The following is a 144,179-nucleotide window of genomic DNA, read 5'->3' on the forward strand; positions in this document are numbered from 1 at the left end:
TCAAGAGCAAAACCCGCCCACATGCACATATATATTTGCGGGTATTGTAGCAGTTTCCAGTGCAAGAAAGGAAGATGCCGCCTCGAGTACCACTAAGCGCCAGGCGGGAAATCGTCCTTCTTTCCGTTCAAGGAGTTCCGCAACGTGAGATCTGTCGTCGTACTGGGAGGTCTATGACTGCTGTGAATAGAATTATTCAAGCCTACCGGGACGAAGACGGTCGCCTTGCTGATGCTCCACGTTCAGGCCGCCAGCGCTGCACTTCCGACGAGCTGGACCGTCTCATCGTTGCTGCAGCCTTCGAAGATCCTTTTCAAAGTGCGAGGGAAATCCGCGATGCCCTGAACCTCAACGTCAGTCTGAGCACAATTAGAAACCGTCTGAAAGACGCAGGTCTAAACGGATGTGTGGCGGCGCAAAAGCCGTACTTAACGGCAAAACAGAAGGAACAACGCCTCGCATTTGCTCGTGCTCACGAGCAGTGGACTGTGGACGACTGGCGAGAGGTTGTCTTCACCGACGAATCAACCTTCTCCACGAGATGGGACCAACAATGGCGTGTATGGCGTCCAGCAAGTTGCAGGTACCCCACAAACTTATTCATTTGCATAAAGCGAGAGGGATGCTTTTAAAAAGCTCTTTCATTTGCACGCCAATAATATAGTAGAGACGTTCAATTTCTTGCGTGTTTTTATGTAGTTGTTAAGCCACAAAGAGAATATTTCTCTCTATTTCTTGAAATGACATCAGTGAAACTTTTGAGTTAATCGTCCTTTTAAATTATATACTTTGTGGGAACGGATGGGAACGTCAACTTCAACGGGTCTCAGTACCACTAAATATTTTGTTTCCTCATCAGATACCTGCCGGCCTTTATGACGCAAGTCTTCAGCAGCGGTCGTTGTTGCGTGAACGTCTGGGGAGCTGTCAGCGCGGAAGGCCTCGGTCCACTGGTCCGTCTGCCACCGAACTTCAACGCTGGCAGCTACTGCGATTTGCTTGAACAACATCTGCTCCCCTATGTGCTGGACGGGCCTTTTAAAGATGGCATTTTTTTGCTTCAGCAAGATTACAGCCCCGTCCACACTGCGCGTAAGGTAAAAGCCTTGCTCGAAGAACGAGCTGTTCGGTTGCTGGACTGGACATTGAAAGGCGCTGATTTGAATATAATTGAGAATGTCTGGGGATACATCAAGAGCCGCATTTCTCGATGCAATCATGCCACAACTGCAGACGACCTTTGGGAGGCAGTAACACAGGAATGGAAAACTATTAGAGAGTTGCCCGGATACGTTGATGCTCTGTATGAGTCGTTGCCTCGGCGCATTGCAGAAGTGATCAATGTGGGTGGCAACTTCACCCGTTATTGAACTTTTGTGTAGGTCGAAGAAAGTCTGTTTTAACTATTTGTTTCATTGTCAGTACCTTTGAATAATTTTTTTCGTGAGTGCAAGATATTGCCGCAGAGCCCGCGCTAAGTTGATTATATTCCCATTTCTTGTAGTTTGTTTAATTTCATGCAATAAAGCCGATTTGTTTTGAAGCAACTGGCCTCCACTCTCTCAATTCTCTTGAGCACTGATTGGAACCATCAAAGCAATGCAGCCAATACGCGCATGAATTTTTCTTGCTCGTTTTTTTGCGTTAGCTTGAGCCAAGCATTGTCCTTGTCACGTGATTCAAAATCAAGCGGATCGCGAGGCACGGCAGGCACCCATAGTGTAATTGGTGTCATTCATGACGAAGCAGAAAGCGGACCCCATTCAAGACGAAGCTTTCTTCGCTGGCTCTGCGTAAACAGGCCTTCATGAAGCTCCGAAAGCGCCCCTGGCGAGCAGGGATTGCAGCAGAGCGGCTTCGCTTGAGCCGGCGATAAGGCGAGCTTCAGAACATCGAGAGGGGACAGCCGGATGTGCCCGCGCACTCTCGCTATCTGCGGCGCATCTACGGATAGATCGCGCTGGCATGCAGTTTTGCCCGCTCCGGCCACCGCTCCCGTGCTCCGTATTATTTTTGGGGCACCTGTACCTCTACGACGTCGCCAGGTACAGGATGGAAGGACGAAAAATCTTCTACCTTGATGAAACCTGGGTGAATGCGGGACACACGCTATCGACTGTTTGGACGGACACGACGGTTGCTTCCCACCACGACGCCTTCATGCGTGGTCTGACGACAGGTTTGAAGCAGCCGTCAGGGAAAGGACAGCGCCTGATTGTAACGCACATCGGCAGCGAGGACGGCTTCGTCAGTGGTTGCCTGGATATCTTTCGGGGTACGAAGACCGGCGACTACCACGAGGAGATGGACGGCACCCGCTTTGAAAGGTGGTTTGGCGCCGTTTTGCCGCAACTGCCACAAGGTAGTGTAATTGTCATGGACAATGCCTCGTACCACTCGCGGCTGGAAGAAGCAGTGCCTACGACGTCTTCGCGCAAACAGGTCGTTCAGGACTGGCTGACGTCCAAAGGACTTGCTTGGGATGAAAAAATGCTTAAAAAGGAGCTCCTCAGCCTTGTGGCCTCTGTAAAGACACGGTACATCAAATATCGTATTGACGGTGCAGCTGAAAGGGCAGGATGTATTGTGCTTAGGCTCCCACCCTACCATTGTGAGCTCAATCCCATTGAGCTCATATGGGCGCAGATGAAACGAGGTGTCGCAGCCAGAAATGCCACATTTAAGCTGGCAGATGTAGAGGTGCTCCTGAGGGAAGAAGCTGCCAAGGTAACAGCTCAACACTGGGCAAACGCAGTTCAGCATGTGATCAGCATTGAAACAAAGTTCAGGGGAGACGGTGGAGCAAGTGCGCATGTTCAACCTATTATAATCCATCTGGATGAAGATGACATGGACTCCGACAGTGACCTATCTGGTATCGAGTCCTTTGAAGATGTGTAAGGCAACCAGCTATTCGCCAGTGCCGCCTTTGCCCCTTTCAGTTAGTGTGGAGTGCGCAATTTAGCTTAAGTAGGTGTGTTTCCATAGCTGCAGGAGCAAGAAACTCCATCAGACAGCAGAGAAGACCAGACATGCTGTTTGTGTGCGTTATTAAGACTTCTTTCTGGAGTTAACTGAGCAGCCTGTGTGTGCAGCGTAACTTGTTAATGGTTGATTGCTTTGATATGTAGCTATGAGAATCAGAAAAGACCATTGCAATGCTTGGTTTGTAATCTCATTTGCCATTACTCAGTGTTGTCTGCTCTGTCGTAGACTCAACAGTGATCTTCCAGCATAACAGTGAGGGCGGCAGAAGCTATTTCAACAATCGATGCATGATATCATTTGCTGTAGTGAACCGAGCGGTGTATTGTGTGGTGCTGGCTCAGGACTGGTTGCCTTGATATGTAGCTATGATAATCAGAAAAGGCTGTTGCAGTGCTTGGTTTCTGATTTCATTTGTTGCCAGTGTGGTGCAGGAATTAGGCCGAATGAATGCAGTCCTGACAAGACACTGCGTGGCAGACGTATCCATAAAAGAAAATTGTACATCTCGAGCTAGAGGAAACCCACACTGTTCCAAACTATTTTCTGGAAGCAGGGCCACGCCTGCACTATGCGATAGTTTTTGCTGCACAGGGAGGATGGCTATTTGCATGTGTAGCATGAGGTGTGTGCAAGCAGAGTCAAGCGAGTTCGCAAATTCACTTCAAGCAGAATCATCTGCAGTGTGTGGCTCTACGGCTCCTTGTGCGACACTATATAAATGGCTATAAAGGCAAGTTTCACCTACAGGAAAAGACGCTAGCTGGAGTTTTCACCCCACGTTTTTTACATTGTTTGGACACTTATGTGTGTATTGGATGCAGAAACAAAGTTGCAAATTAAATGCCTACGTGAAAGCATGTAACTGAACATTGTGTGTCCGTGTGGCTGGCTGAGCCAAGTTGTCTTCTTGTAGAACATTGAGAACAAATAAATCTGTTTAAGTGTCTTATTGCTCGTTTCATTTGCTATGCAGAATTCAGCAGTGCGTCTGTTTAGCTGTCTGAGCCAAATCTGACAGGATACAGCAGTGAGGACAAGAAAAGTTGCTTCGGTGTTTTATTTCTAATTTGATTCTATTTAGCTATCTGCTGTCTTACGCAGGACTTAGGATAAATAGGTTTTATCTGTTGCCTACTCCACTGGATAAAATGCAATGTTAAAAACAATCCCCAAAGCTTTGGGAAGGGGAAACAAGGTTGGTTTCAATCGATCCTCCCATGTATGGGAATAATTTCATGTAGTGCATATTTGGCGAGATTATAAATTTCCTCCTGAACATATGATCCGATTTTGCCTTTGCGTAGCAAGAAAAGTATGATATGCATTGACCAGTTTCAGTGCAGCGATGTGTACCATATGTGTGGTTCCATGCATCAACTCAACCGACATGTCATCAATCAGTGCAGATCACTACGTAACCCTTCAAACAGACTTCATTGCCTGTGTTATGAAGTGGGCATCAATTCATGTTCTGTCATTGTGATTTACACTCCTAATATATGTGTAGACATTGCACGAGTTGAGTTGCGAACAGTGCTGTGGCAAGCAGCAGCTTGCTATTTGACTTGGAGCAGCGAGCTTCTCGCTCCAGCGGCCACTTGTGACGCAACAGTGAGAATGGATGAAATGCTGAGCTGTTTTCCACCCTGAATGCTCTATTTTGAATTTAGAGCACGTGCATGCAGATGACCATTGCAGCAGCAGCTTCTTACTTAAGAGACAAACACAAGGCGAGCAGTGTCTATATAGCTTCAATAATGCACATCTCATGCAAGAATTTGATTTGGTGAACAATATGCATGCGCATGTGTAGAAAAAGCTGAAAGGTGGTTTATTTGATTTCAGTGCTGCGTTTCATGTCTTCACATGCATTGTTGCAGCTGGTCATACCGGTGAAATCTAGCTAATGCAATGTCACTATCGCGAACCACAGCTCATTCACAAAGCATAAACGGGACAATGAAATTGAACTTACAGTGGTAACACTCCTGTGGAATCTTAATTATCATAGACAATGCAAACTCAAAGCAGATGCCTATTCGTATTTAATTCACAAAGGTTTTTGTCCGAAACAACAACTTAAGGCACTCCAACAAAAAACAGGCGACAAAAACATACTTGTTGCAATTAATACATTTAACAATGGTATCTCAGCGTAACCGAGAAACAAAATAGAAAAGGTGGCATATTAAATCCCATCACGTAGCTAAGCTACAGCTCGTACGCATTCACGGTCAAAAAGTGCGAAAATTCTGCTTCTTGAATGTGGCAACTTGATCACAATTTGGGCGAATACGCTTGCGCCCGACATGGACTTGGGACACACGGCTCGACATATATGCTTTCACGAAATGCAGCGCGCGCCGTCGCGTGGCTTGCGTTTCGCCCCGTGCATACTGTCCATGGCGTTAATAACTGCTGGCGTAATCTACGAGAAATAAACAAGGAGTTATCGCCCCCTGTCGCAGACACTGGTGCGATAACGTGGGTAGCACAGACACAGGAGGGACTAAACGGTAGAACGGTACTTCACGCTCAAGGCCAAACGCCCGCACAGGATGACGACGACAGCTTCGTATCACACAGCGTACTGCAGTAACTGCAGCGGCGGCTGCTTACCGGCAACGCGAGCGCTCACAAAGCAGAAGAAAAAACACCGTAGCGATTGTCATTACCGAGCATGTTAAGAACACTGCACACAACACGCAAACAAGGAATACGACTGAACGGCACTAAAAATCGTCGTCAGAGAGCCCGACGACGCCGACGGTTTGACGCGAACAGCGGAGGCGGCCATTTTGGTAGAAGTCCGGAAGCGCGGAAGAACATGTTTTGTGATTTCTGCCGTGAGCGCGGCGTGGAGGCGGTCTACCGCGACGTCACGTTGATACGGCGACACCATTGGCTGGAAGGGGGTCCTTTGATGAGGAAAAGCCGCACTTTTCTTGAGTTGTATCCGAGTATAGTATCGCAACAAATTAGTTCTGCATTGTTCCAAAAGATGTCAGTCAGACAGAATTTTAGTAGAAGTGGTGCCAGCGGTTAATCTTGTAATGCCGTCTCTGCATGAAATTGGGCCTTAAAGAATAGACGGCACGGTACAATCTCTGGAAGTAATTATAGTACTACTCAATTCTGCCCAACATCACCGCTGAAGTGTTGGAACATAACTATTACAACTAAGAAACCGCACGCAAGTCCTGCTCATTGTGAAGAAGGCTGGTGCACTCAGCTCTGCACAAGTTGTGTGTGTGATACAGTGATGAAACATAATCAACCATAGAACCATATGATGTCATAGAACCATATGAGCTGCACAATGATCGCTGCCCCACACTGCATAACCTGACGTTTCAAAAGTGCTACGCCTCGCAAACATGCTGAAGCAGTTACTCAACATGGGCAGCCTTCTCCAAGGCCATACATCGCACTTTTGCAAAGCACAGCAAGGGGAGAGACACAACACAACTGGTTTTATTGCGAGTGACCGAGATGTATGGAGATTATGCCTGACTGTGGGTAAGCTAAGGGTTCTGTTGGCAGCCTATGTCCGAGACTTTTCCTTGATGGTGGCCTTCTCTTCTTGTTCTGCAATAGGAAAGACGAATGTATGGACAGGTTAGGCACGCACTTCTGTAGATATGTAAACAAAAAAATCACATGACAGTTTCTAGCTCTTCCTGCCAATGAATTTACCACTGCTCCTGCAGTCACACAATCGGGCAGTGGTGGCTCTTGTCTTGTTATTTCTTTTCTTACAAGGGTTGTAGCACTGCTGAGCAGTCTCTCGTGTCACTCGGTTATAGCGCTTCTACGATGGCACTGTTGAAGAGGACGGCAGACAGTGAAACGTCTCTGAGAACGGAACTCTTGCGGCTGTGTTGTGTACAATAAAAGATTTGCTCTAGCCTGGATGCCGTGTGGTTCTATTGCTTGTATTCACTGGCGAGGCGCGCATGCAGGCAACCGTGTGAGTGCGCCATCGCTCGTTACGTCGGGCTCCGCGGGATGGCAATACTTGTCTGTGCTGAGCAGATGACTGTGTTGCGCATTACAAACTCTACCTCATCGAGCGCGAAGTATTGCCTCGAGTCCAATGTGAGCGCGATTAATAACGTCTCTGTTGACGCCACCGTTGAGAATAGGGTTGAAACGGAGCAGACGATGCACGCCAGTGTTTTTATTCCTCGGCGTGCAGGTGCAGTGGCCCAAGCCGCGCCATGTCCGTGGCGCATCGGCCATGTCTCTGGCCGTTTCCAGTGTTTCCACGCGTAGAAATTGACAGCTAAACTTTTCAATGGCTACGTGGACATCCTCTCCCATGTCAGACACGAGCATCAACACTTCCCTCCACCCCACTCCCATCTTTGCCGAGCCGAAGCGATCTGGACCAACTCCTACCCCCACCCTACCCTCCTCCACCATACCTACCCCACCCATTATTACAGTACCTGCAACTTTTGCCTCCAGCCAGGCACCCTGTACCATCTGGTGTGGGAATGCCAACAATCCCCATCCCTTACACCCAATCCCCATCCCAAGTACAAGCAGCGTGTTGACCGGCTGTCCAGCTCAGACATCCCGACCCAGCACTTGCTGGTATGGTATGAAGGGCGCGAACCGCCAGCAAGGACCGGGGCATCCCGGACTAGCAGAGGCCCCCCCCCCCCCGGTGTTCTTATGATCCTGCACCTTTGAGTTAGCAATCTCTCTCTCTCTCTCTCTCTCTTGTAGTGCCCTTCCTTCCTAATGCAAACCGTTTTGTATACTTGGCTGAAGAAAACAAATGCAGCTTCTTTCCATGAAAACACCCTACGTCTTTCCTCAAAAGCCTTTGATGACTAGTCTGCAAAACAAAAACATACTGTGCCGCACTCAAGCACGCTAGTGCTTAAGCGGTGCAGAATTAACAATGTCTGTAATTTACAGTGCACAAATAAACTTACTTACTTACTTACTGTACCAACAGCCTACTGTTTGCTTTGTTTAAAAGAGGAGGGAGGATTACGTTGTTTTGGCAGCACTTCAGTGCTGTTCTGGATGGGTTATGCAGTTCCATTTTAAGCACTGCACATTCCCTTCAGTGAAATCACGCCAGAGGGGAAAGGGAAGAAATGTGTCCCTGCACTCCGTACAGATGGCCAACCAGCTGAGCTGTTACAGGCTGCGGCATGAGCGCGGTTTGGATGCTGGGTACGTTGCACTAGTGCTAAGGATGGAACGCAGGAGGAAGAAAACCACAGGACAAACACTACTGTTCGTCCCGTGTTTTGTGGAGCTAGTACAATGTAGCCAGCATCTTGAGAGAAGGCTCTTTAGTAGAAGGGAAAGCCGAGATGTTTGCGGGAATTTTGACGCCTACTTGCTATTTGGCGCGGGAAGGGGGAAAGAAAAGGCCCGATAGAATACAGGGCAGAAGAAAGAGAAGAAATAAAATAGAGAAAAATAAAAAAATGACGCTCAGTTTCAGTGAATAGTGTGATTAAAAGTCTGTTTTCTGAACTAAATCACTGCAATGATGCCAATCTTGTCAAGATAGTTGAAAAACGCTGCCAGTACTTGGCGTTTAGCTGTTGGAGATGGCCATGGACCAAGGAGTACTTTCAAGGTCACTAGTCCTGGGCTCAGGCGCTCTAGTTTCTGCCCGAGACTGCACCTTGCGTGCATATATGCAGAGCATTCCAACAGCAAATGCACCCGCCGCAGTGGCTTACTGGCTAAGGCGGTGTGCTGCTGAGCACGAGGTCGCGGGCTCGATTCCTGGCCGCAGCGGCCGCTTTCCTGATGGAGGCGAAAAGCAAAAACGCCTGTGTGCATGAGATTTCGGCGCACACTAAAGATCACCTGCAGGTGGTCAAAATTAATCCAGAGCCCTCCACTACGGCGCGCCTCATCGCCTGCGTTGCATCTGCACGTTAAACCCTACAATCAATCTATAAATCAATCAACCAATAGCAAATGCACCCTCACACCACCTCCATAGCCCAACTCTCCATCCTCAAGGCATAGATGAGTTCGTTCCCATTCCGGCTTGTGGCATCTCTAATCCCAAGCTCCCTGCTCCTCAAGAGTACGTACGACACAGGGCACACCCATTTCAAAGGAACGTGCAGCCAGTGTTTGCCTTGATTGCCACCCCTGCCTGCCATTGTTGCTTCAGCTGTGCTCCACGCAGTAGCTTGCTGTGCGCGCGCTCAGTGGCTGGGTTTATCTCGCTCACAGCAATCTAACCTGCTTTCCTCTCCCTTTTCTCCAACCTGGTTTTTTCATGCAAGCGCATGGGGTCGCACTGACAGACTTTTCCGCATTCGTGGGACAGCCAGATTTCCCTTTCGTCTGGCCATATACAGGTCCGCTTTAAATCCCCCGGAGCTTAAGAGGCACAAAAGAGTCCAACTTACCTGACATGACGACCTCTTCTCTGGGCACCTTCCACTTCATGCCGAGCCGCTGGTAGACGTCGTCACAGCGGTCACACAACCGGCCTGCCTCAGGAGAGATGTGGCGGCGGCAGCGCTCGCAGGCAGCCATCTGTGTGGGTGCTAGCAGGAGCACCGTGCTGTCGTCCACTGCCAAGGACATCAGCCAGTCGGACAAGTGAGATCACCACGTAAAACAGCGCAAACACACACGGACTGATCAAAGGGAACACAAGTGCTGACTATCAGCTGTTGCTTTAAGGGGGGACGCTGATCTTGAAATAACTTCTTTTAATTTTCAAGTAAACTTTGTGAAACTTGTCAGTCTCGCTGCTTTTCCCCCACTGATTTCAAGTATGCCATTATTTTCTGAGTCAGTCAATTAGTTCCCAAGATAATTGGAGATAATTAGCCACTTTTGGTCACACAATAGACAAAACAGGGTTGGTTATTAAACTGTAATGTTAATATTTTCCAACACTATGAACCCTGGTGAATGTGATAATTGAAGCAGTTCTTTGATGATGCACTGCTTGGAACTAATTTTACGCTCCTTAAACTTTGGTGTTTGAAACTGGCACTCAAAATCGTTCCGTGCCACTGGTGCACCGAAGTTTACTGAGCTGTAAAATTATTTCCAAGCGATGCATCAAAGAACTTCAATTATGGCATTCACCAGGGTTCATAGAGTTGGAAAATATGAAGATTGACAGTTTTATGGCCAGACAATTCTAATTATCTCTAATTATCTTGGGAACCGATTGACCACCTGAAAAAAAAACGCATACGGTACTTGAAATCAGTGGGAAAAAAGCAGCAAGACTGACAAGTTTCGCAAAGTTTACTAGAAAATTAAAAGAAGTTTTAAAGGGACCCTGCAACACTCTTTGAGCAGTTCAAGTAAACCTGCCCGACGTTTAGCTTACACTGCCAGGAATACCTGAGCCAAACATTACACGTGCACGTGAAGCGGTGAGTGTGCTAATCGCTCTGAAAGACGCGGAAAAACCGACTGCGCTCTCTTCGATTCTCCTCATTATAATCCCGTGGCATGGCCTAAACGACGTCATTGAGGCCATGGCTGTCCGAGTGGCTGTCACTGGTCAACTTCACAGCTAATTTCTCGCATTTCCTGTGACGATCCACTGCCGTCCTCAGCGCTGTGTACAAACCTCTTTTATGCCTGAACCTGTACGCACAGGTTCTGTACCTGTACGCACAGGTTCTGAACCTGTACTTTTTCTGTAGGATTGCATTACTATGCAAAACGATAGCGAGCATTGAACTTTTACCTCAAATACATACAAGGAAAGGGTAAACTTTAAGTTCACGGTTTTAGAAAGAGAACCTCGCCTTATATTCAAAGAAATACAGTACTTCTTGAGTTCTTCTTCTGGTCTATGGCTTTTCCTTTGCCAACAAGAGACCTCAATACCTACCAGCACTTCTCTTTTACGAGTGCTTCAACTTTTGCGGTTTCCCACTCCACACATAAACACAGTGGTGCACTTATCAAGAAAGGCACCATTACTTCATGCAATTTCTTCCGTCCCATCGTTCATCTCGAACTCGCCTTACTGGAACAGCCCAATGTGCTGCAAGATGCTCATGTCCCTCACGTATCAAAGCACCTCTCACTGCTTGGCAGTCAGCACTGAGCAAGACTTCCATCAATACTTGCCTTTAAGTTACATTTGCCACTTTTGCTTTACAAAGTGGCCACGTTCTTGCTCAACCTCACTGCTATGCTTTATGGCGAGTAAAACGTAAAATGTAGCACAGGCGCCAATTGTTCCTTTACTCGCCACATAACCAACTTTTCTCACTAAGCAAATCTCAGAAACGTAACTGACTGGCCTAGTTGGTATTGCACTATGTACAGGCACGATCAAAAGCTTATGGACCAGGGAAATGGAAATTTTAGGGTATTTCTCTTCGTATAGCAGCCTGCTGAAACTGTTTAATGCATGCAAGATATTGTGCAAGTACTGAAATAATGAAAACTACCACACATATTACCCTGGGGTGCCCTGTGGCAGAGAAATAGTAACTCAAAATTGCTGCTTTCGCGGTTCGTAAACTTCTGCTCTTGGGTGTACAGTTCAGCGCAGAACTAGACGGGAACTAGGAAAGACACAGTGCTCTTGTGTTGTGTCTTGAAGAGCACTCTTGTGTTAAGTCTTTTTTAGTCCCTGTCTATTTTTGCACTGAACTGTACATAATACAAATCTGAGCACTACCCTGCCTGCACGCTGATAAACACAGCCCAAGTTGGCTTTGTCTTTTGTGTGCCTCGTAGTTCTTGCATTCTGAACTGGTCTGCAGGGTACTTTTGCGCCAAAAAAGGGTCCCTTGCACAACACCTCAGTCACAAAGCACTCGATAATATTGGTTGCAAACAGTTGCCTGAATGTTCCACTGACCGTCGTGCAATGTCACCGCACTGCCAGCGTCGTCTTCCTTCAGCTGCAACCGGTCACGGTCTGCGAAAGTGACCGAAGCCACCTGGAGGGCATCAGTCAGGCCCGAGTGGATGGCATGCGCTTGTGGCTGGAGAACCTGCAAGCAAGACGACCGTGCTTCTTTGCACTTCCACATCACGAAAAGACCACGTATCGTTTCATTTCCTTTAGTCGATTTCTGTTGTTTTTTTATCTTTGTATTTCAGACACATCTTTTTTTTCTTTCTTCTTTTGTGTGTTGCAGAATGATCTGTTACCCACTCTTTCTGCAATACCCAAAGAGTTTTGAGGGTATTCTATTCACTTTTAGTCAAGCACACAAAAAAAGTTCCTCGGCAAACCCAAGTCTGCTTAAGTTTTTTGAAGGCTTTCGTTATGGCTTCCTCTGGTGATACTGATTGAACACTTCTTTAATCCTACAGTATTTTGTGTCTCTTTCTCTGCTTTCTTTTTTTTTTTTTTGTCTTTTCGAGCAAGATACTTAAACAGGCAGACTGGCAACACTTCCCAGCACATCTTCCCCACTACACAGTTATCCGCAGCTGGTGCGCATCCCTTCTAGCCACATACCGGCATGTTTACCTGTCATGCAGACGCACTAGGGTAACTCTTGTTTCACCTCTGGCAACGCACTGGGGTAGAGTACTCGCAACGTGCTCGGTAAGCCATTCTGGAGACCCAGGTTCTGTTACCATACGAAATAGAATCTGTTCTTTAATACTTGACATGGCAGCCATTATCCGTACCAGACAACAACAGTGGTAATTTTTTTGCACCATGGGTCACCTAAAGGGGGCCATGGAGACAAAATAAAAGTTTGTTTTATTCGAAAAATTTCGTGTTCTATAGTGCCCCCCAGTGCTTGTCCAGAAGCAAACGATGCTTTGTGCACTGAGAAATTAAAGAATTCAGGTTAAAATTTTGATTCTCCTGCCAAATTGTGTTTTAACGACGTCTGAAATGACATCAATTCGGCTCTGCAACCTTGCTTGCTGCCAGTCCTCCGAGATGGCACTACCATACTCAGCCACGGACCGTTGTCCGCTGTTGCTTTGTTTTTGACTGTAGCTGCACCTGGCTTGTTTTTGTTACTGTAGAAAGTCATCATTTCGTAAAACATGTGGTATGCTCGACAAACAGGGTCACGTAAGACAACGTCACTTACGCCAATCGGCCAGCGTCGTGTAAGGCAAGTCCAAAGTGGCTGGCTGCTGTGCAGCTGAAACAAGCATAGTGTGCCCAACACCAACAGCAGTGTGTGTCGGTACTTCTATGTTTACGTGTATTTTCGTAACTTTTGTTGTTTACCGCACCATTCTTGCTGCTGTAAAATGAACACGCATTACATTTAGGCGTAAATGGCTTGTTCGGAAAGCCTATAAGCCATGCCTAATTTGCGTTTGCTTTTGCTGGCGTCAGGCAATCGCAGAGCTGGCTGGTATAACATCATAGGTTTGGTTGCGGGAAATGAGTTAGTGGGTCGCGTGGCCATTCCCCTTTTTCCTAATTATATGGCTTGTTTGAGCGAAGTGCGCTTTAACAGTGGTGTCAGTATGATTCTAACGAGGTAACCTTTCGAGTAAACCAAACTTGCGTTTTGTCTGCATGGCCCCTTTAAATAAAAAAAAATTAAAGCCGTTCCACTCAATGTGAAAGCTGTCGGAAGTGCAGAGCAGTAATTCGCCATAATGGGCTGTACCGCCGTTATCCGCTTACTGCTACCACCCCATGCAATTCAAATTTCCCGCCTTCGCAGTGCTCGCACACCCCCTGCCTGAAACTACGCCAGTGGGAGTTCTGTTCTTTTTGTGCTTTTCTCCCCGCACGTGCCAGCGTTGCTATGCCACACTTTGCGTTTACTATCGCAAAAACCAACCCAACGGGCGACCTTAACTACAGGAACGCGGGCACTGCCGGTTAATTGGATATATTTTTCCTCAAATGTACCCAGAGTTTTCTTTGCGCTAAACAACGGGAAGATGTATGACAAGCGCCAGCGTTTCACGAGTTTCGAACGTTCATGACTATAGAAACCGCTTGGCTTTCGAAGACTCTGGGGTATGCCGCGAACAAAGCGTTACCCCGGTACGCCGCCTTGGTGCTCTATATACTTGGGTCGAGCGAGCAAGCTAGGACGACAAGGCGAGCAGCTAAAGTGCTCTGCACTTAATAAAACAGCGATCTCACCCTGAGACAGCTGGCAAGGGGGCTGTCGCCCCCTCCGCGACTCGCGATGGTGGCGTCGTACAGCACGGGCCTTGACTTGGCAGTGGCCCTGTTCACGGCCTCCCGCACTTTTGCAAGGGGCTTCTCCAGTTCCGCAAACTCCGGCTGCTCCCACTCGCCTGGTGGGGGCTGCCAAGTCCGCCGGAAGACACCCGTGTCGTCTGCATGGATAAGAAAGGTCAGGTCCCATGGAGTCAACCTTTCAGGGCTGTTGGCAAGGCTTCTCAGGGCGTTAAGGGGGCAGTTGGGTCTTTGGGGCCGAAAAACGGTCAAAAAAAGCGTTTTCTGAAAAATGCCATTTTCAGCCTTTTTTCTATCAGTCTGTAAATTTACTCATCAAAAGACACCATATTTTGTTGTTATTATATTGTAATAGCATTTTAAAGTGCACTCTACAGCTCAGTTAGCGCAGAATGCGATGGTGAAACGGCACTTTTCTTGCAATGCAAAGCCAGCATTTCATCCTCAGATATCTCGGCACCCAGAGCAGGTACAAATTTAATTCTTTTTGCTTCCGATACTGAAATGTGTGGAGAATACAATGTTGGAAACAAGTTTTTGAAATGGAGGCTTTGGAAAATTATTATTGTGTTCAAATGGCACCACCTGCGAGCCATTTCTGGCAGAGCGCGGGAGAAGCGAAGTTCCCTGTGTTGTAAAACGACCAAAAATAGCTGAATCAAAAAAGTTCATCCTATGTTGTATTCTTTAGTCATTTGTCTGCCTAGCCACGTGGTAATTGCCATTCTGTATGGCGTGGTTATTTTGTAACTGTGACCCAAAATAATGGCAATTAATCATTAATTAACTCAAAATATAATCAACTTACAAAAAATCTAATGGCAGATTTGAAATCAGCTCAAGAAACTCTATAACACAGTGCAGTTTCATCAAAATTGGTTGGTAAATAAAAAAAATAGCTCTAAGACCAGTCTGCCCCCTTAACTACAACACGCAGACTACATACCAGGGAACAGATACGCTCTCTCTTATTGGTTTGTCCAGGGCAGTTTTGAGCAGTTCCTGGCCAGGCAAGAATTGCTCTCAGAATGAAATTTTACGGGAAATAAAAAATAAACAAGGAGCTCCTCTGGAGTAGCTCTAGACAGTCTAAAGTGACAAACAAAATAGACACATCTCCGCTCCAGTACTGTACTCGTGTTTTGTTAGCCCTCAAATGGCGTGCAGCAGGGACAATGCAACACCAACCAAACCATCATGATAATGTTACCTCTATTTCAGGAACTGCGCATTACCAAAGACAAGCGCATGACGCATTTGATTCCCAACTTCGTGCATTCCTCACAACGGTAAAATACAAGAAATTCTTAAAGGCACATACACCATGTTTCTTTTCTTGACAGTGAAGCATGCGCTCTCTGCCCCACGTTCCTCAACCCCCGAAATGGCTCTTCTTTGTTTACTGCTGTTTCCAATCCCAGCACATGTCTACTCGGCTTGTCCCACTTTTCAATTTCCATACAAAGGAGCAGTACCACAAAATTATATGTCATGCTTGTAACAGTGCTGATTATATATTTTTTGCCTCTTCTTTATAAATTTCTTAATTGCCCACAAAGGCTGTATTATATCAGGGGAAAAAAATTCTGACAAAACGCACAAGCCGGGGTCAATTACTAGCAGGTCCCCTGAGGAGGAGAAGATCAGGTTGAACTCAAGTGAGGAGATCAAGTGAGTGATCCCGTCACTTGATCTTAGTGATCAAGTACTTCATCACTAAGATCAAGTAGTTAGATCAAGTACTCGATAAAGTACTTGAAGTAGTGATCAAGTGAGGAGATCCCCTCTCACTTGTTCCAGGGTGGCACTATTATCTCATCCTCTTTGATGCTGACAGTTGACCTTGGAAAGGCGACTGCGCTCGCAATAAAGTTATCACAGTGTGGGTTCAAGACTGAACCTCAAAACTTTACTTTTTTGCTTTTGAGAATAAGCCGGCCAGATCAAGGCAGGACATGGGTTGCACTGACGGCTGGTGACAACGTGCGCATAATAGCACAGCCCCAATTGCGGTGAAGCTGCAATTCGGGGCCGAATTCACCTACTACGTACTGACACCCCGATTTTGCTCTTCGAATTTTTCAACTACTTATGCAAGTTACATGCACAAAAATACGGTATCTTTCAAGAGATGAAAAAATAAAATAAAATACAAAATGGTAGAAATTTCAAGGCTTGCACCACTGTCCTCAAGACCAAAATTCTATTCTTCAATGCCACAGAAGCGGAACTAAACAAGTCCTGTGATTTAGTACAGTCTCAGTGGGGCAGCACGGTGGGCCAAGGATTTGGTCGAGTGCACTGTAATGGCACACCCAGTAATGAATACAGGGTGTACGTACACCTGTCAGGGTCTGCGTGGTGGTAGAAGACCTCCTCGGCCAGGTGGGGCACCACGGGAGCTGCCAGCCGCACCAGCACGTCCAATGTGTGGCTCAGGGCCAGCTGGCACGAACGGCGGCTGGTTGACTTCTGCTGGTCACAGTACAACCTGTGTGCAACAACACAGAAATGAAGAGTGCAGTAGAACTGTAGGAGGCAAATGGGTGGAAGCACTGATATTCATTTATGGAGTTCACCCCTTCAGCCTCTATCCTTCGATTCATGGGTACTGACTTGCTACTTCTTCTGTTGCTCCTTCCAATCATTAATAACAGCAGTTCCTTTCAAAGCAAATAATACTTCTGTTGAAGTACTAGTTTCAAATCAAGCAAGCATTTTGGGGCTAGCAGTACAAAAACTGAAATTTGCAACTTCGTAGGCATGTTTTAGCGACTGAAAGAATACAAAAAAAAAACTGCCTTTTCTACTGAGCTTCAAAAAAAATTTTTCTGAGCCTACGACCACATTCTCACCAGCCATTCATTTGCCATTCATTGATTCACTATGGTGGGTGCCAACTATTTTATGACAGTGCGTGTGACCGTAAGGTAAAAAATACCACTACTACAGATATCACAAGGCTGAAAGCTGCTGATTTGATTCTTTAACAAAGCAAGTTGCACGCAATATGTTAATTCTGTTGTAAGATGGCTAGCATTACCTCTCATCAATAAGGCTGTAACCTAACTTTTACAGCTAAGCAGCTGCACACAATTACAGAAGGATGTGTCATGGGCCTTCAAGACATGTTTTGTCGATAGACTGGAATAAAACCTCACAGTGTTGCTCACCTTTTTGCCCTGATTTCAAATATGCAATCACTTTTGCTGTAGGTCAAACAGATCTCAAGATAATTAAAAGAAGACCTTTGATCTGTTGGCAAACCATAAAAAAAAAACCTCCTGATCAGAAAATTATTATAATACCAGTATATGAGCAGACACTACAATGGATAAGGAATGCAAGACTGCATGCAAGCTTTAAATTACACCATTATCACTGAATTTACGACCAATTAAAGGTTCGGTGTCCATAACATGCCAATGGAACAGCAAAACAGGAAGCAAAATAAAACTTTCAAGAGTTAAAATAAAAATCAGCTAGCACGTTTTTATGCTCTAGACATTAAGATATTTTCCAAGAAAATTGTAGCTGTAGCTGTCCTAGGCTCTAAGCCAAGTGCACGGAAAACATGCACGGTGGCCAAGAACACTGCTTTGTGAAAAAAAGAGAAAAAGTTCAGGATTATAGGCAAAAATGGTCATTTAAAGGACTTTGGAGTGTGATAGCGCAGTTAATATTCATGACGAGGCTGTAACATTTTGAAAGTCTTTTCTTTAGAGCTAGTAGATTCTAAATTAAGTGTTGTACTATACAAAATTTACTAGGCAAACTTTCAGTTCTCAAGACCAATGTCCTTCTGCGAGAGGTCCGCAGGAGCGCTGAACTTGCAAGCTGTTGCTCACCTGTCCTTGATTGCTTGGAAGTAGAACGATGATGCTTCATTTGTGACAAAGTTGAGAATGGCTGAGCAGGCATGGTTGTACCTCATCTCATCGTACAGCGAGGTGACCTGACAAAAAAGAAAAAAGGAAAACAATCAAGCACCAACCACAAACAATGACCACTGAATGTATGACCACTCTTCAGAATAAAGACTTGCGCTTTTTCAAATTAGTATTTATTTTCCACTTTTTCTGCCACAAACATACACGCACTCAGAGATGACAGAAAAATGGTTTTGCTAAAACTACATCAAAATCAAAAATGACCTTTTTTTTCTATAGAGAAGCGAGTGATCATGCTCAAAGAACTGTGTATTGCCACACACACACACAAAAAAAATTTGCACACCAAGAAGTTGTGGGGGCAAAGTAGTATCATGCAGTCTGCCTAGTTGAATATCTTGAAAGGCAGTGCACAAGACAAATACACTAGGAACAAAGCAGACAGGACAGCGTCTATCTCCAGCAGTGATCTGTAGATTCAGTACCGTCCTGTCCACTTCCTTCATAGCGCATTCATGTTTAGAACTGCCCCTCAAGATGTTCAACTATTGGACTTTACTTATTGAATGAGCTGACTAGCCGTTTAATGACGCGCAGTCCAATACTTTAGACCTGTGTGGCCGCGCCACTGCTAGCAATCTTGATTATAGTTGAAGCTGACATCTACTGTTGTGAGGCTTAAGATGTGCGCATGAAAGCGTCATCACCATCCTTTTCCTCTGTTTCTTTCCCATCCTCTCTCCATCCTCTCCGTTCCTAACACTAGGGCCCTTGGCTAGTCGCCCATATTAGGCCTATGTTTACTCTTCATGTTTGGCAGCCCTAATGTTAAGCTTAATGACTTGCCAAGCAACACTAGTATTTCTTTGATGACATTGGAGTTCAAAGCAAAAGGTTAGGCCTAACGTAAAGCCAGCAGATACGCCCCTCATCACCAAAAGTTTGGCTGGCCCCTTAGCGACAGCACTAGGCTACATCTTACATCTGTGAAATTCAGCGAATTAGAATAGACTATAGAAGTGCTTCCACATTAATTGCGTAACAATAAAATTTCATGCCAGTGCTCCTTTGGCCTAAAGCAACACAAAAATGCTTTCCCATTAGACATTTCAATAAACCAAGAAACTTTTTGGAATAAGTAAGTAAGCAACTGAACTTGACCCAGCACAGGAACACCTTCTCATTAGCGGCCCACATGTGCTAACCTTTGCCATCATACAATGAAGGCTCTCTACAAGAACCACTTTGGTTAGGTTACCCGTCTCAGACCATGAAGTAAGAAAAAAATAGGAGGGGAAACGCCACTTCCTAGCACGGCCACATAACGTCAGAAACACTCCGCCAAGGTTAAGCTAGTGGCATGTGTTGCAGCAGAAAAAACTGGGTGGCCACCACGATCGGCATTTCACTGCACAGTCCTGGAATGAATTGTGGCCACTATCACTTTATCCATCAGGTGCATCGATTTATCACTTTATCCATCACATTATCCATCCTGTGCTTCGCCGTCACAGCTGCGAATCTTTGTAGTCCGTGCTGGCTTCCATTGTGACACTATCTGGTCGCTTTTCTGCGCTTGCTGCAATGGGCTGTTTCACCTAGAGTATACCTTCTCGCTCCTTGCATCAGACACACCAGAGGGAGCGTACCCGGTTGTAGAAGCAGTGCAGCAGGTGCAGCATGTACCGGTCCAAGGGGAACATCACTTCGTAGGGCAGCACGATGATGGAGTGGTCGTAGTCCTGCAGGGCGCCCAGGCAGAACCTCAGGGTGCCCCGCAGCTGATACAGGGGGAGGGCAACACAAAGGGAACGTCAGTGGAGTCTGTTTTGGACAAGCAAATTAGTGCAGGCTAGCTGGCACACACTGCTCCTAGAAAAAAACAGCGCTGCAAAACAAGACAAACGGAAGAAGAGACATACTACACTCCACTGGCTATTGAAAGAACAATGTATGTGTACCAGCTCTGAAAAGGGCCAAGAAAGGGAAAAGAAAAGGTGGAAAGAAATAAAAAAACAACAGAAAATTCGTTTCGACAGTTGTGCGATTCTCTTTTTTCCTTTTCTTCCTTCATTCCTTTCTTCTTTCTTGTTTTGTTCCCCTTTACAAAACCAGTACACATACACATTCTTTCTTAAAAATAAAAGACAGCTCACAGTCAGCGCAGTGTACCACTCTTATTTCGTTCATCTTTTCTTTCTTTCTAGGAGCCCGTCTTCTTCTACGTTCCCCCATTCCCCCTGTGCGCTCAATTTTCTACTTCAGGAGCCCCCCAGGAGTTCATTTGGACAAAAGTTGCCTGCGACGCCCATCACCAGCCAATGCATCAAGCTTTTTGTGAATCTCAACTACATCACATGCCAACAATGCAGTAATCCCAGACCTTTTCCGCTTCCGTTGTGAAAACAAGTGAATGCAAAAAAAGGATGTGCCCAAATCAGTCCTTGAAACCCTTGCTGTGGTTTAGGTGAAGCCACAATGCACTCATTGCCGAGTTTCTCATAGAAGGCTGTTCATTTGCCTATATTAAACATGTAAACGGTATATAAAAACCTCAAATGATGACAAAAAAAAACACACGAGAGCAGCAAACACGCATAACTGTGGCACATTTATTTATTTATTTTTTTGTACTGAGATTGTTTGTTGGGTTTGCACCCTGTAGGCCCAGGTTTGAATCCCTGTCCTAAATGCAGCCAATTTTTTTTCTTATTTTAATTCTCTTTGTGCAGCAGCCATTTCTGGCATTATTGTTTCCAAACGCTGACACAAGATTTCTGCATAACGGGGAATTACTTGCTTTTGCGTTACTACCCACAATCTCGCCAGGTTGAAGTTGGGAGTTACGTTATTTTAGCGCACAATTTGCGAGCTTAGAAGCTGCAGGCTTAAAACTTTAAATACTGGGTACAACCCACTGCTACGACTGTGGCCAGAACTTTATCGCAGCCACAAAACAGACTGCATGCTATGCTTGACAGCGAGGCCAAAAAAAAAAAAAAAATTCAGCTTGGCATTGGGCAAACTCGTCAGTGTTCACATAGGCTAACTTCCAGCGAGCTGGGCTCACACCTTGGCGACGTTCTCTTGGCATTCAGTGAGGATGTGCTTGGCAACGGGGACGTTCTCGTGGTTGCTTGTGTGTGCCGCAACCCACCACCTGAGCACGTCCACTCCAAATGCTGGCTCCTTCTTCAGATCCTGAGGAAGAAACAGAGATGGCCACCAACTTTTTTACTTTTATTTTTCATCTATTTAAACAAACCATGTCATGGAAGGAGAGACAAAAGGCAGATTCCTGACGGCAGTCATCAACCCCGGGCATATAACATTGCAACATTGCAATGTTACAACTGAGCTGGATTCCAGCAAGGGCATTGCAGGAGGAACCACTAAAAACTTGCTGTGGGAAAAAAAAGAAAAAACATGCTGAAAGGCTTAGCTCATAAAATGAACATGACTCTGAATAGTATACGCCAAATTTTTTTTTTTTTTTTGAAGGGGGCGCGGGAGCACGTCCATTATGCGAGCAAATACCGTAAAAGTTATATTGGCCACAATAATGAAGACTGGAGATACTTTGCTTCTGCTTCAGGTGTGCCTCCTAGTATAGTAATGCCTGATTCCCTTGACATGAGTGTTTGCATGAAGATATCAAGAAGTCATGAATTATCAGTATATGTTCTTTTAGAAAAAAGCAGCCTGTCAGCATTTGTAGCACAAAGTTGCTGGCTTCGCAGCTATGATTTCAGCATGGTCTTACACGAGAGCTGTTACGAAGAATTTATTTTCAGGGTAATCATAGGTTTACACGCACTATAACCAGATTTACTGAAAGCAGCTTTCAGAATTTCAGAAATTTCACTATAAGGAGCTACTCAGAACCAAAAAATTTTAAAAGTGGGGACTTCATAATTTGTGGTTTAATGAGCCAAAAGCACGCATGCCTATGTCTTGTCTCCATCCCAAAAATGGCTTTTGTGGCTGACAACCAAACCCACAACTTCGCACATTCTAGTACAACACATTAGCCATCACTTTCACCAATAACTACGCTTTGCAGAATTATTGATACCCCGGCTACACTAGGGTCCGAATGTCATTTAAACTAAGTGTCATTTGACTCAAATGGCGTGCTTCGAATGCCATTCAGAGTCCGCCGTGCTCCACTACAATTTCGATGGCATTTGAAAGCCTTAACAATCAGTCGCCGTGCTGCGTGGCGCCACTGCTGTCGAGTTCCCTTTTTACACAATAATGCAACAATCTAATTTAGCAGCAGTCTTTGGCATTAAAATGAAATCAAATTATCAATAAAGTATGCTTTGACACCGTTTTTGCTTAACTCTGAATCGTAATCAAGGTTTTTTGTGCTGTCTGGCCACACTGGTTTGTGGCTTGCTCGCGCTGGTGCCGAGAGTACGGAATTATTACATCTTGATATCACAACTTAAGTAAATGAGAAGTAAACGAAGTCCCACAATTAATAATATTTTGTTTGTTTTAAGTACGCCAGTAATGTATCTGTTTATGCTGACTTGGAACGATGTGCGCGAGAGTGCTAGAAATGGCATTCAAGACCCCAAATGTCTCTCTGGGTGCTCATTGGCTCGAATGTCATTTGAGCCGAGTGGAATTTCAAAACCCAGTGGGAGCAGCACAAGTTCGCATTTGGGTCAAATGACGTTTGGTTCAAATGACATTCGGATGCTAGTGTAGCAGGGGTATAGGACACCCTTGTGCGAGAGGTTGGTCCAGCTGAGGAAAAGACACGTGAGCATGAGTAAACAAGTGAAGTAATGAATCTACCTTCCCACCCTTGGTTATTGTGTCGGGGTCGATGACGTTGCCGAGCGACTTGGACATCTTGCGCCCTTCCGCGTCCAGGGTGAAGCCGTGCATGTACAGCTGCCTGCACGGTCAGCAGGAGAGAAAACGTCACGTGATGCGAGGCAAAAACATCGAGAATGCAGCTGTTTTGTTTGCAATGCAGCTTGTTGTCTTTTTGTCAAGAAAAGTGTAGCCGGGTGTTAGGGCTGGACAAGTTTGCCACACTTCCTTACTTTCTGTACAGGAAAAAATGACATTAGAGCTTTAAAAGAGAGCTTGATTTTAAGCGTCATTTCATGAGGTTATACTAGTAGCGTATGGCTAGGCATTTTTTATCTAGAGAGTGTTGTCACCGTTAGCAAACTATAATTCACCAGTGATTTGGCGCCAACACCTTTTCGGCATGAAAGCATTATCTCTGTGTCTAGGAGTGTGATGCCAGACAAGTTTGTCATTCTTTTTTTAAGGGACGTTACAGGTTAAACCTTTCCAGCCGTGATTTTTTCTTCCTATGGAAAAGTTTTTCCTGTATGTTTTCTTTTTTCGGACCCTTTAAGCTTCCAATAAAAAAATACACTCGTCATGCAAGTAACTAGCAAATTACAAGCATGACATTTAATAAGGTCAACAGACAATTAAAATCCACAGCAGAAAATTTTTTCTTGCTTGTTTAGCTAAAATTTGGAAAGCAGTAAGCCCAGATACAAAAAATAGGGCTGGTAGTGCAAGTATTTTTGAATTTACACCCATGTCATCAAACTAATACTTTGGTCCTTGGGGCCACCCTGACATCAGTATGGCCTTCACTGCAATACATCCTCTTTCTAGCGTTCAGTTTTAGCAAAAACAAACAATGATGATACCTATTGATAGAGGCATCCTTGAAGAACTGAATGAATGAAAAGTCTTTATTGTGGAATGGCTCTTTGGCCTAATAGGGGGGGAAGAAGGGTGTCGGAGAAAAGACAGAAACAAAGAAAGAAGAGAAAGAAGTGCGTACACACATGCGTGTACATGGTATACGTTTGCAATCACATGCGGCGATCGATGCCTGCCTCGTGAGCGAACGCCCAGAGGGAGAGCAGGGTGTCGCGGCTGTTGTTGTTGGGGGTGGTCCATTGATGCAGAGTGCTGATGTGCGGTGGCAGGTACTGGGCACGCAGGTCCTGGTAGCCAGGGCACTCCCACAGCATGTGGGTCACTGTTGGGCACACTTCCATGGTGCATGTGGAGCAGCTCACTATGGGGCCCTGTTCGTGGTCGCCGTCGTCGCTGTCGTCGTCGGTAGCCCCGGGCCTGCATCGGTGGTGGGCCCGCCATTTGGCGAGCACGTCTGCTGTTAGTGCGGCCCCCGCACGTGTCTTGTGGATGAGGACCTGAGCCCCCCGTGGCAGTCCTCGGGGCAGTGGGTGGTGGTTGGTGGGGATGTGCTGCCAAAGGGCGCGCCTTCGCTCCCTCTTGGCTGCCAGAATTTTGGCTCTTGGGTCGGGGTCGTCTGGTGCGGTCATAGTCTGGGTCACCAGGGCGGAGCGGTCGTCCATTAGCTCGCTCGCCAACGCCTGTGCGGCTCCATCGCCAATGCCACCGGCGTGACCTGGTACCCAGTCCACCCTCACCTCCACTCCATATTGCTGGTACAGCACTGTGCTTGCCATTTTGATCCTGTGAGCAAGCGTGCCAGTCCTGGGGGTGTGGCCAAGGATTTTTATGGCCTCTCTACTGTCTGTGTAGATCACCACAATCTCCCCTGTCTGCCTCAGTCCTCGACGGGCCTCCCCACAAACCCCGTCCACTGCACACAGGATGGCGGACAGTGAAATCTGGTCTGGGCTGGGTCGGTGCTCATGCACGTGCATCTGTCTGCATGTGCCGATTGGGGAGATCGCAGCTAGCCTGGCTCTGTGCGTGATGGGGACCCAGGTGGCTGCCGTGAACACAGAGTTCCGGGTTCTGTCAGTACAGGCAGCTGCTGCTCTACGCTCTGCTTCATGATCCTGCTGATGGCACTTTTTGGAGAGTGGTTTGGGAAGCTTGAGGAGCACATCGAGCCAAGGCTCCAGCAGGCGTGGCAGTTTGGGTGCATCGGGGGGCAGTTCTTTTGTGAGGGTGAGGAGTCCTCTACCCGCAGTTGTGTTTTACCGTCGTAGTTCATGGCCTTCATTGTGTGCCTCAATAAAGGCTTTGAGGGGAGGGAGGCCGGAGTACCTGTAGAGTTCTTCAGTCCTCGTGTGACGCGGCAGGCCGGTTATTGCGCAGAGACATTCGAGATGGAGGACCTCCAGTTGTGCGTAGTGGGTTTGGTTCAATGTGAAGCAAGCTGCTCCGTAGCATGCCTTAGAGGTGAGGGTTGCCAGGCATAATGTCCTGATGGTGCGTGTGCCGGCACCGCCAAAGTGGTTGCCTATGCGGCGGATCAGGTGGAGGTGTCGGCGCCACGTTGGCTTAAGCTGACGGATCCATTCCTTTGGTCCACCAACCTCACTGAGGGGAACCCCAAGGATCCTCACCCACCGCTCCGCTGGTCGGGTGATGGTCTTGCCGGCCAGTGTAAGGCTTATCTTCGCTCGCTCAGAGTCGTAGCCACCTACCAGGAGGAGGTTAGTCTTTTCCGGTGACGGCTGCATGCCAGTGGAAGGGAGGTAGTTGTCGATGGTGTCCAAGGCTTGTTGCATGATTCCCTGTACATCTGCTGTGTTCAAGTTCGTGCCCTTGGGGTCCACCCACAGCGTGATGTCATCTGCGTAGAATGTCAAGCCCAGGTGCGGAATTTTCCATAGCTCTACAGCCAGTCCTCGCATCACGATGTTAAAGAGGACTGGAGACAAGATGGCACCCTGCGGCACTCCTCTGGAATTTGAGAATGTCCTTGGGTGGCCCGATCCAGATTTGACCTCAAACGTTTGGGCCTCCAGGAATGATCGCACAAAGTCCATGATTCATGTGCCAACTCCAGCCCAATCGAGAGCCTTCAGTATCGCTGTGTGCCCCACCGTGTCAAAGGCTTTCTGCAAGTCTACTGCCAGGAGGATGCCAGGAACCTTAAGGCGACCCCGACGGCCCCCTCCCACCAACTGGCGCAGTAGCAGAAGGCTGTCTTGAATGCACAGCCCTGGTCGGAAGCCAGTCTGGGCTGGATCGAAAAAAGCTGGGTTCGCCTCTTCGAGGTGGTATGTGAGCCGAGTCAGCACCATGCGCTCGAGGAGCTTGCATAGCGTTGACGTTAAAGCTATAGGTCGGAGATTCTTGATGCTGTTGGGTTTTTTCCCTGACTTTGGGATGGGGTAGATAATCGAATGTTTCCATTCTGCTGGGATGCTCCCAGTTCGCCAAATCTCGTTCAGCTCGTCCAGCAGCAGGAGCTTCTCTGGTTCGTCAAGGTTGAGGAGCATTCGCCAAGTGATACCATCCCCGCCTGGAGCACTGCGCACGTTGGCAGCACCCAGGGCCAGGGTCAGCTCTTGCAGAGTGAATGGTGCCTCAGCTCCCAGGTCACTGGCTGGTTTACTTGGTTCATAGGTGCGTGGGTCTGCTGGGATGGCCGGTTGTGGAAAGAATGCCTCAGCGGCGGCCACCTCGAATTCCTCTGGCGTCAGGTCTAAGAACATTTGTATGTTGAGTGCCGAGTTTTGTGTCTTGTGCTTGCCGGACATGGTTCGGTGGGTTTGCCATAACTTGCGAGTGCTGGTGTGCTTGTCAAAGGTTTCGCAGTATTCAAACCACCTCGAACGGGCAAGCCGCTTGGCATATCGGCGAGCCTGAGCAGTTTTGTTGCGCACTCGGAGGAGATCCCCGTATTGCCGGCCATTGGCCAGGTAGATTTTGTGAAGGCTCTCCCGTGTGGTCCATAGGTTCAGTAAGTGCTTATCCGGGGTAGGACCTTGAAGAACTATTTCCCAGAAAACTAGCGGTTTTGGTTTTGTTCTCAATTTGCTAGCAGTCTTTTGGTACATGTCCTAAATATAGGATGCCAGGCCCAAAAGGGTTAAAAATGCAGTTTTACTCACAACTCATCAGAGAACCAGGAACTATGGCAGTACGCAGCTAAGCTTTCTTATCTATCTATCTTATTTCTTATCTATCTTATCTTATCTAGGGCACCTTGAAAGGTGCCCTAGTATGTTATCAGGATGCCAAAAGAAAAGCATGCCAGGTGCTGGCCCAAGGGCAAGGAGATAAGAGGGTCTGTCCAAAAGCACCTTCCTGGTGCCGCGTTTGGCCGCACGTCACCGGTGAGTTGCAGGAAAGCCTGTCCCGACTAGCAGAGGCAGGAAGTCGGTGCATGCTGGCAGTGGTTGATGGTAGGTGCTGAAAGGGTGCCACGGCTGGTGCATACTAACCAGTTCTGACTCGTCGCAAAGACAATATCTTCCACGTGCGCTCTTCAGTGGAGAATTTTTAATTTTCAACAAGGTGCGATTTCATGCACTCGTGTTTGTTGAATCATGTATCACGACAAATGAGAAATGAAAAGCTAAAAGCATTAAAGAGCATGTGCAAGTAGAAGTGGGATAGTCAGCAACACTGTCAAAATAAAAACAAAAGAAAGTCCCCACCTGTATGGAGCCTTGCCAGTGAGTGCCACGCTGGTCAGCAGTGAAGACTGGAACCATCCCCTGACTTGGTCCAGGCCCTCCAGGTAGACGTCTGCCACCTGAGACGGCTCTGTGCAACGCAAGCAATGACACAAAACCTGACTCAAACCAAACAATTCTAACAATCACCCTTCAGTCATTACTTCAGCACACAACACTCAGACGGCTAATGCAAAGCCACCAGTGCAAAACTCCGAACAAATAGAACATGCAACCAGAAGTTCATCACACTCAAAGACTGCACAAGGGACAAGCATCGTCATCAGGTCTGCCAGACGTAAAAATAATGATATTAATACTTTATTTTCAAGCAGATGGAAAGCTATACAGGGATCAGGCATACCAATGCTTCATAGGGCTTGAACGCCAGTGCCTGGCAGTACAGGTGAAACCAAGTACATTTCGTGTAATTTTTTTTCCTCGTGTGTGTGCATACTGATGAAGCGTTCAGAAATCTTCAAAAAAGCGTTGCTTGGCAGCAACGACTGTCATCCATGCCATTTTCAGCTTGAATTCCAGTTCTGCCATGTACTAAGTACCCCAGGCATTAGTCAAGTACCACAACACAGCTTTTGAGCCAGCCTAATGCACACAGGCTTATTCTTTTTACTTGCACAACTTTTTTTTTCTTTTTATACGATGAACAAAAAGTACTGAATAACTGAACTTTCAACCTCAAACTGGCCCCCACCTGGCAGCACCATCTTCCAGCTGAGTCCGCTGTCCAGCCAAATGTCCATGATGTCCTGGCCTCGGCTCAGCTCTGCGTCCCTGCCCACTCCTAGCTAGAACAGGAAAGAAGCCACCATGGGTCAATTTCTTTTCTTCTCTGTTTTTTGTGAACGTTAAACTGAACGAAAGTGATCTCAATGAATAAGACACGCTTCTCCTAAATGTATGGATTCCTCAACTGTGCTTGGCACCCTGGAGGCAAACTTTTTAAATGAAAAACTGCAAACGTGCTTCACCTTGTCAGTACATTGCATAAAACTGTCATTTTTCTTTTAAATTAGTATTTGTGGGGTTTCTTTTTTCTTTTTTTTTGCTTTACACTGCTTTATTTTTCTAACATGCATCAGGATATTTGCAACTGTTAACTGGTAACAAAAACCACACTTTCAGGAAACTGCCAGGCTATGTGCCCCAGTGCATTTCCGCAGCAATCAACAAACGGCAACAACATCAATTCGTTGCACTTCACGATTAAGCACCTCTGCCAGTGTGCTCCAGTAAAAGACACCACAAGGCTAGATACCACTGAAGGAAAACGCTGCACAATGAAGACTGGTCAAGGATCACACTAACACCACTTTGGTCATGAACAATGAAATGAATGAGACGTTGTAGCCACTCTAGCTCGGTGCAGTCACGTTCCTTGTACAATATATACTCGTTTTTCTTTTTTCATTGTAGTCTTCCACGAACATGCGCACTACCAACTCAGTTGCTTAAAAGCCCCGATCACAAGAGCAGTTTGGGGGGAGTTGGACAACAGAGCCCAGCCACGGCGGATCGCCGGGATGGGAGCGGAACGAGGCCGTGAATTGCAACCACGACCCTTGGCCATCCTGGACTAAGCAGCGCATCTGGTGAGCATGGACGGTGCGGCTTAGGACAATGGACTCGGAAACATTTGTGAGTGTTGGGGGGAGCACCGTCTTATTTTTTGCAAAGACAGGCAAAGTCACAGTCAAGGTACCACCAACCACTCCGCTTTAAAAAAAGGAAAGAATGCGCCTTACTGCTGGCTGCACAAGCTAGGTTTGTGAGGTCACGAAATTGAGAGGGTAAAAAAAAAATAGATGAGAACCTCTTCTCGAACTTCATCTGGCAGCAGCTCCTCCTTTGTCGCAGTCCACCAGACATCCGGTCCCAGGTCACGCATCAGCTTGCCAAGGTGTTGGACAAAACGCCTGCAGGGATCGTTTTTCTCCTCTCAGGCAGACTCAGATCTGTAATGGGGCTCGGGTGAGGCAGCTTCTACAAACAAAAACAAGCTTCCGCCACTTGATGCACACAAATTTGCTCTACATGGCACCTACGTATGTGTAGTGTTGAGAAAAAACACATGCAGTATAATACCATCAAAGGCCTCTGAGATGGTATTGAAATTCGTTGTGTCAGGTATGAGACGGCTGCGCATATTGTGCAGTTTTGATACAAATTTGTTTTCCTGTGCCCGGCCGCTCCAAAAGCTTATAAACTGCAAAAATTGCGCCAAACTTCTCCAAAACAGTCTGAGAGCCAAGGATTTTAACGCTCCCTTCAGTTTCAGCGGAGAAAAATGCTTACAGCTGGCATAATTTCCCAGCATCTCCAAGGTGATGCTGTTTTAAAGGTATTAATTGATTAATCATACAATAAAAAAACCCGCATAAAATTGCCCCCGAGATAGTTTTTTCGAAAGTCACATGTTATGTTCTGTGAGTTTTAAAAGTTTTCCCACCGAAAACCATTGCAAAGTCCAGTAGAAAAACTACTTATGTGTACTGAGGCGACAAACTACTTTTGCGAGTTGATGAAAACACTAATTATCGGAGCGCCGTATCTCCGGAACGACATTACTAATTACTGGGCGCGGCAATCTTGGTATGACGAAGATTGGAAAACATGCCCACCGGCCGAAGCAGCTGCCTCGTGGTTCAGGCAGAGTGCTCTTCGCCGATTTCTACCGTGGTTTTGGTTATAAGGGTGGCTGTGTTTACATTTAGTCGTTTGATCGGTTGCGGGAGGTTGCGCGACTCGAAAGAAGGGAGTTCATCAAAAACAACGTGGTGCCCGCGAGTTCGCCGCGGCATGTTTTGGCGAGTGTGAGGCGCGGTGCGGGCTTGAAGTGACATTTCGGACTCATTGCGGTGTTGTAAAACGCCGAGTTAATGCTGCCTTTGACAGCGAGATTGGGAGCGATGGAAATGGGACGATCGACACTGCAGGAGTGGCGGCGCAGGCTACATGTCGCTGTATGCGTGTCCAAGCAGCGTCCGATAGTGGGGCGGGCTATTATTGCATGCTAGTAATAATGGTTCATCTATCTGAAGTGAAATTTAATGCCAAATGGGGCGTGGCTAAACATACCAACGTTACTCAAATTACGATCGTATTGAACCTGTACCTTGGGGATTGAAATGGGAGGGCTGGTGGGGTGCAATGACTGTCATCTTGTTTTGTGCAACTTTTGCCGTGACTCTACACTTGTGAGTACAGCCGAGTCTGGGATTACAAAAATAATTTCGGCATTCACATGATGATAAAAATGCCCCACGATTGCGTTGTTTTTTCAATTCGATATTTTCAACGGCCCTCCACGTTATCTATGCACGGAGCCTAAGAATTTAAAACGGTTTGTAAAAAGGTAGTGCAGTTCGTACCTTGTGATACTATGGTAGAAAAAAGTTTATTGAAAGGCTGTTTCAATGTTATGTACGTTCAAAAACAATTAAAAAGTGCCCTCCCGCCCCCCCACCCCCCCGAGTTACCAAAAATTTCATTTTTTAGGCTCCTAAAGTGACATAATAAATGTCGTTCTTCTGCTCCGAATTCGAGATTTCGCTGCTCCAAAAACTGCTCCCAAATCTGATTGAGCTGTATCACCCCTGTTGTGTGTGTATCCAAAATTGGCTGTTCACTTCCGATAAAAGCAGTGGATATTGGCTATCGACCAAAGAACGTTACGCATTTCAAACATCTTACACTTTCTTCACGATCATCATGTTCAGACAAAGTTGGCTTTCCTGCAAAACATTTTGGGGCAACGTGCCATCAGTGCAGCATAGCAAGCTTTGCTTTAAAAAAAATGGCAGCATCTCCACTCCATGGATGATGGCGAGGGTGCGGAGTACGGGGACTCAAAATGACATCTAAGTTGCGCCCCGAGTGACAGCAGATTTGCGCCCCGACCGTCATTCGGTTTGAGCCGTGAGTTGCACCTTGATTATTCCCTAAATGAAACTGCAACACTCGCGGCTCAAGTATAATTTCGCTTGATTTTCGCTTGATGGTGGTGTGCGCACGGATGGACGTGGATGAACACTGGGAGGTCCTAAGGTACTCCGCACCGTTACAGGCAAGAGAGTAAGCCGGTTGAGTCACGGTCGTAGCCCAATGGGTAAGACGACTGACACTAACGCTGTCTGGTGTACCAGACACAGACTCGAATCCTGCCGGTGCCTGGGTGATTTTCTGCGATTGTAAATGCTATGCGCACAGACACGGACGGACATTGTGCTGTCGTAAGGTGCTCCGCACGTAAAAGACGAAGCTCCCCTGACAACAACCACTCGCTGTTGGTCACTGATATTTGCCCACCCAGTCAGAGAGAAAAGCGCCACTGTCCCACCTCGACGTCACCGGCCTGTCGTCCTGTTGGAAGAGCACCGGGATGGGGACCCCCCAGAAGCGCTGCCTCGAGATGCACCAGTGGGGCCTCTGGGACAGCTGGTTCTCAAACATGGTGCGCGCCGACTCCGGAAGAATCCGCACCTCCCTCAGGCACTCCTGGTGGAATGGGAAGAGGAAGGGGGGGAATTTACTTGAAAGAACACGTCTCGGGAAGCAAGAAGTGTGAGTGGAGACAGGAACAAGGGGAAAGGAGAAGCAGCAGCTTTATGTGGGCCAGGTTTAGTAAGTAAGTAAGTAAGTAAGTTGTGGTTTTTTGGCACAGCAACCTTTCGGTTATAATGCGCCAGACGCAGGGTAGAATAGTTAAGCGGCGATTAACCGATGTTATTCAGGGTGTTGTGAGGATTAAAAACATTTTAAAAGGACTCAAAGAGGCACATAGCTAAAACCGGTGTAGAAGGCCGGCGTCCTCAAAAAATTGGAAAACGTTACTAAAATCCACCAACGGTTCATCACTAAGTAAAAGCGCAGGGTGTAAAGGGATGCAAAAGGTGTATAATGCTTTGCAATGTCTGATGCGTGCTGCTTCAAGGTGTGGGCAGCTTATTAAAACATGAAGTACAGTAAGAGGTTCTCCACAGTGGTCACACATGGGTTTCTGTTCTTTCTGGACCAGGAAGCCGTGTGTGAGCACAGTGTGACCTATTCGCAGTCGGCATAAAATAACTTCATAAAAACGATTTCTGTGTATGCAACTTTTCCATTCAGATAGGTATGGCTTCACTAGGTGTAACTTATTTTCAGTCTGTCTGTCCCATTCAGTTTGCCAGTACATTGTAATGGACTTTCGTATGGTGTTCCGAAGGTCCTGGTAAGGAACCTTGGACTTCGTTATTGCACAATGCTTAGTATGGTATGCTGCTCTATCGACAGTTTCATTTTCTGGAATGCCGATGTGGCTTGGTACCCAACAAAAGACGACACTAACCCCTGCCGATGTGAGGCAGCACAGTCGATTTTTTAACATACCTACAGCCGCATTCTTTGAAGGGACAAGGGCGGTCAAAGCACGTATGGCGCTTAAGGAATCTGTAAAAATTGCCACTTTTTGTAGTCCATTTGCTATTACGTCTTCAATAGCTGAGGTTAAACCAAAAACCTCTGCAGTGAAGACACTGCCCTCATCAACTATCCTCTCAGCTACAGTAACTGCCGACGAGTTTACAAAAGCATAACCGGTGTGACCAGCAGTTTTTGAACCATCAGTAAAGTAGTGGCAATAGCTACTGTATTTATCCTTAAGTGCAAGAAATTCTTGGCGCAAAAGCTGGTGTGGAAAAGCTTTCTTGTCGTATTTTAACAGCGACAGGTCACATTTGACAGCACTATAGTCCCAAGGGGCTAAAGCGTCCGAGAAACTCAGAAGAGTTGTCGGGCATATCTTGAAAGAGTACAGAGTCATGTGCTCCTCCAAACGGAGGGCAAGAGGGCGGACCACTCTTGGTTTGTTCTCATAGAGCTTCTTGTACTTATTTTCAAACAATTCTCTGGCACAAGGATGGTCATTTATGCATGCTATTTTGGCTGCATATACTCCACTTAGGTACGCTCGACGGTACTGCAGAGGCCACTCATTGCACTCAACGTAAAGACTATCAACAGGGGAGGTACGATATGCACCTGACGCAAGTCTGAGGCCCAAGTTGTGCACTGGATCGAGTGAGGTGAGAACAGATTGGCGAGCTGACCCATAAACAATACAGCCATAATCAAGACGAGACCGTACAAGTGAGCCGTAAATTCGGAGCAAACATGCACGGTCGGCCCCCCATGACTTGTGCGACAAAATTTTCAATATGTTAAGTGTCCTCATGCAGGTCATTTTGAGTGTCTTTATGTGAGCCCCAAACGTTATTTTGGAGTCATAAATGATGCCCAAGAATTTGTGCTCACTGTGTACTGGAACGAGCATATCCCTGATTTTTATTGTAGGTTTGGCATGAATACCTCGTTTCCGCGTGAAACATACACATGCACACTTCTCAGGAGAAAAGCGAAAACCATTTTCATCTGCCCATCGTTGCAACCGATTGACCGTAGTCTGGATTTGTCTTTCACAGACTGATTGGTTACATGACGAAAAGGCAATCTGCAGGTCATCGACGTAAAGGGAGTACATAACCGGTCGAGGAATAACCTTTGCCAAGGAATTTATTTTAATGGCAAAGAGTGTCACACTTAGCACACTGCCCTGAGGTACTCCATTTTCCTGGCTGAAAGAACGGGAGACTGCATTGCCCAGTCTCACAGTAAAGGTTCGTTCTTGAAGAAAATCTTGTACACATGAAAACATTCGCCCTCTGATTCCCATTGCTGCCATATCCTGCAGAATTCCATACCGCCAAGTGGTATCATAAGCCTTAGCCATATCAAAAAAGACAGCAAGGCAAAACTGGTTGTTAACGAAAGCATCTCGTATCATTGTTTCAAGCCGAACAAGGTGGTCAGTTGTAGACCGAAACTGCCGAAAACCACATTGAAACCTATCTAAGTAACCTGAACGTTCGAGAACAAAGACCAATCTAAAATTGACTATCCGCTCAAATGTCTTGCACAGACAACTGGTCAACGTTATGGGTCGGTAGCTTGATGGACAGTCGGGTGGCTTGCCATCTTTCAGTAACGGAATTACGACAGCCTTTTTCCATGCTTTGGGCAGCCTACCCGTTTTCCAGATCTCATTAAAGAACTTCAGAAGCACTTCTAAGCAGCTATCATTTAGGTGTTGTAGAAAGGCGTAGTGAATAAGGTCAGGGCCAACAGAAGTAGCCTTGCACTGAGCTAGTGCTCTTTTAAGTTCGTACAATGTAAATTCTTGGTTATAGTAGTCTTCAGTGTTGTTGCTAGTATTTTTAATCCTCAGCTTTTCAGCACTAGCCTTATGTCTCATGAACTCTTGTGTATAATTTTTATCGCTAGAAACATCTGAAAAGTGGGCACCTAAAACATCCGCTTGCGTTTGCACCAAATCGTTCCCACCGTCGGTAGAAAAAAGTGGTACCGTAAACCGTCTGTAGATGCCTTTGACTTTGCGTACATGGTCCCAGACTTTTTTTGCGGGAGTGGTAGTGTTTATTGTGCTTACAAAGTTTTGCCACGAGTTTCTTTTTGCTTCTTTTCTGATTTTTCTGGCAGCAGCTCGGGCAGCCTTAAAGCTCAGGCAGTTGTCCATGGTAGGGTACCGTCTGAACACACCCCAGGCCTTGTTTTGCTTTTTCCGGGCTTCACGACAGGCATCATTCCACCACGGCTTTGGCCGCTTAGGGATTCGGCCAGATGATTGTGGGACGGCTACTTTAGCAGCTTTGACAAGTTCCTCGCAAATGTAGGCGTTTGCTTCGTCTATGGACATACTGCTCATGTCAAATCCCTCAAAACTGACCAGATCCTTAAACTTTCCCCAGTCTGCTCTCTCGAGCCTCCATCGGGGTGGACAGTTTTTGAGGGCTGGAAGTGGCTGCACGTCTCGCAACAAGGCGGGAAAGTGGTCACTTCCGTGTGGATCGTTCACTACACCCCACTGAAAGTCCATCTCGAGCTCTGGCGACCCAACACAAAGGTCTAGCGCAGAAAAGTTTCCCGTACCCGCAAAAAAATATGTCTTGTCTCCATTATTGAACACAAAGAGGCTGTTATTCATCAACCATTGTTCGATTTGTTTTCCCCGACTGTCGATTTTGTCACCTCCCCATAGGCAGTGATGGGCATTAAAGTCCCCCATAATAACAAATGGTGCAGGCAGTTGCTCAACAAGGTCATTAAGTTCCTGTAATGACACATTATCAGATGGTGGCAGATAAAGTGAGACAACAGTGATCAGTTTGTTGACATAAACTTGTGCTGCAACGGCCTCCAGTGTAGTGTCAAGTTGTATTGACTTTAGAATTGTGCCCTGTGCCACAACCAAAGCCACACCCCCTGAAGCACGGGTGCTCTCTTCTCTGTCCTTTCTGAGGAGGTGATAACTGCGGAGAATTTTATCATGTTTTTTTGTTAAATTTGTCTCCTGCAACGCCACCACTTGGGGCTCATATTCGTCTATCAACTTATGTATATCATCAATGTTATGAATTAAACCTCTACAGTTCCAGTGTATGAAGGGAACCGGCATTTTAGTTTTTTGGATGAGGTACAATTACTTTTTTTTTTTTTTTTTTTTACTTTTTGTCAGGCGGTTTCCTTGCAGGAGGTTCACTCCTTGCAGGGATCTTGGATGCATTCTTCCCAGTACCTTTAGAAGGCACGGGTAGGAGAGATGTAGATTGTCTTCCAGTGCCCCTTTGGGGCCCTGAAAGGGACGGGGTGGAGGGAACAACGTCCATGGCCTCCTCAGCCGGAGCAGAGAGGGCCGGTGGTTGCACAGCCTCGGGGGCCGGAGCGCGTGCAGTCGGCTGTGGCTGTGCTGGCTGCTGCACGGGGGGAGACTGGGCAAGGGCCAGGTCAGCAGAGCTAAACTGCGTCCCTACCGATGCCCGAGGCGGCCCGGCCCCCCGGCGCGCCACCTCGGCGAAAGTGCCTTTTTGCACAAACGAGAAGCGTCTTCGCGCTTCTTGAATTGACAGACCTTCTTTTACCTTGATAGCCATTATTTCTTTTTCATTTTGGAATTTCTGGCATTTTCGTGAGTACGCAGGGTGTGGCCCTGCACAATTGACACACTTTACTTCCTGCGCTGCGCAGGAGTTCGCGTGATGATCAGTACTCGCGCACTTGGCGCACGTCTCTTTGCCCCGACAGCTCTGCAGTGTGTGACCAAACCTCTGGCACTTAAAGCACCGGCGTGGGTTTGGGATGTATGGACGGACTCGATGGACTACATAGCCAAGTTTCAGGGATTCAGGAAGCTTGGTGGAGTTGAAAGTCAATACAAGGTGATTAGTGGGGATGTCAATGTCGTTACGTCGGATCATGATACGCCTGACAGCAGTAACATTTTCCTCTTGCAGGCCCTCTAAGATTTCATCCTCCGTGAGGTCTGCGAGGTCAGGATCTGAAATCACTCCTTGGCACGAGTTTAGGCTTCGGTGAGCCGATACTTTTATAGTTAGGTTTGCTAACCTTTGCATTGCAAACACTGCATCAGCCTGGGCTTTGTTTTCGCATTCAATGAGGATACCTCCAGAGGACATCTTTGTAGCTTTGCATTTACCGCCGAGGACAGCTTCCAGTTCTTTAGCGACTACGAATGGCGAGGCCTTTCGTAGGGGGCACTGGCTGTCGGTCGATTCGATAACAAGAAATCTTGGAAAGCTTTGTTCTTTTAGTTGGAATGGGACCCTTGATACAGGGTAGCTTACTGCGGTGCGAACTCGTTTCCGAGCCCGATCATGAGGAGGTTTTGTCGTAGCCATAAACTAGCAAATAAACATTCAGCAGCCATGCTGGCCACCCACCTCGGAGCCCAACACGGGAACGCAAACTTGCGTTAGCCATACGTGGCCACTATAACCCTGCATAAAGAAACCTAGGGTGGCCATTCACACAGGGTTAACCCTTGCCGCCTGGAAGAGGAGATCGGAAAGCAGAAAAAAATAGAGGACAGGAAAGATGGAGAAAGAAGACAGGAAAGCGAAAGAGTGGAGAGGGGGACAGGAAAGAGCGACTGGCTGATTCCCCCTCGGCCGGGTCAGTCCGGGGGTGCCGTCTACAAGAAGCGAGGGCCAAAGTGGCGTGTTGCCTCCACCAAGGGGCCCTAAGGTCCACAACAACCTCGGTGTCGGCTCAGCCACCAGGATCCCCTTTTCCCTGGACACGGCTAAGCCACGCACAGCCTAAAGCGTGGGTGGGTCCAACCCACATGGGCTCGGGGTCCGCGGTGTCGCCACTACCGTCACCTTGAACGAACAAGGTGCCCCTGCGGGGGGTGGGCCAGGTTTACTTATTTAATTTACCCTCAGGACACACACCATGGTACAGGGGAGGGTGCAAAAAAATAGTTAATTGCTAGCGACAAGTGTATAGAGGACTCTACACACGCAAAAATGCAGTAATGTTTAAGAAAACATGCGGTAGAGTAAGCACACTGAACCCAATTAAGACATCAACAACCACAACCAGATCAGGCAAGAAACACAAGGCAAATGCAATTTTTTTTTTACACATACTCCAAAAAGATAGAGGCTCCAAAGAAAAAGAACAAAAGAAGACACAAGCATGATAGAAGAAGACGCCATTCAGGTCATCCATGAAAACATAAATTTTTTCCTAAAATAAACTTTTGGAATTGGTGCACTGTCTGTCACCCCGCTTGTTTCCTCTTTCCTCTGCATTTTTGCACCTTTACCTTTCTTTCAACAAGAACAGGTTTGTTTGCGGCAAGGCTGCAACAGATGTGAGTTAGATGCTGATGAGACGCACTTGTAGCTTAGCAAACAAATAACATGAATGCTAGCCTGTTGTGGCTCGGAGACAACGACCTAGCACTTGGTGGGACTGTCAGTGCCAATTTTACAGTAAGGATAATGCTGAGCGCAAAACATTATGACAGACCCGTCACTTGGGAACACCTTTAGTGTATATGTGATGATGTCTACACACCTGTTACCTACTCTTATGATGATGGAGGGATATCTAAAGAAACAAAAATGCAAGCACGAGCTTCAAGCGAAGGAGCGCACAGTGTCTTTTCCCTGCTCATCTAGTGCACAATCTCCGGCCTCATGACAGCAGTCATGAGACTGCCTTGTTTTAGCCACAGATAACATCCAAGAGAGATTGTATACACTCATTTTAAGCATGCTTATGCACTTCCCCTTTTTTTTTTTTTCCAACACATTATAGTCGAGCAGACAAGCGACTGAAAGGGCATATTCCATGCAATAAAACTTAAACGGGCCATGAAAGCCAAGTACAACCTTGGTACATTAAAGAGACCGCTTTGTTCTGGCAACAATGATACCAATTTTATCACAAACTTCCAACAAATAATACAGATACTGAGAAAAAGGACGAATCAGGGGCAACTCTCCAGCCACTTTGTGGTGAAGTCTGTGTGACATCGCAGAGTCTTGTTAGTGTGATTGGCAGCCACTATTCTAAGCCACTGCCAGGAAACACAACTGGGCAATTGTGGTGTAGCCATAGTTCCACTTGAATGCTAACCTGAACTTAACACGCTGATAACTGCGTTTTCAGTTCTGGCTCTAATTGTGCCCCTGTAGCACGAAATTTTAGAGCTTTTCAACATTTCTTCCTTTTGAGGGGGTGTAAACAAGCCTCTTTTGTTGATGAAATGGAGCCGAGTCAGTCACCACATTGAACAAAGTTGTAGTTGTCTTCATGCTTTCTTTAAGAACGCAGGTGCCATGTGGCAAAGCAAACTTTCACTCCTTTATTATTTGCAAATGTTAGCTGAACAAACAAGAGTGCAAAGCTGGGTGAGTTGGTAAGGATTCATTAATAAAACAGTGCAAGGGACCGGAAATGAGAAAACGGACAAGTACAGCACCCATCCTTGTCCATTTTCGCATTTCCGGTCCCTTGCACCGTTTTATTCATAAATGCTAGCTATTCAGAGAACTTGAGTGCTTCAAAAAGTGAAACAGCACTGAAAACTGGATCAAATAACAAACACTATTCATGACGCATTCTAAGCTTAGCATATTAACACCCCTCTATTTAATACTGACCATCTCCAAGCTCTTTAAAATTTGTGCAAGACCTTGCTCCCTCATCATTCAAACACATCCAGCGGTGATTACCAGTGCCCGCTGCCGCATGCTGTCGTCGAGGTTGATGAACCACTGCCGAGAGGACCGCACGATGACCGGCTGCTTGCTGCGCCAGTCGTACGGGTAGCTGTGGGTGTAGCTTCCAGCCCTCAGCACACGGTCTCCGAGTAGTCTAGTGACCGCCTCAGAGCCTTCACCGAGCACTGGGAGGCCCCGCAGCTCTTCTCTGCAGTCGGCCACGAAGCATCCCGATTCATCCACAAGGCAATCCTGGGTTGAAAGCCGACAGAGTAACTTCAACATTCAGTTTTAGGTTTAGTTAGAGAATTAATTAAAGTTATATTTGAGAAAGCCTCCAAAAAGCTTCTAGGAGCACTTAAGTCTGCTTTCATTCTTTGAAGCTTTCCGCGGTGATACCTATCCAAGACTTCATTGCTGCTACAGCGCGTTTGCATCTCTTCCTGCTTTTGTTTCATCACCTTTCAGCATGAATTACTTCGACAGCCGGACTGGTGACAATTCACACCACAGGTGTCCATGTGTTCTACACATGAGCCATCATGTTCATTTGTCACACAATATGGCATCAGCGCTGCACGGACGAGGCTACCCCTTGTAATAAACATGCCGACTCTAGCGGCACTAGTTCAATTCCCACACGAATTAAAATACATCTTTATTTACTCTTTTAAGCAGTACCCATTCCTCGTACCAGACAACAAGCCCAATGTTTTTGCCCATCGGAGCACTTAAGGCTTTCCCTCCAAACCTACGTTCTACATTTTACCTATCCTGTAGGTAAGCAAACAAACCCTGCATATTTCTACATAAGTGGACTTTGATATTGAGTAGGAATGTGAAATCGAGTAGCATCGATATGGAGATAATCACCAATGTGCCTTCCCTGTAGCTGCAGTTCACAACCTCTAGATACCAGGTACAAGTTGGGATGGCCCATGAGCAGGGACACCAAATAGGTTCAAGAGGTTGAGAAAAGAGAAAACAGTAAAACAGGTAGGACAGCAGAGAACAATGAGGGACCAGGGGGTGAACCATTAAAAACTGAAGTTATTTTGCTGAACAGCTACTGAAATCAAATTAGGACGACTTTGGAGACTTGCTATGACTCCCTGCGCGAGAGAATGAAGTCGCTTTTTTCGGAAAAGTTAGACAAGGAAACGAAAGAAAAATTTGGGGACTTTTCACTAACCAGCAACAATGTTTTAAAAGCTAAAACATACTTATTAAAGAACATGCAGGGATTGTACACGTTACATGCCTATATACAGGCACATTTATCAACCTCCCCGATATTGGAGGTTAACAGTCTACCACTAGAAGACACCGTGCAACACACAAAAAGCAACTGCTTTTAACTCATGCAGAAGCCAAACTAATTTTTGCATCGACTGAAGTAATTGAGCACTGTCAATTTACAAAAGAATGAATGGTGTAGCAACCTAGAACCAATGTCTTAGACAACATTGCTATCACCCTTAAATGCATTCTAACTCTCTCTCAAAATAACAATGCAGCCCACCATGCAGGCCTATGCATTCTGAATAGGGGTCACCTCCAGGGGTATGCCATGCTTGAGGGCATTCTGGTAGTCCTCGAAGCCGTGGCTGGGTGCCGAGTGGACCAATCCCGTGCCTTTCTCCATGGTCACGTGATCAGCAGGCAAGAACCGAAGCTCCTTCCCAGGGTATAGGGGGTGAGCATATGTGGCTTCAGACAGCACCTCACTCCCTGGACGGACAAGCAAGGGACCACTACTTGAACGCTTTCCTGGACTTGAGCCCAATCGGATGCGGTCGGGACGTGTTAAAAGTATACTTTACTGAAAATAACCTCTCTATATTCTGACAAGGTCCTGATAGTGTTCCAAAAGCGACAATTATATGAGAGAGCATGAAAGTGAGAAGACAGCCCAGAAGACTGTTACCACCATGTAGTTGACACTGTCCACATTATCAATTGCGGCAATCGGGTAGACAATGTTGCTAATCCATCACGGCAAATCACTGCTTTTTGTGGTAAGAAGGAATAACAAGGGGAAAAAAAACTGTCTTACAAAATTTTTCCCTTATGTATCCGACAAACATACAAGACGGCCCTCAGACTTCCTACATGCACATCGAACGCCAAGCTGTTGCAACTGGGCATACGCAACACCTGGGAAGAGGTCTGCGACTCGAAGCGCACTTCACAACTCCAACGGCTCCAACTCACTAATGCTGCACGTGCGACCCTGGTGCGCCTTGGATATTCATCGCCTCCGGTCTCCAGATGCAGAATACGTATTCCACTGTCTATAAGAAAGCACATACGCGTTACCCCAATTCCTAGAACTATGCACCCTACCTATCACATTGGAAGACGAAGGGCCGCGCCGACTATCTTCAGGCACAATTTCGGAATCAAAAGGACGTGCTCTCTACCTACGTAACCAAAAACACCCATGCGATTTCAGTGCTGAATAATATACTTCAGACTGTAGCCACAGCCACTGTCTTCACCACGGACACCGCCATTGCAGAGGAAGTTGCAACAGCCACGGCAGCCACTACAACACAGAGCGACTACGTTACCGTACTGACAGATTCTCAAGAGGCTTGTCGCGACTTCCTGCGAGGCACTCTTTCTCCAGCAGCCCGCCATGTTCTGTAACACAAGACTCACCTACCTGACCTCTGGATTATCTGACCACCAAGTCATTCAGGCACAGGTGGCAATGAAGCGGCACATACCGTGGCTCAAGAAGCAGTACAACGGGCCATTGCGGACAGCCACAACCCTCTGCCAACCACCCCACTAACTACACTCCCCAACTCCTGCTAACATACAACGACATCCTCTCTCACTACCGACTATCCCGCCAACAGTGTCGTCCCCCACATGAGCAACTCACCAAAGAGGAAGGAGTTATATTTTGCCAGCTCCAAACTAACACCTTACCCCACAGCACGCTCTGGCACAAAATATTCCCCACCCAATACTCCCCTCAGGGCATTGTCTGCCCCACATATCAGGAACACCATACCACGTAGTGTGGGCATGCACAAACATCCCAGACCTTCCTCCCAATCCCAACCCCACCCCTTCACAGTGGGCGGCGGTGCTGACCAGCTCCGACCCCTGCTCCCAGCTTCGGCTGGTGAATAGGGCACGGAAGGCCGGCTACAGGCTGTGAGTCCTGGACTGAGGACACCCCTCACTGGCCCGGAGTGACTGCACTCAGCGGATGGGATAAATAAAGTTTTTTGTCCTCCTCCTCCTCATGAGTTGAAGACGTGGTTAAAGTGTTGCCCACAAGCAGCATGTAATAGACCTTACTGAACACGCCATTTAAGAGATCAATAGGCTTTGCACACACAGCATGCGTAAGCATCCTCAGTACACAACATTTATTTCTCTGTACACTTTACCTCTACGAAAGCAGTGCTCGTGAAGCAAGTGCAAACCAAAAGGTCATACATCATGCGTCGATAAAATGGCATGTTGAACGGTTAAAGCATATTAACAGGTATTGAATGGTAGGAACAGACTAGAACCTGAGCCTTGCTTACAGGTTTAAATACTGCCGTTTCAACACAAATTCCTCTGAAGCTACATGAAGATTACAATTTAGAAAAAAAGGCCATGTTGCCGCAGCAGCCAATGTTTTGTGCTCACAGCCATGGTGTGTCATTCACCGATTTCATTTTAGGCAGTGGTCAGACGTATCCGAAGAGGCAGGATATGAAAGGAGGGAAAAGGTAAAAACAACAACAAAAAAGAGGCCTAAAAAGAAGTTCACTTCAGAGTTAAAAATAAGAATATTTTGGATGCTGTGCTCTACATGACCCTTAATTTGTTTCGTTCATCTTTAATTTCCTTTGGAGACATTTTAAACCAAGTTTTGGTTGAAACTTACATGAGCATAGTCTGTAGCTTCAGTAAAAAGAATAACTACTGGCAGCCTCTATTCAACAATAGGCAGCATTAGTGGCCTCTTACATCGTCCCTGTGTATGCCACTGGCTAACAATGTTCTGAGGATTCAGGCAGCACACACACAACCGAGAAGCCACAGATGCAGTGCTTGCCTGAAAAGGTTGCAACAATCTCCAGTGTTGTCCCCAGCTTTTCCTGTAGGTGCAAAACCAGCTCTGAAGCCACAAGCAGGCACCTCTGACTGGAACTGACCCGAACAATGCTGTACCTGAAGGATTACAACAACCGATAAAAATAAAGAAGAAAAGAAAAGAAAAAGGAAGCACCCAGTCAGTACCCTGCATGGTCGGCCGATCTTTTGGTACAAATCAATTAGTGTCAAAAATGAAACGTCCAAGCTGACTGCGTCACTCAAACTGAGTGGCCTCAACAGCCCTGACACGCTTAATATTTTTTGGTGCAAAATGCTGCAATACAAACCATACCTAAAAGCTTGCTCAAGATAAAGTGTGCTGTATGTGAACTTGGGTGCTTTGAAAAACAACTCCCCAGTTGCAACTACACTGACACAAAGCAACCACTCAGTTTTCCAAATTGAACCTAAATTTAGGGCCCATACTGAACATTCATGCAAAGAGGACATATTTGTGGTATGAATCATGTGCACCATAAGTTACGCAAGGATACATAATTTGCACTTATACCATGAAAGCCCCAATAAAGTTGTTTATGTGAGCAAGACTAGGCATTAGAGTGTCGGATATCAAGCCATAATGTTGAATCGAAAAAATGTATTGGCATTGTAATATTATTAATTTTTTAATTTGCCGAGTATCTCTTAGCCACTGTTTTTTAGACAGAGGCAAAGTACCAACCACCAATAGGTGTAAAACCTGGTGCAATTTAAAAAAACCCTGGGTGGTCAAAATCAAGTTTTTGGGCTTTCAGTAAGGCACTGTTTTCTCTGTAAAGCATATCAAATCCTCCTGAAATAACTTGTACATCAGGCATCAGAGCTTTCCTCTCAAAATATATTCAATCAATAGTCTTCCAATCAAATCCAAAGCAAAGTAAAAATGCAATGAGGACTTCTGTTTACAGACTATGCTCCAGGGTGTTTATGCTACAAAGGCATTACCTAGCACCATGGCTAACTATAACCCCAGCAAGACCAAAATCAGCGCCAATAAAACACAAATAGTAGAAGAGCAAAAGCAGCTAAGACTATCACCTGATTTGCCGTGAACTTGTTGCTGTTTTTTTTATATATCTTATATTACTGCGGCAAAATGCTGCTCCTCAAATGTGTCCGACTCCTGTGGATGATTTGATACAGTGTTCTGTCCTTTTTTTTCTCTCTTCTTTCCTTCTTCATCTGCCTTATTTTCGTTGTCCTTTTTTGTTGTACAATGCTCTTGGTTGCAATATTTTTATCTTTTCCTTACAAGAAAACGGGTCTAATTTGTTGTACAAAATATTTTGTTTTTTTATTTTTCTCGATGCTTGTATTAATTTTGCCTCAATGCGATATTAATGATTGCGTTTTTGTACTGAGTACATTACTCGGTCTATGCCCTACAGCAATGCCCTCTGGACCAATGCCGTAACCTGAACAAATCAATAAATGAAGACTACAACTGCCTACTACATAGGAAAGCTAGAGTTAGACTAAAGAGTTGAAAGGCCCTAAACAAACTGACCAATCACAGGGACAAGACAAAGAGGCTACTCACTGGTGAGTGGGGGAGAAGCAGATGGCCTGGTTTGCAGGTAGCGTCCACGGCGTGGTGGTCCAGATCAGAGCCGATAAGTCAACGCCCTTCGCTGAAACACACAACACCCACAAGAGCAGTCGTGGCTCATCTTTGCAATTCTTGCCACCAGTGCACGGAAAACAAAAAACACTTCCACTAGCAATAATGAACAATGCATGCTTTCACTGCACAAGAGTAGAATTAAAATTAACAAAAAAAAATTAAATCCTAACCGTGTTACTGTCTCCGTTTGTGAATTCTTTATAACTCGTAACACGTAAAGGCAAAGATTTCACCCCTTTCACACCTTTCCACTATTTACATAACCCACTACAGCTGAACCTCGTTATAAGAGACACTGATGTAAGAGACAAATGGGTATAAGAGACACTATTGACCCACATGGTTGGCTGCCCTATCTTTCCCATTAAATCGACCTCTTTTAAAACAGACATCGGATGTAGAAGATTGGTTATAAGGGACAAGTCATCCTTGAACTTTAATCAATAATCTCGCTTGTAACAGACATTTTAACTTCAGACGCAGTGCCACCAGTCACTAATTGCAGTTGCCTCCATCCTGGAAGCACAGGTGGACGACACGCCTGCAGTCGCTATTTACATATTATAACTTCAGCAAACACACAGTGGTTCAGTCAGCTATGAAATGACGATGAGAAGCCCTGCCAATGGAAATGCAACTGACAGAAGTGGTTGAAGCTTACTGCCATCCATTGGATGGAGCGCGATCGCACATGAGGGTTCTCCCACTCGCATAGCTCCCAATCAAGAAGCATCGCAGATGTTGAGTCCTGCAAGCATAACGAATAGCCTGAGCACACAGCAGAAGGTGTGCGCACTCTGCCTATTCATCAGGCTTGTGAACCCAACATGTACGACTCATCTTCCACAAACGAGGAAAGAAAAAAAAGCTTGCAGAATCGATTGTAAAATACAGTGTAAATACAGTCATGAAGCAAACAAGATTCAGAACTGTTTCATAAATTCTGGGGGCCGAACATAAATTAGAATGAATCTTTTGAAACACGCTGTAGCGTTCTTTTGAGCTTATTTTAGTCACATGGTGCCCACATTGAACTAGGGTCTGATTAGTAAGTGAAAACATGGTTCCCTGCTTATAAGAGACATCTCATATAAGAGACAGAAACTGCTCCCCGGTACGTGTCTCTTATAAAGGGGTTCAACTGTAATTGCGCATTTTCTGCACTTGCCCTTTCTTTCCTATTAAGTTTTAATGCTAACATTTTCAGGAACATTCCACTGGAACATTCCACCGGCAAGTTTGGGCATAATTGCATTGCACAGAGAACTGCAGCAGTTTCACAGAATGATACATCCCTGCACCTTTTTTTCTGTTGCTCTAAATGCTTGGACTGAACAGTATCGGCAAAATCATACTTGCTCTCTGCTTAATAAGTTTCTCAAGATGTTGGGCATGTAAGAGCCCTTTCTTTTCGTCAACTTACTTTAAGGTTAGAGGTAGCTTTTTGCAGAATATGGCACATTGCTCCGCACTTATCTACAAAATTTGCATTTAGGTTTCCATGCTACCTTTCCTTTGACTTCTGAAAAAAGGCTTCAAGAGCAAATCCTTGCCCCTTGAATCACCTCCCAGAATGACAATGAGTGCATGCACAGGTTGGAAATAACGTCACTTGTACCATCAGCATGAGATCAATCAAACCGTACACCTGAGGGAGGAACAATGTCCGCACAAACTATGAACTATGATCCACTCTTAAATAGTATGTACATTTGAAAAGATAAGAATATCCACTCCATGAAAATTTGGAACCTATCCGCATAAGATAAAATAGGAGACCAACACTTACGCAAAGAACTTCGCACTGCATCGGGAACCTTGACTAGGGGCAAGGCCACATAGACAGACTTGCTGCAAAACAAGGACAGGTCACATGACAGCTTGAGATTTCTTCTTTGGAAGTAAAAAAAAATTTTACTGCAGTACTTTGAAGTGACCTAACCGTGTTGGTGGTTTCACTTTAATCTGAAAAGTTAGCAACTTTTCAGTTACTAGCTTTTTAGAAAAGACTTAAGATGCCACTGAACCTATTTCAAACTTACAAATCTCCGCTGTTAAAACACAGAGCTCACGTTTAATTTCACGTGCACTTTAAAGGGGTCCTGAAACACATTTCGAACATGAGCAGTAAAACTCGCGTAATCGCAAAGTTAGCGGAGTGAAACATCGCTTTTTCCCAAACAGCAGGAAGTTCAATTACACTGTCAAGTTGAACACCTGTTTTCTGTGCTTATATTCGATCCCCACCATCGTCCGAGCTACGTTTGCGCATCAAATTTGACCAGCAATCTCCACCACTACCACTTCTGAAAAAATAAAGGTGAATGAATGAAACAAAACAAGAACTCAAAAAACCATACCTGACATGTTCTGCATTGTACTCCAACTCGGCTTCAGCAAGTGCAGTCCTGAAAGGGACAACACCACCTTATTAGGTGAATAGTTCAGCGAATAGTTACCGTGTGCCTGCGTGCCCCACATCCAAAACCAATCCACCCCGCAGGCCTCTTTCGTACGTTAAGACCACACTACAGTGAAGCGGGAAGTTGGATTGGAGTTTGCCTCCCCTATTTCAATACATTCAGTGAATGGCTGACAGGAAAAAAATTCAGTCTGGCCTAGTTACGCCATGCTATACATTACGCCACGCTATACAATCAGTTTCAATAAAGTTGAATAAAATCTCCATTACAGTCCTCAGGGTACGTTAACAGCAACGATCACTACAAGAGGCAAGCAGCATACAACTGGGCTATTGCCTAGGCCATTTAGTAACACAGGGTACCTCACTCATCCTTTTAGAAGGCTCAACACCACCGTAGCACCCTGTGACGGGCACCCCGATAGCTTTCGAGAAGCATGTAGCTTACAATAGGCATGGTATAGACCACCCCTCCAACGCTATGGCTTCCTTTTCGCCATTTTGATTGTGAGAAAGCTTCATTACGAACAAATATAACAAAAACTTTTTTTTTTCACTTGCCTACCTGTTGGATGGGGACCAGTAGACAGGCTTGTAATCACGAAACACATGGCCCTGATGAGAAAAAGAAGAAAATGCCCTTAAGTAAGTTATACTTGGTCACAAAAACATTCTTGATCAAAACCATTCTTTGCAAATTACAGACTTGAATAAGCTGCTCTGACAGGGGAGAAGGGGGGTGTACAAGAAATAGGAGAAACTGTAATGACAGCGCCAAGATTAGCTTCAACCCAGAAACATCAAGTCCCAAAGCTGATTTTTTCTTTTTTTGATTCACTAAGAATAAACAACAACCCCCTTGCCATGTTTGCATCATTGAATATAGAAAACGCACAACCAGCTAGCCCGGAAGTCAACCCCAGTTCAATACATTCTTTTTTTCCTTCCTAAGAATGACAAATTTTTCCTTTCGAGCTGGACGTACTAAAGACATTTCCAACAAACTTGGGTATCCATGCATTTGTGCTGGCAGAAAAGAAAAATGTCCCAGGAAATTAATAAAGATAAACATGGTTAGAGTGCAATGTAACAACAGAAACGTTGAAAGAGTTCCCTCATGTGCTCTGATTGCACAAAAACAATTTTCTATGGTGCTGAAAAGAATCACTTACTGCGTAGACATGCTAGCAGTTGGCATGACTCTGTACTTGGATGCAAACACAGCCAAGATGCAGTAACTGTTGAACCCGCCTTCCCCCCCCCCCCCCCCCCCTTCATTCCACCACTAACAACAGTCTCCTATGGTCTCCAAAGCATTTAAAGTCTTTCTTAAGCTACTTAAACCCATATGTATGTATGTCTATCAGTCTGCCCTTTGATTCAGTGACCCGACCGAAAGAAAGAAATTCTGAAACGAGAAGTTTACATAGGCAGAATCTTTCTGAATCACTAAACCTGTTACCATACTTAATACTTGTAAACATTTTTGAAAAGTATTAGGCATATTTGAGGCCAGACACCAATACATAGCTGGTGCTAAGCAGTGTTCTTTTAATTGAAAAGAGACCTTGGCTTGATACTTCCATTAGCAAATAAGAAAGTATGCATTGAAAGCAACATTTTTACCCAAAAATACCAAAATAGGTTGTGCCGTAGGCTAGACCTCGCGAGGCATTCCAAGAAGTCCCACAGTAATAAAAGGTACCAGTAGATGGCGTGATCACTGGAACACGGGAGAATTGAGCTGACTTGAGAAAACCTCCACCGTATATATCGTGGAAGGAGTGATGGAAAAGAGGAAGAGTGTACGAAGTGGATGGGGGAGAGAAGAGAAGCATTTCTGTGGCAGGTGCAGCATTACTACTGTCTTTCGACAACATTTGAAGCGAGCTGAGTAGATATGCAGCCAAAGTTTGTGCAAGCGGCTTCCCACTAGAACAGAACACAAGGCACGATACACTGCTGTCAACTGACAAGGTTTTGGGTGTACTGTGAGAAAGAAACCTTGCGTCTGTAGACTGAAAGACACTGTTCTGCACTGCCAGTCCATTCTTCCTTCTTTTGGAGGGGACACTAGGCTAACAAAATCCACTTTTGGGAAGTTCCAATGGCATGAAATCTGCGCGGTTTACTTACGTGCATTGTGTACCTGTACAAAAAAAAAATTCTCAATTTTTCCATATGCTTGGGTAACACAAATTTCCTTCAGCTTTATCAGAAAGCTGCAACGTCAGGCAAAGAGCCAATAGAGGGGTGCATGAAGTGCACTGAAAGTTATAGGTTCGTGTCTGTCCCAACAGGACAATTTTCACTCCATTCCTATTGGCAATTTCTAACAGTCAGAAGAGCTCGAATACTCCAAGCTATAAATTTTGACTAAAAATCAAGTGAAATATGAAACTATTTGCAAAGTATTTATTTTTCCAAAAATACGCATTTGCGAACGCACAAACCTGTGCAAAGACGTGTTCATCAATTGATTGATTGATTGATTGATTGTAGGGTTTAACGTGCTGACGCAACGCAGGCGATGAGGCGCACCATAGTGGAGGGCTCCGAATTAATTTTGGCCGCCTGGGGATTTTTAACGTGCGCCGAAATCTCGTACACACGGGCGTTTTGGCTTTTTGCCTCCATCAAAAAAGCGGCCGCCGCTGCCGGGAATCGAACCCACGTCCTCGTGGACATGCTCATCAAAAGCAGATAATGCGCAGGTCTTCACCACAGTGACAATAATACAGTGCAGTGAGGCTTCTTCCTGCCACTCAAAGGACGGTTGACATTCCCTAACACTTACTCGCTAAGCCTTTCTTCCTTTTTGCTGGATTTCAGGGTGCTACGGGCATACAAGCCACACACAACTGTCCTGGCGCAATGATAAGTGAAGATTGAGTGTCAAACAGCCAGCATGCATTAAAAACTTGTACTTTGCTTTCATTTTTCATTTCAATGCAAGATCAGTCGCACATTAGAATTAAGTAAGTAACGAGCAGATAAACATAACTAAGGATGCCTGTCAAACAGATGGCGGTCTCAATAGGGTCACAGCTGCCAGGGAATGAAGAGGTGCACTGGTCAACACCTGCCTTTTCGTATAGGTCGTAGAAGGCCTCCAGTTGGCGGGCGACGTAGCTGACATCGTACGTCCTGTATGGCTTTGTCCAGTCGGCCATGACACCCCACCGCTTGAAGGACTCCATCTGCTTCTGGATGGTGGCTGAAGCAAAGCTGTGTGCTGCGCAGAATGCATTTGGATTTTTGAAAGAATTGGAACATGAAATGGGAAGGATTTTCACTACACAAAATTCCACAAAGACGCAGGAGTTTCATTGATAGGTAAGCTAAGTAAAAAAGGAAGACAACAAAAACTGGGATTTCCCAAAAGAGAAAGTTCCATAAAAACACGTCCAGAATGCCCAGGTGGTCTAAATAATGCAGAATAGCATAGGTGGCATTCTTGGCGTTCAGAACATCAATATCAACTTTAACCGAACCATGTTCTCTAACAACTGAATGCCTCCTCCATGACGGTGGCAAACAGCAAAATTTCACGATTTGTATTATGGTTGGTGTGGAGACATACCTTGTTCAAACACCAGATCATATGACTGCCACAATTAGTGGAGAACACAACAGTTTTTACTGACATGCTTTTTTATGGGCATTTATTATGGTCAGGCCCCGAATTTTTGTATGAGTTGTGTAAGGGGCCTAGGTTACCAGCTGTATTGATTAATTAACGAGCAACCGCACAATAGGAGGATTCTAAGACCTCAAACTCACATTGTCCAAAAGTTCTTATGCTATTGGAGATAGGCAAGCACGCAGTCAACATTTGTGTTAATGAAGAGATGTATATGATGTGATTCCATATGGTAGTGTGCTCAACAGTTGAGTTGCCATACATGGAGATGAAAATGACACAATTATTTCAACTCATAACAAAAAATATTTGGATCGACACACTGCCAGATTTCAAAATTATCCCTATTTTCCAAGTCCCCCCAACTTGCCCCATTCGCTGCCAAAAACCTCAATTTCACTGACCACTCAGCCCTAGAATTTGTCGAATTTACAGCTATAGAGCCTAGAATGTGTCTAGTTCTGCTACTTTACAGGCCTGCTTGCTAAAACCATGTCAAGCAGCAACCCATGGCAGGGATTCCATAAGCAGTCTAAATGTTGGTGCTTCTGTTGCAAGCTCACAACCAGGTATCTAAACTTCTTCAACAACGTTGCAATAATTCACTTTTTCCTGGCTGGTGTGGCCTAGTTGCGAAATCAATTAGAAATATCTCTGGTATTCGTACACAGGTCACATCGGAACGTATTATTATTACAATCACCTTTTGACCGAATGTCAGTTGGCGAGCCCCGGGTCTCAGCCGCGGTGAGAGCCTTGGTCTCGATGGGGAGGCCATGGCAGTCCCAGCCAGGCACAAAGTGAACACGGTCCCCCCGTAGTGATCTGTGCCTGATGGTGACGTCTTTCAAGATCTGAAATGCGGACACGGTTGATGGCGTCAGGGTCGTCCGTCACGAGATACACACTACAAAACAGGTGCTTGCATTCTGCCTTAGTGAACCCAAGGGGTATACAGAGGAGCTTTGAAAGCTACTAGAGATCTTCTGATGTGAATAAATAGCCATAACACTTTTATAATAATAATAATAATAATAATAATAATAATAATAATAATAATAATAATAATAATAATAATAATAATAATAATAATAATATTCTTTATTTCAAAGCACTGAATACATATTCAGGCCACCAGCCCAAGCCAAAAAAGACTTGTGGGGCCGTGCCCGGCAGTTGCTGCCCATTACAGACACCGCAATACAAATATTGTCGTCTGTAAAAAAAAATACAAAAATAAAGCAAACAATAAAGGAAAAAAGTGAAAAGAAGGCACAAAAAAAAAAGAGTTGGGGATTAAAACAAGCACCACAAAATACATTCAAAAGCTTCAACCATTCAACATTCAACCACATAACACAAAAATGGCGTCTCTAACTTGAGCACGAGAGTGGCCTAGTAACTCATTGAAGCGGACTAGTAACTCACATGTCATGTCACCACTGCCGCATTGTGACCATAAGCTATATGACGAGCGGGCAGCGCTACTTTTCGCTATCAGATTCTAGTGGGGACGATTGCTGCTGTTTCAGGGTTAAGGAAACTACACATGAAAGCTGCCCCGAATTTTGTTCACCCAGTCTTTAAGCCGTAGCATCAAGCTGTGCCATCTGCTCTGTTGCGGCCTGATAATCTACAACTCCAAGTGACTTTGGTAATGCACATTTTCACGCTCGGCTTACACCATTCTGAGAAAGCCTCTGGAAGGTTTAGCTACATCTAGCCAAACCTAATGCACAGAACAAAACTGATGTCAAGCTTGTTGAGAAGGTTTGGCCATAGGCGAGTGTATTTTTGAGAAGCCACAGCTTGTCGTTCAGTGCACCAATTTGTGTGCGGTTTGCTCTTATCCATGTCATAGTGTATACAGTGGCTACTGTTGATGTAGCAAGGGAGAAAAGAGTGTAAGTGAACTTGTTTGTGAGGGGAGGTGTGACTTGCCTTAATTTCCCGATTCCGCACTCAAACAATGGTCATTCCCACAGGACTGTCATTTTATAAGAGCTAAATGTGCACCAAGCTTTATTTGGGTCCTTTTTTTTTTTTACAAATGTCCGACAAAGTTTTTCAATATTACAAAACCCGTTGTTCGGATCAGCCGCAAAATAATAATAAAAAAGACGACTTTGACGATAAGCAATTGTACACCTTTATCCTTTGTATACACTCATGAGAAACAGTTTAAAATTTTAGAAAATGGTGAAAAAAAACTAGATTTAAAAATTTTGGTGCACTAGTAAAAATGCGCTTACGGTGAATTCCATTCATTGTTTTGGGGTAGGTTTCCTGGCTCCAAAGAGAAAGATAAAGATGCGTTTTTGTGTATAGCTCCGCAACAGTATAACCTCATTACAAGAGATGCACGACCCTGAAAGCCTGTCTCTTGTAACCAAGGTCTCTTGTACACAGGCTTGCTAACATGGCCAACATAAGAAAAGCAACCAAACCATTTTCATTCAAATGTCTCTTACACCCAAGCATCTCTTGTAATGAGGTTTTAGGTTTTAGACTGCCCCACCCACTTAAGCATAAAAACAGAGCTAGAAGGCGGCAGCATTTTGTAAAAGAGTGACAATGTAAATAACGCTCACCAAGTTTTAAAGGGGGCAGAACAACACCTCATTTCATTTTCTGTATTCTCGTTGTGAACGTAGCACCGTTAAGTTGAATGGGTGAGTTAAAAAAGAAGGCTGCATCTAGAGTGCCGTCCAGCCGTGCTATACGCACACCACTCAAACAACATCCACTGGCATTTCTTTAACCCTTTTGCTGTCACTGACCTACCGGTATGTTTTCGCATTTCTCCTGCGCAGTGTCACTGAGATACCGGTACGTTCTCCATCGTGCATTCAAAAATTCACGCCATAGCACAAAGCGGGCGCGCCTGGCCTATTCGCGCCATCTGTCGAATCTTTCTAGTAGGTCGTATTTTCACTCGCAAGCTTTCTAACCACAGTATATTGAAGAGTACGGAGTGACCTTGCCCTCCCTTCGTTGCTGGGGGCTTGGTCGCTCCACGCGCTGCACTCTATCGGGATGAGTGACCATGCGGCACTCATGCGATTACTGATGCAAGGATTTTTGTGCTATCCGAAACGGCTTTCTAGGTTTTTTTTTTTATTCTGTTATCGCATCTGCTACCGTGCACCAGGTTAGCCCAGCGTGCCGCTGCATCTCCAATAGACCGGAACATGACACAATCGCGGCTTTCACTCGCTCATTTCTGTGCGTTGTGCGGGCTGCTGAAAGTGCACCCTCCACGAGCGCGATTACTTTCGAATGGCTGACCACACGGGGCCTTCGACTGCAGACAGGAGCGATGGTTCTTCGATTCTAATCCAAATACAAGCCAAGCTCGGATCCGCATCCTAAGAGTTTCTCGCCCGAGGAACGGGTGCAAGTTCCACAGCGTCAGATCCTGATGTTGAAACAGTGGGGGCCATTGTCCCGGACACGTGCACGGCAAACTGAAAATATCTGGATGAAAGGCGATTTCTCACCCACGCTCTTTCCTTACAATAATTTATGTTCCGGAAGCTATCATGGCCAAATAAATCACTATGCTCCTTCCCTGATTTTGCCAAAACCAAGCCGACACTGGGGGTGCGTCACGGCCAGAAACATCAGACAGTGAAAGGGTTTAAAAATGCTGCATCTGGAACTACCGCACTTTCCCAAACGTAGCATAACCTTACCCTACCTAACATAACGAGCAAAAATCAATCATTTAATACAGCAAAAACTAACCTCAGCCATAAAAATTACACAAAATAATAAAGGAGGCAAAAGAAGGATTCGAACCACCGAGTTTATAAACAGGAAGCCAAGACAGAACCTCCACACCAAAGTGGCAGATGCTTTCCCCTTTGCCACCTTAATCTTAAATATTCGAACGTCGCCAAACGGCACTCCAGCCATGGCTGCAGCGATGCACTGAGGCACCCTCCGACAGCACTTCGGGCACTGAGAAAGAAAAAATACCATAATTCACGGTCACCTTGTTCACAGCGTGGCCCAAATGCGTGTCCCCGTTGGCATACGGCGGCCCGTCGTGCAGAACAAACTCCGGTCCCTTGTTGTTCTCACGCTGCCAAGAGTAGTGCTCGTCGAAACAGGCGTACTGGAAGAAAACAGTGCCCTTACTCCGACAGCCTTTGCCATATCGAACGTAACACCACACACTCTAACAAACAGGAAACAGGCAGGCGCATGCTAAATCTTTACCCCGGTAACCCGCTAACCTAGCGTCATTCCCGCTTCATAACTCGCGGCGAGAGCATTCTCTTGATTTTTACCCAACCGGTCAAACCGCTACCGCTCAGTGACTACCCAGGGTCACTGTTTATTACTTTTTTTGCTATTACTTGCTTTGGCTGAGGTTTCGCCCACACGTGGTTACCCCTAGACCTGCGTCTGGAAATGTGTACTTATTCATTATTACCAGTGTCTCTGGATAGTCAGTGAACGGTAACGGTTCGACCGATCGGCAAAAACCAAGACAGACTGCTCACGGCATTAGTTGAGAAGTTAGGGACTGGGCGACGCTTACGGAAAACCTTCCTAAAGAAAAACATAGGTCTCTGATTCAACAAATTGAGGCCAAAGTAAAGGCAACTCTCACTAAAAAGAGCGGCGCTCTCACGAAGCTCACCTTGGAGATTTCCTCATCCCGCTCGGCTCTTTTCGCCCCCGTGACTCTTTGAGGAAAGCCTGTCTTTGGTAGAAGCACAGTTCCCGTGTACGATACTTCACCTTTGTGTCTTAAAAAGGCTCGAAGATGCGATGTGTGCCTGCGTGTGCCAAAAAGCGAGCATGATCGCGCCAGCGGGGGAGGCATTTTTTACCGTGCACACGGAGCCGACATGGGCGCAGCCATGTTTTAGTAAACACGCCGTCCATGGCGATGAGGCTTTCTTAAACCGTGTTTTTCAGTTTCGGTTTTTGTTTTATTGAAACTGAAGTGGACCAATCGAGGGCACCGTTATGATGTAGGAGGCGTTCGTTGGCGAATACTTACTTCCTCATGCGATATTCGGTCGCAGCTGTTTAGCTGTTTTGACCGTAGAAAATGTGTTGAGGCAAAAAATTAGTTTGGACATATTAGTTTGCTTACAGAAAACTTGTGTTTGCAGTGCTAAGCACATGCACTCTAAGCCTTTCACGCGGGGTTCTGGCGTCGACGGTGCGGAGCCTCCGCTCTGGCAGCTTGTTTACATGCAGCGGCTGACAAAGCGCACTCGCAGTTCAGCACTCACTCCTGAGGGCTGCAGAGCGCTGAGGTAGTTCTCGCGGGTTCTAGCCTCTGCGTCGGCGGCGCGAAGTGCGTCTGAGGAAGGGACCGCGAACTGCGTCTTGGGGAGCGAGCGCGCATCACCATCACGCGCACGCCCCCCTCACGTTTTCGGCAAGCGTCGCGCACTCGAGCGTCTCGTGCCGGCACAGCATACTGCCTCCTCCCCTCCGCACAGTTTCGGAGAAGCGTCTCGCGCCGCCACGGTGAACCGCGTACCCTCCCCTCCCAATTTCTCCACAGTCTCCTGCCTTTTTCCAGTAGCGATCTGCGCATGCGCGGGCTGCCGGTACGCCATTCTTGGCAGGCGCCTCGGGCAAGATAAACAAAAGGGCGCCCCTCAGTTTTCTTCTTAGGGTGCGGCTCTACTGCCTAGCGCTGCACGTCGTCTTTTTTTTTTTTTTTTCTTGCCTTTCGACGTACACCTCGTGGTGGGTTCGTACGTCCACACAATAATGGCTGTCTAAGGAAAGGGGCAAGGACGTTTGAGGCTGATCACGCTGCCAGCACAAGGCTGCCAGTGAGGGGATAACAAAAATGAAAAAAAAAAAAGAGAGAGAGAGAGAGGGGGCGCTTTGAACACTGCAGATTAGTCACGAGAACGCGCGCCTGCTACCGTGACATTCATGTGAAAGGTGTGGTTGACGAGTCAGTGCGGGAGGGACCGCAGGGCCAGGATATTTCATGCACGGGTTGCCCGAAAGCCAAATATTTTTTTGGGGGGGGGCGTGCCCTTACTGCCATTTTTAGTTCGCCGTGGCGGCCGCTAGAGGGATCGGTACTGGTAGAGTGAACTAGAATTCTAGTTCACTATAGTACTGGAAAAAGGTCCATTAGGACTTGCCATCGTTCGCTCGATGACAGCGTTGTCGCTAGATAAGGCTATTCGCCGCGAGATCGATATGTAGGTGGGCGCGATTCGTGCCTTTCTCGCGCCTTATGTGCGCACGAAAGGTGCAAACAAGAGTGGTATGGTGTAGTTCGGTTCCTAAACGTTCAATGTATAGCATGAAAGAGGCAATAAGTTTTCATTACTACGCCGAAAAAGCGGCGACCCATCGGGAATATCAGAACTGCCGGAATAATGACAATGAACTTCTACGCCGTGGCTCGTAGCAAGCTCGATCTTGCCAGACTCTGGCTTTGAGCCTTCAATAAAATCATCAATAGAAAAAAAAAAATCAGGAAGCCTCGATATCCCGAATTCAGTTTACAACAGCAGTTTCAATCGCTTTCACTCATAGCATGACGCATTCTTGCATTTGTGGGATGCCCTGAAACGGTAAGACCACTTCAAGGAGCCATGAAGAGAAAACACAAGCTCGGTTCATTCAAAATATTGCCTCGTTAAGTCATACTGACACTCCTTTTAACGTAAACTTCGCTCAAATAAGCTACACCAAGATAAAATGTAGCTGGTCCCAGCTGCTTTATGGTTAAATTTCCAGCTGGTTCCATCTGGGCCCAGCTCAGACCAGCTGGGAATTTAGCCATAAACCAGCTGGGACCAGCTACCGTTTTCTCTTGGGACATAATTAGGAAAAAAGGGAATGGCCATGCGACCCACCAGCTCATTTCCCGCAACAGAATCTATGATGTCATACCAGACAGCTCTGCGATTGGCGGAGGGCGGCAATTTAAGCAAACGCAAATTAGGCAGAGCTCATAAGCTTGCCGAACGAGCCATTTGCGCTTTAAATTTAGGGCACATTCTTTTGAAAGCCCTAAGAATGGTGGGACAAACAGTGGAAGTTACGAAAGCACTAAACATTGAAGTACCGATGCGTATGCTGCTGTTGGTACTGCGCGCACTATATATGCTTGGATTAGCTGCACAGGACTCCGGGGCTTTGGGGTTGTTTCAGACGACACTGACCGATTGACGCAAGCGAAGATGTCTTACGTGACCGTATTTGTCAAGCGAGCACCATGTTTCACGAAACGATTGTCTCCATGAACAAAACAAGCCGCCGAAGGCAGAAAACGGCTTGCCGCGGTGTGGTGGCGCCATCAAGGTTCACTAACGGTAAACAAGGCCCTGTGATGTCATTGCAGACGACGAAAACGCACGATTGAGCGAGAAAATCAAAACTTTAACTTAAATTAATTAATTTCTTAGTAAATAAAGCACCGTTGTCATTCGGTCAAGCGCTGGGGGCACTATAAAACACAAAATGTTTCGAACAACACAAACTTTTGCTTTGTCTTTAGGGCTCCTTTAACTGTCCCGACATTTTTTTTAAGAGCTTACAATATTTCTTTTTTGTGTTCGAAAGGCAACATAAAATTACTGATATTTAATCAGAGCAGATCGAGATTAAATGCAACCGTTCTAACAGGACTTTTGCGCGCAGCTTTAATTAAACGAAATTTTAGCGAGTTTGTTACAAGATATACCATAGAGGAAACAGCCTCTTCAACCACGTGTCACCGTGAGAATTACGGGATGAGTATATAGTTTTCCGTTGCTTCGTAACTGACTTGGCTTATAAAATTTTATGCTAAAGATTGCAGAAATATATAAAGCCCAGCAAAATAGACGATAAAATGTTTCTTCACATATATTAGCATAAAATAGGGCGCATTTCCTTCCCTTTTCTGTTTTTGTAGCTGAAGGTTAGGTGAGCACGCACGTGCTCATCCTAGTACAGTACATAACATGGCAGGTGCTTCATGCTTAGAAAGGTGCTTCCAAGGCACGTGCAGGGTATCAGTAGATGGGTGCTTCAGATACTTGGCTCCTAATTTATGATAACTTTGAAGTAAAACAGCAAAGAATTGCACAAGGACTCGACCCGCACGGCAGCGGCCTGACTTCGGACCATTTTTACTGACCTAAAGCGCGAGCTAAGTATGCACATGCATGTAGAATTCCGTATCCAGGCATTGACTGTGTGCAAAGTGACACCGTATTTATGAAAAAATAACTTTTAGCGAGCATTTTCCCAGAAGTTTTGCTTTTTTGTTTCTAACCAAGTGCTGTTTTGTCACTTTGCGCTGAGATCTGTTTTCAACTCTTGAGAATTTGCTCCTAGTCAAAAGTGGTCCAAACTTCTGCCTGAGCACTGCAGTTACTGAGGCATTGTGCAGCCAAGACTAAGCGCATGTTAAGATACCGAAATGTCTAGATACCCGGAGGGCAGCACTGTGTCCCCAAAATTGCAGTTTTCCTATTAATTTTGCCTTAGAATGGATGGTATAATCACCAGGGCTCAGCCAATTCCTGGCTGATAAGTGCTACGCTGACCAAGATGTTTGACAATGTTCTGTCTGGCTGTTGTGTGACAGCTAGCTGTTCTGTCGGATACCCCGTACGCACACTGTGTGCCAGGCACTGCAGCTCGTCAGTTGATCAGGTCAAAGGAATCTAGCTAAGCACTGAAAATCCTACCAGCGTCAGCGGTCATTTATACTTGTACAAATTCTCTAGAGAGTCAAAAATAAAGTTCACCATGTCCATGCAGTGACAAATGCAAGTTTAGACGTAAAACCGCGTCAGAAAAGGATCTCTAATGTCGCGCAGAGGAGGAGAACGAGGAGGAATAAACGTTTAATGGAGCAGTCAATGTTGTTGGGTTGACCGCCAGGTGGGAGACCTCCTTAGTCCAGGAAGACCTGGGTCATGGGGTCCTGTCAGGGCCTGTCTCACCCGGTCTACCAGATTTTGTTGGTGATCCGGGTTGGCGCTGGTCAACCGACCTTCCCACTGCTCAAATGAGGGACTTGGATTTGGGGCAAGGGACGGCGTGTGGCAGCACTCCCATGCGATGTTGTAGAGAGTGCATGACTCTATGCAGAATTTAATAGTGCATGTGTATAATGCCGGATGTATTGAGCGTAGTAATGTACCGTGTGGAATTGTGTTAGTCTGGAGCTGTCTGTAGATGACCGTGTCTTCGCGAGACATGTTGAGATGTGGAGGCGGAAAGGTTCTTCGTCCCAAGCGGTTGTGAGCCAGGATGTCACTGTATCTTCTGGGGAATATTTCTCGTGTTGGGTTAATGGAAGGAGTGACTGATATCCCAGAAGGAGGCACACGGTGTGTATGGCTGCGGCATAAGCAGCCTCAATCCCTTCTAGGGACGAATGAGCCGGTGTCCTTATGATTAAAACTTCGGGAAAAACAGGGTGGGTCGATAGAATATTGGGGGATGTTGATGAAATGCGTCCAATTTGGAAGGGGGAGTCTGATATGATGGTGGCATGTTTTTTGCCAGTTGTAGCTGCAAGGGCAATGGCTGCTTCTTCGGCGGTGTCGATGTCCTTGGTAGATATAGAAGCAGAAACTAGCTCCGGTCCCTGATTATTGACTATGCTGTTGGTGTGGGCTGATCGACTGCTGTATAGTGATGCGTTTGCGTACCTAACGTCAGGTTGTTTTCTGTATGCTGTTCGAAGAGCTTGAACCCTTGCCTTGCGTCGTGCTTTGCTGTGGAGTGGATGCATATTTCTTGGTACAGGGGTGTGTTTTCTCTAACATGTAGAGACATGTGTTGTTTAGCATTATTCTCTTTTGGGGCTTCGTAACATAGTTTTCGTAGGGTGTGTCTTCCCGTCCTGGTGTGTTTTAGGCGTTCCAATTTGATAGTTTCGTTGGCTCCAGCCGATTCCTCGCAAGTGTTGTGCCGGCCTAAGTGCAATAATTTGCCTGTAGAAGCAGTAAAGGGTAAAACGAGAAAAAACTTGTAGGCTTTTCAGATCAAGGCATTAGGTTATTTCTTTTCCGTTATTTTTTCAGGCCTAGATATGGCGTTCCATACTTAATTCTACTCGTTAAAGGGACACTGAAGTGATATGTAAACATTGCGGGATTACTTGCGCTAATTGTAGTCCGGAGTCCCCAGACCATGTTTCGACCACCCTGGGCGCGTTAACGCGATTTTATTTAGTAGAAAAATTAATTCGAAAATGCTGTCCTCCTCTCTTTACGCTCACCCAATTTATGCGGCGTTTTCGTGTGACGTCGAGAGGAGCCGAGCTCGCAATTGGCTGCGCTACTGAATGGCTCCCCCGCCCCCGCCTTCAGACAGTCAGTCAGCCCAGCGTTTCGTCCGCCGGCCGCCGACGGGTCGTCGCAATTCGTTCGCTCAGTTGAAACGAAGCCAGGACACGTTTGTGAATGGTAGAATCTGCCTTTCTTTACTTGGTTAGTTTGTACACTGTATCTAGCTCCAAGTCAAGGTCGCTTCACACAAGCTCTGCACAAGCGCACATGCAACGCTTCGCTGACTGGTACGCCAGTAGGAAAATATAAGGCCTCTTGAAGGCGGGAGAAGAGTCAGCAAAGTCAATATAGGTACTAAGGAAATAAAATCAACTGATATTTTTACCGTACAGCGTAAAACTAGGGTGCGGGAAGCACTTTTTTGCGCTGGGCGAACAAGCACAGCTGTCAGCAGCACGACTACGCATCTGCGAACGCTTTTCCGTCTACGAAATGCAATTGCTAGACGTGAGCTATTGTGGAAACTCGGGCGACGCTTACTGCACGAGCGCAATACAGCAAATAGTCACCTAAGCTGCTTGAAATGCCAAAACTAAATAAAAGTGTAAACCGGTTGTACAATATATACCTTATATTCGTAGCAAGGCCTTCGCATCCCGCTCCGTGGCTCAGTGGTCAAATAAGAAGGAAACATCGCTACGAGCTTTGCTGCAAACATTAACAGAACAAGAAAGCAAACAGCCCGGGGCTTACAGAGACGACATAAGACAAACAAAACAAAAACTAGAAATAATAGATGAGGAACGTTATCAAGGAGTGCTAGTGCGAGCGAGAGCAGAACAGGTGATAGCGGGTGAAAGGCCTACAAAGAGGGCTTTGGGGTTGGAGAAGGCGCACGCTAGTCGGAACCATATAAGTGAGATTGATTGGAATGACGATAACAGTCACATTGAGCGAGCGTTCTTCAAGTACTACAAATCGCTTTTCGCTTTCCGGGAAGTTGATATTGAAAACTTCAAGAAAGAATCCCTTGGCAACATGCCAAGACTGGATGATGAAACGAAGGAGCTGTTACAGCAGCGAATAACAGTAAGGGAAGTTGAAGAAGCTATTGACAATTTATACCCGGGGAAGTCACCAGGGCCGGACGGTTTAAGTGCGGCATTCTACAAAGAATTTAAAAGTGAAATAGCTACAGTCCTAACTGCCGTTTTCAATGAAGCGTTTGATTTGAATGTCCTGCCACCTTCTTATGGATCCGCTCACATGATATTAATCCCAAAAACAGAGGATGGGGAAAAACTTAAACAAGTGACTTCATACAGGCGCATTTCACTCACGAATGTTGATTATAAGATTTTTATGAAAATATTAGCAAGTAGACTTCAGGGAGTGATTCATAAAATAGTAGGCTCTCATCAAACCTGCGGTATACGAGGGAGAGCTATATGTACTAACATTCACAAGGCCAGGTGCGTGCTTGAGTGTAGCGATGCCGCAAAAGTAGGTGTTGCGGTTCTTCAGCTGGATCTCGAGAAGGCTTTTGATTGTGTGTCACATGAAGTGTTGCTTTGTATACTGGATTATATCAATGTAGGTTCTGTTATCAAAGATGGGGTGGCTCTGGCGTACCGAAATTGCACTACGCGGTTAGTGGTGAATAAGACATTGGGAGCGCCCATTGACGTGCAACGCTCGGTGCGCCAGGGATGCCCACTTAGCCCACTATTGTTTTGTATTTACATTGAAACTTTGTGTTTGCGTATCCAAAATGACGTAGAAATTCGTGGATTCCGCCTCCTGGAGACCGAAGTGAAACTGCTGGCTTATGCGGATGACATTGCTGTGTTCTGTGAAAACAAAGAGAGCATTTATAGAGTAGTCCAGGTCACAAAACGGTTCAGTACCACAACCGGAAGCCTAGTAAATTGGGGAAAATGTCTTGGTTTCTGGCATGGCGAATGGCAATCCACCCCCAGCGTTTTTGCCAACGTAGCCTGGACAACAACCCCAGTTAGGTATCTGGGAGCCCCCCTACAGTTTTATAGGGATAGCGAACCATATTGGCGAGAACAGACAAAAGAAACTCGCGCGAAAGCGGACAAATGAAAAGGGGCTTATTTGTCCACGTTTGCTAGGGCGACTGTGTGTAATTTGTTCTTAGTATGCAAATTGTGGTATGTGATGCAGGTGTTGCACTGCTCACGCACAAACGTGCAAAAATTGCATAGAGTGTTCGCTGTTTTTGTTTGGGCCTCGAATTGGGAGAGGTGCAGTCGTAACAACCTTTTTAGGCGTGTGAAAGATGAAGGAGTGGGGCTAGCGCATTTATTTGTGCGACAACTAGTAAATAGATTTCTTTTTTTGAGAGAAGTAAGGGACCCTTTTCTTCGTACAGTGTGTCAATTAAGGCTAGGCAGGGTTCTCCCCGATTTTGTGATTACGATTGAATACATGACGGGAGGTATCTTTGGATATTTTGAGGAGGTCGTGGCCAGCGTAAAGTTTTTAAACGCAAGATTTTCAAAAGAGTATTTAAGTGCGGTTGCGCGTAAAAATTGTACCATGATATTGTCGATGTTGTGTTCCCTGTTCCCATGTACAGGGCTATGTACTTTGGAAGGCCCGGCAGCGATGTGCTTAAGAGGGTTAAAAGAATGCAGACTCAACCAGGGATCAAATCCTTTATGTTTAGGTTACACACAGGAACATTATTAGTACGAACATTTATGGAAGAAAGGGGGTCATTCGTACCATGGGGGACAGATTGTTTTAGTTGTAAATCCCCCGAGACAATAGATCATGTATTTTTGCATTGTTGGGAGGGAGTATATTTTTGGGATGTGCTACAGAGGACATTACACAAAGATTTTCCACTAGATCCTCACGGTATACGTTTCCTTGCAATAGACAATGAGGATGGGGTGCCTTACGGTTTAGTCATGGCACTGGGTCTCCATAGTATATGGCGCTCTCGTACAGCAAGGTTGTACAATGATGTTGATGCGCGATGTGCAAGGGAGTATTTCAAAGAGAGCATTGGGCGATTTGTTGAAGTTATTAAGTTCCACCAGGAACTACCTGATTGGCTGCCGCAAATAGAGCAACTAATCAATACGAGGGCATTTTAAATGGACAAAGTCCGCCCTTTAGTGGGTGGCAACTCCACCTCTTGTATGTGTACATATTTGCAATGTTGAGATGTAATCTGTTGTGAATTGTCAAAGACAGGCAATAAATACAAAAAAAAGTGGCTCAGTGGTCTGGGGCGCTAATTATGTCACCGCAAGTGTTTTGCAGGTCACGAGTTCGAATCCCCGCGGGTACGTGCTTTTTTTTTCTATAAGTTAACTTTTTTGTTTTCCGCCGATGTTTTCTATATTGAGTTCACCTTTTTTTGGGCCGCAACGTTCATGGCTCCACGAACTAGTTCACAAAACGCGCGCAGGCTGGCACTGGCGCGCTAGCGAGTTCTCGTTGGCGTGCTGTTGCCATAAGCACCGACTGCTTGCAGGCAGTGGGCACAGGCCAGAATGAACAGACCCTTGGCCTGGTGCGAACACGCTTTTTACGATACAGGCATGAGGGAGGCAAGCTCCAAATATGGGGGAAAAGCGCATGACATTTGGGCGTCTGCGGGTACGCGGAGGGCGTTCATGGACTGCGTAGGTTTCGGCTAGTGAATGCTACGATTCCAAGCCGTCCTAGGAGGCTTATCTTTATGCATTTTTACAGCTGACAACATGGCAGAAGCGCGGTACGATGATTACTGAGTTATTGAGAATGCCCATCCAACAACGCCAACGGTTGTGTTTTACAGAACCGAAACCGAAACCGAAACTTGTTTGGTTGCTCACCTTGGGCATCGTCCAATCACGGTGCCCGCTCCTCCTAACGTCACAGCTTTAGTTAGTGCGGCCGCCGCAAACCGCGCATGGTAGTTTTTCTTCTTTCGCGCTTTGTAAAATAATTACCGATTTGTCAATCGTAAAAACGATGAAAAGTGTGCTAATTTGAGCCAGTCTACGCAGTGCAAGCAAAAACGGGATCTTGGCAAATTCACTTCAGTGTCCCTTTAATAATGCTTGCATGATTTAATGGTGTCCTGTTTTTTGAGGCGATGTGGGCGATTTGTGATACGGCGGATGAGATGTAGAACTTGATGAATTGTGAATTGTGGTTTGCAGGTTATGAAGCGTTGCTATGCCCGCTCCGTCTTGCTGTAGCGTAAGTTCTGGTAGGTGGAGAGTTTTGACCTGGGGGATTGGAGCGTTGTTGATTTGAAGTTGTATATGAGGAATTGGCGCCGGGGGTCGACTTCTAGTTCGTTTTTTAAAGAGGAGCAATTCGGATTTATCTTGAAAGCAGGGAAGGCCACATTGGCGAAGGTGCTATTTTGTGTTTAATCTCTTGCAAGGCGTCTTGCTGCGTGCCGGCGGAGGCCATGCGTGTCCATATTGGGATATCATCGGCATAGATACCGTGACTGATGCCTCGGATATTATTCAATTGTGCTGGAAGGTCTTTCATTGCCAAGTTAAAAAGTAGTGTTGATATGACAGAGCTCTGGGGTGTTCCTTTCGGTGGGGTGTGGAGTTTGTCTGTTCTGACATTCCCGATGCCAATTATCGCTGTGACGTTTGTCAAAAAGTTTTTCACAAGGTTGTATGTCCACTCGCCACAGTGGGTTGACTGTAGGCCTTCTAATAAAGCATGGTGTGTGACATTGCCGAAGGCTCCTTTGACGTCAAGGGCCAGAACGGCGCTTTTGTGTCGGCTGCTTAGATGGCCCGGGGTGTCTTGTTTAATTTGCAGGAGTATGTCTTGAGTAGAGAGGTGCTAGCGGAAGCCATACATGCTGTAAGGCCAGTGATAATTGTCTTCGAGGTAAGGGGCAAGCCTATGTGCACCATATGCTTATATGACTTGCCTACGCATGATGTCAGGGAAATTGGGCGTAGGTTGTGAAATTTATGGGTGTTGCATGTTTGGGAATTAAGCTGATGTCGTCATGTTTTCAGAAAGCGGGTACTTGACCCTTTTCCCACTGCTCGTTGATTTATTGCAGTAACCAATCTATGGCATCAGAATCCAGGTTCTTAAGTGTCTTGGTATGGATTTTCTCGTGACCTGGCGTGTTTCTTGTCAGGTTCTGAAAACCTGCGGTTATTTCCGCCTCCGTAAAGGGGCGGTCAAGGTCTGGTTTGGGGTTACCGGCGTAAGCGGGGAACAGATGAGGGGTGGTGGCGATGGGACCTATGTAATGGTCAGCCAGGTCTCTGAGTAGTTTTTGATCGTCCCCTTGGTATTGGTGAATAATGCAGTGTATGTCATGTGTGGCGGCTGCCTTCGTTTCTGTATTGTTGATAAGCTTTTCGAGAAGGTGCCAAGTTCGGCGGTTGCTCAGCGTGCCTTGTAGGTGGTTGCAAAACTGATTCCAATTCTGTATGCTGAGATGATGTGCATATTCTGTGGTCTCGGCAGTAATTCGGGCTATGCGGAGCTTGAGGGAACGGTTGCTTTTTATTTTTTCCATCGCTTGATTATGCTTTTTTGAGTTTCCCACAGGTGTAGGTGGTGCGGATCAGTGTCAGGGTCATCGGTAGTAAGCTGAATTGTTTTGGTGTGTTTGGAAACCGATTGGATAATTCCTTCTGACCATCGCTCGATGCAATCGAAGTTGGTCAGCTGGGTCTCCTCACGGAATGCTTTCCAATCAGAGAACTTTGCTTTTCCGAGGTGTTGCGGGGTTCTGTAATGGGCAACAACAGGCTGTACTAAATAGTGATCGCTCCCTAACGTCTTATCCAGTCGGAGCCACTGCAGGTTTCTGATGTTATTAGAAAAGTTGAGATCAGGGGAATTGTGTCCCTGGATACACTATTTCCTATTCTGGTTGGGGTGGTAGGTCATTCCAGAGAGTTAAGTGATATTGCTGCGCCATGTTGTACACGTCAGATCCCTTTTTGGTGGTTACGCCATAGCCCCAGGCTACATGGGGAGCATTGAAGTGACCTAAGGGTTGAGTTTTTGCCTCCAAGCATGTCGTTTTGCTAGTTGTATGAGGTGACTTGAAGGAGTGAGGGATGCCTGCGGGCGGGGTGTCGGAACGAAACGAAAACCGGAAACGAAAAACGAAAAAAAAAACGATATTTTTGGCCGTAACGAAAACAAAAACGAAACGTTATTTATAATTTCGTTCCGGAGCAAAACCGAAAAAAAAAATCGTTTCGGTTTTTGGTTCGAGTACAAAGTGCGTTCGAGTACGTGCACTCTTGTGCAGATGCTTTGTGTTTGATTGAAGGGAACTTTTTCCAGTAGCGATCTGCGCATGCTTGGGCTGCAGGCCGCCATTCTTGGAAGTAGCCCCTTGCGAAAGAAACAAAAGGGTGCCCCTTGAGCTTGCAGCTTGGGGAGCGGCTATGCTTCTTAGGGCTGCACGTTTTTATTTCCTCTTTTCGGACAGTTCTCAGGGAGTTCGTTTGTGCACACAAAAAAGGCTTTCAAAGGAAAGGGGAAAAAATGTTTGAGGCTGACCATGCCGCGAGAACTTAATTGGCTACCAGTGTGGGAGCAGCGAAAATGAAAAAAATTGAAGAAAAAGGGGCGATTAGGCCACTGCAGATTAGTCACGCGAGCGTGCGCCTGCTACCATGACATTCATGTGAAAGGCAGGGGTGACGGGGGGTAGGGTGCGTGTGCACGTACTGCAGGACCAGGATATTTCGTGAACGGGTTCCCCGAAAGCCACACATTTCTGGGGACATGCCTTAGGTTCGCCGTGGCGACCGCTAGGAGGACCAGTACTGGAAGAAAGGTCCATTGAACACACGCACTCGCGCTTCCGTGCAACAGCTTGATTTCCACCACAACAGCAGTACACCTCATTACGATGAGGCGCGACAGAACAAATCGCGCTCGAAGATTTTTAGTTTATGACAGCATCTTGAACAAATCTACGTGCCAGATTAACGATTGCCAGCATGTAGTTTCTGGAGACCATGGTGGAAACTTAGAGCGGCATTTGCAGCGGCGCCATCCAGAGGTATACGACACGTTGCGCGCCGAGAAAGCCGTGTCCATAAGGCGTATTGCATCCGGTGGGGATGAAGGCTGTTCTGCTGCAAAGCTCAGACAAGTGGACATATCAAGCATGCTTCAGCCGACTTCGTCAAGAAGCGTTTCACTTGAAATGACAGAGTACGGCTGAATGAAAAGCTGCGCAGAGCTTGTCACAAAAAATGGACGGCCGTTTCGAGCGCAGGTGGCCCTTGGTGTTCAGCCACCCAAGTCAGCGTGGAGCAGGAATTCTCGTCACTAAAGTTTATTTTATCTGACCAGAGGTCTCGCCTTTCCCCTAGCACACTTGAGGTCATATTCAGTGCCGTAAGATGTGTCTGAAGAAATGCTTCAATTTTTGTGTGCACTTGTGAGTGACATTTGAGGACGTGCAGCTACTGAGGTCCTGTTCAGCGCCTTAAGATGTGTCTAAAAAAGTGCTTGAATTTTGGTGTGCAGTTGTGACCCTTGAGGACGTTCAGCTTCTGAGGTAATGTTCAGTGCCATAAGATGTGTCTGAAGAAGTGCTTCAATTGTTGTGTGCAGTTGTGAGTGCTCTTTATCCTCTTAAATGTTTACCAAAAATCAATAAACATCGCTTTTTGTTTTCCTTTTTAATTTTTGTTCTCTTTTTTATTTTGCGCAAACGCGAACCGTGATGAATCGTTACGAACCGTTATATTTTTCGCTCCGGAACGAAAACGAAACGGAACTTTTCTCTAGGGAACGAAACAAAAAACGAAACGAAAAACATTTCGTTCCGACATCCTGCCTGCGCGGGACTGTAGATGTTTAATACGAAGAGGCTTGTAGAAAAAAAAATTGAATATGCCGACAATGCCATTTCAAATACCACTGCTATTTATTCTCAGGTACATATATATATATAGCTGCTACGTCGAGCCATTAAAAATTGTTCGAAAGCAGGCTAGAATTCTATTATGTGTATATTAAGCCATGTATTAGAGAAAGTGCGCCCTAAATTGTAAATTTCCATTCATTTGAATTTGTCAGTGGTGTTGCTCCAAACGGAAGCATTTAATTGTTACTTTTGGTTTTACAGATGCTGAACGAGAAATTGTGGGACGTTTTGAGCCCAGATGTTCGTGGCATGAACCGTGATGGGCACGTGAAATGTTTGTATATATATATCGGACGTTACAAAGCGTTTACAAATATTTTTGAAGCTTTGGGACTGGGTTTCAGCTGTTTCGTGGGCTATACTTTGCAACATTTAACCTGAACAACTGGATGAACAACTGAATGTCCGCTTCAGCTATGACAGGCAAAGACAAAGTGTTCAATCGCGTAGCGACTTCTCTTCGTTTTCAGTGGGCCACCAGAAGCGTTTGTGAAGTATGTGGGCCAGTAAGGACGGTTGTTTTTGCGTGGTGAAAGGGTCTAACCTAGAACGCTTCTGAGCACACCAAAATTCGATCAAACCGTAGAACGCGAAAACGATCCCACCTTTCCTTTTCTCACTGTTCTAGTGAAACTTGTAGGACAGAGTTTTTCTGCATATCGGGAACCTGCTCACAGAGACAGTAATGTCTGCAGTTTTTATTGCGCACATCACAACTTGTAGCAGCAGAGGTTTTGTGCGTAGAGCCTTTTCGTCCGTCTGCTGAAAGTCCTGCGTCACGCAGGGGTAGGAGCAGGTCCCCAGACCCGCCGGTCGCCTCGCAGAAACCGGTTCCCAGACCCACAGATAGAGGGCGCAGTGGTCTCGTAAAGGTGGGTTTCTCTCCCTCCCACGAAGCTAGGGAGAGGGGAGGGAGCCTCCTGCCGCTGACGTTTAGCTGCGGATTCCATTGCGCGAACCGTGGCATTTGCGCCGCACCGGCGCTGCCTCTTCGGGCGACCGCCGGTGGATGTTCACGCCGGCACACCAGAACCACAACACCGAAGTTTCAGCAGATTTCACAGTGGGTGGGGAGAGAGAGAGAGAGAGAGAGAGAGAGAGAGAGAGAGAGAGAGAGAGAGAGAGAGACTTTAATTAGCGTTCTTGGTCTAAGGGTCTCTACTGGCTCCCAGCTTGTGCCGAGTGGCGACTTCGGTAGCTCTATTTACGATAGCGGTTTGCACCTCTGGGTATGAGCCCCCCGCACTTTCTCCCACTGCTCTTCACAATAATTGGAGGAAACGGGCCACAGGATGTGAGGAAGGGTGGCGAGGGCACTGCATGCATGGCATTTTGGGGAGGGTATAGAGGAGGGTGGATAAGGTTGAGTTTTGCGGGATTGGGGAAGGTGTTCATCTGGAGACGACGCCACGCGTGTTCTTCGGAAAGGTCGAGTTGGATATGGACGAGAGGGTATCTACAGCGGGAGAGGCGGTGATGGGTAGTCATTTATTTGTACGTGACTAGTTGGTCCCTGGCAGATCTGGCCCGTGGTAGGGAACGTGACTGGCCCCGGCACCTATCGTAATCCCTCAAGCCGCGTTGTGGGCAGCCTCATTTTCCTCGAGACCAGCGTGCGCCGGAGTCCAGATAAGCTCTATTGGGGAATTGGGTGGATTTTGCTGTAGAATTTTAAATGCCAGCGTCGATATTAGGCTGCCATCAAAATTTCTAATGGCCGTTTTAGAACAAGAGGTGATGATTGGTGGGATTGACCTCATCGAGAGTGCTAACGCAATGACCGCCTCCTCCGCAATGACTGGTTGGGGAGTGCTAACGGTAAGGGAGGTGAGTGGGGGATTATCGGGGTCATATATTTACAGCGATGGAGTAGACATTGTAGCGCCTATATTCGGCAGCATCCACATATACTACATAGGGGCATATACTACTACATTGGGTTAAACAAATCACAAGTTCACGACAATTTTCGTTAGTTCTAGATGTCGATAAAGTGGCCTCCTGGGTTTGTGGTCACAAATTCACGGGGAAAAGTCTATCACGCCGCTTAGTGCTTTGAAGCGATACCTGTCGAGGTAAAAAAACGCATAAGAATGGGGCTGAGTATGCTACTCGGGAAATTATGAGAGTTTTGACAATATTTAGAATGTTCCCTTCTTTCATCCCGGTCCTTCTGTTGGTTACTCGGTTAAGCAATCGTAGTGTTTGTTCTGTGTGTTTCATTAAATGGCTTAGGGCTGTTCCGCAGCCATTGTCCTGCTGTAGTCTTAGCCCCAGCACTTTTAGTGTGTTTACTGTTCGGATAGGTTTCCTGTCTAGGTTGATTGTCATCGGAGTGGGTGGTCCATATGTTTTTCCCGGTGTTCTTTTTATTCTTTTTAGGATTTGGAGTAACTCTGATTTTTCCACCGAGCATTGTATTCCGCACTGGGATGCATGCTTTTGCACGGCCGTTGCTGCGGTTTGTAGAGCTTCTTTCTTTTTCCGTCTGCCCCGTCGTGTTTCATATGGTTATATCATCGGCGTATATTGCGTGTCGGATACTAGGGATTTTCTTTAGGGTTTCTGGAAGCTTGTGCATTGCTACGTTGAAAAGCATTGGAGATATCACCGAGCAGGGATTTATGCACATCCCCCCAACACCCCCCCAAGAGGATTTCTACACCCCCCAAAAAGATACCACACGAGCACCCCGCCCCCATGCCCTCTGTCTAGACAGAGGAAAGGGGAGGGCAGAGTTGCCTTTTTTGAAAATGTGAAGGAGACCTAGTTTAACTGTGTAATGGCTCTTCGCGTTTTATTTCGACACGCTAATTTTCCTAGTTTTGTACTAGCCATACGGTATGAATGAAGAAGGTTAAAGGCAAAACACGACAGTTTTATGCATTTCTCCTTGGACTGCATGTGAGAGTGTGTGACAAGTGTGTGGCGCCCCCCATCCCTGATATTCGTTGGCCGCTAAGTTCAGTGGCCCCACCAGGCTCGGTGGGCAACCTTGTGTGTGGCCGGGCAATAAACACCTCCGAGGACGGCTGCTCGGGGGTCAGTCACCGTCACCACCATCACGCTGCATGTCGTCTCTCGGCTGGAGGGTACCCCTACCCTCCCAGGTTCACGAACGCGGGACTAGATCGTGACACTGGCGACGAGGATGGGATACGTCGCCACTGACGCCACTCGTCGCCACTGACACTGGCGACGAGGGAAGAAGCCCGCGGAGCGGCCGAAGCCACCATGAACGCCGCCACCGAGAACGCCGAGACACCGCCCCCTCAAGCCAGCCGCCATTACGCCATGCCGCTGTACGGGAGGCTCGAGCCGTTCGAGGGTGAAGGGTCCGCCTGGCCGGTCTACGAGGAGCAAGTCGGCGTGTTTTTCCGGGCGAACGACACACCCGAGGCGAAACAGCGCGACATCTTCCTGGCCAGCTGCGGGACCCGCGTCTTCGCTCTCCTGCTCGACCTGCTCAAGCCGGCCACGCCGCACGACAAGTCGCTGGGTGAGCTGCTCGCGACGCTACGCTCGCACTACAGCCCGGCTCCGTCGACGCTAATGGAGCGTTTTCGCTTCAATAACCGGAGCCGCCGAGACGGAGAGACGCTCGGGCAGTTCGTCGCAGCGCTGCGAGGGTTGGCGAGCGGCTGCGCCTTCGGGGAGCAGCTCGACTCGCTGCTCCGGGACCGTTTCGTCTGCGGCATCAACGACCCCGCCATGCAGACGCGATTCCTGGAGCTTCCCGACCCCTCGTTGGACGACGCCGTGAAGGCAGCGCTGGCGATGGAGGCTGCGGCCAAGGACGCGGGCGAGATAGCGCGTGCGGCCGGCTCACCGTCGGCGGAGGCGGCGGTGAACAAGATGGCGGCACGGCATGGCAGGTGCAGTCGCTGCGGTGGTGACCACCCCCCCTCCCAGTGCCAGTTCGCGCAAGCGGAGTGCTTCGCGTGCGGAAGAACTGGGCACATTGCTCGGGCGTGCCGAGGGGGACGACGGCGGACGGACGGAAGCAGCAGCCGGCGCCGAGCACAGGTTCCGCGCCAGCCCACGGCCGAGGGAGTCGGCGCAAGGGTAGGCGGCGGGGGCGTGCGGCAGCAGCTTCGGGTGCAGCGGCTAGGCTTCACGTCGTGGCCGAAGACCCGCAGATGTTCGACATGTGGCACGCGGCCACAGTGCAGCCGCCGGTGCCACCATACTGGCTGACCGTCGAAGTCTGCGGGCGCCCCATCTCCATGGAGCTGGACACAGGGGCCAGTGTGTCGGTCATGGCCGGGAAAGACTTCAAGCGCACCTTCCCTGGCGTGGCCGTCGAGGCGTCGGGCGTCGTACTGCGCAGCTACTCCGGAAAGCTCGCCCAAGTCGAGGGTCAAGCCCAGGTCAGCGTCCGCCTTGGCGACAGGGAGGCCACCCTTCCCCTGTACCTGACCAAGGGGCCGTCACCGACGCTGCTGGGCCGGAACTGGATCCTGGCGTTGGGCGTGAGGCTGCCGGAGTACCAGGAAGCAGTGCATGCAGTGGCAGATGGCCCGAGCCTCCTGACCAAGTCGGAGGCCCTGTTCCAGCCCGAGGTGGGGACATTCACCGGCACGGCGGCAAGCATTGAGGTGCCAGAGGGAGCACTGCCCCGTCCAGCCCGACTGCATGGACGGCGTCATCGAGCAGCTGCTGCACCGGCGAGAGGCCGGCACCAACGGCGGCGGGGTGCTGGGCACCAACGGCCGCCTGCTGCACCTGGTGGAGCTGGGTGCCAGGGCCAGCGCCCAGCAGGTGGCGCAGGCTATGCGGCAGGTGCTCCCGCAGGGTTTCCGGCTCGACGACAAGGCCCAGTACGCGCTGGATTTCAAGATCGACGGCGACGTGGGCCTGCCGCACAACTCGTTCCACACGGAGCCCCTGCCCCACAGCTGCCTGTGCGTGTACACCAGCCAGCCGGGGCTGGAGTACATCCGCGAGAGCCTCGAGAAGACCCTGCTAGCCAACCTGGAGCAGGAGAACCGGCTGCCCTTCCACGGCCTGCCCCTGGTCATGGTGTTTGCGGGCCAGGGGGACTTCCTGCGCGAGGAGGTCGTCAACCGGGCCAAGAGCCTGCAGTGCCCCTTCGTGGACGACGGCGGCGGCCGGGACCCCGTGCGGCTGGAGCAGGCGCTGTGCGCGCTGGTGGAGAGCATCGAGCGGCTGCACATCTACCAGGCGCTGCCCGCGGTCGCGGGGCCCCGGCCGGACCTGCGGCTGATGCTGTGCATGCTGTGCGGGGACCCGTATGCGCCCGAGCAGGTGCTGGCGCCCCTGCTGGTGCAGCCGGACTGCCTGGCCACGGGCCTGCTGCACTGCCTCAGCCAGGACTCCTTCAAGTGGAGCCAGCTTTACCGACCGCTGCCAGCACAGCACCAGGGGCTGGTGCTACTCGTGCCACTGTGGCGCCACGCGCAAGTCCTCCGACACCGGGAAGGCTGACAGCTGGTGCGAGAGTGCCACAAGTGGCACCCAATGCTGCCACACTTGCATCGACACCTGTGCCCAGGCGGAGTGCGAGACTGCGGAGACCTCCGGACCGGTACTCGCCGGGGGGACAGGTGTTTTGTGTTTGTGTAGGACAAACAAACTTGGGGGTGAGGGGTGTGACAAGTGTGTGGCGCCCCCCATCCCTGATATTCGTTGGCCGCTAAGTTCAGTGGCCCCACCAGGCTCGGTGGGCAACCTTGTGTGTGGCCGGGCAATAAACACCTCCGAGGACGGCTGCTCGGGGGTCAGTCACCGTCACCACCAGCACGCTGCATGTCGTCTCTCGGCTGGAGGGTACCCCTACCCTCCCAGGTTCACGAACGCGGGACTAGATCGTGACAGAGTGCTTGGCAGCTAAACGCCTACTTCCTTTAGTGGTGACTAGCCTTTTAAAGGCTGCAAATTAAGGTCAAGAAATGGCTGTGGATTTGCTCGGCTAGGCCCGGTTATGCTGACATAACCACCTGGGCACAGATGGACCAGCGCCCTCACTCCTTCGTTCTACCGCACAACGGCTAAACTGAAGCACGGGGCCTGCCGCAGTGACAAACTGCGAGGTGGCAGAAAGAGTGGCGCCCTCCCTTATAACGCACGTTCTTGCAAATTTGTAGAGGACCGTGAAGGAAAGCTCCACACAAGAGATTGCGTCATTAGAATGACACTCGTGCCGGCGCGAACAAAAGTCAAATAATTGATATACAATTAATGATAAAGGTGGCGATGGACAACCTACTTTCTCGCATTAGACTACTGATGCAAGCCTTCTTTCCGTGATTAAGTAGTGCTGACAAATAAGCAACTAAAAATACTGATAACTGTGTTTTTGTGGGCTTGCAACTCAAACTCGCAGTGTTAATTTAAAATAAAAAAGTGCGTTGTTTTGGAGGTGATAATAGAAATAAGATACCACCACAGGGCAAAAATGCAGGAAAACAGCATGGGTCGGAGGCAAACACTATAAGCGGTGAGGATGCTGCACTATGCTCCTATAACGGCGACGCAGCCGCTGAAATGGCCACATTGGGCCCGTCCTTTTCTCCGAATTCGCTCAAGTGAGCTCGAGTCATTTGAATAGGTCGTTTAACAGGTGAGCTCAAGTTATTCAACATTATCCAGTTTCACTGCCTGAAGCCAGACACACCCCATAATTACACCATTTTGTTGCATAAATGTTATTAAATGGTAAAATGCCCTGCGAGGTTTTATGAAGCGTAATGGGGATTTCAAAGTGCCTGTTTTTTTCTTGACAGCGCTGAGCCAGTGTACTTGCTGACAGTTCTTCTGGAGGATCAGATAATACCCACTCAATTTTCCAGCATGGTGGCTGATAGCCCAACAGGTAACATAGCTGGTTGTAGCAGCTAATCGCAGCCAATCGACAATCCATAGTGTCGCTAGGGCTGGGTCAGTGGGTGTCGATTAAAACATTTATTTCGATTAGTCTGCTGCCTTTTATCGATGAGTTATTCATTAATCTTGTGTGTTCATTTCGAGGCATAGGGCCTGAAAAGATTAAGGGTTAAGATTTATATGCGGAGCATTTCATGCTCGGGGGTGTGTCCCTCCCTCCCTTGTCGTCCACCGTCGGCACTACACTGCGCATGCGCGTCTCTTCAGCGCCGTCAGCGTTTGGGCTGACGTCAGCACAGTCCACTATAAATAAATTACGCCCACCTCCCTTCGCGGGAACCCTGGTGTGATGCAACGCATCTCATGGGTGGTTCCATTGGCGTTTTCCATCGTATTGATTACGCTTATAGCAGGGATTCTCACGCGAAGGGGAGGTGGGCGTAATTTTCCATTTTCGCCATGCAATGCACATGCAGTACACGTATGCTCAGGTACGGTCTTTATTGCAGACGAGAATGAGTGCCTTGTGGTCCGTAAAGTGCACAGTTAGGGGCTCGACGATTGCATCAAGAAATCGTCGAGTACTGCGAGAGAGTGCAAGCGTAACGCGAACGACCGTCGACTGAGACCGTCGGAGCGCGGCATGCCGCTTTATATTCACAGCGCCCGAAGGAGAGGAGAGCGCGGAGAGAGAGAGTACTGCACATGCGCAGCGCGCGCAGCGCTGCCCACCGGCGCCTAGCAACGGAGTGAGAGCGCGCTGCACCAACCCGCAGCTGTTTGGGAGAGAGTGTTTGCTATCGGAGAGAGGAGAGGAGGAGAGGCGCAGCTGTGCGGACAACGCCGGACAGACGCAGGAAGGACAGAGGGGCGAGCATGAGATGCGTTGCATCTAAAATAAATAGTTAGGCGGCGCCCGGTCTCGATCCCACGACTCTCTGGCCGCAACGGGAGGTACAGCCGTGAGCTGAAGTAAACGGACCGCAGGAGCGATGGCCAAAACTAATCCTTGCGCCGTCTGGTTGCGCGACGCCTGCTGTCGAGACCGCGCACAGCGCAGGCGCGGCCTAGCAGTACGGCACACATGCCGCTATCGCTCGCCTCTTCGCGACTGCTTCTTGCTTCGATAAATCAGCGCCAGGGGAACCGCGCTGCCCTTCTGCTGTCTGCTGGTCAACACATCTGTGGAAGCGGCGCGCTGGCGAAATCGGCGGCAACGCGGCTCCGCTGGCAGGGTGGGCGCGCTTTTTTTTTTTGCCCCCCCCCCCTCCCCCATTCTCCGCTTCATATATTTTGAAGCAGAAAATGAAGCAGAAAAAATAACTGTGCAGTCGAAGAAAATAAGACAAAACACCATCTTTGTCGGTTTTGAGGATAGATGCGAAATTATAGCCACCCGAAAATATCAGCGAACTAGAAAAATTATTGATGCTGAACATACATGCTAAGGCTTTGACAAATACTGCTGTGTTTAGGTATGTACTGCATTGCCTTATGAAACTTCGTTTGTCGTATGCGGCATAAGTGCCATTTCGCAAATGTTCAGGAAAATCCAGCTTCGCAATTTTTTTCAAGTTCGAGGCACCGAAACATACATTTAATGTTAAAAAACTATATTGCGATATGGGATACGATTGAACCATGCCTTGAATGCACAGCGACTATCGAAACGAATGCAAACTACATTTTTCGATTATATTTATTTGCACTTGAAAACATTATTCATAGTTCTTGCGCACTTGTGTGACAAGAGTTGAAATTGAAGGATTTCATCGAAAGGGGGGTCGTTCAGTCGATGATTGAAGATAAAAAGATTACTAGTTTATGGCCGACGGCCGACCAGGTCGACTAGGTTCGCCGAAACCACTGTGAAAATCGCCTTACACATCCACATTTCTGACTGCTTGAATAATTCCAAGTTTCATCCATCACACAAAACTAGGTTAATGGCCGACTAGAAATGATTCCGTTTAGTAGTTTCTTGGGCTAATTTGTTTAATACGCTCGTAAAAATTTGAAAAACTCGTAAGCCGTTTTTTTATATATATCCTACATCGTAATAACTTCAATCTATTAAACTGCGAAACAAAGCAACGTGGAAACGTCAGGTTCGCTGGATGCATTCATGTTATCAATGAATTAGTGGGCCGCTATTTCTGCCTTTTGGTTTTGATAACTTCGGAGCAGTAATAAATGCTCCAAAAGCAAGATTTACTGTGTTTTACTTAACCAATCTCCGTATGGTATTTCTTTTTGAGCCGTTAAATTTATAGGAAACATACGAACTGCCCCAAGCACGCACACGCACCGACACATTGTTCACAAAAAAGCTGCTATGCTCGATTCGGTGGGTGTCCTTGGCAAAAACCTAAGTGCTATAACAAGGTGTGGTGTGAACAATTGCGGGATTTGATGACGGGTCGTAAGGGGTTGTGGCAGTTAAATAGGATAGGATTCACTGTAATGTGATCGGAAGCCTGTTTCGGGGACAAGTTTTCCCTAGCATGAGGCGCAAATATGCCAAAACAAGCAAAATAGCCCGTACACCATCTTGAGCTAAGAGAAAGCACCCACGTTGGTTGGCCATTTTTTCGGATGTATTTGTGATACTGAATAATAAAAAAAGGCTACGAGACCAACACAGCTATAGCACACTGTGTGTGGCAGCGTAGCACCGTTGCCGCATATCAGGTGAGTCGCATCGCATTCAATGATAGGGCGGCACCCGGCAGTGTTCCTCTAACTGCGGGGCGTGATTCCCCCGGCGCTGATTTATCGAATCAAGAAGCAGTCGCGGAGAGGCGAGCGATAGCGGCATGTGTACTGTACTGCTAGGCCGCGCCTGCGCTGTGCGCGGTCTCGACAGCAGGCGCCGCGCAACCAGACGGCGCAGCGATTAGTTTTGGCCACCGCTCCCGTGGTCCGTTTACTTCAGCTCACGGCTGTACGTGGCGCTCTTCCCACTGCGCTACAAACCGAGACGGGAGCATGTGCTACGAACGCGCCTTATGTCCTTCACTCATTCAAACTACGTCAAGAAGCTACTGATGCAACGAAGGCACGCGAAGCTGAACGTCAACGAAAACGACGAACTTAAAACTAATAGGAACTTCAGTCGACCCCATGTCTGCTTCGCATACTACTCAGGGTTCCCCTACGGGAAGATGGTGTAATTTTTTCTTTGATTTTTGTTTTCATTGTCACGTTGTCGATGCTTCTTAATACAGATCATTTTAGACTATCAATAATAATTCATCCAGTTGCGGAGGCAAAAAAGCTTGTTGACATTTCCCGGCCGCAGAGAGGTTCTTTGCTTGTTATAGCTACCCTAGGAAGTACTTTCACTTCTGAGTCAGCTCCGTATTTGTGTCCTTCTCACTCTCAGTGTGTTTGCGTCTTTTCGCGCTGTTTTCCCGCCCAACTTCGCCCAAGCTTCCGGCCATCGATAGACAATTTATTAGGTGCAAAAACACGCGACACGGAAAGCTACAAAGAAGCTCGTATACACACATGTGTGTCCCCACTGTCCAGCGCTGTTATCGGAAAGCGTATCTCAGCTTTTCGGTTGGAGACGAGGTTCGACGCAGGCGGTCTCTTTTGAGAAACATCTTGGGGGCGAGTGTTCGGTGGCCAGCACACAATGGGGCTGAACAATCTGCTTACGGACCTTGAGAGTGTACAAACAGCCGCCGCCGACCGCTTTTTCTGGGTGTGGGCTGTGCAATGCGGGATCATGTTGTTTCTCTATGGAGGATGAACTCCGAAAAGCATTTCCTGCTCGGAGCTTCGTGGCGTGCACAGCGCGGAGTTTTCCTTCGGCGGCCAAAGCGACGACAATGAATTTTTTCCACGATCTGGACAAAAGCGACCCGGCAGTCGAGGGGAAGATCGGTACGTGAAACGTAAAACAGCAGATAACAACAACAACAACAACAACAACAACAACAACAACAACAACAACAACAACAACAACAACACACAAAAAAAACGCCGCGTCACACGCAGCGTTGAAGGCGGCAGGCCTATCTCTCTTGGCTCACTATAGACTTCAATAAACTGCCTGATTAAAAAGTACTCGCGAGTCCGCGACTAAAGCATTAATTGATTACTCGGGAGCTTAATCGACCAGTCGCCCACCCCTAGTTTTGGCATATAATTATACACGAGGGTAACAGTTTTTTCATCCGCATGAAGCTTCTCACAGTACTTGTATGACAATGTGATACATTTGACCAGGATCAAAACTAAAACAAATTTTGTCTCCATTTATAGTGGCAGAATCTGGTCAATATACCTTAAGAGCTGAATTTTATCCTTTAAAAGAACGTGTTCAGCAGAAGTTATGGCGTGCATTTATTTTACATTCACATGTATTTACATAACCTGCCTTACTGTTTGTTTCATAAAAATTCTCTAACAGGCTCCACCTAGCCTGTTTCATCACTCACGACTGGTGATGCCGCAGTAAAATTGAATAAGGCAATTACACTTGTTTTTATTGCTTTGGCGTTTTCTTTTTTAATAAGCGATTGCTGCTGTCGTGAATGGCATATTTCTATTCACGGTACTGTGTTCTGTGATCTACCGGCACATGCCCACTTGCGTTCGCACTTTGGTGACTCGTTAACGTACTATAATATCACGTACATTGGTGATAACGAAACTGTATGATGTTGAATCTATTTATTTTTCGATAAAAATATTCTGGAGGTGTCTTAGGCTAAACTTTTTTATAAACCAGTTTGATTAAACCCCGTGACCCCATCGCAAAACAGTGTCTTCATGAACAAAAACCAAAATCACACAGCACCTGGCATTGGTACACGCGTCGACATCTCTAATTTTGACGAGAATTTTATATACAGCTCCTTGTGCACTGGAGTAAACATATCTGAAGTTATTTTGTGGAAAAAAAAAATTTCTTTCCTTAAAAAAATTCCCAAAATCGGCTGAGAGGCTCGCGGAAAATTTGAAACTTCTACCACAGCCAAAAAAAAAATTACTGCAGCTCTAGCCCTAGTTATTTTTACATGAAGACTTTGCACACTCCCAAGTAATTTAACGTATTCGTGTTTGGCGTACAGAACGATTTCTCTAAAAGAAAAATCCAAAATTAATTTTTTTTAATTTGCCAAATGTGGGGCCTTTCCCCGTGCATCTAAACAAGCTATGTAGTTGAAATTTTTTGGTGTTATTCTTCTGCTCCAATTTCAAAAAAGCATTCCACTGCAGCTAGGCAACGCATTTTGGTACATTTTGAAATCCAATTAAACAAAAGGCCGGCTTCGATTTTTTTCAAACTTTCAGAAATTAAAGCCAAGGTTGCTCTTTAGCACCTACATAAAAAAACATGATGCAATAATTTCGTTTTTGTTTTTCCAGCTACAAAGCGTCAAATATGGCCTTCTTAGCAGTATTGGGGTAACATACTCAAGTGTTTGCAAGAAGATTATGACCGCAATGTCGGGAGAGAAATGACCGTTACAAAGAGCAAATAATTAAAGAAACATTGCGGTGAGCATGCTTTTTTGAAACTGGGCGTGTATCAAATACATTGCACCTAAATCTCATGTTGAAGCTCCGGCTTCCGAGCCCATGTTTGGTATATATATTCCTCGACTGGTTGCGGCTGAACCACGCAATTCGAGACGTGGCCTATTTTGGGCCGCTGTGCTTTAAATGATTGCCGTAATATTTAGGATGAAACACAATGGAGCCATAGAGTGATACAAAAATGTCTCTAATGAACCAAGACTGCAAATTATCCGTTTGTTCGAACTATATGCATTTAAGTTGTCTGATCTGTTACTCGCGCTCTCTTCAAACTTCGGAAACAGCACCCGTGGGCTGTTCAATGAAAATCTGAATCCACACAAACTGGTTCCCGAGGATCTCCGGGGCACCATGTGCTACTTCGGAGCACTTAGCACCGACGAGGCCGTACGTCATTACTGTCATTTACTTGAGCATGAAGCAGGAGTGGCTAAAGGCTGGTTAGCGGCAACCAAAGAATTGTAGATGCAAACACTCCCAGCTTGGCAACCGTTTAGTGACCTTAAATACGGGCCAAGATGTACGTGCTGTTTAGTCGGCTGAACGGGAGCTTTTGTTCCAGTGTCCAGATCTTTCACGCTACGGAAGTTCCATCTTGAAGGAATTTTTTTCTTATGCTCTCTTCAATAATCAGCACAAAGCACGTGCTCCTCACTACTCTTGGGCTATTGGACCTTCTGGGGCTCGTCGATGTGCGTGAATCGCCGAAGGCGATGATCACGCAGTAACAGTTCCGAGCTGGGGCGTTTTTTTTTCAAGCTGCCTCCTTTTATCGCTCACGGTGGCTAAGTTCATGGTTATATGTATTGTTTGATAATTTTAATTTTGCTAAGAATCATGAGATCATATTATACTAAGACTAGGCAGGAAGTTCAGCCGCCGTCCGTCAGTACTTATTTATTTCCGCCGGAACACTTCCCCCGATGCTACAAATTCGCCTCAGCTCGGGCACAGCCTATGCTCCCCGGTGGCTCCCAAGAGGCCCGGTGTATATGCAAGTGGGCCTACACAACGCGCACGAGCAGTGCATGAAGAGACGCATCGAGAAGAGCGAGTGCGCCAGTTTGAACTGTCCACTTCGGGTGCCTTTCTACAACCTGTTAAAATGCTGGGTACTTTATTCACGCTTAATTTCCACAAAGCCACTCACCGCAATGTTTGTTTAAGGATTTTGGTATTGTAACGACCATTTATTGACCTATATTGCGTTCATAAGCTTCTTATAACCACTTCATTACGTCACCACAATACTGCTAACAAGGCCATATTTTGTGCTTTGTTGCTGCCAAAAAAATTGTGCAACATGTTTTTGATGAAGATGATAGACAGCAACCTTAGCTTTATTTGGTGAAAATTTGAAAAAAAAATCAAAGATGGTTTTTTTAATTGCCTTTAAAAATATACCAAAATGCGTTACCTAGCTGCAGTAGAGTGCTTTTAAAAATTGAAGTTTTGACAACATAAACTAAAATTGGCCAGAAGATTGAAGAAGAAGCGAAGAATAACTCTAAAAAATTTGAACTACCTAGTTTTTTAAATGCAGAGAAAAAAGATCCCACATTTGGCCATTTTTTTTTCAATTTTAATTCAGAAATGTTCATTAAAAAACATTCGCTCCTCACACGAAACACGAATATACGTTAAATCATTTGAGAGTTTGCAAAGCTTTCATACAAAAATAACTAGGGCGCGAGCTGCAGTAGTTTTAGTTTTGCACTGGTAGAAGCTTCAAATTTACCGGGAGCCGTTCAATGCGCCAGTTACCCGAGCCGACATTTTTTTAGGAAAGGAAAGTTTTTTTGCGCAAAAAACTTCAGATATGTTTACCCCTCTGCACAAGGAGCTATAAATAAATTTTTTGTCTAAATTAAAGCTGTCGGCGAGACACGCCTGTACCATCTCTTGTGAAAAAAAAAAAAAAAAAACCGTCGAAGTTGTTTGCCTCCAAGAATGTAAAAAATGACTAGATGTGCGCGCCCACCCAGGAGAACACGAAAAACACACAAGAACACGAAGGGAGAAGCAGAACTGAAACCACATGTGAGCGCCGAAATGCAAGCGCGGAAGAAAAGCTGGATGCCTTGAAGCAAGGACAAAGGCGGAGAAGAAAAATCGGTACAAGATGAGCGCGTCAACTTGCGGAGCGTGCGTGCAACGCCGAACGTACGAGCGCGTGCGTGAAAAAAAAAAAAACAAACAAAAAAAAAAACAAAAAAAAAAACAGCAGCGACATTCAACGGAACCCGCAAAAAAAAAAAACAAAAACACGCGACTTCACACGTGACGTACGTTTAGTGGCCACGTGATGTCTTTCGCTCTTGCACTTCTTCGCCGTAGTGCAGAGATGCATTTGTAAGTGCGGCGTGCCCTCCTTGTGCTCGAGCTGTGCCTTCCTCATACGAGCATCGGCTACTACAACAGTAGCTGCCTCGAAAAGGCATTTATTTATTTATTTATTTATTTATTTATTTGGAATACCCTCAAGGCAATTGCATTGAAGAGGGGAGTGGGTGATTAGATAACAAGAAATAAGAAAAATGCAGTACAACGAACACATTGCGAGTACATATCACCTCTAAAACAAACGTAAAACAGTAAATAAGGTTGTAATCATTCTTTTACAACGTGAGAAACGTAGCTAAGGTATACATGTTGTAAGGAGTAATACAGGAGGTCAGTTGCAATTTCGTGTCAGTTCTGGCGTTCCTGGCAAGACTCTTAAAAAAAAATAAAAACAATAGAAGCAAAACAGCAAAACAAGTAAGATTGGCAGGAACCATTGTATCGCTACATACAATAGACAAATCTAGGTGATGATGTTGCACACAGCGGAATGAAACAAGTCTGGGTTGCTAATCGTAGCGACATCAGAAGGAAGATGATTCCAGTCCCTAGAGGTACGTGGAATGAAAGAGTGAGAAAAGGTTTTAGTGTTGCAAGTAGGAATACCAACTTTGTAAGCATGGTCTAAACGAGAAGATACGAATGAAGGGGGGACTAAGTAGTGCGTTGTGAAGCATGCCGTGTGAATATATTTTATGGAATAAGCACAAACGTGCAATTTTTCGTCGTGACGTCAGAGATGGGAGATTCAAGTTAGTTTTCATTCTGGAGACACTGGCTGCTCGCTGGTAGTTAGAAAGAATAAATCGTGCGGCGTTATTCTGAATCATTTCTAGCTGGTTAATCAGTACTTCAGTAGATGGGTCCCATATAGATGAAGCATAGTCAAGTTGTGAACGGACAAGGGACTGGAAAAGGAGCAGTTTTACAGAAGAAGGAGCGGAATGAAAATTACGTCTTACATAGCCAAGCATTCGATTGGCTTTATTAGTGATATAGTCAATATGAAGATTCCAAGATAGGTCAGCAGTGATATGAACGCCCAAGTATTTATATGAAGTAACAGCTTCGAGGATTTTCCCATTAAGTAAGTACGGGTGCGGGTTAGTAGCGATACGGGAAATTCGCATTGATTTGCATTTATTAGTATTTAATGTCATTTGCCATGTACTGCACCAATGGGATATGGAATTGATGTCGGACTGAAGTGTGCATATGTCATTATCGTTATCAATCTTCCTAAAAATGACACAATCGTCAGCGAATAAATGCACTGATGATGAAACACACTCAGGCAAATCATTGATGTAGATGAGAAACAGTAGTGGACCCAGAACGGTGCCCTGGGGTACACCTGAAATAACCGGGCTTAAAGATGAAATGGTGTCATTGGCTATGACAAATTGCTGGCGATGCACGAGGAAGCACTCAATCCATTTGATTATGCCGGTGGCGAGACCTATATTTCTTAGTTTGTGAAGAAGTAACTGGTGCGGTACTTTATCAAACGCTTTTGCGAAATCAAAAAAAAATGCAGTCGGCAGAGGAACGGTTGTCCAGAATACAGTGAAGCTTGTTAGTAAATAAAATTAACGGGGTTTCACATGAAAAAGACTTTCGAAAGCCGTGCTGTGCGGGGTCAAAAAATGAATTAGATTCAAGAAAGTTGGCAACATGAGAATAAATTATATGTTCAAAGATTTTACACGGTATGCTAGTGATAGATATTGGCCTGTAATTGAAAGGGGACTGTTTATCTCCAGATTTAAAGACAGGTACTACTTTGCCTATTTCCCAATCATCAGGGATATTACTTTGTTCTAGTGATTGCTGAAAAAGTTTAGCTAGGATAATAGAACAGTTGTGTTTGGTACTTTTAAGGAATTTTGAATTAATACCATCAACGCCAGCGGAAGAACTAGTTTTAAGTGAGTCAATAATCTTAATTATTCCATTTGGGTCAATTTGCAGAGGGTACATCGCTACGTAGGCCCGACCCTTAAAGTTGGGTAAAGAAGAAGTGGAACTGGAAGAGAAAGCATCTGAAAATACTTTGTTCAGCGCGCTAGCACACTCATTATCGAGCATTGGTTCGCCGTTTGCGTCAATTAACGTTATTCGAGAATCTTCCGTAGGGTTGACGACGCGCCAAAACTTCCTCGGGTTATTTTGCAAAAAGCTAGGCATCGTATTTGTCAAGAAGTTTTGCTTTGCAATTTTGACCGCTGCAATATACTCATTAACTGCTGAACGGTACAAGGACCACCTATAAATACTGTGAGATGTCTTGGCGAGACGGTACAGCCGCTTCTTTCGGTTTGATAAGCGCCTAATATTTGGGTTATACCAGGGAGCATTCGAATTACACGGTATTTCCCGAGTAGGTATGAAGCGATCTGTTAATTCAATGATCTTGTTCTTAAATAACGCCCAGTTGCATTCTAGCGATCGTTCATCGAACCCATCTAAGTAATCAACTATAAATAAATGCAATTCACTATTTATTTCCGCAAAATTGAGCAGGAATTGAGCATTATGAGCAGGAACTCTTCCAGCCACCCCTCAGTGTCCCGCAAGCGACAAGCACAATCCCTGAAGCTGACAAGTTTTTTTCCTAAAGTGTCCAAGGTAAGCGCTTCACTTTTCCATCAATCCCAGTGGTGTTGTTTTGGGCGGAAGGTCTTGCTCCTGAATGAGAATCGGGGTGCATGTTTGATCTTCTTTTCCACATCCACGACAACGTACGCACGCTCGATGCGCCGACTAGGAGCGCTACTCATATTTTTGTTTATAAAATTTACAATGTGCCACATTGCTTGTTTATAAAATCTACAATGTGCCACATTGCTTTTTTATAAAATTTACAATGTGCCACATTGCTTTTGTTGTATTTAGACTTCGGATGAGTGGACAAAACATTCTGGTACTTAATCTAGAGACGAAGCAAAGGATATTCAAGCGTTTCGGGCTTCAGCGCTCAGTGAATTGTCAAACGCAAACCTTAGGGCCCACTCGTGCGCTGTGAGAAGACAGACGCTCGGCGTGTATGTACATCAATTTTGCGGAACGGTGAGCATAAAATATTTGTTCATTTCGTCATTTTAAGCAAATTTCAAGCCACCCTTTGCCCATCTGATCTGAAATTAGACCCGCCGCGGTGGCTCAGTGGCTAAGGCGTTGCGCTGCTGAGCACGAGGTCGCGGGTTCGATTCCCGGCCGCGGCGGCCGCTTTTCTGATGGAGGCGAAAAGCAAAAACGCCCGTGTGTACGAGATTTCGGCGCACGTTAAAGATCCCCAGGTGGTCAAAATTAATCCGGAGCCCTCCACTACGGCGCGCCTCATCGCCTGCGTTGCGTCGGCGCGTTAAACCCCCCAATCAATCAAAATCAATTGATCTGAAATTACCCCGTATACACCGCAATTATTTCGAGTGTCGCTGTTCCTAATTACAGAAATAGTGCGAGGGACACGCTGTGATGAGCGTACCACCCTCATCAGCGCCATAATAATGGTGCTCACCTAATCGGGACTGTCGGTGCGACCAGGTCGAAAAGCGTATCTATGTTATTATTCATCATTGCTATGATTATTAGTAAAATATTTTTATCTTTCCTTTTTTAACCAACTCATTTGAATAATCAATAAATTAACTTATTAAAGTGTGCCGAATAACCGGTTTAAAAATGTTTTAACCGACGCCCAGCCCTATTTGTTTGATTCCATAAGAAAAGGTTTATAGACTTTCTCACAACCGCAATCAATACGTTGTGAGCCTTGCACACTCTATAGAAACTCAATACGGGGTCCAATAAATTGAGTGCTTGTGTTTTCGCTATAAAGAGTTTATTGAGTTCATGACAACCACAGTCGATAAACCTTGAGCGTTAACTGACATTTTATTAACTCTATGGAATCACAACAGGGAGTTTATAAAAACTCAACGTCCATTTTCGAGAGCGATGGTAGTTTTTTGTTAAATGAACCGGAAATATCGGGAATATTTGTTAGTGTTAAGTGTATAATGTTGGCGATGCTCGATGCGTGACGCGCAGGATTAGCAATAAATTGAGATAGTGAAAAATAAAGAAATAATTAAAGAAGAAACGCATGGGTTCACTGTATACTAGAGAAACCAGTTTATACTAGAGAAATAATGTCTCCAGATATGATCAGAATAGAGATGGAGAAACGTGTACATATTTCATACGGCTCTCGATTAAATTCGAAAGAAAATAAACTATTCATATTGGGAAGACAGTAGATGACACCAATGAATACATTGATTGATAAGTATATTATAGAAATTCATACACATTCAAGGGAAGAACGAACCGTTACTGGCATGCATTGTTACCAAATGAACTTCTATAAACAAGAGTGAACGATCTCCTGTAAGGTTTGCTCTATAGCCCCAAAAGATTGAAACCCGTTTCGCTGACGAAAATAGGGTTATGTGGAATAATATCAGAGCCGTGTTTTTATTTCTGCTGCTAAAGACGCCGAGCACATACACTGATATAGCCTAATGAGACATTATTAGTCTTAACAGGATGATCATCCAGCACTGACTGCAACTGGACCATCACCGTGCACAACACCCACACCCGAAGACGGGTGACCTGACAGAGAAGATGAAAGCGCAACGCCAACATATTTATGAGGCACGAGCACATGTCATAATTCTGATTTGGAGCTCCAAGAGAAGTAATCAGACTACAAGCTCTCCTGACGCGGTAAGGAAGACCCACCAAAATGCTCTTCGTACAGTAAATTTCCCTGGATTGAGCGGACTACAGAGGGGTACAAGTGCAAGGAATGTAGCGAGGCATTCAAGAAAGGCCCCTAGGTGATCGAGCTGATTTCGCTGGCGTCTTGAAAAAAGCTAGGCGACAAGGCCTCCAAACATGTAAACAGTAACCAGCACAAAACGGCTCTTGAAGCATCGCAGTGCCTATCGGGAGACGCTGTAGAATCGATGCTAATAACCCAGTCACAAAGACAAGTCTAGCAGAATACTGGCTGTACGAAGAACCCCATGAAGCCCGCCTACTATCTCTTCAAATCGGAAATTCCACACACGACTTCTAACTGGCCTGACTTGGTCGTAACAGCGGTATCTGTGGATGGATCTGGTGATTTCTTGAGAACATTGGCTAGAAAGCCCCAGAACGCCCATTTCCTGTCATCATCTTCAATTACAGGATTTCTGGATGCCTTCGGAGAAGCCGTATCAGCGCACATAGCAAGCAAATTCAGCAAAGATCAGCCGTACTCTGTATCTGCGGATGAAAGCACGGACGTGAACGGGCGTGCGGTTCTCAGGACTTTCATTCGACACATTAGTGCTTGTCACGAAAGTTTCCAAGTGGAAGAGACGTTTGTTTCAGCCGTACCCCTTGAGACGGCGAAAGCTGAAGACATAAGAAATACGCCTATTGGCGAGTTAAGAAAAGTCGGCTTGAAGCCAGAAAACATCTCCGCTGTCTCTTTTGATGGGGGTGCAAATTTCAGCGGAAACGTGAGCGGCGTGCGAGCGCGACTCAAAGGATATGCACCTGATTTGCCTTTCGTGCACTGCCGAAGCCAGCTCCTCCAGCTTGCTCTTGTGCATAGTTGCAGGCAGACGCCCCCGGTAAAAAGAGTACTGAGTGCGCTGAAAAAATTGTACAGTACCTTTAAGGGAAGCCACAAACGACTGACGATTTTGCAGAACGCTCAACTAGCGATGGAAGGGTTGTCCCATAAGCTTGTTGAGCTTGGAGAAACACGATGGCTTTCTTATGAGGACAGTGTGAAAGTAGTGGCTGAGCACTACCCTTCTATTTTTAGCGCATTAGAGCACGTATACACGGACGCCGGAGACTATTCTTCTGACGCCGGGCCCCGGGGGACTCTTTCTCTTGTTCCGAAAGAAGTCCACCGTTTTCATTTTGGTCCTCTTGTCTCGACTTCTAGGGCCTCTTGCTCGTCTGAGCAAGTGCTTGCAATAGTCGAAGGGTAACCTAAGTGAGGCCATAAAATTTTATTTATTTTATTTATTTACAAAATACTGCAGGCCTTAGGTGCGTGCACTAATGTCATCCCTTGAAGAAATCCGTGTAGAAGATGTAAGGATGGAGGCTCAGAAGCTTGTCGAAGAAATTACAGAAAACCAACTCAGAATAGATGATGACGAAACCATCAGCGACGCGGATCTTCTAAAAATTGGATCAAGTTACAAAACTAAAATCCTGGAGAACATGCGTGCAAGGTTTAGCGACCAGTTTCAAGAGTTGGAATTATTCCACGACATCTTTCATGCAAAGCAGGAAAATCCTGATTTTAAATGTGTCTCTCAACTGTGCGGAACATCAAAACAGGACATGGTAACCGAATATTCAATTTACAGACGATATCCTGGAGAACTGGCCTCGCAGCAAGCTCTATTAAGGCTTGCGTGCGAGGTCGAGAGGAAGACAACGTTCCCTGCTTTGGCATCAGCTGCAACAAGAATACTGCTTCTTCCCGTGGGAACGGCTGCCGTCGAACGAAGCTTTTCAGCCATGAACAGAATCCTAACATCAGATAGATGTCGCATGACACCGGCCCATGTTGACGCGCTGATGAAGGTTTCTATTGAAGGTCAAAGTATCCCCAGTATTAGCTAGAACGCAACAGACGAAGAAAGGGGGGATATTTGGACTTTCTACACAGTGCGTACATTATGTGGGCCAAGAAACCGCGTAAGTCATTGTAAACGTGCTAGGTGACGCGGTGTAACTGTACAGGTTGTGTAGTCCAAGTTAATTTCTTTAACATTAACATTTTGTGAATGTGGCAACTACTGTTGGCCTATTAGTGTACATACACTTTTTGTTCATTGTTACATTTTGCCTGTGTTGCTCAGATATATTGGCTCTAGTTCTGTTGTACTTATTTTTTTCTTGTGCCACATGATATTGCACTAAGTTTGAAAACGTGTGAACTTTGTTCCATCAAGACCTGTAGATTAAAAACTTGCCTCACCTTGTTCTGTATACAGTCGAATCCCCTTATAACGATACCGCTTATAACAATATATCGGATATAACGATGGACAACGATTGCACCGTCCAATTTTGTATGCTTTCTATGGTAAAATAACCCGCTTATTACGATGCTCCCGAGCCGCGATATCGGATATAGCGATTGAATCCGCTTACCGCGCGCGCCGAAAATGCGAAAATGCGTCACGAGGAGGAAGCAGGCGAGGAGGAAGCGATCCCAGGGGAGGCCACGGAAGCACTCGACGATGAAGGGGTGCCACAGTTATGGTCGGCGCTTCACGAAGACGCGTCGGGTCTCGACGATTTTCTCCATGCCGACGATGGTGTGGAAACGTCCGAGTGCCTCAGTGACGAGGCGATCGTTGCGAGTGTGCGAGGTGCAGCGGACAGCGGTGAGAGCGACGACGACGACGACGCGGCTGAGCAGCCTACCCAGGTACCGTCATCGCACGAGGCCCAACGAATGATACAGTCCCTACGGGACTTCATTTTCGCGAAGGACCTCCCGCTCAGCTATGTGGAGCAATTAGATGCTCTCGAAAAAGATGGGCGTCAGCTTCGCGTGAAGCAGTCAAAGCTGACTGACTATGGCTTTTCTGCAAACGAGTAGTTGCACTACCTCACTTCCATGCTAATAAAATGTTTTGATCTCTCTTGTGGCTTTTTTTTTCTCGACCCGCTTATAACGATTATCGGTTATAACGATGGGATTTTCTTGGCACTTGGATATTGTTATAAGTGGACTAGACTGTATAAAGAAAAAATAAACTTTGTGCAACCAAATGAAAATTATACCGTTCCTTAAGTTCTTGAAATTTTCAAACGTGGTGACAGCATGCTAATGGTTTTTAAATGTAGTATTGCATGATTCATCTTCCAAAACGAGGTCCACATTTTGACCCTCTATGCAGCCCTCCTTCGTGCCTTCCTGTCGCGACCTTCACGGTACACAACCAAATAAACCAACATATCATGAGGCCAACCCGAAGATAGGGGTTTACGTAGTAATTATGACTTAAAGGATAAAGAAATTAACGCTTACAATAGAAAAAAAACAGCACAGAAACGAGCTTCCAAGCTAACAGAGGAAGATACTGGTTTGTACGCTGGCAAGCGTCGTAATGCAAACGCCAACTGAAGTTCGTACTTTTTCTGCAATATCCGGTCAGATTGTTTCAACACAGAGCAGTTATAGATTTTTTCGAAGAGTACTGGGCTGGATGCCAGATCTTAGGCCAAGCATAGTGCCGCACAATTATTGTGTGTACGCGTCACTTCCGTATTTCCATCATCATGTACAGCTCATCAGTTCCCCCCATTTTTCCCCCGTGTAGAGCTGCGAGCCAGAGCACACCAGACCGACCTCTTTCTCTTATCCAATAAATTATCTTTACTTATCTCTACAATATGCTTCCTTGCTTAACAGTTATTTAGTTTACCTCTCGTAATTGGTTAATTGGTAGCTTTTCAGTCACCATTAGTTCACAAAAAACTGTTAAGCCTCAATTAAATAAAACAACCCAGTAAGGGCAAGCCCCTTATACACCCACCCATTCACATACTATATATATATATATATATATATATATATATATATATATATATATATATATATATATATATATATATAACGCAGGAGACATGGCGTCCGTCGAACCAACGCCTTTATTAACAACTTCTTCCTCGTCCACCACTATCGCACCGCACCTTCTCTCGGTAGCTAATCTCCCATTCCGGCCAACTGCCCTGTACCATCCATCTGCGGGACGTCACATATATATATATATATATATATATATATATATATATATATATATATATATATATATATATATATAAGTTAAGAGAAAAGGTTCCTGGCTATGAGGTTAGCTGTACTATAGAGAATCAGACTGATTTATTCTAACGTTTCAACCGGGGACCGGCCTTTTTCAAAGATACAAATTTCAGTTGGGTTTAAATACATTTCAGTTGTGAGCGGGGCAAGACAATGTATCAAGTAAAACGTAGGCTCTACGCGACACAGAAGTATGCGAAACCCCAGAACGCAAGGGGGGGGGGGAGCGTTGGAGTGGTGCCGGGGAACAGAGGGGAAAGGGGGCGTAATCAAGGCAGGCGAGGCTATAGGATAAGAGGACGGCGTTGAATGGGACTGAGGTAACCACGGGAAAGCAATGAAGTGAGGGACTAAGGAGGAGCTCGTTTCCTGCTCGTTCCTTAACTGGAAATTGACTGGTTAGGAGAAAAGGGTGGGGGAGACCAGAGTTAATTACGGACGCCTAGTGCAAGCGTTAAACACACACTCACACACACACAAAAAAAAAGAAAGAGGAAGGAAGGAAGAGGGGGATTGAGACAAGAGAGGGGACTTTTTTAGCGGGAGGGGCGCGAGAACCGCAGCGGGGGAATGTGGGGATAAAAGAGGTTCGAAGAAAGCCCCGAAACGGCGCGTGGTTTCACATGGAGTGAAAACGTGGAAGCGATTTCCTGCGTAAAACGTGACGGCCGTCCACGAGGTGGACGCAGAAAGGCAAGGTCATGCAATGCAAGGACAATACAATGCAAAGTAACGCTAGTTTTAGCTAGATCACATAAATACCGAAATATAAGTGGACATAGGGCTAAAAAACACATACAAAGAGGGAAATATACAGTGCCACGTGAAGTTATCGAATAGCGTTCAAGCAAGATCATATTATCAATAGCAATTTTTCAGTGCAAAAGGACACAGAATGATAATAATAATAATAATAAAATAAAATAACAAAATAAAAATAAAACAAAGCAACGGGTAGAATGGCGAAATCTACGTACATTCGTGCCTAAACGAACCCACAATGGCCACGACACCATGCCCTGAACACTGACGCATTGATGGACGGTGCTTACATGAATAAACTAGCATTCCTCCTCTCGCCGAGAAAGTTCCAAAGATTGCGCTCGCTATTTCATGAAAGTTAATTCAATAAACAAATCTTACGGAATTGTGTCAAAGGCATCCTGGCTTAAATGACAAGAGATGACTATGCCGAAAATGGGGAATACTCATGCACCTCATATAATTCACCGCGCCTTTTATCCTGCTACGTAAATATTAGCGATTGATTTTACTCCTCCGCAGACGCGCAATAATCTTTAAACAATGTGACGCTACGGTAAAGCTACTCGTTATGAGAAAAACCAGATTATTGGCTACATTTTACAGGGTATTTTCACTGCAAGTGCCCCTTAGTCTGTGAACCATAACTTGTCACATTAAAAAATATGTAGGTCAGTCGAAACGCCTTTCGAAACGCCAGTCGAAAGCACACGAACCTGAGAAAAAAATAGAATAATGCAGAAACAAAGCAATTCACAACCGAAAAGGAATGACGATTCATCTCCTTGGTTGCCTCGATACGTTTCGCGCAGGAGCTGCAAAAGTGTGTCGTGTTTTCGGCACGATAAACTTAATGGGCTTCATTATCCATAACAACAGCCGCAATTTTCCTTCCTCACGCAAAACAACACTCACGGCAGGCGCCAGGGTACGCTACGTTGACACCGCAGTGCCCCTAATAAACCGTTGGCCTCCGTTGTCCGAGTTGAAGGCGCGGGCGCAGTTTAGGGGGCTATTAGTGCTCGTTGCACATTCCATTATCGACATCTTGCCGCTTCTGAGTACCCCTCCCTAGGAACAGTAGCAAAAAAGGCACTGACGTATCTTTCTGGCAGTCTTGCATTGAGCATTGTTCTGGCAACAAGCTGTTCGAGTGTGAAAGGACACTGAAGCCATTGAAAAGCGGTTGCGCCAGGTCACAGAGGAATAGCTATCGTCACAATGAGAAAACTGGCGTTACTTTATGTATTGGCTGCCGTATCGCTCATCAGCCTCTCACCATTAAGTCCACCAAATGTCCTTCAGTGCATCCTGAATGACTCCTCGTTCCAGCGCCCCCTCAGCATAATCGGAAAAGGTGTCCAACTCCACATCGTGGCTTCAGCAGAGTGTCTCAGAGAGAGTCCCGGTGTTATGAAGAGTTTTCTCTCACATACATCCATCCCACCGAGGGCTTTCTACACCCGGCTATCCGCAGTTCGCGGCCACCCTTATACCTGCGACGGTACCAGTTGGGTAAAATACCAATTTCCAGAAGAACTCTGCTCCCGAAGCGTTATTCTGGTGGTGTGCGGCAGACCGCCTTGGCAAAAATATCGCCTAACCCCACCCAAGTTCTTCATATATCTACTGGTCGACAAGAGAACGGGAAGCCTTGCGGCACGCCTAACCAACGACCGAGTTTTGCGGCAATACTCTGAAGAGGTAAACTTTTTTGAGTCTGGTTGCACAGATAGTCGTCATTTGTTTTCTCAGAATCAAGATTCGGCTCGGCTTTTGTTTCCGTCGCTTCATGTGCCCTTGGTTCGGCACTTACCGGGCTCAGGGGCCCTTCGGGGAGCAATGCTGACGGTACGCTGTGCCCACTACACTACGTGTCTTCACCCGGGCTTCGAGTTATTTGTCGAGCTTCTCCGTTCCAAAAACGCCTCAGTGGACATTCATCGCTACGAGTCTTTCGGCCTCAGTTACGAGAAGCTGAGAAAATTTAAAATGTCTCTCGTGTCTGGCTCAGTACTTTACAATCCTGCACAAGAGCTATCGCAGTCCGTGGCCATCAGAATGTTGTATCCGCACCTAACAGTCACCAGGTTTCTCGAGCCTCTGGAGTTCAAGGTATTTGTAAAAAAACCTAGCCGGTTCCCCAAATCCGCAGTTCTTGTTCTCCCCCTTCAATGGGCAGTATGGATTATCCTGGCATGCACTTACCTATTCTTCCTGGTAGTGTTGCGTGCACAAATTTCCCTTCGGTCGGACAGATGTTCTGAGAGAGGCAACGGCCTTGGATTCGTACTCGTTTCCTTGATGCTTCAGCAGAGCGCAAGGGTCACATTCAAGGGCAGGAACCTGTCCATTCGGAAAGCAGGGTTTGGATTGTGGCTCATCCTGGCCCTTGTCGTGTCAAGCGCCTTCAAGGGGTCATTGACGAGCCTGCTGAAAAATATTCCCCTCACGGAAACGCTGCATCCATTTCTGGGCGGTCACATCGGGCCTTACGCGGGCTACAACGCAGCCTCCCTAGAATGCGCCCCCAACTACAGTCTCGTTCCCAGCTCCTCAACAGAGACATTTCCGGCCGGCAACAGTTCTGGACTGTGCTTTCTACTACCGTTGACGTCGAGGGCCACCACGAAAACATACATAATTGCAAACAGTTTTCATCCGGAGTTATTTTACGTCGCTGCGCAGGAACTGGACAAACGTGGCTACACGTGGGTCGATGGAGTTGTCGGAACTGGCCTCGCTGGTCCAGTTGTTCCTTACGCCTCCCCGTATAAGCATGCCCTGGCGGAACTTCTGCAACAGAGCTTGGAGGCTGGCCTGTTTCAAAGAGCGCGCGACTTGGACCACTTTAAGGCCGTGTACAATCGCGCTCAAATGCTGCTCCTAAATCCGTCTCCGGACGATAGAAAGCTTATTCTGAGCGACCTGGAGCCATACTTCACGGCTTTGATTTTAGGCTTGACAGCGTCGCTAGTTGCTTTACTTACGGAGTTACTGACCCATCAATGTCGTTGTTCTTTCAGCGCAGCCAAAGTCCGAAGCATCGCTAGGAGAGCTACAAATTAGACAAACCGAAGCGTTGTTCGTTGAATGATGTTGTTTTGCTGTGTGAACAGTTTGCATTTAATCAATCAAAACCAGTGGTACTTGTGCATGGTATTCCTCCTACCTCGCGTGTCTGCATTGCTTGCTGGCAAAGACACTAAAAATGCGTGCTTACATGGCTTGCCGAATTCCCATTGCTCCTATTTGTCCCGTTCGTATCCGGAGTAGGAGCCAATTGGGTCACGAGAAATGAGAAACCACTAAAAATGAATACGCTCAATTCCAAAGAGCGCATATGTTGTGTACTTTTGATGGAATCCCCCGACGCGATTATCCAACAATTTGAGTGGCTTCGCACTGCTACACTTTCTTCTTCGTGTTACTGTTGTACACCATATTTCCCTGATATTGACGAATGAAGTGCATAAGAAACAGCACAAGCGTTAACCAATAAACACGTTTGTCTGCCACTCAGCGCATGCGTTTGTCTGTTTCTTCCGGTTCCCTGTCCTAAGCGCAGTTGATTTGATTCCTAAGCTGGGCGTAGTTTATGTGGGTCACCTTCGCGCAACTCGGAGTCAGTTCAGAATTACTTCAGATGTAAACAACTTGCAGGTGTGCTGTGCTGTGCTGCGTTGCAATGCCTGATCACGGCCTTATGCACATCCTCATTGAAACCAGTGCAACTACCAGGCAGAGCAGGTGACACGAGCCATGGTTGATGATGAAAAGATGTATCTGCAAAATGAGACGATCTATTTACAGTGGACCATAACGAAGCCCATGTTTGCTAACCGTCGTACACAGCTTCTTCCTCGTCGCCTTCGTCGTTGACGTCGGGCCATGGTGCCCGACGTCAAATTCTGGATAAATCCCTGTCACCGAGCCCTGTGGTGTTCCTTTATTCGGTGTTTTGTGTGCATCTATGCGTATTTCCCCAATTCCTATCGTGGCCGTCGGTACCTCTAAGAACGACCGCACATAGTTACATATTCTAACTACGAAGTTTAGGTCGTTAAGGTTGGATAAAACTGTTTGGTGGGCGATATTTTCGAAGGCGCCTTTTAAATCAAGGGCCATGATGACCGTTGGATTTACCCAAGAAGCTGCATGCATCTAAAACTTTTTCCTTTATTTGGAGTAAAATGTCCTGGGTTTACAAGTTTGGCCTAAAACCGTATGTTGTGGTGGGGAAGAGATTGCTAATTTCTATGAAGTTCTGCAGTCTACCCAGGACTAAATGTTCCATTACCTAACCTACACAGGAGGATAACGATACTGGCCTCATGTTGCCTATTGGCAATGTTTTGTCCGGTTTGCGGAGAAGTATTATTTCTGCGTTCTTCCATTCCGGCGGCAGGGTGCTTTTCTCCCAGTTTCTATTGTAGTAGTATGCGAGAGCTCCTATAGATCTGCGGTCTAGGTTTTTCAAGTAATTGTTAGTTATTCCGTCTTTGCCGGGTGTAGTGCTCCGTGTTATCTTAGTAAGGGCCCTCCACTCCGAGTGGGGTTTCGGAGATATCTGTCTACAAGTGCTGTCTTTACTTCTTCCTCTGTTCACAGGATATTGTGTATAATCTTGTTTACATTGTGTTTTTGTTGTTGGCTAGTTTAAGTAGTGCCCAGGTTCGAGAGAAGTGCAGCGTACCTTGTAGGAATTGTTACACATGTTTGCCCAGTTTTGGTTATTTAGTTCTCTCGCGTATTGATTTGCTTCCGCTGTTATCTTCGCTATTTTAATTTTGAGCTTTCTGTTGTGTCTTTGTCTTTTACATCTATTTTTTAGGCTCCTGCATGCATCCCACAGATTGAGTAGTCGTTTGTCAACTGCTGGGATTGTGAACTGAGTTTGTCAACTGAGTTTGTCATCAGTTTCTCAACTGAGGATCGTGCCCACGATCTCTCTCGTGTGATTTTTTACATCTGAGATTAGTTGCATTGTCCACTCCTGTATGGCCGGTTTAGGTTTACTATCGGCGGGTCTATCCTTGCAAACAGCATCCTAGTCTGTGATTTTGCTAGTTATAATCTTTCTTTTAGGTACTGTTTCCCTTATGCTAGCGATTAGTACGCGATGGTCGCTACCCAGGTTTTTCTCCGTGTCTCCCCAGCTGACCTGAGTTACGTTTTTAGTGAAGGCAAGTTGCGGACACGTATCCCTGGTTATACTAGTGATATTCTGGTTGGGTATTTGGGATAGGTATGCAGTGTCAGATTGAGTTGACTGGCTGCCTCATGTCTTCAATGCCACACACCCCAGTGGGGTGTGCGGCATTGAAGTCCCCTAATACAACTAGGAGGTCTTTATTTGCTATTTTGGCTGTGGCCGTAAGTAATTGGTGTATTTTGTAGTTGTTATTCTGTGGGGGGGGCTATAAAGATTAAATATCCAAGTCTTGGGTTGGTTTTTGTTTCCGGGAAGTATTTCGATTAGTGAGTGGGCGATACCTGCTGAGTCGATATTGTGCTCAATTGCTATGTGTTTTTTCTGTACGGGAGTAATGACTTTGGTTGGATCTCACCCTGGGAAAGACTGGAATCCAGTTATCGTCACTTCGGCATTGTTTTCCTGTGCGGGGATAACGTCGGGAGGTTTTGTGATTGTTTGGGCATTAAGTACGAGGGAGCTTCGTTCTTGCTGATGCCCCTCCACTTCTACTGCCATGTGTGGAACATGTTTATTTTCTTTCTTTTTTCACCTTTTCCCGTCATGTTAATTCGTTTCGGTTTCCATGGTTCTTTCGTTCGGGGATTTGAGTTTATTTTTTGGTCATCCTTCTCATTTAGTTTGTCCATGATGCGTCTATACAGGACGAACAACTGTTGGATTTGCTCTCTGAACTCGTGGAGACTTTGTGCCACAAAGACATGGTCAAGAACAGCTGGGGTTTGAGGCTGGGGATTGAGCGGAATTTCCATGTGTTGTGTTTGTTGGGATAAGGTTGGCATGGCTGGTGTATGAGGTTCGGCAACGAGTGGGATTTCCATTGATTGAGTTTGTTGGTTGGGATAAGGGGGTTAAGGTTGGTGTGACGGGTTGGGGTTGGTGATTGTTCGGTTTAGCCATAAGCTGTGCTTTAAGTTGTTCGTTTTCCTCTAGTAGTTTCTTGCTAAAATCTTTGGTTTGCTGCAGTTCACTTTTGAGTCGCTTGAATTCTGCTAAAATTTGACTTAAAGGTGGATCGTTTTTGTTGGAATCGTTTTTGGGAGCAGTGGAGATGAGGCGGTCTGCCCAGCTTACCGATGATGATTGCAGCCCTTGGTGCGCCTTCGGGCCGTGCGTGGTCCCTGACGGGGATCCTGTATCCTGCGCGCCATCCGTTGTTTCCGTCATGGTCCGTCCTTGGTGGTGCTGTGGTGGTTAATGTGTTGTCTGGTTTTTTTGTTTTAGACCTGGACCAGTGTCGTTGTCCGGTTTCTGTCTCCAGTCCTATTTTCCGGGTGCCGGTGGTTGAAGCCTTGTCATCAGTGGCTTGTTTTAGTTTTACAGGCGGTCTGTATCGCTGGTTGCAAGCCTTGGACGCCGTTGAGTGTTCTTCCTGATGGCGCATTTATGTGCGCACAACTGTTGCGGGTTGTGTCTTTCTACGTATTCACCGCATGCTCCCTCTGGTGAGTTCGGGCACACGTCTGCCCGGTGTCCCATCTTCCTACACGCGCGGCATACAAGAGTGGATCTTTTGTAGGGGTAGCATCGGACGTATGCACCCCAGTAGCAGATGTGGTGGGGAAGAGTTTTGCCCTCGAATGTGATCACTGCTGAAGTGGAGTGTCCGAACATTCTCGCTGGGACGACGTTACATCCGTCCGCCCGTATCTGGTCTAGGACCTCTTCCTGTGTGGTCTCTTGTGGAATTCGGTGAATAACTCCCTTAATTGAGTTGTCTGGTACCACCAAACAGGCGGTTACTTCACACATTTGCCCATTGATGTCGATAGCTCGGACGTTTTTCAGTTAGAAGGCCGCTTGAGCGTGTGGTGTGCTTTCAATGCCGATGTTTTGGTTTGGCTCAATGATGACTGTCCAGACACTTGAAATTTCTTTCGGTGCTTGCACCGGTTTGCTCAGAGCCCTTGCTAGTGCTACCGTTCTGATGACATTTAGTTGTAGGCCGTTGCGTGGTCGTATGATGACTTTATGTTCGTCTCGCGGTAGCAGTGGCTGCCGGCTAGACCTCATAACGGCTACCGCGTTGGACGTGTTGAGCTTGCTGACCGGGATGTATTTCCAATTAACGACGGTGTGCCATTCGTATAACGGCTTCTCCGGGGTTTCAGGAGGCGTTGCGGTTCGTCGGGAGGTTTGCTTTGGTTCATTTCCCCGTCTCATATGCCTGAAATATGGCAAGCAGGCATGAATGGTTTACACTATCAAATACATGTTTTTGGTCCAAAGAGACGCATAAACCGGCAATACCAGTTTGATGCGTATGGGCTAGTATGTCCCGAGTTAGACTAACTGAGGAAAAAATGTTCCTGTATGGGACCGAACCAACCTGTCGGAGTGAGAGGAGGTCCGGCAAAAGAGCATTGATGGAGTAACCCGCACCTCACCAAGACTTACGGGGATAAGCAGGCGAGTAAGAGGCGAAGTGGGGTTTATTCACAGTAATGGCGGTGGTCCACCGGAGAGCGTGCAGCAAACATCGATTCCGCCCAAAAGAAGCGCTTCGTTCCCTTCTTCATCGGCCGTGCAGCTGGCGGGGAGGATTTTCCCGTACAGTGAAGCAGTCCTGACATTTTGTGTAACAGTATCAAATGCTCCAGAACCTGGACATCACTCAGCTGCAGCCGCTTCTACAGCTCCTCAACTGGGTGTGGAGGCATAGCAGCCTTCCACCTACATGGGTGGTCGCACTAGTGAGGCCGATGCTGAAGGGCGGTAAGCCACCCACCGAGCCTGCATCGTACCGGAGGGTTTCCGTGACGTCCGCGACGGGAAAGCTGATGGAGAACACGATCCTGGCCCGCCCCCAGTTGATTGCTGATCGTCGGGGCGTCTTTAAGGAGCAGCAAAGCGGTTTCAGGTGCCACCGCTGTACGGTTGACTCCCCGGGAGATGTGGTGTCTACGCTGGAGCAGGCCTGCCATGACAAGGAGGTGGTCTTCTTGCTCCTACTGGACATAAAGTCGGCCTTCAATTCCGTCCCCACACGGCCATCCAGGAGGCCTTGGACAGCATGGGCGTTTCGGGGCACCTCCGGATTTACGTGAGGGCGTTCCTGACTAACCGGACCATACGAGTCAGGGTGGGCCGAGCAACGAGCAGCCCAAGAGACGTCAGCTCTGGGGTTCCCCAGGGGAGTGTGCTCAGCCCATTCCTTTTCAACCTCGTCTTGGCTCCACTCCCGGACTGCATCCCAGATGGGCTTGAATTTCCAGTGGGGATGGCAGTCTATGCTGACGACATCGCCATCTGGGTGCACGAACCACCAAGACTAGTCTCCAATGTGAAGGCGTGTCTCCAGAGGGTGCTGTGGGCAGTCGCCGCCTTCCTGAGAAGTCGTGGCCTGCAGCTGTCCCAGACGAAAACGCAGGCCATGATCTTCCACCCGAGGGGCTACAGGGCACGCAAGACGACACCACCGCTCACCTTGAACGGCCAGTCTCTTCCGTGGTGCACTAGCGCCAAGTATCTAGGGCTCCTGGTCGACTGCCAGTTGTCCTGGCTACCTGCGGTGAAGGCGCTCCGGCAACGCAAAACGAGGGTCTGCCAGGGCGTGCGGAGGTTGCTGGCACGTGGGCAGAGCTTCACACACACCATGGCCCTACGGGTGTTCGACGGGATGGCGTCGTCCGCCGTCCTCTATGCTCTGCCTTTATTGCAACTCAAGCCACGCCGATGGGAGGAGCTGAAGGTAGATCAGCGCCGGGCTATCCGCCTCTGCTTGGGCCTTCCGAGCACATCACCGGTGTCGGTGACGTACACAGAGGCAGGCTTCTGGCCTATCCAGATGCGGGCCGTGCAGGTGGGTCTCCACCACATCCACCGCCTGCACGGCACACCGGACGGCGCAGCACTCCTCCAGCGCGACGGCAGCCGGCCCAACTTTGGGATGGGCATGCTGCTCAGTACGTACGAGAGCCACATCGCCTTGACGCAGCGGCCCCACCTGGAGCCACCACTCCCAGGCACGGGGCAGGCTCTACGCATCGCCACGACATTGCCGGTGGTCCGTAGCAAGAGGTCGACTCCCCCCGAGGCCGTCCACCAAGAGGTGGCTGCCCTGCTGCAGGACGACGCTGCCGGACTTCTGCAGGTGTACACGGATTGCTCCGTGCAACCGTCGATGGGCAGAGCCGGAGCCGCCTGCACCGCCCTAGAACTCGGCACCAGCCGAGTGTGCAGCCTGCCCTTCCCTGCCTCATCTACCCACGCAGAGCTGGCTGGACTACACTTGACCGCACATCTTCTTCTCAAGCAGGGCATCTTCTTCTCATGATGGCCCAGACCCGGTGTGCCATCATCCTGACTAACTCACGGTTTGCCCTCTTCCGTCTGCGTGCCGCTGACCAGCCAGCCAGCTCCAGCGGCTAAGTTGAGCGGTCGCTAGCGGCTAAGCTCATGCGGTGGAGGCGCGGGGATGTCCACTACAACTCCACTGGCTGCCATCACACATCAACATCACGGGCAACGAGGATGCAGACGTCTTGGCCAAGGGTGCAGCTCACCAGGAAGGTGCCCCAGCCTCCCGGATGTGGTGGCTTTTGACGCTGCAAGGACTATCCTGGCCCGAGTGGTGGAGGCCATGCATCCAGATTCCCGAGTAGTCAGTGGCCACACCCAGGGGTCCTGCCCGGACGCCTCAGAAGAGACGCTCGGTCGCACCTGCTTCGCCTGCGGCTTAATTTCTGCAACGTGGGAGCGCGCTTGCACCACCAAGGCCGCCGAGCGTCCCCCACCTGCGCCGACTGCTCAGAGCCCGAGGTTAGAGCACTTACTGTGCTCTTGCCGCCAGCACCACACCACGAGGGCAGAATTCCGGGCCGCACTCCAGCGACTCGGTGTCCCAAGCCACAAGCTAGAAGACTTCCTGTTCCCCAAGGGACCGGATGGCACCCCCTTCCCTAGACTGGGTTGTACGAGGGCGAGCTCCCCGTTGAGTTCAACAATATCCCCAGTTCTGTTCTCTTCCCTCCTTTGTCAATAAATCACCACCACCACCCCTGGACAGCAAAAGGGAAGGTAAGATCTTGTAATTCGCATTCGAAACGGTTACTGGTCTGTAAGAACTCGGGAGAGAGGGGTCCTTTCCTCCTTTCAAAAGTAAGATTAGACGGCCTCTTTTGCAGAGTTTGGAAGCCACTGATCTGCTAGGATTGAATTAATTATGGGATTAAGAAAGATCCCATTTCTGCCCAGCAGCGCTTGTAGTATTCCGTTGGTAAACCGTCCGGACCAGCTGATCTGGTTTTCATTTCTCTTTAAATGTCGTATTGCTCGAAACAGCTCATGTCCTTCAGTATTTGCGAGTGTGTGCTTTCCGAAACCTGAGGATGGGAATTGGAAGCAGAACATAGTGTTACCATAGTTGTACTACCTTATGTTTCATCTGTCACAACAAAATTTGCAGCACACACCCCAGGAAAAAAGAAACTCTGCATTTATAGTTAATGGGTCTGTAGAGATGCTGTTATCGGGGCAGCGCACACACTCTATAATAATTGGAGTTTCACGCGTCACCGAAAATGTTTGCATTTTTTTAAACTACCCTTGCAAGGACCATCGGGTGGCTGCGTTATTGCATTAGGTTGGCGTTTGCACCGCTCCCTAAAGATGCCAAGATATTGTGGTACCGGGGTCTTAGCGCCCGGCCGCGGCTCCCAAGAAAGACACCGAGTCCCCAGAAACCACACCTTTAGTCAGCTCTGACCCGAACCCGTCCGGATACGTCTGATTTTCTCCAAGCCCAGGCACGCACTGCCTCAGTCCCTCGTCACGCTCCAGCGCGCACACGCTGCGCGTGCCCCGAACAGCCTCTTTCTCCTCTTCTGCGCGCCGTTCCCACACTCTCCTCCCCTCCAAAAACAAAGTCTTGACTCGTCGGGCATGTCGATGACGTGGTCGGCCGGGAGAGGGTCGCGGAGGAGGTCCGGGCGGTGGTGAAGCAGCAGGGCAAAGGCAGCAGCGACTGAGTCTTCAGTTCGGGGTCCTGCGGAGGCCGACGCTGCAGCAATGGCGGCAGCCATGCAGTCACGGTGCAGAGCACGTGCCAGATGCGTGGGCACATGGATTTGCGGCACCCGGCAGTAAGGGCAAAGGCGACGGAGCTCCTCTGCCATATAGATGGATGGAGGTACCTGGGGATGTCGATCCGAGAGTAAACGGCCCCGGAAAGGCTCTGGGATATCGGCCGCGGGATCGCCACGTTCAGGACGGGGCTGGAGTTCCCAGGGGAGGCGGGACACCCAGCCAACCGAGCGATCTGCCTCCACGACCGTCCAGGTGGCGACGGTGCGAAGTGTTGAAGGGCGGTGACGTGGCGCCCGGGGAAGCCAGGGATGGAAACGGGCCTGTGCGTACGCAGAATGACCCCATCCCCGAGAGGGCCCAGGAAGATTGCGTGGTGGCGGGGGCATCTACGAGAGTGTGCAGAAGAACATACAAACAAAAAATATTGAAAGGGGACAAAAAAGAGGAAGCCAAGCTGGTACTACGGAACAAGTGAACCCCACAATAACCATAAAGGACTGATCAAGGCTTTACAGAAAAGACAGGTCAAGAATAAACAGAGGAGAAAAAAGAAAATGTGGACAGTAAAAGAAAAAATAAACTAATTCTGTTATTTCGCTAGCGCCCATACGCAACGCTAGGCGAAGGCGTCCTCTGAAAAGAGAAACATGATCAGTCCGCATGGTACCGTTTAAGGTCGGCTATATTAACCGGGCCTGCATGTTCACCGATCCTGTTGTTGCGTAAAAGATATGTTATGGAAGACAGCTTCTCGCTTACGGTAAAAGGGCCCTCCCATTTAGGGACTAGCGACGCGGCAAACTTGCGTGAGGCATCGCTCAGTGGATGAGTGCGCCGGAGAACCATGTCGCCAACCGCAAGCTGAACATCTCGACGACCCCGGTTGTACTGCTCCGCCTGCTGGAGACGAGCAACATCAAGCTGCTCCCGGGCAGCCTGTATCGCGTCACGCAGGCGCTGGCGGACGGCCACAGCATGAGGCGACAGACCAGAACCCGCGTCCGTTTCTGGAAGTGTCCTGTCGAGAGGAAATGGCATCTCCCGACCGTAATTCAGATAAGCCGGCGTAAACCCGGTTGAACGATTCACCGTGGTGCGAGTGGCAAATGCAATCTCAGGCAGCTTAGCATCCCAATCCTTGTGTTGCTCCGTATGAGCAATTAGCTCATACGGAGCTACGTCGCCTGACACTCCGCTTTTTGTGCAGGTGCTTCTTGGAATTCTTTCTCTTGCTGCGGCCTCTGGGAGCAACGCTTACATCTATCAAGGACATGCGCACAACGTGCCTTTGGTGCTTGTCTCCGACGACGTTTTCCATGGATCGACACGGACCATGAAAGCTGCGTATCTACCACACGTGGATACATCGTACGGCGCAGCTAGTTCGAGCACGTTGACGTCACCAGGGGACCACATGACAGTCTGGCTGGCAGCTATAAAGGACGGACACGGGCCAATACTCTTCAGTGGACACGGCAACCCCGCCGTGGCTATGTCGCCTGACACTCCGCTTTATGTGCAGGTTGGTGACCCCAAATATGGCTTTCATAGTAACCATCTTTGCATAGTGGTGTTGCCGTGTCCACACACGTTGGGAATTTGCGCGAGTGAATGTTTCTCTGTAGCGTGTTTTCTACTAAAACTGTCCGGAAACGTCGAAGAGAATCCAGGCCCTGTTGAAGATATTGCCGCGAACCATACATTGGGTTGGTTTGTTTGTGTTTTGCTTTTGCCGCCCGGCTGCGCCGGTCTGTGTTATCTCTGCGCCAAGGGAAGCGCGCGTTCCATTCTTTCTTTCTGTTCCTCATGTGTTATCTGTTGTGATAGGGAGAGCATTCCGATCTAACGTGAACAGCCCAGAATAATCTTCTTGGATCTACTATGTTCTCGATGTGAATCGACGTTTCGAGAACCACGCGCGCCGAAAGATAAAAAGCCTGCAGTGCGGACGCCGGGGCATTCGATTCTGCGACGCTCGCCGACGCACGTACGTCACTTTGTTGACCACTGCTTCGAGTACCTCGAGGGATGCAACGTTGCCGTTCCTAGTACCTTCAAACGCAGCTTACCAACATTCAGCCTGAGAAACTCCGTCCTTGTGAAGAAGAATTTCAGCCCCGGAACAAGAGCGAATTACCTTCTCGTCATCCCCGCGGACCTTCGTGACGAAATTTTGGAAGCGTGCCACGACGACCCGTCTTCCGGACATCTGGGCACAGCCCGCACTATTGGAAAAATCAAGGCGAGGTACTACTGGCCCGGCCTTACCTCTGACGTCACCCACTACGTCCGGAGCTGCCGTGACTGCCAGCGACGAAAAACGCCGCCGGCAAGACCCGCCGGACTTCTGCAACCGATCGCCGTCCCATCGAGACCATTTCAACAGATTGGAATGGACCTTTTAGGCCCGTTCCCTACGTCACGATCACAGAACAAGTGGATTGTCGTAGCGACAGACTACATGACGCGCTACGCAGAGACCGCCGCTCTTCCGAGGGGGACTGCACAAGAAGTGGCGAAGTTCTTTATAAGTCAAGTTGTGCTGCGACATGGAGCCCCGGAAGTCCTAATCACAGACCGCGGAACGGCATTTACTGCGGAGCTGATGCAAGGAGTATTACGCTACAGCAACACGGATCACCGAAGAACGACGGCGTACCACCCCCAAACGAACGGACTAACAGAACGTCTGAACAAGACAATCGCAGATATGCTGTCAATGTACGTTGACGTTGAACATAAGACTTGGGACGAAGTGCTCCCGTATGTCACGTTTGCGTACAACACGGCTATCCAGGAGACGACGCAGCTGACGCCGTTCGAGCTTGTCTACGGTAGAAGGCCGACTACGATGCTCGACGCCATGCTTCCGCACGTAGATGACGACGACCTCAACGCCGACGTCCACGGATATCTTCAACGTGCGGAGGAGGCCCGCCAGCTCGCTCGAGTTCGTATAACGGACCAGCAGCTGGTGGATGCGGGCCGCTACAACCTCCGACGCCGAGACGCCGCGTACCAACCAGGGGATCGTGTGTGGGTTTGGACTCCCATTCGACGACGCGGACTCAGTAAAAAGCTCCTGCGACGGTACTTCGGACCCTACCAGATTCTAAGACGTGTTGGGCAATTAACCTACGAAGTGATCCCCAGTGGTGATTCCGGCACATCACGACGACGCACGCGACCCGAAGTCGTCCACGTGGTTCGCTTAAAACCTTTCTACGGACGATGACGAACTTTTATTTTCATTTGTTCGGACTGTCGCTTATGTTAGCATCGGGTCGATGCACTCTTAGAGGGGGGGTAATGCCGCGAACCATACATTGGGTTGGTTTGTTTGTGTTTTGCTTTTGCCGCCCGGCTGCGCCGGTCTGTGTTATCTCTGCTCCAAGGGAAGCGCGCGTTCCATTCTTTCTTTCTGTTCCTCATGTGTTATCTGTTGTGATAGGGAGAGCATTCCGATCTAACGTGAACAGCCCAGAATAATCTTCTTGGATCTACTATGTTCTCGATGTGAATCGACGTTTCGAGAACCACGCGCGCCGAAAGATAAAAAGCCTGCAGTGCGGACGCCGGGGCATTCGATTCTGCGACGCTCGCCGACGCACGTACGTCACTTTGTTGACCACTGCTTCGCCGCCTCTGTATTCTTTTCAGTCGTTAGGGGAGCACAAGTTCGCTCCAATAAACTTGTTTCTTTTCCAAACAACTGCTTCGTCCTTGGCTACGTGACAATATCATCAAAGAAGTGCTGCAGTCGCAGAGGGAAATCCTGGCTAAAATTACTGACATTCAAGAAAAGCAGCAAGCCTCGGAGACGGCAATGTCGCTTGTTGAAAAAAGACTGGAAACGATCGAAAGTAAATTACTTGGCGTTGACGAAGTTAACACGAGACTTGTTACTCTTGAAGGCTCTATGAGAAACTTTGATGAACAGTTCAACCAAATGTCAAAACGAATAGACGATCTTGAAAATCGTTCAAGACGTAATAACATCATCGTTAGAGGAATAGAGGAGGAAGTGCTTGAAACTGAGGAGGTACTCATACGAAAAGTAAATGATGAAGTGTTTGGGAACATTCTGAAACAAAAATTGCACTCTATCGAAAGAATTCACCGGTTAGGTAGGAAGATACCGGGAACAAATCGGCCAGTGATACTCCGAGTAGGCGATTTCAGGGAAAAAACCAAGATATTTAAACACTGTTCGAAATTAAAGGGAACCCCATTCAGCGTGCCAGGAGATTTTTCTAAACGAGTGGCCGCTACTCGGAAAAACTTGTGGAACTCGACAGCAGAGGAGAGGAAAACCGGAGCCAAGGTTATATGGGCTTTCGACAAGATAAAAGTTAACAATGTGCTCTACGCTTGGGATGAAGTAAACAGCCGCCGGTATGCGTACCCGGCTTCTCCGGCCACGCCTCGTTCGGCTTCGGAAAATGACTCACTCCATGGAAATAAATCTGAATATTTCAAAGTTTTGAACGTTAATGCAAGAAGCGTCCTGAATAAACTAAATACTCTAGAAAGCATTATAATCGAACACGACGCAGACGCATTGATAATCACGGAAACGTGGCTGCATCCAGACGTATCTGATGTTGAACTGACGCCCCCCGGATATTCGATAATCAGAAAGGACCGCCGCACTAGAGGGGGCGGAGTAGCTATCGTTATTAAAAACGACATTTCCTTTGCGGTACTGGATGATAGAACCGATCTTGAAACAGTTTGGATTAAAACTGCTTTAAACGACCGTAATGTTCTGATCGGCGGTTTCTACAGGCCACCCAACTGTCCTGTAGAAGTGCTTGTTAACTTGGAAGCATTTATGAACTTTCACATGAGCCCAGATGACACCATATTCCTTGCGGGGGATTTTAATTTAGCTGGAATTGATTGGGTATCCAGCTCTCCAGGAGTGACGAAAGTGCGGAGCTGTGACCAGTTATTAAATATTGCATTTAATTATAACCTAACACAAATTGTGTCAGGTTTCACTAGGGTTGGCGCTGAAACTTCGACGCTTTTAGATCTTGTTTTTGTTTCAAATCGCCTATGTCCTTTTGTTGCGAACTGTGACATCGAAGATGGTATATCGGACCATAAAATGGTGGTAACGTCTTTGAGTATGTGTGCGCGTAAACTCGTTCGGCCTCCGAAAGTACCGGTATTGAAATTTGCTTTAGCTGACGATGTATCTATTTTAGATTACCTCGAAGTATCGTTGGATACATTTTTAGGCCTAGCAGATTCTGGCGCAAGCGTAGACGATCTATGGAATTTCTTCTCAGACATGGTCAATCACTGTGTGCTATGCTTTGTGCCTAAAAAATTCAAAAATACGAATAGAAAGAATCCCTGGATAACCAGAGAGATAATTCACGTAAAAAGAAGGCTAAAACGGATGCGAGCATCTTCTTCAAAAAACTGCCGACCCATCGTTAAAAGCCGCATTTCTACTATGAGTCGTGAATTGAAACAGCTCATCAAGGAATCAAAAAATAAATTCTATAACGTAACATTAAAATCTTTTTTGGAAAACGCCCCTGGAAAATTTTGGCGATACGTTCATCCCCCACCCGCCTCTTCGCATGATAACAGAGACAGCGCCCCAAACAAGCCACACGCTTTCAACTCTTTCTTTTCGTCGGTCTTTACGCGTGATAACGGCGTCCTGCCCGATTTTACAGATGGATCAGTAAGACCCCCATTTGATGATATAACGATTGACGAACAGGGTGTGTTTAACTTTCTGCTTAACATAAATACTAAGAAAAGTACCGGACCTGACGGAATTCCTAATGAATTTTTGAAAAGATATGCAGAGTGGGTATCTAAATTCTCAACTGTAACTTTCCAAGCTTCTATTAACCAGTGTTCCTTTCCTGGAGCATGGAAGCGTGCTAAAATTATTCCAATTCATAAAAGTGGCAGCAAATCAGACGCTACAAATTATAGGCCGATTTCCCTCACTAGCACTTGTTCGAAGTTATTTGAACATATAGTGTCGAAGCATCTATTATGCTACCTTAACGATTACCATATTTTAAACAAATGCCAACATGGATTCCGTCAGGGACTCTCTACAGTAACTCAGCTAATTGAAACTATCCATGATCTCTCGTACACAATAAACAGCTGAAGTCAAACAGACATAATATTCCTAGACCTTGCCAAGGCTTTCGATAAGGTATCGCACCCTAAGTTGCTATTAAAAATTAACAACTTGTTTAGAAACCCCCGGTTATCTGAGTGGTTCTCGTCATACCTTAGCCATAGAGAGCAATTTGTCGAATATGAGGGCTTTCAATCTTCCTTCTCGCCTGTGGAGTCTGGTGTACCCCAAGGAAGTGTTCTGGGCCCCCTGCTATTTCTGTTGTTTATTAATGACATGCCGCGTAACTTTACTGTTCCAGTCAGTCTGTTCGCAGATGACTGCGTATTGTACAACCGTATTGAAAGGCCTGCCGACCAGATCGAATTAAATGACAATCTGCAAAAAATAAAAAACTGGTGTAACAGCTGGCAAATGGTTTTGAACATCCAAAAAACTGTATACATGTCTATTACTAGAAAACGAAGTGTTATTGATTATGTTTATTGCATTGAAGGTGTGCCGTTGAGAAAAGTATCAACAATTACGTACTTGGGTTTGAAGCTTACGTCTGATATGCGTTGGAATGAACATGTAGATTATGTATGCAATAAGGCCAGAAAAGCATTGTGGTCACTTCGAAGAAATGTGTTTAATGCCACCCCTGAAGTTAAATCTTTAGCGTACAAAACCTTAATACGACCAATTATCGAATATGCTAAAATTGTGTGGGACCCGTACACTTCCGGATGTCATTCGAAACTGGACAAGATTCAGCGGCTTGCGGCAAGATTTATTTTCAACAAATATAGGCGCTGCCACTCCCCCACCGAATTATGTGAACTTGCTGAACTTCCTTCTTTAGAATTGAGAACTGAATATGACCGATTGAAGTTTCTTTTTCTTATTATTCATGGCCATGTTAAAATTGACAAAAATGAGTACTTTCGCATAACTCCCGACGAATATTTTCGAAGTCGTCACAGCATGTATATGCCGCCTCCGACTGTTCGTAATGACTGTTTTAAATACAGTTTCTTTCCTAGAGCAATAAAGCAATTGAATATGTTAACAGACGCCGCAGTAAGGACGTCATCTCTAAATGAATTTCTCAATATTGTGAAAGGCACGCACGTTCGCGCTAAAGGACCTAACCAAAAGTGAACCATGTCATCACCTGTGTTTGTAACGCTTGTTATTGCTGCCTCAATGTTGCATTTCCAAAGTATTTTGTGTTTGCATTTCCTGAGATGTACTTTGTTTCTTCCTGTATTCAAGTGTATTGTACCCTTCCACTCCTGTAATAGCCCAACAATGGGCTGACAGTATTGATAAATAAATAATAAATAAATAAATAAATTAGCATCGCCTTGAGGTTGTGATTCACACGCTCAGTTATGTTTGTCTGAGGGTGATAGGTGGTCGTACGTTTGTGTTTCACGCCTACAGCTCGGCAGTTGTCCTCAAACAATTTGCTCGTAAAATACGTAGCATTATCCGTTATGAGCTGTGCGGGGAACCCAAAGCGCGAAAACACTTCCATTAGGCACCTCCATACATTCGGTGTATTGACGGTACGTAGCGGGAACAGCTCTACCCACTTCGTGAAATGGTCCGTCACCACAAACAAATAACAATTCCCACGCGGGCTGCGGGGGTAAGGGCCCATGATATCGCAAGCAACGATTTGCCAGGGGCTCTTACTCTCAACAGACTGCATCAATCCGGGCGGGCAACCGACTCGGGGTTTTGCTGTCTGACACACGTGACAGCTCCTGGCGTACCGCAGCACATCCTGCCTCATTCCCGGCCACGTGACAGTCCGACATAACTTCTCATAAGTTTTGCTGCCAGAGCTGTGTCCAGCCAGAGCCGAATCATGAAAGTAACGGATGAAAGTCCTCCGAAGCTTACGGGGTACAACAGCGCGGAATGGGGAATTAGCTTCTTCATCGTCCTGCGGGATATACCGTAGCAGGAGACCGTCTTCCGCCAACACATATGTATCAAACTCACCGCTGTTGCTAGTGGGAGCTGCGCCCTGTGCCCCGACGTGCTCAATGATCTTACGGCAGAGTCCGTCGGCACGTTGCGCCGCGAGAAGATCTGCCCTGCTCACCAGCGTACCCCAGCGTGCGTCAGCATCCACTGCAGCCACCAGCGCCGGCGCTGCCGCGTCCGAGGATGGCGGCAGGGGCGCGCGCGATAGCGCGTCCGCGACTTGGTTCTGCGAACCCTTCCTGGGCTGGATAGTAAAATCGTAGCGCTGAAGCGCAAGCACCCAGCGCGCAAGACGACCAGCAGGGTTCTGCAAACGCTGCAGCCACGTTAATGCCATGTGGTCTGTCTGAATGGTGAAAGATGCACCGTCAAGATACATGTCAAATTTCTTTAGTGCAAACACAATTGCCAGACACTCACGTTCTGTGACCGTGTAATTGCGCTCAGCCGGAGTGAGCGTATGGCTAGCAAATGCGACCGGACGGAGAACGCCCTCAAACTCCTGCATCAGCACTGCGCCCAGTCCATAGTCGCTAGCAGCGGTCTGCAACACAAATTGTTTGTTAAGGTCCGGTATCCTTAACGCCGCTGTTGTCGCGATTGCGCGAGACAGTGCTTCAAAAGCTTGCTGTTCAGCCTCTGCCCATTGCCATGTCACGCCTTTCCGTAGTAGCTGGTTCAGCGGACGTGATAGCTCCGCACAATGAGGGATGAAGCTGCGGTAAAAGGCTATCATGCCCAAGATGCGCTGCAAGCTCTTAACGTCACGCGGGCACGGATACTGTGTAATTGCTTTCAGTTTAGCATCGTTAGGACGAAGCTCTCTCTTGTCCATGACAAAGCCGAGCAATTCAACTTTGCTTGTCGCGAGTTGGACCTTTTTAGGATTGATGGTGAGGCCGGCGCGTTTCATGCGGTCAAGCACATCTCTGAGATGCACGAGATGCTCCTCAAAGGTGCGCGAAAAGACGACGACGTCATCCATATAGGCCATCGCGTACTTATAACGTACATCGTCAAGGACGATGTCCATTAATCTTTGAAACAAGCTGGGGGAGTTCTTCAGCCCAAACGGCATACGCACAAACTCGAAAAGACCCCTGTAGCATGTGAAGGCGGTTTTAGGAATATCATCAGGGTGCATTTCAATTTGCAAAAAGCCGCGTGAGCAATCTAGAGTGGTAAACATGCGGGCACCACCAAGCGAGGAAATGATAGATTCTACGGCAGGAAAAGGATATGCGTCTCTTACAGTTACGTCGTTGAGACGACGGTAGTCCACGCAGAGACGCACACTGCCGTCTTTTTTTGGCGCCAACACGACTAGAGATGCATGGGCGCTCTGCGACGGCCGCACAACCCCCGTGTTCAGCATCTCGTCAAGGGCGACATCCAGTTTCGCCTTCTTCTGGATGCTGAGCGGCCGTGGATTGCAGCTCCAAGGAGGGGCGTCTGCCGTGTCAATGCGATGTTGAAGGACGGTTGTCCACCCAGGGGCCTCCGTGAACATTTCGGCAAACGGCTCCAGCACATAGGCGAGCTGCTCCCTCTCATAGTCACTGCAAGGACACTCCTCAAGCAACTGCCTGATCCGCTCAGGGAACACCGATTTCGTTGCGACTGCGGCTGACCTTGGCACAGTACAGATATGCGTTGACGCCACAAAAGGTATCAGTTCTGCGTCATTGCCCAATCTGTAACCACCACCCGCCAAGTCAAGAAGGAGGCCCTCGCGAATAATGAAATCCCTGCCCAAAATCATGGGCACCGCCAAACCCGGGCAGTACGTAAAGCGCTGCCGACACCTTCTACTTGCCTAAGAAATGCGCAAGCGCACAGCACCACGTGCTTGAACAACAGCACCATTGGCCACTTGCAAACGGGTGCTGCATTTGCACAACTTGACCCCACGTGCTCGGCAAAGTTCAAACACAGCATCGCCAATTAGCGAGAAACTGCCGCCACTGTCAATCAAGACGTCAATGTCCGCTCCAACCACATAAACAGAAACATGCGGTGCTATGGGCTGTGCCGGCGCTTTAACACGACAAGCAGAGGGTAAAAAACACAAGTTTTCACCGTTCGTCATATCCGGAGCCCATAGCGATGCTTTGGTGGCCATTAGCATCGCGGGCCGTACTCGTGTTCCTGATGGCTGTTGATATTTTGGCGACGAGCCATCACCTCAGGACACTCCCGACGGAAGTGTCCAGGCTGTCCACATCGGTAACAGCCGCCAGCTTGATTTCCATTGGGCACGTAGCCCCGCGACCCTCCCGTCTCGACGACCGGACGAGGAGGACCTCTGGAGTTCAGAGGATTTCGTTGCCGACCCCCAAGGGAGAGACTCGGGTCGGGGAGCGGTGAGCCTGCCAGTAAAGAGGGCCTGTTTTCCCAACGCAGGAACCCTGGCTCTAACCACTGCGGGGAGTTCCCGCCATGGGATGCACCATCTAGTGGTCTTCCGCGCTCCAACTGCCTGTCGCCAAGGGCAGAAGGACCTCGTGCGCGGGGGGAATTCAAGCCCGCCGCTGCCGTACGCGGCTGTGGACTTCGCTGTGGCGAAGTCTCATAGGTGTCTCTCCATGCGCAAGCTGGCTCAAGTGCTTCCCCTACTGGCGGAGGGGGTACATAACTCAGCTCTAATATCAGAGCGTCCTCGATTGCTCGAGCTGATCGCGCCATCTCCTCCAAACTGGAGTAATCACGACCGTGCAGGAAAGGTCGGAAGCGCGGATGGCAACGCCGCAAGACGTGCTTTACCATTTCCTCGTCAGACGCACCCGGGAGAGCTCGCTTGAAGAGCTCCTGGATAGCTCGAATGTATTCGAGCAAGCCCTCGCGCGGGTGCTGCGTACGTGCCTCCAGCTCACGGCGGATGCAGTAGTCGTAGTCGGGAGGCAAGAACTCCTCGCGGAAGCGTGCCTCGAAGTCGGCCCAGGACGCGAACGGGGTCTGGAGGCGCCACCAACGACCAGCCGATGCCTCCAGGGCAACCGGCAGGACACGGGTCAACACGAACTCGTCCGAAGCACCCGACGCCGTCTTGTAAACATTGAGATCGCTCAGGAAGTCCGCCACGGATTTGAAGTCGTCATAGCCCGTGAACCGTGGCACTGCGAGGCTCGGGTGGAATGCCGGCACGCGCTGCGGCGCCTCGAGGCTCGTGGGGGGCGCATGCCCGGAACCAGCGGGCCCCACCTGCAAATTCTCCAAGCGATTAACAAGATTCTCGCAGAGGCGTGCGATCGGTCCCAGGGTAGCGACGACCTCCGAGGCATCCGATCCAAAGCCAGCATCGTGAGGGTCGGCCGAGAGGCTCCGTCGCGCAGAAGGCGTGGCTGCACCCCGGCGAGGCCTACGCTCCATGATGGAATCCGGTGCACCACAAAACGAAAAAAAGGCACACAGCGATTACCGCCGCCGCGCTATCACAAGGGAAATGCCACTGTTTGCGAGAAAAGCGACACAAAAATCTCCAGAGAATTACCGGGGAATACCCCAGACACCAGCGACGGGAACAGCGAACGCTCTAGAACAAAGAGGAAGAAGACCACAATGTCTTTCCCGAGAACCAATGGCCGGCCCCACGTTGGGCGCCAAATGTGGTACCGGGGTCTTAGCGCCCGGCCGCGGCTCCCAAGAAAGACACCGAGTCCCCAGAAACCACACCTTTAGTCAGCTCTGACCCGAACCCGTCCGGAGACGTCTGATCTTCTCCAAGCCCAGGCACGCGCTGCCTCAGTCCCTCGTCACGCTCCAGCGCGCACACGCAGCGCGTGCCCCGAACAGCCTCTTTCTCCTCTTCTGCGCGCCGTTCCCACAATATACACTCATTAAATGCGTTAGTTCTCCGTCATACCTAGCTTTCCGGATACGCTTGAGTGTGTTATTAAGCTCAGCCACGTCACGAACCCTTTTTTTGTGGGCCATCTGTTTGAGCTTGTTTCTTTCATGTGTATTTTAAACTGTCCCACTGCTGTATACCAACGAGCTCGATCAGCAGTGAAGAAGAAATGTGTTATAAATCCTGGTATCAAGCTTTCAGTGTCGGGCGCAATCAAGTTTGAGGGCACCTGTAATCAGTGACAGGGGCACTGGGTAATGGTCGGAAATATAACCGGCCATAATACGAAAAGGAAACGCTGTTCTCTAGTGTTTATTGGCGCCGGTCTAGAGAGGCGCTAAGCCGTGCACGGTGCCCACGAGGGTGCCTCCGCAGTCCCCGTGTGTGCCAACGTGCCCCTTCTTTCTCGACCTGGCAGCTTGACTGGTGGCGCCACCACTCGGCGCTCCCTTCGTTAGTGGAATGAGCCGTTTCATTGGACTACGCAGCCTTCCGTTGTTTTTGCCGTGTTTGCTTCGGTGCTTCAAATGTTTCGGTGGTGTTGTGAGCAGATATGTGCGGTGAAACGAAGTGTAGACAGATGAGTTGGGTTCTTAGTTGCAATAACGGCTACGTAAACTTGTCGGACGCTTCTAAAGATGGGTACGGGCTAAAATGACATGAGCGCTTTTTGCAGCGATCTACGCTTTGCTCCACCTGATCAGAGTACGTATAAAACTGCTATTATTAGCGTTCATTTCTTAGATGCACTAACGGCGACGTAAACTTGTTGGACACTTCTAAGTTTGGGAATGGGCTACATTGACATGACCACTTTTTGCAGCGCTCTAAGCCGGGCTCCGTGCGATCTGAGTACGAATAAAACTATTAATATTAGTATTCATTTCTCACACTAAAAAACAGCGCAGGGACGAGGACGGAGAAGTGAAGAACTAGATCAGGCCTTAGTAAGTACTCATGTCTAACACCTTAAATATCTTCATTGGTTTCAATGACTACGGTTGCCACTCTCGCCGTAACGATGGGATACCTCGATACGTGCGCTTTGAAGAGAAAGGCACTTAAATACGAGACCGATCACCGTGTGGCCGTGGAAATGTCGTGGTGGTGTACACTTTATGTAACCATTAGCTTTGTACTTTCGGTTTTGGTGAGCGACAGCAGGGACGTAGCCAGAGTGGAGGTTTGAAGGGTCAAACCCCTCCGAAATTTTTTCTAGTCAGCGCGTACGCAATACTTACTGTTCCTTTCGGAAAAACTCAGCCCTCCCCATAATTCAAAACTCTTTCCGACAAAATATGCCAGCTACGGCCGTAAGTGACGGTATGGGAGCCTGAGAACCGAAGGGGAACTCCAACGTTTGTAGTGGTCTTTTTAAAACGAGCTAAAGTTATTCAACCACTCAACAGCCTGTGAATGCTAATTAGCGGGCATGGTACCACCCTTGGCCTGTAGTATTTTAAAAAGAGTGGTGTGGTTCGCATACCCCGCACCTAAAGAAATGGTGTGGTCTCCAGGCCATCAGGGTCTGAGAGGTAACGAGGCCGCGCACGCGGCTGCCCGAGCGTTTACCAACCGGGCGCCTCACCCAGGCTCTCCCGGCTCGGAGATTAGCAAACTACTTTTGAGGTTTAGATAAATTGTAAAACATTACTGCGATAGCCGCCGGTTTTACCCAGCCCCTGCAAAGGGTCTGAGCAAGCTGGATGAGCGAATACTGCGGCGCCTGCAGTTGAACACATTTATGTAACCTGCAGTAGCAAAGCGTGTCGACCCTAAAACAGATGGGCAGTGTCTGCACTGTGGGGAGGTGTCCGACACCTTCCACATGGTGTGGGCATGCCAGAGCAACCCTGCGTTGTCCCCCAACCCTTCCCCTACCAGAGAGGCATGGGAGGCAGCCCTGCTCTATTGCTCGGGGCTGGAGTCTCAAAGGGCTTTAGCTCGACGGGCAAGAGCGGCGGCCTTGACCAATGGCGTCCCGGAATAGGGACTGCACCTGTGCGGAAGGCTGCAGGCCCTAATTCTCTTTTATTCTAATCAAAAATGAAGTTTCACTTTTCTTCCTCTTCCCGAACTGGGTGTGTGTAGCGCGAGCTGTGTGCTCCCCCTTTGCCTTGAGGCGCGTGCTCACGTTACCAAGGGTTTTAACAGCTCCGCTGCTAAAAACGCTGGTTTTTGGACTTCTAAAGCCACTCCAAGGCTTGCACACCCGGCTGAACCTGAAAGGAGCCATGAAGACAAAATGCAAGTTGGGTTTATTAGAAAGACTGCTTAGTCCCGATAACAATGATACCAATATCATCGCAATCTTCGAAAAAATAACGGAGATAATAAAGAAAACATGTGTAGCAGTCGCAACCGCCTAGCCAATTTCCCGCAACTTTTCTATGACGTCACGGAACCTTGTTTGTGCGATTGGCGGCCGCCTAACTGACCTGTCGCGACGACACATGCTGGACGTCTGTAATGGGGCCTCTAGTTCCATTTGACGGCATCACTTGAATGCTAACGTGCAGTTAACGCACTGAAAATTATGTTTTATTGTTGGCCCGTATGACGTCATTCTTGCTCATAGCACGTCACTGTGGCGCAAAATTTGAAAGTTTTTAAATACTTCTTGCTTTATTTCTTAAAAAACATCTTTTGTGACTTTAATCGTTTCGTTTTGCCTAGGACACGAACTAGGTATGGGGAACGTATTCGCGCTATTTATGTCCCGCATACAATGAATCAGTTACCAGACGATGTTTTCTCCCTCAGTAGCCGAAAATAATTAAGAAATGTCTGTTTGAACTTTTCTACTAACTATTTGCTCATCACATTTGCATTTTTTAATATTATTATTTTTCTTTTTTCTTTTCTTCTCTTTCTTGTGTGTCCGTACCGGCGAAGCGATTGGCCTCGGTGCCGCCAACTGCCGTGCACTGCCCTTCAAGCCTTCTGTGGCTTCGGCAAGCCCGCAAATGTACCTTGTATATTGCAACGAACATATATTATTATTGTTATTATTATTATTATTATTATTATTAATGGAGCTGAGTGAGATACTGAATCCTAGTTCTTTCAAATTAAACAAAGTTGTATTTTCTCTTCATGGCTCCTTGAAGTACTTCGCGAGTTGTCAGAGTTGTTCATACAATCTGGAAGATCGACTCGTGGAGGCTTTAATTATTTATGTTTTTCCTTTATTTTTGGTCATTCGGTTACTGGTACATATTACCCGCGCTCGCATTGCCGACCCAAGAGAACACATAGCCAGGACGTACTTTTTCTACTCCCTGAATTGGAGGTGCTAGAACGGCGTCTCCTCTCCCTAGGTTATTAAGTCGAGCTAGGCCACAGCGAATTGATTAAATTCGTCCATCCTCTTCCCTTCGCCTCTTCTAAAGCGATGTCGCGCCTAAACGCACTGCAGGAAAGCCAACTTCACACAATGTGTTTCACAAAACGATGATTATGGTAAGCGACGGCACATCAAGCGCCTCAAGGAAACTAAAACGCTTCCCGCGGTCGGACTCGGAGTTCGAATCTGGTACCCTCGCATTGTGAAATCGACGTCTATCCGATTGCGCCATTTCTACTTTTTTTCGTTGTCACCTTTTCTCGCATGAAATACACGTAACCTATGGATTAAAAACCGTCGGACGAACTTCGGCTGACGGAAAAAACTTAAACAAACACATACATAGCTGTTGTAGTACAGGTAAGTCGTCTGCAACTGTGTACTTCAACGAGCGAACTAATACTTAGTGTAAAGTATTTGCTCACAGTGAGGGCGTCAGGGTCAACGTGGCGCACCGCTATCCTCGACTTCTAAATGGCATGCAAGCCTGGAGCCATAATGTGGTCATATGACACACTGTTGCCACTGGGTACGTAAAGTGTGAAGGTATGCACCTTTAGTCACCAATATTTCCCGAGTTTTCTGTTCGATGTTTTGTGATTTCGGTTGATTTCAGGCGTCTGTCCCGTCCGTATTCTACTCTGATGTTCGCGTCTCTTTTTTGTGCTCCAGGAAACATGACGCAGTTATCCCAGTACAAACGTGCTAAACGTTCCGCACTAATTAATCTTGGTTGGTGGGTTGGCTGGATCTCTCTGACCTCTTGCGTGGCCAAACTCTACAAACACATGGTGCACGACAGACTATCACCGTACTTGGAAGACAAGGAGTACCTCCCGCACACCATGTTTGGCTTTCGCCCCGGACTTTAAACACAGGACATCCTTCTACAAATTAAAGAAGACTTATTGGATAACCTCAGCAGCCAAGACATGAGCGCCATTCTCGCACTTGACGTCAAAAGCGCGTTTGACAATGTCACCCATCAAGCTGTACTCGAAGACCTGCAATCTACCCACTGCGGAGAGAAAGTCTAGCGTTATGTGCGTGACTTTCTCACCGACCGCACGGCCACGATTGCCGTGGGACAAATCTGCACGGCAACTCTAAAAACACCACTAAAAGGCACCCCCAAGGTTCTGTCATTTCTCCACTGCTTTTTAACTTGGCAATGCGAGGGCTACCGCCACTCCTGAACAAGATACCAGGAATGAGCCATGCGTTGTACGCCGACGACATCACTATCTGGACGCGTACAGGCTCAGTAGGACAACAAGACGCACTCCAAACAGCAATAAACATCAAGGAAGAATACCCCCGGTCTCGCGGGCTTTCCTGCCCCTGACCAATCGGAACTTTTACTGCTCAAGAAACGCAACAGAGGTCACCCACCCGCCCCCACGACCGTCAACTCTCAGTCAATGGCAACCCCACACCCCTGGTTAATACTCCGCGGATTTTCGGCTTAACAATATAGAGAGACGGAGCAGGCCTTGCAACCATCCAAAAATTTCAAGAAACAGTAATTCAAGTCACTCATCTCATTCGCCGCATAAGCAACAGACGCCATGGTCTTAAAGAGCCCGAAATTGTACGGTTGACCCAAGCCCTAATCTTCACTAGGATTACTTATGGCACTCTATACCTCAGTCTCAAGAATAGCGAGCGCGACAAACTGAATGCCCTTATCCGGAAAGCCTTCAAGCTTGCACTTGGTCTACCTCCGACAACTTCTACCGACAAGCTAATGAAACTTGGTCTGCACAACACCTGGGAGGAACTCACTGAAGCTCACAAAATCAGCCAACTCGTAAGACCTAAACTCACCAAAACGGGTCGTCATACGCTGCGTCGGTTTGGCTACGATGGAAAGGAGACATCATATACTAAACAGCGCATCCCCCTGATGCTACGCCAACTTATTACCGTTGCTCCAATGCCCAGAAATATTCATTCTGTATTCAATGCATACCGAAGAAAGGCCAGGGTCATCACCCTCAGAAAATCCTGCGGAGGCAAAAAACCAGATGTCCGCTACAAAGATGCTGCCCGGTACCCTCGAAAGTCTGCGCATGCCATTAAAGTTGTCAACAATCATGGCACAGAACTTACTATGGCCACAATCCCAATCCCTGACACAGTCTGCAGAGGAAATTACCATCGCCCTCGCTGCTACCACGGGGTCAGACTATTTCACTGTCATCCCAGACTCCAAAACCAAGTGCCGCAATTACCAACTAGGTCGTGTTTCTGGTCAAGCCATCCGCATCCTGAACAATCTACAAAGCCCACGTGAACTCCGCATAGTCTGCACCCCAGGCCAGGGATCCCTCGAGGAGAATGAAACGGCGCACGCCGCTGCCCGCGAGCATACCTGCCGGGCCTTCCCCTCGTTGGCAGAGCGATCGATGACCCCCAGCGAAGACATTCCAAGAAGATACATGAATGTCCTGACCCATTACCGACTGCAGCGCCGCATTTACCCCCCCCCACACCCCAACATGACCTGAGAGGACGCCATTACCCTCAGACAGCTGCAAACACCTGCCCCCACGGAACACTTCTCCATGCAATCTACCCAACATCCTACACTCTGACTTGTCAACACTGCCCCACACCTAACACTCTCTACGATATGGTCTGGGAGTTCCGACAATAACCATCAATAACCCCCTTACCAAACCCAACACTGGAGCAGTGGGAGGACCAGCTGACCAGCTCACGCACTCAAGACCAGCAACGACTGGTGGACAGTGCCCGTCGGGCAGCCAACAACCACGGCTTCTTGGACTAAGGAGGCCTCCCACAACGGAACTAATACAGTTGAATAAATGTTTATTTTTCATCCTCCACATCCTCTACCACGAGTGCACGTAAGCGTGCGCCTCGTGCTTCCGCCTTAGTCGTCGTCGTCGTCGTCGTCATCACGGCGTGGCAGATTCGGGCCGCTACAGGTATAAAAGGACACAAGAGAGCACGACTGCACACACAGGGCGCAGACTAGCAACTGATGTTTAATAGATTAAGAAACAAATTATGTAGAAAAATGAGCTCTACGCATGTGCGAAACCGAAGCTAGAACTGGCGGAGACGAAGGGAGGCGGGTGACTTCGGACGGGACTAAATGTATTCACGGGGCAATTAGAAGACAAACCACAGATAGAAATGTCAAAACTAAGTATTGGCGCTGAGCTCGAACACAGGCGGCGCTGCGAAGCGTGCCTCCGTGACGTCGCCAGACAGACAGACAGACAAAGAAGTTTATTCAGGTCCTGAGGAACTGCCTTGGACCGCCCCTATCAAGGTGAGCCCGTGAGTGTCGCGGGCCGCTCCCATGCAAGGACCGGAAGGCTGTGACCCTCTACTTTCTTGCAGGCCTTCTGGACAGCCCGAAGCTGAAGCGAAAGGTCGCCGCTCTTAAGGGCTTCCTCCCAGTCCTCTTTGGTGACTTCTGGACCGCGTAACGCAGGACTTGCCAGAGCATATGTGCTAGTGAGCAGTGCGCGTAACCGCAGTCCGGACAATGCGGTTATGTGTTTGGCGAGAAGTGACTGAACCTTCCCCTCGAAGGGAAAGATCCCGTTTGGACCATCCTGAATGTCGACGATTGCGGTCGAATGAGGTGACCGTGAGGAAGCGGAAAATTCCTCCGAGAAAGTTGATAATGAGTCGTGACCTTGTGGAAGGTAAGAAGCGAGTCCCTGTACCTCCCAGCGACCATGCCTAGGAATTCGCTGGGACCACCCCGGTGAGCGAAACCTCGCGCACGGTCACTGAAAAACTCATTAGCGTTGGGAACATCGGGATGTACGTTGTCCCCCATGGGGGCCGGGAACCATTTTATGGTGTGAAATCCAGCAGCGCCCTCGCTGCCGAGGATGGCCGCTGTCTCTCGCGAGATCGAGCCCGAGGCGAAAGCCCTAGCTGCGGACCGCGAATCTGTAAAGTTATCTGGACGCGATGGGTCTTTCATTGCTATAGCAATGGCCATTTGCTCGGCCACCATTGCCAATAGATTTTTAACTGAGGCAGAACATAGGAGTTTGTCACTATGGTCGACCGAGACCACTGCGAAGCAGTCGGAGCGCTTGTACTGGGCTGCATCGTAAAAGGTCGCGAGTTCCGGACTCTCTGCAACCGAGGTCAATAAAGAGCGGGCCCGAGCTAAGCGGCGCCCTGCGTTGTTTGCGGATTGACATTTCTTGGAAGCGGATTTACTGTAAACTTACTTCTGATCGAGGACGGTAAGGCCACTTTACGCTCGTTAGACTCGGTAAGACCTCAGCCAATGAATCCCAGGATGCGCCTACCAGCCCGGGAGGACGATAGAAGCACGACCTGAGCCGTCTTCTGGACCTTAATCACCTCCGAGAGAGAATTATGCATGCCCAATTGCATGAGCTTCTCGGTTTTTGTGTTTAGAGGCAAGCCTAGAACTCGATTTATACTTTTGCGCATTAGTATATCGATTTTGGCCTACTCCGTTTTGGGCCAGTGCAGAGCCGAAGCGACGTAATTAATCTGGCTCATAAGAAACGCATGGTAGAGCCTAAGGATATTGCTTGCGCTCAGCCCTCTCCTGCGGTTAGAGACTCTGTGTATGAGCCTAAGCATGTTCTCCGTCTTGGAGGTGATGCGGGCTATTGTCTTAGAGTTCCACCCCTTTGACTCCAGTAGAAAACCGTGGATCCAGATGGAGTCTACCCTGGGGATTCTCTGCCCATCCCGTGTGTATATAGCTATGGGAATCTGATCTAAAGAAGTGAGGTTCCTCATCCCGTGTCTAGTGGGTCTGTAGAATAATTTATTTCTTTTTTTACTATACTGCCACCCTCATTCGAGAGCATAGCAGGAGGGCGTACATAATGTGCGTTCAAGAAACGTGTAAATCTGCATCCTTGCTTCATGAGAAGGAAGAAAAAAGAACATATGCACTCAAAGACACAAGTATTTACACAACTTTACGCATACACACGCCTATATTCCAGCTGTAGTAACAAGAAAAAAAACCAAAGAAACAAGTCCAACAAAAAGGTAAGAATCGTGCCACTACAAACTGCAGCAACAAAATACACAAGAAATGAACAGATTTGAAAGCTGGGAATGCTACACGGGTGCTTTTCGGTTCGCGCAACAATAAGTGTTATTCCTGCACTGAATAATCTAGCATTTTGACGAACTTAGATAAAGAGTCAGTGCTTGTTATCACCGAGTCCAGTTTACTCCACTCACGTATTGCCATTGAAAAAAAGACTACATAAACGTGTCATTACTACAGGAATATTCACATATGGTGCGGTCGTGTTTGTGACGTGTAGGGCGGGTCTGAGAAAAAGATATGTATTTAGTCGTATCAATCTTGTAACTGTACTGAATTACCTGAAACAAGAATTTTAGGCGACCGTAGCTCGCTCTAACTGACACAGTTTTTATTCCTGAAACAGCCAAGAGGTTAGTGGGAGAGTCATTCCGTTTATATGTATTGTGGATGAATATTATTGCCTTTTGTTGGACACTTTCAATCTTTTTAATGAGGAGTACGGAAACCATATCGTGTTTGCATATTCCAGAAGCGGTCTTACGAATGTTTTAAAACCTAACAGCTTGGTAGGAGTGGGGGAAGTCTTTAAGCACCGTTTTAAGTAGAACAGCTTGTGCAATGCAGCGGCGATAATATTTGTGATGTGTGTATCCCATCTAAGATCGGAAGTAAGCGTAATTCCTAAATATTTGTGTTGCGAAACCTTACTTAAGGGTATGCCATTAATGATGTATGTAGCCGGAGAAGGCTGTTTTTTTGTTGGAATGGTCATGGCAACGGATTTTTTAATGTTTATAATCATTTGCCAGTCACAACACCATTCCGTTATTTTACTAAGAGACGTGTTAAGCAGTAGGTGGTCCATATAGCTATTCATTTTTCTGTAAATACTTCATTCATCTGCAAATAACTTGATGTTGCACTCAATATTGGAAGTGATGTCATTATTCAAAATAAGAACAAACGTGGTCCCAGGACTGACCCCTGCGGAACAACGGATGTTACAGGTACGGTCTGAGATGGTGTGTTTTCGAAAACAACAAACTGTGATCTGTTAGGAAGACTTTTACCCATGCCGATATTGCGCCTTTGCCAATCACACTTTTCAATTTCCCAATTAATTTAGTATGGCCTACACATTCAAACGCCTTGGAAAAATCGAGTGGAATGATGTCCGTTTGCGCGTGGTTGTTAATAGATAGTGCGAGGTCATGAACTACTTCTGCTAGCTGTGTAATAGTTGATAGACCGCTGCGGAAGCCGTGCTGATGAGGTGATAAAAAGTTAACTTTTTCCAAGAAAACAGTTGGATGCCTCAGGATTATGTGCTCAATTAATTTGCATGACGTGCTTGTTAGTGAAATAGGCCTGAAATTTGAAACGTTGTGTTTTTCTCCTGATTTGTGAATTGGTACTACTTTTGCTTTTTTCCAGTCTTCCGGCAGTGTAGATTTTAAAAGCGACTTGCGAAAAATTAGGCCGAGGTACTTGCTACAGCATTCTGTATATCGTTTTAGCAATTAGTTCGGTATGTCATCCGCGCCAGTGGCTTTTTTCGGGTCCAAGTTAAGCAATAGTTGCATATATCCAGCGGCTGTGATGTTAAACCACAAAGGGAACGGGATAAGTTCACGATACGCACCAAAAATGGTACCATCATACCCACGGTCCTCGGAATGATCACCGAATCATATGGGAGGAATGGGGACACGGTCAACCGTCTCATATACAAGACAGCCAACGCTACCAAGCTACTCAAACGAGTAACCTCGAAACGGGGAGGCATGAAGGAGGACAATGCAGTCCGCCTAATTCAAGCGTTTGAGATCTGTCACGTAACCTACGTGGCTGCATATCACCAGTGGTACCAGAGTGAAAGGAAAAAGATCAACATAGTGATACGCAAGGCTCACAAGATCGCCCTTGGCCTACCGGATACCACGAACACCAATCAGCTGCTACAACTAGGAATCCACAATACGCTCGAAGAAATAGCAGAAGCACAGAGAGTGTCTCAACTCGAACGGCTATCAGCAACAAAGGCAGGCCAAAAAATCCTCGAAAAACTGCAGATCAGATACCACCGACAGCAAGGAAACAAGAGCACGCTCAGCAACGAAGTTCACCAAGCCCTACGTATAGGCCCAATACCTAAGAACGTTCACCCAGAACACAACAAAGGCAAGCGCTAATACCGAGCCAAGGCCCTCACGTACAAACTCAGCGAGGACCGCGGCACTCGCTTCGTCGACGCTGCAGAATACGCGGGCAGCCGCTACTACGCAATGACTGTAGTTGACGCTGCAGGCACTACAAGATCGGCTGCATGCATAACTTGCGTCAAGTCCGAGGAGGCCGAGAGGGTGGCCATAGCCCTGGGGCTTTCGGACCAATGCTGCACCACAGTCCTCAACGACTCACGCCAAGCAGTACGGAATTATGCCAAAAGGGAGATCTCACCCAAAGCGGCCCGCATCCTGAAGCAAGCCGACCTTCATAACCGGAAACACATCACTTGGTTCCTATCACACAAAGGCAAGGTATCAGAGACAAACGAAAACCGAAACGAGTCGGGCCACGTCACAGCACACGCTCTATCTCTCCGCTCTGGCAACGAAGAGGCCACACAACTCTGGTTCAGCACTAAGGACAGACTCGTCCACTACCACGAGACCACCAAAGCGTATCGCCTGGCTCACAGGACTCTCCCTCCACCCAGCTACAAGGACAGAGGTCAGGCCGTCATCTTCAGACAACTGCAGACCGGAACCCTCCAAACGCCGCTACTTCTGCACAGACAATATCCCGATGCTTACCCAGACAGCAACTGCAGGGTCTGCCGAAAGGAGACTGCTACTCTAACGCACATTATGTTGAATTGCAACGAACACCCCGAAGAAGCAAAGTCAGGCACCCTTCCCCAGCGATTAGCAGCGGCGCTGACATCCTGCGACCAAGAAGAACAACTGTGGGCCGTCCAGCAAGCTCAACAGGCGACAACGAGGCAGGCTTCCGGCACCACGCATGTGGGGGAGAAGAAACATGGCCAAGACGTCCCCCGATGGTGATCTAGGCCCGGTCGACTAGCGTGCGGGCACGCGAGTTTTTCCGGCCCATAATAAAGTTTATTTCCCTCCACTCCAACATACAAATGTGCTGCTTACGCTAGGCTGTCGGTTGCGTTGGTGCTATGGCTCGGTGCGATGGGCATTGTCGATGTGGCGTGGCCTTTGGAGACGTCGGTGGTCTTTCCCGCGCGCTCATCGGTCGAGTAAACGGAATGCGTTCCGGACGCTGCAACGACTTTCCCGTCTCGGAGGCCCGGATGAAGGTGCAGTTTAGCGTTGAGTCTCCTGGGCGTTTGCGTGCAGCAGAGCACACTCGAAAAACTGCGCACCTCGTGACTCCAACTTGTCACTTCTGTTGCGCTTCCTCCATATTCTTCCTGCTTCCAGCACGCGCTCTTTACTGACATCGGCACAAGAGCTTCGGCTAAATGACTTTCAATCATCGCGACAAACGCCTCCTCACATCCGGTTTTCTGTTACGCTTGCTTGAAGTGCTGCATATATGCATGTGGCGGGAAGAAACTTTATTTCCTCCTTAAGAACAGGTTATTTTCAGATTGTTGCTTGGGGCGTTCTTGCTAAGTGGAAATAAAGAAATCTCGCACGCACGCACGACAAAACGCACACAAAGGCAAAAGGCGAACTCAGGGTATGAGCAAAAAATGTTTGTTGTGGGCGTTCGCCAGTCGCTTGTATCTAGTTAGCTAGTAATTTCATCTTCCTGTAGCTGCTGTTCGGAAATAGCGTTCGCGGAATGGGTAAATGCGGGAATGCATTTAAATTTAAATCATCCTTTTTTTAGGGGAAGTGTTATATTCACACCTTAAACGCAGGCGTTCTCGCTACTATTTTGCTGAATTATTCCTTGAAGGCGACTTGGAAGTAAGTGCTTCGGACGTTGATATATTACGGGGTGCAACGAGGTGAAAGATCCACCGAGACCGAAGATCAACTCGAAACTGCATATCTAACGTCATGAAAGGCCCATCGAGGCGGAAGATCCACTTTTGGATCCACTGTTTGATCTTTGGTTGGATCTTTGGATCGTCAGGTGCTGAGTCCTTCGAAAAACCGAGCTACGCAACTGCACCAAACTGTTCGAGTGCTCTGCTTGTGTGACGTGCTCTTTTATCGCCTGCTGTTTCGACGTTTCGTTTTTTGTCGGTGTGATCTTTTGCCACCGTGCTTATTTATCGAAATGCACAAGTGAACTGAGACGCGCCAGTTGGTGCCTAATGCCACTTAGGAAAAACTTAGACAAACACTGCGCAGCGTTTGTCTTTACTCCCTGTCGTATCGTTTTTGGCGCTGTTTTTTCTAAGTGGCTTATTTATCCCGTGGCCTTTTGATGCTGTGCCATTATGAGGGTTCTCTTTTGTCGCCTGCTTTTTTGTCGCTGCTCTTTGGTGTGTATACGGTTCGAAAAATGCCCTATCAATCAACAACTGAATCACCCTGCGAAAAAAAAAAACACCCACTCCTCTGCCGTAAGCGAGGTTCAAGCGAAGCCTGTGCAACCCTTTGAAGCCGCATATCCAATCCCTTGTAAAATTCTCATGAAACCGAATGCCCAACCCTTGACCAAACACAACCAAACTCTCGACAAATCCTAACCTAGTTCTTTCCTGCGGGAGGCCTAGCGTGGACGAGTGCTTTGGCGTGTGTGTGCGTATGTCCTCCTTCGTCTGGCGTCATCTGCCATATTCGTCGCGATGCACGCGACGGCGGCCTCACGGCGGGTATTTCATATTTATTAGGCATAACAATTGATGCTCTCTGTCAGCTAGCTTCCACGTCAACCAGCTTTCGTTTGCTTAAAGCAAATGTTTGCTGTTTTTGTTCTACTACGAAGGAGTATAGCTCTAAGCCAAGGACATTTTCGTGTCCACGTCAGTAGAAAACTCCCAGGCTACTACTGGCTACACAAACAAGGATCCCAGACCACTACTAGCTTCTGGCTACACTCCTCGCTATATAGACAAACTGCTGGCACCGTCAGGGGTCGAACCTGGGCCCGCTTTGAAGAATAGGAGCAGGAGCCCGCTGTCTTTCCGACTAAGCTACGCCCACATACATAGACCGAGGAGGTAGGTGGTAACTTGGATTGCGTGTTGTACGCGTTCCTTTAAAACAGGAACAAAATATCGTTCCCCGTTTCTTCCCAATTTTGAAACAAGTTCCCGTTACAAGTTCCTTTATTGCAAAAGGGACGCGTTCCAGTTCCACTTCGGAAGTAGGAACGTGTCGTTACATTAACGTGACATTTCAATTTTTAAATTAAAGTATGGTGCTGGATGATCCCGAGGCGAAACAAGTTTGAAATTCAAACTCATAAAATGTCGCGTATTATACGAATATGAACACCGCCGGCAGCAGAATATCAGGAGATAAAAAGGAATCCAACGAAACGCGCCTAGACAAATTTTTTCAGGGAGCCCTGGACAATCTTCAGACATGACTAACTGCGATTTCGGTGCTCTTCTATTATGGGTGCATCACATATCGCACTTTCCACTTCGGTCTTACAAATGCGCAGTAAGGTTACTGCGCTTCATATGTGCAAATAGAAAGTTACATGTAGGAACATAATTAAATTTCTTGCATACGAGACAGTGTCGAAAGGAATAATACATAGGCGTTTAATGAATGGTTATTGCGATATTGCAGGTTTTTTGAAATGCCTTGCGGGCCCTGTGCAGGGAATTGAGTAAGGGGGTTACAAAAGTGAAGCTTTGCGGATCATACAGCGCCGAAATTTGCGAGTTACAAAACACAACAGGACAGGTAATGGCTACAAGGTTCACAATCTAAGTTTCAGTCCAAAAGAAAGAAAAAATAAAAGTCAGCAGCGTAGTCAAACATTAAATCTACGCGCAAGAATTGCAAAGTATAGCGAACACAATCAGGGTAGTATATCAAGTAAAAAAACAAAAAAGCCAAATATGTGGACGCGACGCACAAATTCAAGATTCAAGATTGTTTATTGTCTCTTTTTCATTTTCACCAAATACATGCATGAATGTCTGGATCCTTAGCCTATTGGCAAGTAATGGATCCATTAAAAACATAATACAAAGGAATCAGGGGCTATGCTATGTACAACCACATGTTTGAGGGAAATGTAGTATGTACAGGTGTTCAAGAAATTGTCAATAAAAAGCATGTGTATGAATAGGAAAGACGCATTCAAGATAAATTACAGTGCCAAAAACAAACGCTCGGTTCTATACAAACAAATTAAACTATGAATAAGACAGCTGTGTATAGTTCTCATTGCAATAACACACATACAGAAGACCACACGTCAGGAATGAAGTACATCGTCAGTGGTAGAGGCTGCAAATATTATCGTCGTCCCCAAGACAGCAGCAGTAAGAAAAACATGTACAAGGCATTGTAAGTTGATGTTATTTTCAATTTGTTTTTTTTTTATTTGTTTTTTTTTTACTTTTTGTTCTTCGATATGCTGCAGTTTGTGTGATGCAAAAAAAAATCTTTTAGAGCTTGATCTACCCTGGTTGATGGTAAAACAAATGACGGGAGATCATTCCAAACTTTAACCCCGGCGTACTTGAGACGGCGTTGTCCGTAAGTGTTATGAGAGAGAGGGATTAAAAATTTGCCCTCGGAGGCAGAGCGGCTAATTTTACCTGGTGTTTGGAAAATAGTTCTGGGAAGGGGAAAGTTGTTACAAATTATTTTATATACCAAGAGAGTTATACGATAATCTCGTAGCGTAAGCACGGGCATTATTGCGGTTTTGGAAAATAGAGGCAGAGAGGGTGTACGAGGGGGAACATAGTTTATTATTCTCAAGGCTCTCTTTTGTAGGCATATTATGTGCTTGATGTATGTGTGATAGGTGAATTCCCAACACTCGATCCAATATGTTATCTGAGATTGGAACAAAGAGAAGTAGATGGTGCGCAAGATATCAGTTTCAAAATGCTGTCGAGCTTTGGTCGGGGTAAAACAGACAGAGGAAAGTTTCTTCCCCCGTGTGTCCAAATGGGGCTTCCAGTTTAACGCATCGTCCAGCATTACACCTAAATATGAGATCCTACCGACTCTTCCTATTTCTTTATCATTGACCTTCAGCTTGCCCATAGTGAAGTGTACAGGCTTGCAGGGTGATTTAAAAACTATATATTTGGTTTTCTCGGTGTTTAAAGTGAGCCTGATTGTTGTGAACCACTCGCTGATTTTTAAAAGTTCGTCGTTTAAAATATGTGCCGCAGTATGAAGTGACGGGGTGGTGAAAACTAGCGCTGTGTCATCCGCGTACATCACTGCACTTACCCTAGAAAGACAATTGGTTAAATCGTTAATATATAACGTCAAAAGAATGGGTCTGAGAACGGAGCCTTGTGGTACTCCCGTATCAACTGGTCTTAAACTAGAAACATGCTCGTCAATAACTACCCTTTGGTATCGCCCATTCAGATAACTTTTAAAACTGGAGGGACTGGCCTCTGAATCCGTATCGCTCAAGCTTTTGGCTTAATATTTCAAGATGAACTGTATCAAACGCCTTTCTAATGTCTAGAAACACACCTATTGCAAAGTGGTTGTTGTTGAGGGCCTCATTAATTACATCTGTCACGGAAAGTACTGCAGATAGAATTGATTTGGTTTTCTGAAAGCCATGTTGGTCCGGCGATAGAATACCGTTTTTATGCAGGAAATTCTTTACTCGCATCGCTAATAACTTCTCGAACAATGTATTAATGCAGCTTAAGACGGATATAGGTCTGTAATTGTTGAGTTTATTTTGGTTTCCAGTTTTATAAATTGGGGTTACTTTAGCTATTTTTAGAATTTCAGGATATATACCCGTATGGAACGCTTTATTAAAAAGTAATACTAAGGTTGGAGTTAGGATTTCTATATTCTTTGTAAGGACCGAAATAGGTATGCCATCAATGCCTTTAGCCTTCCCCCTGAATTCAAATTTTTAGCAGTTGATATAAGCTCTGTTTCAGTTATGTCGATGTAACCAAATGACGGGCCATGCCAAGGAGGTAAAGAAGGTTCTTTTGGTGGGCTTAGGCCACTATGCAGGTTTGAACCGACAGAACTGAAGTGCTCGTTGAACTGATTTGCAAGATTCTGCATTTGCGGCATTTCAGGGAGGACTCTCTTTGATGGAGTTGGCCGTATAATAGAGTTAATAACTTTCCAATGTTTGCCGCAGTCATTGGCAGTTGAAGTTACTTGTTTCTTGTAGTGGAGTCTCTTCTGTTTACGCATAGCTGCAACTGCTTTGTTTCTATATATTCTAAACTGGTTACTGTAATAAGAGTTCCCTCTGTTCTGTTTCATTTTGGTGTACCAGAAATCTCGTGTTTTTATAGCATTTAGTACGTTAGCTGTCATCCATGGACATATTGGATGCGTATGGTACGTTTTCTTTATTGTTTTAATTAATTGCTGCGGTTAGAAATACGCATATGGGAAAAACACAGGAAGTAACAACGTTACTAGAATAAACTCAGTTTCGGAGCTCCGCATCTCCGCCAGCGGAGGAGGGTGGGCCAAACGGCGGTCGCGAGAACTAGCGGCGCTGCAGTCAAGTCTTGCGCTACTCTCGGGGCGTCGTCTGCTACTGCGGCAGCGGCGGCGTGCCGCGGTGGGCCGCCGCGGAGTTGCTCGCGGCGGCTTTCTAGTAGTGCTATGGCCAAACTTAAACATTTATCATCCTTGCAGTCGACAAGCTTCAAAATTAGTCATCCTTCCAGCTGACACCCCGTATCACATTTGCGCACTGTTTACGTAGATATGCATACGGTCATCTGTATGCATTGACTTGCGTGCGTTGCTCATTGGTTGGCTGATTCGACGGTGGGCCTATATTTGAGCTGTGTAGATTGCGTGTAACTTCCATATACGGGAGTTTCTTAGCGAGTGAGCATTTTCAGCGTAGTTCCGATAACTACTGAGCTGTCTTATCTCGACCAAAAACGACCCAACACGTTTGTAAGATAGTGACTTTATATTTATTTTACTTTATATTATATTTTATATTTTATAATTTATTTTACACACCTTTTGTTCGTTGCCTCGTCGTAAAAACTCTCGAAAATCCACTGCTTTGAACGCAGCGTGACAGTTGACAATTTATCAATTGTTAGTGTGACGCCAGGGCAACTCTGAGTCACGGCAGCGTTGCTAATAACCGCTTGCCTTTCGTCTTGCTGTTCACTTCTGGCGGCTCCTCCGCCGAAGAACTAGGCACTGGACTTTTGCGGGACACCGTGCGTTTTTGGGCTGATTTGCGCCTTGATCCCGAAAGTTTCGGCTTCGATATATGGGGTGGAAGTGCTGGGAACAAACGCGGAATGGCACCGGGCGCGAGCTCCCACTTTCCGCGTGCTATCAAAATTTCTTGTCCGGCAACAACATGATGGTAGTGCTTTACAACGCCGTCATCTTCAAAATGAATGTCACAGACTTTGCATTTCGCAGTTAGCCTTTTATCTTTGCGATGTAAAGCTTGCTCCCACCTTTTGAATTCCGTAGGGTCCTTTGGTGGCCCGAAGAAGTGGCGTGAAGTGGAGTAGCCATTGCGGTAGCCGCTCTTGCACCCCGGCGCAAAGCAAGTCGGCATGCGGAACCGTGGATGAATCTCTTGCTCCTTACTACGCTTTGTACAGGACGTACGTGTCTTTTTGCAAGCTCCTTCACATGGCCGAAAACAGTTCCAAAAATGACCGACGAGCAAAGCGTACACACTCGCCGCCAACGTTACTAGTAATGTTGGTCGCTGCAAAGCACGCGCACTTGCACCGACGATCTTAATGAAAACCTTCTGGAGTGAAGGAGGCGCCCGCTATTGACGCCGATGCTCGCCAGGCAAAACAACACGTGTTTTGCGTGGCTTCAGGCAAAACACGTGAGGGTGGTCGTTCCGGCCCGCATGGCAGTACGACAGTTTTTGTGAACCTCATCAGTGGGAGGTCCCTTTAACCAGCTTCCGGTGTAGAGTTCTTGTGCTGAATTTTTATGTGCGCCGGGCTGGTCTCACCTTCAACGCCTTTCGAATTAATTCCGGGTGAATAAAAATCATACACCCCTTTGTTGCTTCCACCAAGTAAATGACTTTTGGAATGTTTCAAGCGAATACGCATTACGCCCGCGAACGGCTGAATGCATATTGGATCATATTTAATCGCGCACGTCTAATATGAAATTGCTTAAACAACTGCCTTATGCAGCTCCTTTCGAAGGTAGTAGGGTTGTTATTTTTTGACAACCCTTTCCTTTTGCGCAACCAAAAAATGCTTTCAGGTGGTTATGAGACATCTTGTGCGTGAGCAAATTCTGCAGCTTCCCTGTTTCCACAAGCCTGTCAAAAGTTGCCATGACACTTTTCATACGTATGGGGAGTCCTAAAAATACGGTTTTCTTGAGGCCCTCAATTGCTGATTTTCCTTGTGCATCCTGGAGTCCTGTTATGTACAATTCAGCCTTTAAAAAAGTCCTCATTGAATCCTCATTCGCCTTTCGCAGAGGTGCCTTGTACGATCAGGTGGAGGGATTTCTTGAGTTAAAAACATCAAAAAGGCGGTCAAAGATCCTTATGAACTTAGGCGTAGAATCCGCACCTTTAAATTGTGGATTAAAGATTTAACGTGATTTCGCAAAAGTCGAGTAAATCTGCGAGAGATGAACTGAGTGTCAGAACTGTAGGCGAACTTTCATCTTCGGTGATATAATGTCTCCTATGCACCACAAACAGCGCTGAGGCCGGAGGAGGTGAGACGAGCCCGGCGCATATAAAAGTTGAGAATAAGAACTCTACATCGGAAGCTGGTTAACGGAACCTCGCACTGACGAGATTCACAAAAACTGTCGTGTTGCTGCACAGGCATAAAGGCGCGGCTTTTACAAACGTTTTGGGTCATTTTTCGTCGAGATAAGACAGCTCAGTACTTATCGAAGCTACGCTGAAAATGCTCACTCGCTAAGAAACTCCCGTGTATGGAAGTTCAACGCAATCTACACAGCTTAAATATAGGCCCACCGTCGATTCTTAGCCAGCCAATGAGCAACGCATGCAAGTCAATGCGCATACAGACGATCGTATGCATATCTACTCAAACAGTGCACAAATGGGATGCGGTAACGTCGACTGGAAGGATAAAGATGTTTAAGCTTGTCGACCGGGAAGATGATATAGGTTTAAGTTTAGCAATAGCAGTACTAGAAGGCCGCCGCGGTATACGTCGGGGCGGCGGCCCGCCGCAGTAGCAGACGACGCGCCGAGAGTAGCGCAAGACTCGACTACAGCGCCACTAGTTCTCGCGCCCGCCACGCGGCCCGCCTCTCCGGCGGAGCTTTCAAACTGAGTTTATTCTAGTAACGTTGGGAAGTAATGCGTAGCATAATCACGGGCGTAAATGAAATTTACACTATAAGAAATATAGCACAGGTTTAAACCGGCCAACTAAAGTAACTCTGAGCACTGGCCGTCCACGTTCGGCCGGCCTCTCTGGTATTGTCCATACGGCACGCGACAACATTATGCCCAAAAATGACGAAATTCCTGTCCTTTGTCAACACGACGCCTGCAATACGAAAGGTCCTGGCATTCCCGTCGACCCATTCCCGTCGACCCACAGACCGCGTCGTGATAAACTACATGCCTACTCTGTAACTTAGAGCTGTACAGTATACCGAAACACTGCGGCGCGCCCAGCCCTATTCCTAGCCGGTGACACTGCGAATGACCTCACAGCGAGTGTAATTCCGCCGTCGGCGCCCCACGGCAGACAGTTTCGGGCCCTTTTCACCCATCTATCGCCCCTCTTAACAACTCATACCATAGCATAGCAACGCACCCGCGCCTCGCGCGAACTAATGCGGCAATTCCCCCTGACAATATACAGATACGGTGGTTGCACAAGGAACCTGCAGCGCCGCTCGGACTTGGACAAACTCTCCCCAGCAAGGAACAATTCTATCGACCAGACGGGCATTTTGGCATTTCCAGAGAAACGATGAAAGGTGAAAAGCATTGTCGCGGCTGGTATATTCACCCGTCGAACGCCGAGTAAGCTCCACCGGCATGAAAGCAAGCACAAGCTGCGGCCCGCTGCGTGGTTATTCTTCAGCCTTTGACTTTCGAGAAAGCATATTCCGCTGAAGGGCGCGGGCAAAATGGCCAGCTTGTAGGAAGAGAAACACAGTACAGACTTGTGGATTTTTGTACTCGAGCCTTGGCATCAAAAACAGCCAAATCCTAGCAATGCAACGTTTGAAGAAGGAACGCCGTTTCTGCATAAACCTAACAAGTTACTGTTTCAGTTCCAACGACCCTTAATGGAATGGTGGCGCTCATCCCTTCCTTCAAAAAAGAACTAGTTCCAGGAACGCCGTTCTTTCGAACGCAGTTCCGTACAACACTGAATGGATTCAGCGTTTGGAGAGGAGGAGGGCCCTCTTTGGTGGCGACGCATTGACAAAGAGTAAGGATATGGTGGCTAGACTGGGAGGTGAGAGTACCGGCCGCTTCCGAGTGTAGCAAGCAGAGGTCGGCGAACTCACTCATGAGTCCACTCACTCAGACTCATTTGGACTCAAACTCACGCGTGAGTTTGAGAGCGCGAGGCTAGTGTGGCATGGTGAGTTTGAGCTTGAGTGAGTTTGAGCCGAGTGATCCGGACTAAGTTTGAGTCCGATTGAGTTTGAGTACGCGTGAGACCTAGTGAATCTGAGTCCATTTTGAGCTCTGAGTACATTTTGAGTTTGAGTCCATTTGATTTCTGAGTACATTTTGAGTTTGAGTCCATTTGGAGTTCTGAGTACATTTTGAGTTTGAGTTTATTTTGAGTTCTGAGTACACTTTGAGTTTGAGTTCATTTTGAGTTCTGAGTACATTTTGAGTTTCAGTCCATTTTGAGCCTGAGTCCGTTTTGAGTTCTGAGTACAATTTGAGTTTGAGTCCATTTTGAGTTCTGAGAACATTTTGAGTTTGAGTCCATTTTGAGTTCTCAGTACATTTTGAGTTTGAGTCCATTTTGAGTTCTGAGTACATTTTGAGTTTGAGTACATTTTGAGTTTGAGTACATATTGAGTTTGAGTACATATTGAGTTTTGAGTACATTTTGAGTTTGAGTACATATAGCCTAGCAGGCAGCTATGGTTGGCTGTTAAGTTTCATGCCTCACTGTGGGCTCGGAATTCAGGTTACCTGCGGGTACGGCACCATTCGCGATCTGCATGATTGGTTGGGAGGGAGGGGGTGTCTGATTTTTTTTTAATTTCTTGTTGAATAATCATGACCCTAAGCACTTGCTGTATACCTAATTTTCGCGGCTGGGCGCGTGAGTGATAATTGACTGGTGAGGTTATAAAAAAGGGTTATCTTATCTTTTCCTCATGACGGATCCACTAAGAGCGTGGGAAAGGGTGGTGGGAAAGCACACGGCGGCGCTGGCGTGCTGTTTGTTCGCCTGCTACTGTTAACGGCTTGATATACTAGGGGTCACAAAGGAAGAGGTGAGAGCCGGGGGGAAAGGGGGGTGGGGGCTGTTCTTTCTGCTGTTTGAAATGAATTAGCTGAATCGACTGTGCAGCGCCGCTTAAGACAGAATAATTGCCACATTAGATTGGGCGAAAAGTGAAACTTATGACGCTAACGTGTGTAAGGTATCAAATGAAAGGTCCGGATTAACGGAATCACGCGGGGTAAATAAAAAAAATGCTTCCTGATTGTAGTCATCAGGCAGTCTGAATGAGTCATAGATTGGGTTAAAATTCGAAATGACGCTGCGAGGGCAAGTGGGGAATCAAATTCAAGGTCTCGATGTGGGGAATCATTCGGGACGAAAATGCGTTATGGATATATCATGACGTAGTCATGGTAAGTCATAGATTCGGTTAAAATTCAAGTTCATGATGCTACGGCGTGTGGCGTATGAAATTGAAAGTCTCGATGAGAGTAATCACGTGCTTCGTGATTATTATCATGAAATAGTGACAATAGGTCACAAATTAGGTTAAAATTCACAATGATGGCACTGGGTGTCCGGGGCATCAAATTGAAGGTTCCGATGAGGGAAATCACGTGGGACAAAAATGTGGTATGGCTATAATATGAGATAGTCATGGCTAGTTATTGATTGGTTTAACATTCAAAGTGATTCCGCTAGGATGTGATGGGTATCAAATTAATGGTCTTGATGAGTGGAATCACGTGGGAGAAATACATAAATGCTTCCTGGTTATAACCATGAGATTTTCATGGCGAGTCTTATATTGGGGTGAAATTCGAAGTGACCCCGCTAGGGCGTGTAGGGTATCAAATTTACGGCCTTGACGAGGGGAATTCATGGTACCAATAAACAAAGGCTTCGTAGTTCGAATCATGAGATTGTCATTATGAGCCATAGATTTCGTTACATTCAAGGTGAGGCCGCTGAAGCATGCGGGGCGTCAAATTGAAAGATCCAATAACGGGAATCATGCCGTATACTCAAATAATGTGTCCTGGTTACTGTCATGAGAGCCATGGTTAGTTTGACTGGTATGAATTCCATATGACCCTGATAGGGAGTGTGGGGCATCAAATTAAAGGTCTCGTAGAGGGAGATCACGTGGGACAAATATAAAAATGCTTTCTGTTTATAATTATGAGGATATAGCAAAAGGTATATAGCAAAAGGTACACACTCACACTCACACTCACACACTCACACGCTCATACACTCACACACTCACTCACTCACTCTCACACTCACACTCACACTCTCAAACTCACAATCACACTAACACTCACACTCAAACTCCAACTCCAACTCAAACTCAAACTCTCACACTCACTCTCACTCTCACACTCACTAACACTCACACTCACACACTCACACACTCACCTTCACTCTCACTCTCACTCTTACTCTCACTCTCACTCACTAGCACACTCACACTCACTCTCACTCAAACTCACACTCATACTCTCCATCATACTCACACTCACACTCACACTCACACTCTCACACACTCACACACTCTCACTCACACTCTCACTCACGCTCTCACTCACACTCAGACTCACTTTCACTCACACTCTCACTCTCACTCACACTCACAATCACACTCTCACTCACACTCTCACTCACATTCATACTCTCCATCATACTCACACTCACACTCTCACTCCACTCACAATCACACTCACACTCTCACTCTCACTCACACTCTCACTCACACTCAAACTCACTCACACTCTCACACTCACTCTCACTCTCACACTCTCTCTCTCTCACTCTCACGCTATCTAACTCACAGACTCACTCTCTAACACTCTCACTTCCTCACACTCACTCTCTCTCTCATTCACACTCACACTCACACTATCCCTCTCACTCTCACTCTCACTCACACTGACACTCTCTCTCACACTCACAATCTCACTCTCACTCACACTCACACGCACACACTCTCACACACTCACACTCACTCTCACTCATCCTCATACTCACACTCACTCACACTCACACACTCACTCTCACTCTCACTCTCTCACTCTCATGCTCTCTCTCTCTCTCTCACTCTCCCACACTCACTCTCTCACACTCACTCTCACTCTCACTCATCCTCACACTCTCACACACACTCACACTCTCACTCACACTCATACTCTCACTAAAACTCACACTCTCACTCACAATCACACTCACACTCTCACTCACACTCTCACTCTCCCACACTCACTCTCTCTCTCACACTCACACTCTCACTCTCACTCACACTCACACTCACACTCTCACACACACTCACACTCTCACTCTCACTCACACTCATACTCTCACTCACACTCTCACTCACAATCACACTCACACTCTCACTCACACTCTCACTCTCACTCACACTCCCACTCACACTCAAACTCACGCTCTCACACTCACTCTCACTGTCACACACTCTCTCTCTCACTCTCACGCTATCTAAATCTCACACTAGCTCACACTCTAACACTCCCACTCCCTCACACTCACTCTCTCATTCACACTCACACTCTCACTCTCACTCTCACTCACACTAACACTGGCACTCACACTCTCACACACTCACACTCACTCTCACTCTCACTCATACTCACACTCACACCCCCACTCACACTCACACTCACACTCCCACTCACACTCACACTCACTCTCACTCTCACACTCTCACTCTCTCACCCTCACTCTCACGCTCTCTAACTCTCACACTCTCTCTCTCACTCACACTCACACTCACACACACTCACTCTCACGCTCTCACTCTCACTCTCACTCACACTCTCACTCTCACTCTCACTCATACACACTCTAACTCGCTCACACTCATACTTTCACTCACACTCTCACTCTCACGGTCACTCAAACTCACTCTCACTCTCACTCACACTCACACTCACACTCTCAGTCTCACTCTCACTCACACTGACACTGACACTCACACTCACACTCTCACACACTCTCACTCACTCTTTCACGTTCTCGCTCACACACTCACACTCACACACTCACTCACACTCACTCTTTCTCACTCACACTCTCTCTCTCACTCACACTCAGACTCTCACTCACACTCACACTCACACTCACACTCTCACTCACACTCACACTCCGACTCTCACACTCACTCTCACTCTCACTCACACTCTCACACTCACTCTCACTCTCACCCTCACTCTCACTCTCTCACTCTCACGCTGTCTAACTCTCACACTCTCTCACTCTCTCACTCTCATACTCTCACTCTCTCTCTCACTCTCACATTCTCACAGTCTCTCACTCTCACACTCTCTCTCACACTCTTTCTCGCTCACTCTCACACTCTATCTCACTCTTTCTCACGCTCTCACCCTCACTTTCTCACTCTCACACTCTCTCAGCCTCACTCTCTCACCCTCACTCTCTCTCTCTCTCTCTCACTGTCTCTCTCACACACTCTCTCACTCTCTCAGTGCTGCTGAGCTCGAGGTCGCGGGTTCGATTCCCGGCCGTGGCGGTCGCTTTTCTGATGGAGGCGAAAAGCAAAAATGCCCATGTGTACGACATTTCGGCGCACGTTAAAGATCCCCAGGTGGTCAAAACTGATGCGGAGCCCTCCACTACGGCGCGCCTCATCGCCGGCGTTGCGTCGGCTCGTTAAACCCTACAATCAATCAATCAATCAATCAATCAATCAATCAATCAATCAATCAATCAATCAATCAATCAATCAATCAATCAATCAATCAATCAATCACTCACACACTCTCTCAAACACACACACACACACACTCACACACGCGTGTATGCTGGAAGTTAAAAGCTGGGTACGACCCGCCGCGGTGGCTCAGTGGCTAAGGCGTTGCGCTGCTGAGCACGAGGTCGCGGGTTCGATTCCCGGCCGCGGCGGCCGCTTTTCTGATGGAGGCGAAAAGCAAAAACGCCCGTGTGTACGAGATTTCGGCGCACGATAAAGATCCCCAGGTGGTCACAATTAATCCGGAGCCCTCCACTACGGCGCACCTCATCGCCTGCGTTGCGTTGGCGCGTTAAACCCCAGAATCAATCAATCAAAAGCTGGGTACGGTGGCGGTCATTGCTTACAACGACAGCGTGGTGTTTTTCAGAGCTACGACAGCTCATCCCACCTAGCAAATGCTAATAAGAACTAATGCAAGTGCCTCAGCAAACAACGAGACACTTTTTGTTTGTCCCACGTGATTTCCCTCCTCGACACCCTCAATTTGATACCCCACATTCTTTAGCACCACACCTCTCTGCATTTTGACCCAATCTGAGACGGTCTATGGCTCCAGTGTTTCAGGGTTCGCTATTTTTGATATCTTTATTTCTTTTTTAGTTTTGTAACATTTAGTTTTATCAATGCTCTACATTTACGCTTTTATAATGATTACAGGTTGAACTTCGTGATATCTGAATTTTTGTGTATATGCACGGCGTTACAAGATCATGGTGGGGATAGGGGAGGGGTGTACTCGGCAAAGAGTGCTGCCCAATAAAACAGCAAAGGTATATCCATGAACGCCTCGCGCTTCAGAGATTCGCGGGGACAGTTCGCTTTGACACAAGGCGTTGTTTCAGGATGCAGAGCAAGAATGCACGGAACCGTAACCCTAAACAGCTTCGACATAAATGAAGGGAGCAGTGAGCGCACGTCCCCTCACCCAATCTTGCTTGTTTCGACTTGGGGACCCAGCACACCATCGAGCCTGGACCGCCTTTGTCATGAACACGAACACGGAGCCTACATCAAGAGTTTGGTATCCAATATATACGTACAATTGCTTCCAACCAGCACTACTCTTCATGGGCAGCAGGTATAGCTGTAATAAATCTGCAACGAACATTGTTTCCGACCTCACAGGAGCTACGGGGTCATTTCGTGGCGAATGCACGAGTTTGAGCACACGAATTTGCACCGGTAATATTTTTACCACGCGTGAATTTGAAAACAGTGACTGCTAATGAAATCAGAGTCCATCTGACCCCGAGTAAGTTCCTAGCATGAGAGAGTTGTGAGGCCATTTGAGTTCTGAATTCATTTTGAGTTCTCAGCCCATTTTGAGTTCTGAGTTCATTTTGAGTTTTGAGTACATTTTGAGTTTTGAGTCCATTTTGAGTTTGAGTACCTTTTGAGTTTTGAGTACATTTTGATTTGAGTACATTTTGAGTTTGGAGTTCACTTTGAGTTTGAGT

The 144,179-nt window shown here is 47.2% G+C and overlaps 3 protein-coding genes across 3 annotated transcripts; 1 reads left to right on the plus strand and 2 right to left on the minus strand.

Moving 5' to 3' along the window:
* Positions 1 to 6,443: 6,443 nt before the first annotated feature.
* On the minus strand, positions 6,444 to 56,209 carry Ilers-m (Isoleucyl-tRNA synthetase, mitochondrial). The gene is made up of 24 exons (XM_077672828.1): positions 55,965 to 56,209; positions 55,311 to 55,433; positions 52,017 to 52,167; positions 50,757 to 50,905; positions 48,236 to 48,285; positions 47,609 to 47,656; positions 47,038 to 47,099; positions 45,165 to 45,255; positions 43,584 to 43,699; positions 41,070 to 41,245; positions 39,527 to 39,766; positions 31,765 to 31,922; positions 29,239 to 29,341; positions 28,120 to 28,213; positions 27,390 to 27,498; positions 22,816 to 22,918; positions 21,079 to 21,207; positions 19,656 to 19,787; positions 17,965 to 18,071; positions 16,459 to 16,607; positions 14,057 to 14,256; positions 11,831 to 11,966; positions 9,390 to 9,557; positions 6,444 to 6,576 (listed from the first exon to the last, which is right to left on the minus strand). Exons 1-24 carry the CDS (start codon positions 56,148 to 56,150, stop codon positions 6,533 to 6,535), a joined length of 3,024 nt encoding a protein of 1,007 aa, XP_077528954.1. The 5' UTR covers positions 56,151 to 56,209; the 3' UTR covers positions 6,444 to 6,532.
* Positions 56,210 to 106,492: 50,283 nt separating this feature from the next.
* Positions 106,493 to 110,799, plus strand: LOC144143361 (uncharacterized). Its single transcript, XM_077675129.1, has 3 exons — positions 106,493 to 106,762; positions 108,815 to 109,473; positions 110,775 to 110,799. Exons 1-3 carry the CDS (start codon positions 106,493 to 106,495, stop codon positions 110,797 to 110,799), a joined length of 954 nt encoding a protein of 317 aa, XP_077531255.1.
* Positions 110,800 to 114,987: 4,188 nt separating this feature from the next.
* Positions 114,988 to 116,548, minus strand: LOC144143362 (uncharacterized). The gene is made up of 2 exons (XM_077675130.1): positions 115,720 to 116,548; positions 114,988 to 114,995 (listed from the first exon to the last, which is right to left on the minus strand). The coding sequence occupies exons 1-2, from the start codon at positions 116,546 to 116,548 to the stop codon at positions 114,988 to 114,990; spliced, it is 837 nt and encodes a 278-aa protein (XP_077531256.1).
* Between the last annotated feature and the right edge of the window lie 27,631 nt (positions 116,549 to 144,179).

Source organism: Haemaphysalis longicornis, unplaced genomic scaffold, assembly GCF_048455015.1.
Source record: "Haemaphysalis longicornis isolate Haplotype H1 unplaced genomic scaffold, Haemaphysalis longicornis Haplotype H1 scaffold_6, whole genome shotgun sequence".
NCBI classification, from domain to species: domain Eukaryota; kingdom Metazoa; phylum Arthropoda; class Arachnida; order Ixodida; family Ixodidae; genus Haemaphysalis; species Haemaphysalis longicornis.

Excerpts from the sequence above, each read along its gene's own strand:
- Ilers-m (XM_077672828.1), bottom strand. The coding sequence starts at position 56,150 with ATGCCTCCCCCGCTGGCGCGATCATGCTCGCTTTTTGGCACACGCAGG. Across the intron at positions 31,923-39,526 it reads GCATGCGGCAGCGGGCACTG|GAGTGCCTGAGGGAGGTGCG; the intron begins GTAATCACCGCT and ends CCATTCCACCAG. Across the intron at positions 28,214-29,238 it reads CAGATGAAGTTCGAGAAGAG|CTAGGAGTGGGCAGGGACGC; the intron begins GTTCTCATCTAT and ends TTCCTGTTCTAG.
- LOC144143362 (XM_077675130.1), bottom strand. The coding sequence starts at position 116,548 with ATGGAGCGTAGGCCTCGCCGGGGTGCAGCCACGCCTTCTGCGCGACGG.
- LOC144143361 (XM_077675129.1), top strand. The coding sequence starts at position 106,493 with ATGACAGTCTGGCTGGCAGCTATAAAGGACGGACACGGGCCAATACTC. Across the intron at positions 106,763-108,814 it reads ATCCAGGCCCTGTTGAAGAT|AATATCATCAAAGAAGTGCT; the intron begins ATTGCCGCGAAC and ends TGGCTACGTGAC. Across the intron at positions 109,474-110,774 it reads GATGAAGTAAACAGCCGCCG|ATGGATCAGTAAGACCCCCA; the intron begins GTATGCGTACCC and ends CCGATTTTACAG.